The sequence below is a fragment of the Lagenorhynchus albirostris genome, chromosome 2 (assembly GCF_949774975.1).
Source record: "Lagenorhynchus albirostris chromosome 2, mLagAlb1.1, whole genome shotgun sequence".
NCBI classification, from domain to species: Eukaryota; Metazoa; Chordata; class Mammalia; order Artiodactyla; family Delphinidae; genus Lagenorhynchus; species Lagenorhynchus albirostris.
Window position 1 is genome coordinate 92774605 of NC_083096.1, and position 144179 is coordinate 92918783.

The 144179-nt window shown below is 36.4% G+C and overlaps 1 pseudogene; it reads left to right on the forward strand.

Annotated features, from left to right (window-relative positions):
* The first annotated feature begins 26285 nt into the window (after nucleotides 1–26285).
* On the forward strand, nucleotides 26286–81729 carry LOC132515492 (BRISC complex subunit Abraxas 2-like; annotated as a pseudogene).
* Nucleotides 81730–144179: the final 62450 nt, after the last annotated feature.

Consider the following 144179-nt stretch of genomic DNA (forward strand, 5'->3'; position numbering starts at 1 on the left):
CTTTCAAATGATGATATGAGGCTCACCCAGATTGTGAAGGGAAATCTCCTTTCCTTAAATCAACTAACAGTAGATGTTAACCACATCTACAAAATACCTTCATAGTAATACCAGATTAGTATTTAATTGAATAACAGTACTACAATCTAGACAGGTTGCCATATAAAATTAACCACCACAATTGATATGTTTTTCTAGCTACCTGAAACTGCTCCCCCAGCTAACCCAAAATCACAATTCAGGCTGCAGTATGAATATCTTGTCACATTGGGTGCATAGCTTTCTCTGTGTCCCAAACCAAGTTCACTCCCTGTTAAATGTCCCTGACTGCATCCTGCACTTCTGTATATCACACTCCTTATGATTTAGTCAATATCTGAGCCATATGCTGGATTACAAGCTCCTTGAAGTTCCATGACTCTAACTTGTTCCTTGCATAGTTGGCACTCAATAAAGTCTGCTGAGTGAGGGAAAGAAGAGATCGCAGGTTGGCCTGATCCAGATGGCAGGTTCTCTCTATCTACAACTCAAGGATCCAGGACCAGCTCTTGCTATTTTAAAGGGAGCCAAAGAATTAAGAAAATCACTTTCTTTCTCAGTAATATTTGTCTTTTAAGAACATTGTGTCTAGGAACTAAATAAAATAAAATAAATAGATTAGATTAAATTATATTAAAAACAAAAGCAAACTTAACGTTAAAGTTGAGCGATAGTTTTGTTTTCTATTTGGTATCTGCCCTTCCTGAGGAGTATAGAAAACCACTAATGCAATGGATGGGAATCTCCAGGATAACCGAAGTTTTAGGGTTTGACATAAAATCTGAAAATATATTTTTAAAGTGCTTGGAAGAATAAGCTTTGTAGTGATATAGACAGGATTCATGTCTTGATTAGAATACTTACCACCAAATGACCTAATTACTTTCTTAAGCCTCAGTATCTTTACAATGTTGGTGAAGACATTTTGGCAGAATCAGTCTATTGGAAAGGAGTTAGGAGTTCATACATTTGAGGGGTTATTTTCGCTTGAAATAAAGGAAGCAAACCTGGGTATCAAATGGAAAACAACTCTGCTTTTCTAGGACCTAGGCTATTCAAGGCAATAGGGTATTCAACATATGCCTGTAGATGGAAAGAAATAATCCTTCAGGAAAGTGGAGATTCTGCTACTGATGACGGAAAATAAGAGAATCTAATTGAATACTATTTACTGAATATTTTATTTGGGCCAGTCAAAATTTACACACCATTCCACTTAGAGAAAGTAGAGCAAATTAACTGAGATAGTTATGCCCATGCTATGTAAATCCCATTTATAATCTTCACTTGTAAAACAAATATAATAATAGTTGCTCTACTGATATTTCTGAGGTTGTTGGGAAAATCAGAATAAAAATGAGATAATATGTTTGAAATTGGTCTATACCCTGTGAAGAAAATAAAAGGTATGATTATTTAAAGGCTTGTATCTACATGCTTCAACAAATGAACAAATTTGTACTTAAAAAAACAAATCAATCAAACTGGCTGTTACTTGGCAACATATAGACAAAACAATTGTTGATTTGACAATCTTTCAAATTTCAGCTTGTTGTCATGGTGTCACTTTGACTGACAAAGAAAGTGGTTCTCTCTGCTCTACAGTTTCCAGATTCTATAAAACATTAAATAAAGAGAACTGAAAATAGAGACCAGTTTCAAAGTCTTTACTCAGGGTTCAGTCAAAGGATAAACTTTAGATCATGCCTTTGGTGTGTCCTGAATAAACTGATATTGAATATGCCCCATGCTGTTTGTCTTTAAGAGATGTGCTACTTCAGTCTCTGCTTCTGACCTTCTAGACAGATGTAGAATAGAAATAGCCATGGGGACTGGCCAAAAAGATGAACAATGGTATTTTCTTTAGTTCTCAAGAATGATACAATGTTATAATTTTAAATGCCTTTAAAATATTATTTACGCCAGCCTTTCCCAGATTCACCAATTTATTGAAAGAGTTAGGACTATAATCTGGCCAAGTTAGATACCTGCCACACCCCCACTCCTTACCCTCGACTGTGCTGCCCTGTAAAATAAGTGGAAGTCATGTTAGATTTAATCTACCTTCCCTTTTATTTGAATCCTATTTGAAAACAGAACATAAGGTCTCCATAATTCTCAATAACCTCATGTGCATTTTGTCTAGATAAACTTGCCTGACGGTGGCACATAACTCCACACTTCTCAGCATACTGGAGGACTCATGGCTTAAGTCTGCCTACTGTCACATAGTTGGAGCTGTGCTTCATCCATCATTATGACCTGTGACAAGTTCTCAAGAAAATTCCTTATCACATTAGACAAAGAGAAGGGAGGTAAAGTCTCATGTAGGCCCACCTAATGATGGGAAGGCTGATTACTCCCTATTTCAAAACCTGTTTCTGGGGCAGTTATTCCGACTGGATGGATTACTTCACAGCCAAAAAGACTTATTGTCCTTTAACCCAACATTTCCTGAGGTAATCAGGATAGGTCTTTCTTTATCTTTGTTAACAGAGGGAAGCATAAGCCTAATTTAAACATTGTAGTAGTGGCCAGTAGACCTACATAGCTAAACAAACAAAACTAACAAAACTTGATGTAGTCAATGGCTCTCTGAATGCTTTTATGTGGAGAGAGCAGCAAAACCATTTAAATTATAGAAGTTTCAACTAAGACCAGAGATATAATACTAGTTATCAGCCATATTATGAGTGTGAAGAAATGATCATTAGTTAAGTTTCAAACTTGAAATTCGTAAATGGCTATATATTATTCATTATATACACAATTGGCCATTTCTTTTTATTTCCACTGATTTAAAGTCTGTTTAAAATCACCAGTGAAGTAAAGTCTATTTTTACACAATTTTATTTGCAGAGCATTTTATAGCATACTACCTCCATTTATCGCATGCATGGATTTTTTTTTTTTTCTTTTGCGGTACGCGGGCCTCTCACTGTTGTGGCCTCTCCCGTTGCGGAGCACAGGCTCCGGACACGCAGGCTCAGCGGCCATGGCTCACGGGCCTAGCTGCTCGCGGCATGTGGGATCTTCCCAGACCAGGGCACGAACCCGTGTCCCCTGAATCAGCAGGTGGACTCTCAACCACTGTGCCACCAGGGAAGCCCTGCATGCATGGATTTTAAAGGGGCTGTGCATGTTATCTCAAAAGTCTTTTTTTATAAATATTGGAGGAAGTCTCAGGAATTTAAATGGATTGTCTAAACCTGCATAGCTAGTATATAGGGAAACCATACCTTCTGGCTCAAGAGCTCTTTCCAACATTTTATATTGTTTCTGGCAGAGCTCCTCCTGGACAAATCATATTTTTTCTTTCCCTCACCAGAAACTGCCTCCTTGCTTCTTCCATCTAATTTTGCATAACTCTTGACTTCATTTCCTTATCATCTTCTATCGATCAAGTATTCTTTAATGATGCCCATTTGTCTATACAGCCTACCACTTCACATTGATTAAATTGTTTGACACTTTTTAAAGGACTCTTTTCAGAGTGCTCATTGAAAAAGTCATAAGTGTATATGTTGAATGTTGGCTAGTCCATGCCTGGGTTTAGAAATACTTTTTAGAGAATTCATGCTCACAACATAAGCCTATTTTTCAATATTGTGCATAGGATGAAATAGAAGCTTTTGGTACTGTCCTGGGCAACCTAGAAACTCTAGAGCTGACATTGACCAGAATCTAGAATGAAAAGAAAAATTACCTTATTTTCCTTCTCAGTGTGTATGCTTAGGAGAAGTGATGTTGTTTCCCTTTGTGGAGATTACAGTCTTGTGGGGAAGACAAACATTGAATATGTGATTATCATGTGAGCTTCACAAAAGGGCAACTGAAGGGAGCATTTTGCATTGTGTTTGGCTCACATATTCTGAAAGGGTTTATATTTCCTTTTTGTACGTGCAACAATATAAGGATTTCATACAGATATTCACTTCTGTTCTACTGTGCTGGAAAGGCTCAATAGATAATAGCTACTGTGGATATTGCCTGTTCTCACTGATGCTAATCTGTGTCTTATTGTTTTAAACCACAATTTCTCTAACTTTCACTGGAGGACAAGATGATTTGGGGGAATTATATGGACTCACTACACTTGGTTAAATTCCCAACTTTGCCATTTACCAGCTGTGTGATCTTGGACAAGTTACTTAACCTGTCAGGCTCCGTTTCTTCATATGTAAATTTATGTTTGAGATTAAGAATCACTTCATTTTGCTATGAGGATTATGTGAAACACTGCACGTGAAAATTCTTTTATATACAAACTACAGATATTCATTGCTTTATAGCCAGTTTCAGAATGTTTCAAAGGTGGTGATAGAGTGTGTGTACAGTTGATGTTTTCTCTGATCTCTCCTTGTTCTTTGTCCACATAAACTTACATTCCATGCCTGTCATGGCAGAAAGGACGTGGGAAGCGTATTTAAACTACAGTGTTAGGCACAGATTATATAGCAAAAAGAATGTCATCAGAGGAAGTGAGACTACAAACCCTGAAAACTCTTATGTTTAGCATTTGACAGAATATGGGAAAATTCATACTATGTACATATTGATTAATTAGTGAGAAAAGAAAAAAGATAGTAAATAACCCAAAGTATCCCTTTGAAGTCCTGGATGGATCTAATACAGAAGCAGGATTCTGAGAAACTGGAAGGAAAGAAACCATTTGGACCAACGTCAGAAATAGGCTGCAGCTCTTGAGCTAGGTGCTTCTCCTCCCTAAGCACTTCCTGATTTGAATGGTATTTGACCAAATGAACTGACAAATCAAATGTTTGGTGTGGTGTGGCTGTGATGGAGACAAATGCCCATTGAAACACGTGGGACCTCAGATGAAAGTAAGGGGCTACAGAATTAATTCAATATATCACCACTCTCCCATATGTCAGATTTAAAGATTTGATCTCTTAGAAACTTAAAGACATGAGAGGCTGGTGAATTAATCCAATGAATCATCATAGGACCCCTTGGTATCCACCTGTGAATTCTGGCTTCTAATGATATAGGGAACAAGTTTAGTCATGTTAGAGTATTTATGAATTATACAAGTTTCCTTTTAGCTCATTCTTTGTAAGTTTTCCATAAAAGATAAAGATACAGACTAAATCAACAACAGCATTAAACTGGAATCATATTTCTTCTTAAACTAAAAGTAGGTAAAGCTCTATTCCCATATTATAAAAATAAATTCCAACCCAATTATTTTTTCCTGTTCAATTCAGTTACATATCCATATTGTATTCAGGGACTGATAATGAGAGTTTTACTTTTTTTTTCTTTCTTTCTTTCTTTTGTGGCTCTGCCTGTCACAGGAGAGCTCCATGGGAGTAGAAAGTATAATGTCATGCTTGTATCTACACACTTCTATTTACTTCTGATGAGGCTGCTATGTACGAATTGCTTTCAATTTTGAACATAATTTCTCATTAAATAGTTTCTGTTTTTAATCTGCCAGCCAGCAGGCCATAATAGCTAATATTACAAAAGGGTTAAGTCTTCTTCTGATTCACATTTATTTGAATTTCACAATTCGAATAAGAGAAAAACACATCCAACTTTTCTCAGGCTGGAGGCCCTGATGGGATATGAGATGTTACATGGTCATGAGACAGTTGGTCTGAATAATAAATGAAAACCAAAAGGCCTACAACATTTTGGCTTGAATAATAGATCATTAGGTACTTAGAAAAGAAAAGATCTTGATGATGTAGTTGGGCAGGACTCCTAAAAATATTTTTATGATACATAATTCCCCTGAAAGTACGAAAGAAAAGCTACTTTTCTTCATACATATAATCTTAAGAACCATAGTTTGCTTTAATTTAGACTTAAAATTACAAAAGTAAGTTATGCCTAATGTTGGAAAAGGCAACTAGTTCCACTAATGCAGAAAAAACACTTGGCTTGACAGTTTTGCAAACATGCATTTGGAAGCAGAGTTTATTAGTATACTTGGTACTAGAATAACAGCATAAATCCTTAGACTAATGTACACTGCAGTACACTCATTGAGTTGCCTGGTTATTGGGTGACAATGCTATGCTTTTCAGTGTCAAGGGGCAGTAGTGCCTGTCACAGAGAACAGCAGGTGGCCGTGCAGTTGCTATATCTCCACTTTAACTTTTAACAGCTGTTTGAGGTGGCAGTTGAACTACAGCACAAAAGGAACACCAGGCTTACTCTCATTTATTTAATAGATTTGAAGGGCGTATTGAGGTGAATTACTAACCCTGTGAAAATGGCCTTATGGCTTCTGGAGTTACCTTTCAAAGGGTAGGAGTTCAGTGGCCTGAGGGATTGAGTGGAAACCACATTGGTTTTAGTGGTAAGAAAGAAAGTGCCAAGAAAGAAAGGAGACTGGAGAAGGATTCATGTTGATCTCTCATCTAGACCTTAAAGTGTTGTAAAAGTTCTAATCTCTTAGCTGGCAATCGCAGGGGGAGGAAACAGAACTTTTTGATTTTCTGTCAGGGTAACCTAAGGTAAATGTTACTTTAACAAGGGCCACTTGGAGTTGGATGAGATTATATAAACCCATGAAAAGTTTTGTTTTACTTTACGTTTGGACAGCTGTCCAATTCCTATTTAAAATGCTTAAGAACTATGTCCTATGCCTCAGAATATCATGGTTTTAATTAATAGCTCAGCACACATTAGAAATAAGGACAATTTTTTTGCCTGTTAATTAATGGCTTTTTATTGAGAAATAGAGATTCCATATTATCTGTAATACATATTTGGGTTGGCTAGAATATTTTAGAAAGTAAATTAATATCTGCACCCTGATTACCTGTGGAACAATGTTATATAGGCTCAATACAGGCAATCAATAAATAAGGTGTTGTTGTTAATTTAACTTTTTATTTGATAAAAATACCAATATAGTTTCCTTCATTTTTATCATGTTTCAAACTTTCTTGAATTTTTTTCTGTGTTGTTTTTTTTTTAATATAACGGGCCACTTTTTCCTAATTCAGAAGCAGGTGATTTTTTTCAATATGGTATTGAATGCTGTGTCTCCTTCAATTTTTCTTGAGGGTGGAAAGCACTTTTTTCTTTTCTCTTGCAAAATGTTCATAGGTCTGAAAGTATATCTGAATCTTGCATCGAAATGCATGATTGTCCCATAGGTAGCAGAAAGGAAATTATCTTCGGATTTATGAGTTCATTTTTTTTTCTGCTGAGTACCTACACTTCCTTTGAAAATCTCTTGATTGTCCTCTACAAAGTGGACTAAAGTCCCTTCCTGATGCAATATTTTCACCTCTGAGTAGTGAGTGTAACAGGTCAGGAACTGAGAGATTGAACTCATCCTAAAGTTTTCATCAAAAAGCTACTATGTACAAGTGCTTTGCAAGTTGGTCAGTGTTGCGACAGAAATGGAAGATTCTGTTTTATACCCAAGAACACAAAGCGTTACATGTAATTAAGTGCTGGGTAGAGTGATTTGGACTATAGATACTTACAGGACCTCAGAGAACGGTAAGACTGAAGATATCCAAGACCAGGGTCATTTACTTGAAATTAGTAACCATCGTGCTTATTTACAACTTTTCAAAATTCCAAATAATGCAGTCAAATTTGTGAAGAGATGAAAAAGCTGACACAAGTGCTTGTGGTTCACATGGAAATAGTAGACTAAATAAGTTGCTCTGGTCCAGCTGTGATACTGAAAATGACACTTTTACTTGTTATATATTATCGCCTCTGAATTCTTTTATGTGTAAAACCAACCCAAAGGTCACCTGACACTCCATCAGGCAATTACTACTTCTTTCATTGTTTAAGTCAATGGCTGATAAAGTACACATCATTACAGTGCAGGGATGCAGTATTCTCTTCCTCTTACACCCAGGGCACTTCCTTGGTGATATGAAAGACTTGGCAGAGGTAGAGAAACAAAGTTAGTAGGAGTAATCACACAGTTGCCTGCTGTGAAGAAGAGTGAGCTTTATTTACAGTGCAGCATTCTGATTTGGCTTTAAGAGAATTACATCAACTAAAAATTATACATAATAGACTTGGCAGAAACATAAGCTGGTGGTCAGACCTGATTATATTAAATAAGTAATGTTGCCAAGGTATTGCTTTCTCAGAGTTATAACAGGTGTCCACAGGACAGTAATCCTCACTCAACTGCTTCTTAAATGCTAGATTTTGAGGTAGAGATATCCTGTGGCTCCATGACAAAAGGTGTTATGCTAACTAAGATCTATCTAAGTCTTCAGATCTAAGATAAGGCAGAGCCTAAAAGGAAGTCATGTAGTGAATTGATACACTCATTGAAATACTTTCACAATAAATTTTAGAGGAAAATTTAGACTGCAGATATAGATCAAACCAGAAGATAATTGGAAAATAATACCTTGAGCCAGAAAATTAGACCTAAGAAAAAACTCATTGATAACACAGAATTAATATATAACATAATTGGTACTGTTTGGGTTAAATTTGCCATTTTTTCCAAAATAATATATTTACAGCTTAATGTAATTGCTTTCAAAGAACAGGTTTATATGTGTGGATATAGCACATGGGCCTTAGTTCTTACAGATAAATTCATTTAAAAAAAATCACTTGTTTGCATGTCTTTTTCTCTATATTACAAATTTTACAAAGGCAAGGAACGTCACTTGTTCTATCTCTACTACCAGTACCTAGCACAATTTCTGGCCCATCAGATATGCTCAGGAAATATTGGGTGATAGTGCTAAACAAAAATATTTTCAGTTAGGGGTTTTCTCAACAACAAGAACATTCAGGAAAACAAAACAAAAAAATCAGAGGAGAGTAGAAGTTTTTAGGGCATTTTGCTGTCTGAGTAAAATAAGGGCTGACAGCCCCATTTTTTAATTAAACTAGAATTGTAAAATAAAGTAGCAGCAGTGACATAGGGTTAACACAGTAATTCTTTTGTTTTCTTTATACAGCAGTGAGTAGTTTTTGAAGACCCACTCAAGTATGATCTAGGCTTCATTTTTGATTAATTATTTGAGCAACTTCTGCCAAATTTGCATATATATTTAGACTCTAGGATATCATTTTGCCATGTGTCAAAACTTTCTAAACTTGAGAAGACAGTAATAATAAAAATAAATTTGCAACCGTTGAGGAGAACTCTTTTATAAGAAAAAATGTAGCCAAGAGTGGGAAGTTGATGTTACTATATATGAGAAGGAGTGTTCAGCATAATAATTCAAATAGATAAAGGGTTTATTAAATTTTTGTTGAATTTTTCATTTGAAGATCTCAGTGATATTTTAGGATTGTCAGGAAGATGTTCTAATTTATTAAGCCATAATTCAGTTCAATGACAAAAGTACATATGTACCTCTAAATTGGCACAGTTAATTTTCATTTTCAGATTCCAATCTATAGTATATATATACTTCCCAAATGTAATATGGAACATCTAAAAGGTAAATATATTTGGGGGGGGCATGTATCTTTTCTACTTCAAGATTCTGCTGTTTAACAAAAGAATTTAATCTTTTAAAAGGTATTTGTATGCCTATGAAGGCAGCCTTGCCTATTGTGTAAGTATATATAAAGATTTTAGATGAGGAATGGGTAGAAAGAATATACTGCTCAAGTTCATACAAGTAGTAAATGGCAGAGACAGGATTTGAACAATGGCATCTGGCTTAGAGCCAGAATAAATTTTCCTTGTTAAAAAAAATTATTTATTTTTTTAAATTATTTAAGTTTAATTTATTTAAATTATTTAAATTTAAAACTGAACTCTAAAGTTCAGTATGATGACAAGCATCCCAACCCCAGTCTACATTTCCTTGATTCTCCTCAACGGTAACATCTTCTCAGTTGGGTACATATTGTTCTAGGTCTTTTGCTATGCATTTGCATATATACATATGTACTCCTAGAGCATACATAGTATCATATATTTTATAACTTTAATATGTAAGTGATGTAACACTGTTTTGTCATTTTGAAACAATTTTTATCTCAACCATATGTCTTAGAGACACTTTCATGCTAACATATTTAGTTCTACCTCTTCTTTCCAAAATGATACATACCATCCTGCAGTATGACCATATATCTTCCTTTATTTTAATCATTTCTTTCTTAATGGAAAATAAGATTATTTTCATTAGGGGAAGGGAGGATGTATATGTAATGACTCGATTTCTATTACACTTCTCTACAATATTAGAGTGCCACCACAAAAATTTGAATCATAGCTATATTTGAGCTAGAAAGTTTTTTCTTGTGGAAAAACTCTGAGCAAGTTGTTAGAACTAGGTTTCTTATTATGAAGTAATATATTTATAACTCTGTGTCTCAATGTTTTTATCTGTAATTGGGCACTAATATTATTACCTGCTCTGCTATGTGTCTATATCCATAGTTTTGTTTTCAAAAGTGTAAAATAAATAATTATTGTAAATAATAAGTGATATTCTTATTACATCAATTCAACTCATCATGCATTTATTGGATATTTGCTATGAGAGAGATGCTGATGTAGGTATCCTAGAAAGTAAAATAAATATTTTATTTAAGAGAATGTGATATAGTAAAAGTAAAAGGCACAAATAGAAAAAATTCTGAAAAAGGAGTATGTGAGCTGAGTTGTAGGAAAGATGCAAAGTTCAACTGGATAAGAAAAGAAGAGCACTTCAACTAAAGGGGCTGTGAGATGCTTCTTGAGAGAGGTAAAGTACACAGTTGAAATATGAGAGACACATTAGTTAGAGTATAGGAGGAAGACAGGAACAGATTGTCCCAAATTCCCTCTTATGTAAATGGGACTTGGGTGCTTTGTTCAGGCTGGTGTTTTAGAGCTTGTGAGTCTTTCAAGCATGAGGCTCTTTCAAGAGCATTATTAAGAAAGCTAAAAACCCTTGTTTAGTGTCAGAATTGTATTGGAAAATCAAACATGCAGTCATAATAAAGTGTCAGTCTAAGGAATCTTCAGATAAGCAAAAGCCTGCTCTGATGCAGAGCTCCAGCAAATGTAAGGCATGCCAAAATGCACAATAAAGGAGTTCTGGAAGATGAATGAGAGTCAGTGCCTGGGGAGACCAGAATTCAGAATTAGGTGTCTCTTTATAGGGTGTTTAAATCTTCACCATAAATGGAGAGATTTTAAGGGGAATGAGAACAAATCAAGCCAAGGTTGTGAATTGGAAAAATTCAGATCTCATCTTCAGGCATGGAGTATGATTTGGGATGTGTTTTGGGGTGATGGATGAGGGAGGAAGACAGAAGGTGGTACAGAGAGTGAAGACATTAGAAATGTTGATTAGAGCACATTGTGACTTTGAATGCTAAGGTGAGGCTCTGATTTTAATGATATATGGTGAAGCATTAAAGCTTTTATTCCAAGGAGTGACACATGATCAACTCTATCCTTAAAAGATAACACTTGCAGGACTGTGAGCAAATTAAAGGAGGGAAGATTAGAGAGAATGAGAACAGTTATGGGACTATCTCAATAGACCAGGAAGTGGCTCTATAGTCTTAGGTAAGAATAGTGGAGTGGAAAAAGAGGAATGGACACATTTGAGAAACACTACAGAAATTGACTTCTTGAGATGAATTTTCAGCTGATTTTATATGAGGGAAAGAAAGGAGTCAAACTTGCTAATAACAACCATAGTACACAGAGGGGGAATCAAGAGAGGGGATTAAGAGGACATGGATCTCACCTCTCCCCACTAACATATCAAAAATACATCTACAAGTGGAATAATTCTCACAGAAAACTACTGGAAATTGGCATAAGAACTCCTATACAACTTAAGGCTGCAAGAAGATTCCCATGTAATCAGGTAGGATGGAAAGAAAAGCATCAGGTTGAGACCTGTGCCCCTGGAAGTAGACTGAGAGGAAAAGGGAGATTGCAGGGGCAGACATTTGTCCTGGGGAGTGAGTGGGTTAAGCCACAGACTGAGTGTCCCAGTCTGGGGTCCTACACAGAGGAGATCACCCCCCTTGGCTTCTTGGAGAACCACGGAGACAGATAGAAGGTCTGGAGAAGCCTAGACTCCATTAGTGAGGAGTGTGTGGTGGGTGCTGGCTTGCCACCAGATGGGGCAGAGAGAGGTCTGCCCTAGTGGCTGCTGCCTTGTTGTGCTCCCCAATCCGAGCTGAGCAAACATCCTGGCCCTATTCACTTTACACCACAGCTTGGCACTGGACCTAGCTAGGTCCTGGGAAAAGACTAGATCTAGGGGTGCAGAGGTGACCCTGGGGCCTGAGATGTGGTCCATGGCGGGTAATGGTGACCATTGTTGGCGCTCACTCAAACAACACCACAGAAGCAGCCCAGACTTCTGACTACAGTACAGCCACTTGAACTCAGTGTGACCAGCACACTGTGATCCCCAGTCCCAGGTAAGGGAATTCTCTGTCCCTGCCTACTCCATGCCACAACTTTGCACTAGATCCGAGAAGACCACAACAGGGGAAAAGATAAGAATTTGAGCTGTGTCTGAGCAGAGCCACAGATGCGTACATAGGCCACATATTGGACCTCTGTAAGCACATGAGCTCCACTTGCTTCAGCACTCCCCTCTTTGGGGCAAAGGCCCCAGTGTGGGGAGAAGGAAAAACACACACTTAAAAGGAACAGAGCCAGCTCGAGCCCAACCCTCATGGCATCTACTTCAGTAACTTGGGAGCAGACCCAACCCCTCACAGGGCAGCAACTTCCACTGAGCAGAGAGGAAGTCCTGCTTCACACCCTGCACAGGCTCTAGCTCATTTGACACCAGCCACACTCTCTATCAAGGTGATAGTGGTCAGCACACCCTGAGGAAAATGTGGCTGACGTCCACATCAAATACAGCCCTCACACCAAAGACATTGGGCACACACAGTCTACACAGGGATGCTTCCACATAAAAACATGCTTTCAAGACTACAACAGATAACTGTTTCACCTATATTCATAGAGAAAAAGTTAGATAAAATGAAAAGGTAGAGAAAATACTCCCAATTGAAAGAGCAAGAGAAAACCTTGAAAAAAATAGATAATGAAACAGAGAAAATCAGTCTACCCAGCAATAAATTCAAGAAGTTGGTAATAAAAATGCTAACTGAATTAAGAAAGAGAATTGAACTAAGCATGGATCATTTTAACAAGTAACTAGAAACTATAAAGAAGATGCTGTTAAAAATAGACAATTTAGGGGCTTATCTTGTAGTCCAGTGGTTAAGACTGAGCTCTCAATGCAGGGGATATAGATTTGATCCCTGGTTAGGGAACTAAGATCCCTCATGCTGTTATCGCATGGCCAAAAAAAAAATAGACAATTTAATTTCTGTTATAAAAAGCACTCTAAAAACAATGAATAGCAGACAAAATGACAAAGAAGAATGCATAAGTGACCTTGAAGATAGAATTAAAAAGTCACCCAATCAGAACAGCAGAAAGAAAGGCAAATGAAAAAATCAGAAGCAACATATGAGATCTCTAGGATACATGTGATGTTCCAACATTGAAATTATAGGGGTTCCAGAAGGAGAAGAAAAGGAAAAGAGGATCGAAAATGTATTTGAAGAAATTATGGCTGAAAAATTCCCAAACCTAAAGAAGAAAACAGATATCTAGGTACAGGAAACACAGAGGGCCCCAAACAAGATGAACACAGGCAGACCCATACCAAGACATATTATAATTAAAATGGCAAGAGTTAAAGTTAAAGAAAGAATTCTGAAAGCAGCAAGAGAAAAACAAAGAGTCATATACAAGGGAATCCCTTTAAGGCTATCAGCTGATTTCTCTGAAGAAACTTTGCAGCCAGAAGGGAGTGGCATGATATATTCAAAGTCCAGAAAGGGAAAACCCTGTAATTTAGGATACTCTACTCAGCAAGATTATCATTTATAACAGAAGGAGAGATAAAGAACTTCTCAGACAAGCAAAACTAAAAGAATCCAGCCATACTAAACCTACCCTAAAATATATGTTGAAAGGTCTTCTCTAAATGCAAAGGAAATAAGAATTTATAGGAAAGGGGAAATCCCAATAGGAAAGGCAAATATATAGTAAAGATGGATAATCATTTAAATAAGCCAGTAAGTAGATTAAAAAACAAACAAAAAAATTATAAAAGCAACTATAACTACAATAAACAGTAAAGAGATAAGAATGAAGATGAAAAACATGACATTAAAAACACAAAATGTGGGGGAGGAGAGTAAAAGGTAGATCTTTCAGAATGTGTTTGAACTTAAATGATTATCCATTTAAAGCAAGTAGATATAATTATGGGTCAACATATATGAATCCCATGATAACCACAAATCAAAAACCTATGATGGATATGCAAAACCAAAAAGAAAGGAACTCAAGCAATACTACAAAAGAAAATCATCAAACCACAGTGGTAGAAACAAAAAGAAGAAGATATAAAGAAAAAAGAACTACAAAAACAAACAGGAAAACAAGGAATAAAATTACAACAAGTGCATACCTATCAATAATTACTTTAAATGTCAATGGACTAAATGTTCTGATCAAAAGACATAGGGTGGCTGATTGAATAAAAAAACAATACCCTTCAATATGCTGCCTATAGGAGACTCACTTCAAGGCGAAAGACACACAAACTGAAAGTGAGGGGTTGGAAAAGATATTTCATGCAAACAGAAACAACAATAAAACGAGTGTAACAATATTCATATCGGACAAAATAGACTTTAAAACAAAGGTTATAATGAAAGACAAAGAAGGGCATTATATAATAATAAAGGAATCAATACATGAAAAGGATATTACATTCATTAACATATCGCACTCAATAGAGGAGCACCTAAATACATAAAGTAAGTACTAACGGGCATAAAGGGAGAAATTGATAATAATACAATAATAGCAGGAGACTTAACCACCCTACTGACATCTATGAACAGATTGAACAGACAGAAAATCAATAAGGCAACAGAGGTCTTAAATGACACAATAGACCAGGTGGACTTAATTGATATCTACAGGACATTACATCCAAGAAAAGCAGAATACACATTCTTTTCAAGTGTACCTGGGACCTTCTCCAGGATAGCTCACATACTAGGTCACAAAATAAGCCTCAACAAATTTAAGAGGATAGAAATTATATCAAGCATCTTTTCTGACCACAAAGTTATGAAACTAGAAACAGGAAGAGAACAAACACATGGAGACTAAACAAAGTGCTATTAAAAACATGTTCATCCAAAGGTCAATGATGAAATAAAAGAGAAAATCAGAAAATACCTTGAGACAAATGAAAATGAAAATTCACCTTTGCAAAATATATGGATGCAGCAAAAGCAGTTCTAAGAAGGAATTTCATAGGGTTAAAGGCCTTCAAAAAACAAGAAAAACTTCAAATAAGCAACCTAATCTACCACCTAAAAGAATTAGAAAAAGAACAAACAAAGCCCAAAGTCAGCAAAATGAAGGAAATAACAACCATAGTGCAACTACTAATTAGCTATGCTCAAGGCACTGTGCTTATACACACACATACACTTTTATAATGTTTCTCACAAAACCCATTATTGTATCTATTTCACCCAGAAGGAAACTGAGACACAAAGGAATCATGATCAAATTCCTTGGCCCATACTCTTTTGTTTGTCTGTTTTTTATTGAAGTATAGTTGATTTACAATGTTGTGTTAGTTTTTGGTGTACAGCAAAGACATATATATATATATATATATATATATATACTTTTTCAGATTCTTTTCTGTTATAGGTTATTACAAGATATTGAACATAGTTCCCTATGCTATACAATAAGACCTTGTTGTTTATTTTATATATAGTAGTTTATATCTGCTAATCTCAAACTCCTAATTTATTCCTTCCCCCTACCTTTCCCCTTTGGTAACCATAAACTTATTTTCTATGTCTGTGAGTCTGTTTCTGTTTTGTAAATAAGCTCATTTGTATCATATTTTCTTAACCATGATTTAATCACTGCCTTGATGCCATGAGTTAATGTTGAACATCTATTCATGAAGGCAGTAAACTTTTGTGGAATGTTTTCGTATATAAGTATTTAAATTTAGATATTTCTTTCAAGACTTTGGTACTAGAACTTATTCATCTATGTGCATGTAATATACATGAATTAAACTTGTATATCTATGCATATTCTTTTCTTTATTTTCTTTATTTTCTTTATTTTTATTTTTGGCTGGGCTGCGTCTTTGTTGCTGCACGTGGGCTTTCTCCAGTTGCAGCAAGTGGGGGCTACTCTTTGTTGTGGTGTGTGGGCTTCTCATTGCAGTGGCTTCTTTTGTTGCGGAGCACAGGCTGTAGGTGTGTGGGCTTCAGTAGTTGTGGCACATGGGCTCAGCAGTTGTGGCTTGCACACTCTAGAGTGCAGGCTCAGTAGTTGTGGCTCATGGGCTTCATTGCTCCACGGCATGTGGGATCTTCCCGGACCAGGGCTGGAGCCTATGTCCCCTGCACTGGCAGACAGATTCTTAACCACTGCACCACCAGGGAAGCCCTCTGTGTATATTCTTATGTCTCAACATATTTTCCAAGTATCATAGCCGTTAAGTTTCAGGAATATGATAAAATATGTCTTATAATCAATGAAGTACTAAAAAGAGACTAACTGAAAATGTTTCTGGTTTATTGTTTCCTTGATGTGTGAAACACTTTGTGTCAGCTTTTTCAAAGAAAGGAAAAACAATCATGTAATTTCCTAAATTCCTTTCAGTCTTTGAAAATGAAAGCCCTGTTCCACATAATGAAGTTGAGCGTGGTGAGATTTAAATTCTATCCAAATAAGTTACGTTAACTCACAGTGATTTATTCTAATAAAGGAGAGGGATCCCTGGATAACTGAAATCCATAGATAATTGAAAAACTGCATTTAGCAATACTTCTCAACTTCAACCCATACCAAATTTTTTTATTGACATTATAATCATGTAACTAAATCTTCTCATTTAAATTTCACTTCCTTTCTCTTTTCTTCTCACTTCAATGGGAACAGAAATGCCTAAGTTAATGAAGAGCAGAAGGCAAAAGTCTTCTATCCAGGGCCAGGTCAGAGACTGGATGCCTGAAACATTTCTAGTATGTAAAACAATGATTAAACCAAAACCTTTAAATATAGTTAGTGGGGTAATTTTGAATTTCTCTTTTCTGAAAAAGAGAAATTTACTTTTAGCTGGTTTTGTATTATCATTAGAGGCTAAGGTTTATAATACTTTGAATTGGAAAAAATAATTTTCATACTGATCTTATGTTGTTTTTTATCAGGCAAAATGCTCCTGTGAACAGAGTAGCATGTACATAACCTGTCACAGATTATTCAGTAAGTTTCTTAACATACAAACATCTCAATGTGTGTATAAGAGGGTAATGAAAAGTATCGCAATTTGGCAAATGGATATTGTGCTTAGTACAGCCATTTAAGAGTTGCAAGGTATGTTACAATATTGAGTTTGTTTGGCATGGTGTTTTAGTAACTTCAAGATATAATTAAATCATGCAATAAATATTTATTTAAGAACCTACTCTGTTCTCAGGAGTAGAATGATGGATGAGAAAGTGCTTGCCCAACACTTACTAACCTGATGTGTGGCTGGTCCTATGTTATGGATAAGCGAAGGGTGTTAAGACTTGAAGTCAAAGAAGACTTCTTGAGAGATGATCTATAAAGTCAGTTAGGAAATACTTTGTTTAAAATCAATTGACATTGAGATCAATGTGATTATTCAAAATTGCTTATACACTTTTTGTTTGTTTGCTGGTCATGGAGAGTTTCTTTAAATGAAAACTTAGATATCTTAACAGTACAAAATCAGATAGTAGTGATCTCCTTTTATTGAAACACGGTGGGTATAGAGGGGATCCTGAATCCTTTTGTCTTCATCTTATCATCCTTCTTTGTGTACATTTCTCCTAGTAGAGGTGTGGATTGGGGGTGGAACAGTCCTAAAGTAACCATCTACTTGATCATCAGAGGTAGACCCAGATAGGATTTGCCTCTAATTTCTTATTATTTCCATTTTGTGTGTTTTGGTACTCATTTGCCTCTCCTACTACATGGTGAACTTATATAGATCTGTAGATGCTTGGTGCTCTTCACTACCACCTAGGCAAGGAGTTGATCTCTGTGTCCAGTGGGATTTTATATTAATTAATTGATTCATTCATGTAATCAGCATTATTGAACATGCTATGTCCTAGGTATTGTGCAAAATATAGGGATTATAGGGACAAATAAGACAATCATATTGTAATGACTCTATTAAAGTATAATTTTAATACCATATATTATCTCAATTTAAGTGTATAATTCAATGAGTTTTAGTAAATTTACAGAGTTCTGCAACCATCACTAAAATTCAATTTTCGAATATTTTTATCACTCCCCAAAAGATCTCTTGTGCCTATTTGCAGTCTCCTTTCCCTACCCCAACCTCAGGCAAACATTAATCTTCTTTCTGTCTCTAAAGATTTGCCTTCTCTGAGCATTTCATATGAATAAAATCATATAATATGTAATATTTGGCATTTGACTTCTTTCACTTAGCATAATGTTTTTGAGGTTCATCCACATTGAAGCATGGATCAATAGTTTGTTCCTTTTCATTGCTGAATAGTATTTTATCATATGAATATGACAGATTTTGTTTATCCATTAGAACAATCATATTTTGTAGCACAAAATCAGCTAAAGACTTTAATATGCTGTTTATAACAAGAAGTTACAGTGTATTCATGTTTAACAGGTTAGAAAGTTACTAAAAGTCATATTTTCTGTTTAAATCAGGTTTTGGAGAGGTTGAGGCTCTTGTTCTCCTGGAGAAAGTTTGAGGGAAAAGAAAGAGCTCTGAAGCTACAGACACCAGCACTGAACTCTTACAAGACCCTATGATTGACTTGGTTAAAAAATAGTGTGAGATTAGAAGACCTTGTTACTACTGATGATAGCTTAGCACATCTGGCTCAAAAAATAATGATATTAACGGGTTTTCCACTTTAGGAATGGCAACAGGAGGAGCTCCATGAACCTGCTTCCTAATGAAAGAAGCAAGAGATAGATAGATGATAGCTAGCTAGATAGATACATACATACATAAACAGAATGATATATCTATATCTGTACATACACACATATATAAGTATTTAAAGTCTCTGGAAATTGTCCTAAGAGTGTACAGCAAATAAATGAAGAAACATTTATTCAAGAAAATCTACTAAAACTTGATAAATAAACTGAGTCTGTGGAAGTTGAGCCACATCTCACATCCCTCTTCTGCCCTCCTTCAGTTCCTCCTCACCACCAGCTCAGTTTAACAGAAGCTCCACTCTGGGTAGATGTGACCAAGAGGACAGCACTTCCTCTCTTCTAAGCTACCAATCAAGGGACACTTTATCTACTAGGAAGGGTAGGCCATCAGCATTGCTAATTCCCTTCAACTCTGAGTTGCAGAGTCCAAATTGTTGGTGAGTGAAATTGAGAAGTCAGAGAATCCACTCATAGGGTAGATGCTCCGCCTGATGTTCCATGTAGGCATGGCAAGACAAGCATGTTAGGGCTCTGATCACCTTCACCCTCATAGGTGAAGGTGACTCATAGGGCAGATGTTCACTCATAGGGCAGATGTTCAATGCCAGGAGAAGCAAGCTGAGAAGAACAGAGGCTACTGCCCCCTCCCAGTGTCCAGAGCAAGTTGCTCAGTTACGTCCATAAAATCAGAGAACTCCAAAGCTTTCACCAAAGGAATTAACTCAATTTAATACAAAGTGTGAGTAATTTCAGTACTAAGGGCACTCAAAAACAGTGGAGATTTAGGTGATAAATAATTAAGAGGCTGTTAACTCTGTGAGATCACCAAGCTAAACCATAGGCCATCTAGTTTACCAGAGACAAGCAGGGGAACAGACAGCTAAGAAAAGCCCTCCTTGAGTCAGAACAAATCTGGCCTTAAAACTACCCTTGCCCATATTTAATTGGGTCAGGCTGTGAAATAGTTTATGCCTGAGGATATTGTCCAAAACAATAGAAAAATCAGTCCATAATTAGCAGAGTCTAAGAGCTGGGTGTGATAATAGTAGAGGCAGATGGCTTAATAGAGAGATCAGGAAAAGACAGACAATGAAGGCCCTGTTAAAACAATTGTGATCTCACAGTGATGTGCATATACCCAGGGCCATACCTTAGGAGGTGCAAATCAGAGATTTCACACAATGGTCTTAATACATTTCACTGAAATATTCTAGCCTAGTCACTAAATATATAAGCAAATAATAATGAAAACTAGCCCTGGAGAGGGTGGTTGGAAATCAATAGCCAGATTTGCTACAATATATTACCTAAAATGTCCAGTTTCCAACAAAAAATTGTGATGCATGCAATGAACAGATATGACCCATACTTAGGAAAAGAAGGCAGACAATAGAAATTCCATGTGAGAGAGGCCAGATATTATAATTTAGACAAACAGGGATCCTTCTGGAAAGAATCAACTTCAATTTGGCTGGAATGGAAAGGTTTTCCAGTAGTTTAAGTCTTCAGGTTCTTGCCCAAAGTCTTCTGGAAAAAGACTAGAGTGACAACAATGGAAAGGCTGGTGGCTGTGGGCAGTGATGAACTAAAATATGTTCTGTAGACAGTTAATATTTTAATTTAAAAAATATATATTTTGTCTTTCAGATGTTAATGTATACATTTATAATATGAAAGTATAAAAATAATGAAACAATAAAGTATATTTATGTATGAAAAGTCCATTTAGGTCCAAACTTTAAAAGGAGCCTACTTTATTCTAAATGCTACATGAAATACTAAATAGAAACATTATGGGTTGGATTACATTTAATGATTCAAGAAAATATATTACTTTAAATTCTTGCCTTTTATTATTATATGTTGAATCCCTGAAAGTCTTCTCCAATTATGTCAAGAATATAAAACACATTTTGTAAGGTAATTTCTGACTTAAAACTTATTTTTCTTCCTTCCTAACATGAGATCGTTTTAATCAATTTTTCTCAGAACACTACCTTAGATATTTACAGAGATTCCTCAATCATCTTGCACATTTGATAGATTTGTTGTAATATATTAATTGTGGAAAGAGAATATTTAATGAAAAAAAATCTGATGCTCTATATACAGTCCTTTGCTTCACAAAAGCCTCTAGTACATGGGCTGCCCTTACGTTTGACATTTCGTGATGGAAATACCAGATGTCAACTAATAAATTGATACAGAAGTTCCAAAAACACAAATCAAAAGGTAGCTCTTAATTTTTCCGCAAGTGACCAGTTTAAAAATTAACTAGAACTCTGAAGGCCATTCATTTAGGAATGGAATCAGTGAATTCTAAGACAGCAATAACACATGGTATTGCCGAAGAGACTCTTCATGACACTTGCACATATGTACAATTATTTCCTCTATACGCCCAGGTTTGATAAAACAAAATCATAGAAAATCTGATAACACGTTTGGAAATTCTTCCATAGTAGAATTATAGCATTTACAAAATATTGTGTATTAATTCAAAGAATCATGTAAATTCCCTCTGAGTTTACAAAGGAAAAAATTTCAAGCAAGATACAACTGTACTTTATGTATTTTTTTTTAATCATGGAGATCTATACCACAAAGGTTAAAGATTTTAAATATTCAGCAAAATGTACCTTTTAACCTTCTCTCTCTCTCAGAAGGCAATCCAAACTATTCAATTCATTAAATTAATCCATGGTGGCCACAGCAGAATAAAGATTTAATTTCTTTAGCATGTAAATGATGCTATTAATGTGTGGAAATATACAGCACAGAAGTCCTTTACTTGTCTAAGTGAACTTTGTTCTGAAACCTGCAATGCATCTCATATACAAGCAATAAAGATTAAAAGCAATGTAAAATTTAACCTGACAGAAAATGCAAAACATTAGTTTTGACTTTATGGATAAAAATTGTGTTTTAAAAATTATTTTGGAAATGTTTTGGGGCTTGTCTTTTGGCATAAAATTGGCTTTGACTATGTAGTACGAGCAGCTTGCAAGTTTAATGGACTTGAAACCTGTATAAGACTTTTAAATGATGTTTGGGATGTGATATTGTCATCTATCCATAGATATTTCAAACCATAAATATATACTTAGCTCTGGAGAGTGTGTGGTTTTTAAAAATAACCTTTTTATTTTAGAATAGTTTTAGATTTGCAGAATTATTGTAAAAAGACTAAAGAGGGTCCTCATATACACCATACATAGTTTCCCCTATTACTAACAACTTGGATTAGCGTGTACATTTGTCTTCCCCTATTACCAACAACTTGGATTAGTGGGTACATTTGTCACAATTTGTGAACCAATATTGATATACCATCATCATCATTATTATTATTATTACTAAGTCATGTCCATATTTTGTAATTTTTTTTTACTCAAATTGTTCCAGCTTTGACCATTGGGGTTGGCTCTGGGACCCCTTCTTTTCTTTTGAGTACTTGTATTCAAGCACTAAAGATGCTGTAGGCTCATCTTGTGTACTTCCTACCTTATTCCTAGAATCAACCCTTTCTCCTGGATCTCTGGTTATTCTTATAGGAGAATGGTATATAAAAAACCAAGATCTGTGCACTAGGTGTGTTTATTACTACTGAGTTCTTGTTGTTTTTAGACCCTCTAAACTGACAGACTTAGTGGATGTATGTACCTATACTAACCCACTTATATATACACATCTACAAATATTTCTCTATAAATACCTACCTGTGTCTATATTAAACTAAACATGAATTAATTAGAGTCTCTGACTTATCTCTTATGACATGGATCACTCTAACCTCCTCCCCTTGCTTATACTCCCACTTCAACAGTGAGAAACCTGGTTCCCATCATCTGTTATCCATTTACTTGTTTAATTCCAGTATCCATACATAGGGCTTTCAGAATTGCTAACCCACATGTCAGTGGGAACAGCTTCATCAAAAAAGAACAGAATAGTGCTATGCACAGTTACTTTTGTCCTTATTCTTATAGATTCCATTCATTTCCAAAGTTATTAGGTTAGCATCTTTGTCGGCCATCCCTTCACTGGTTGTTTCATAGTTATAAAACTTCTTTTTTCACCTTCTACATTCCATCTTTTGATCCCTCAACTTTGGAAAAACTTTTAAATTTGCATACATTAATGTTCACTCTTTCTGCTGTAAAGTTACAGTGGTTTTATCAAATGCAAAATGTCATGTATTCACCATTACGCTATCATACTGAACACTCACTGCCTGAAAAAGTCCTGTGCTTCGACCATTCAACTCTTTCCAACCCCAAACTCCTAGGAACCACTTATCTTTTTCTTATCTTTGTTTGGGTGTTTTATCTTTACCAAGTGTCCTATAACTGGAATCATGTCGTATGTAAGTTTTTCAGACTATCTTCTTTCATTTAGCAATATGAATTTCAGATTCAGCCATGTCTACTTGTGGCTTGATAGCTCATTTCCTTTTATCACTGAATAATATTCCATCATATGGATTTACACAGCTTTTTTTACCCATTCACCTATTGAAATACATCTTGTTTTTTTTCAGCTTTTTCACAATTATGGGTAAAATTGCTGTAAACATCTGTGAACAGATTTTGTGTGCATATCATTTTTCAAATCAGTTGGATAAATATATAGCAGCATAATTGTTGGATTGTAGGCTAAGACAATGTTTAGCTTTATTAGCAGCTTCCAAATTGCCTTTCAATTTTGCATTCTCACCAGCAATGAATGGGAGATTCAGTTGCTCCATATTTTTGCCAGCAATTGGTATTGTCAAATCTGTGAATTCTAGTCATTCTAATAGGTGTGTAATACTATTTTATTGTTGATTTAATTTGCACTTTCCTAATGGCAAATGATGTTGAAGATCTTTTCATATTCTTATTTGTTATATATATATATATATGTATATATATATTCTTTGATGAGCTGTTTGTTGAGATCTTTTGCCCATTTTTTTCATTGAGTTTTTGGGTTTTGTTGTTAAATTTCAAATGACCTTTGTATATTTTGGATACAGTTCTTTACCAAACATATGATCTGCAAATATTTTCTCCATTTGTCTTTCACAGAGCAATTATTTTTAATAAAACCCAACTTCTCAGTTTTTTCTTTTATGGATCATGTTTTTAGTGTTGTATCTGAAACCTCAACACAAAACTCAAATTTTCTCTTATATTTTCTTCTAGAAGCTTTTTAGATCATTGATCCATTTTCAGTCATTTTTTTAATGTAAGTGGTGAGTTTGTGTCTAGGTTCTTTTTTCTTTTTTTTGCATGTGGATATCCAATTGTTCCAGCGATGTTTGTTGAAAAGGTTCTATTTTCTTCACTGAATTACTATTGTACCTTTGTCAAAATCAGTTGATTATATTTGTGGGTCTATTTCTGGGCTCTCTATTCTGTTCCTTTATCTGTGGTGTCTTTGTTTTTGCCAATACCATGTTTTGTTTTGTTTTGTTTTTGCGGTACGCGGGCCTCTCACTGTTGTGGCCTCTCCCGTTGTGGAGCACGGGCTCCGGACGCGCAGGCTCAGCGGCCATGGCTCACGGGCCTAGCCACTCCGCGGCATGTGGGATCTTCCCGGACCGGGGCACGAACCCGTGTCCCCTGCATCGGCAGGCTGACTCTCAACCACAGCGCCACCAGGGAAGCCCCTACCATGGTTTCTTGACTACTATGGCCTTATGTGAAATTTTAAAATTGACTCCTCCAATTCTGTCTTCTTTTTCAGTGTTGTCTGGGCTATTCTATGCCTTTTGCCTTTCCATATACACTTTAAAATCACTATAACCTTCCAATGAAATCTCACTCTTTCAGAAGACCTATATTTTGGCTGTGACTTTTATACATGTTACTTCTTAAATAGCTTCCTTCTCTCACTCCCCAACTCCATTTGAGACAGGAATGCCAGACATGACTAGAGTAAGAGGAATGCCTTTTCCCCAGTGGTTCTGAGGCAAGGCTCTGGTAAGTTCTTTCCTCCTGGAAAGTTGGCTTTGTTAGAATACTCTTGGTATATTTCACAATAATTACTCCTATCCTCTTCCTGCTACAACTGGAGGGGATCTTTCTCAGATTTTCACTGGAGAATCTGGTGGGATTCCAGGCAGAAAGTCCCATGAAAGTATGAGGTCCTCTTAAGACCTTCTCACTCTCATGCTAGTTCAAATTCAGTCTCCAGCAATTTATCAAGATTAGCTCATGTTCTTACAATTTTATGGCCCCAGTGGCTTTTGCTCCAGGTAAGCAGATCTCAACTTTGACTCTCTGAATTCACTTTCCTTTCCAGATTTTATGGTGACTATTTGCCCCACAAAATATTTTTTGACGAATCCAAGAAAAGTCATTTATTTTTTATTGTGTCAAGGTTTTTCTTTTTCCTTTCAAGTTTTTTAGATGTTTGTGCTGAAACATGAAGTCTCTGATATGATTTTAACGAAGTTTAATTTTACAAAATTTCTCATTTTTCTTCTCAAGTTCCCATATATGTGGTAAAATCTATAGTCTGGTAAAGGCCTCCAGTTTCAAATTTGTGATAAATTCTCACCTTGGACTAAGTTTGGAAGAAATTGTTAACTCTTTCTGGATGAAGAGAGATATTTCATACTCAGGAGTTACCGTCAACAACTGAGATGTTCCCTTCAACAATTCTGAGTTCCAATTTTGAGTTCTGAGTTAGGTGTATATTAAATATATACTGAACAGATTTAAATTCACTTTAACTAATGCAATCCTTTTCCAGTAAGATTAGATTCGTGGGATGCAATTAACTGTAGAAGTAGTATTTACAAAGAATTGATAATTGAAACAATACACAGGGATTTCTTTAAATTAGAAACATATTCAAAGAATGTAATTTTTACCTGAAATATAGCAGATATTTAATAGAGATATACTTTAAAAAATATATTCCAGTTTCCTAAATCCCTTGTTGCTGGAACTGGCTTATCTAAATTAGGAGCAAAACTAGTCTAGTCCATCTCTTTTGTTTCCTTTGACTTCCCTACTAGGATTGGGTTAAAAAAGTTAGTAATGGGAATCCAAATGAAATAAAGGATGTGACTTAAGTAACCCAATATCCTAAGGAACACTCAGATTACGTTATGTTATTATGAAGAAAATTCTCAACCCTTTACCTACAAGAGGAGTAAATATCAAATTCTGCTGTATGGCATTCAAGGTATTCTATAATATGCTATCAACCTATTATTTCAGAAACATTTGCCTCTGCATTCCTCAAGATGAACATTATATGTTCAAATGACTTGAGTGAACAAGCCAACAGCTCATGCTCATCTTGGAAAGCTCTCTATGGAACTGGTACTCATCCTTCAAGGTGAGGGATGTTTACATATTAACTCACCTAAAAGCTAGAAGATCATCTGTTAGCTCAGAGTTCTGTGACAGGCATAGGAAATACTGTGATGTACACTTAATTCCACTTATAAATTCACAGTTTAGTGGGAGAGGCAGAGAAGGAAACAGTTACAGTACTCTGAGATAAATATTTTATTAGAGGTTAATATAAAATCTTCCCTCATCTTTATGATTGAAATAATTTGAGCATTTCTCTTTGCTTATACTAACTTTATTTTTCTTATTTTATTTTGTATTATGATACATTATTTTCATAATCTCTTAGTTCAATGTTATAACATTTATGAAGACAGATAAAAGAGCTTATTTGTTGCTTTATTTCCATAGCATCTAGCATAATGCTTTGACCAGATAACACCTGTTCAAAAGTTTGAAGAATAAAACTTTAATATTTTACTAGTATATAAATGGTGTTTCTTGTTAAAATAATCTTTCTATTACAAAGAATGTGAAAAGATTTTGGAAGCCTTTACATTTAGGACTACTTGATATAGCTTGTAGATAGGTATTTGACATTTTGAGTTGGATGGCTCCTTTTAATTAAAGATTATGATTTATTATGGCAGCAAATTTCTGTAAAGAAAAAGTATGAAATTATATGGAATAATAGCTCAAATGTAAAATGCTTCTAAGGATAATTATAAAATCTAAATATACTTGGTGAATATTTATCATTCTTCAAAGTTTTAATATACCTGAAACCAGAGAAAATAGTGTAATCTGAAATGAATATAAAGAAAATTAAGAAAAAAATAGTCCTTTTGGTTAGAAGTGAGTAGATATTGTTAATATAAATTATGGTAATGGTTGAATATTTAAAGAGTTATTTCAAAGCACATTTAATTACTGAGATTTTAAAATTTTTTATTGGAATATAGTTGATTTACAGTATTGTGTTAGTTTCAGGTGTAGAGCAAAGTGAATTAGTTACACATATATATTTATCCACTCATTTTTAGATTCTTTTCCCACATACACCATTACACAGTATTGAGTAGAGCTCCCTGTGCTATACAGTAGGTCCTTATTAGTTATCCATTTTATATATAGTAGTGTGTATAGTCAATCCCAATATTCCAACTTATCCCTCCCCCCACCCCTGGTAACAATGAGTTTGTTTTCTATATCTGTAACTCTATTTCCGTTTTCTAGATAAGTTAAAGTACCATTAACATTACTGGGTACAGACCACTGAAGGCTACAAAATAATGAGTTTACTAAATATATTTCATTTGCTTCACTTTTCTTTTCAAAAAAATAAAGCCCAATTGTCTGCATTGTATTGGTTAAGGAGAGTAAATTTCCTGTCAAATGTTAAATATATCTACAAAAATTAACTCTTGCTATAAGATAATATTCAGAAAAGTTTACAAGGAAACAATCAAAGCTTCAGTCTTCATGAATGATAATGAGTGAGGCAGGATTTCTTGAAAATGTTTGTAATATAAGCAATAAATGCATATGATATTTTTACAGAATGAAAAGAATAGCTTTGTTTTTCATTAATTTATTTACTCAGCATACATATTATGTGTAATGCATGATGTTTTGTGAGAATAGGTATTTAAAGATGTTACCTCATCCTCCTCTTTCTCTCTCCTCTTTGCTCTCTTTCTTTGTTTAGAAAACATGCAATGTAATATTTATTCCAGAATTTTATCTGGATATTTTCATTATCTTTCCATTTAATTTTGATGGTTGAAAGAACCTGGTGTAACACATGCTAGTTTCACCTAGAATATTCCCTCCAAGGTGAAGGCACTTAAAGCTAGGGCCGCCAGGATGCTCACAGTTGCATTCCTTCAGTTGCCCCAGTTAAAGGTGTACCCCTTCCTCTGAAGCAGCCTGCATCCAATGTCTTGTTATGGGGAGAACAAGTCCTGGTCCCGGTCCCTCAATTTGGAAAACTGAAGTGCCATCTCAGCTTGTGAGCTCACTGTGGAATTGTCTGAGGGCCCAAGGTGAGTTTGGAACTGGACCACATCATCTGTTCAGGCTACTTTCTCCAAAATGGAAGAGGTTGGGATCTGAATCATTTTCTTCTCAGATGGCTCCTCATGCCTTATGCTAATTTTCTTACATTATGCCCAGAAAATTAAATTCTGTATACAAAGAAATTTGGGGTTAATCAACCTCTGTTAAAAACAAAACCATAAACAAATAAAATCTGCAAAAGCTTTATCCAAAGCAATGAGCACTCACTGTCTTGTGTCTGTTATTTAAGAGGCCACATGAACTATTCTTCCCAAAGCAAAAATGATAATACTGAGGAGACTTCTGTCTCTGTGTTAGATCTAGAGGGTTTGATATCTTTAAATACCAGGCTTTTGCTAATAACACTAACAAACTGTTTAATGACCACCTTAGCAGACATTCTTTAACATATATATTAACTTTATCAGTGAGAAAGGAAAGACAAAATAGGTATGTGTTCAAAGGTAGATTAATCATTATTATGTTATGCTGTCAAATTAATCCAGTCAAAGTAATAATCCAGACTAATAACTTGTTTCATTTATCTTTTTCATTATTTAATACATTTTCACTTTAATTTTCACTGAATGTTTGCTATAAACTTGATATATATCTTGATATATATATATATATATATATATATATATATATACACACACACCCCCGTATATTTTTTTTTCCTTAAGCAGAATATAGTAGAGACAAAGTAAATGGTGGTAAGTTTGCAGTAGAAATAAAATATTAGAGCATTAGAAATTTGGCCTTAACGATGGATAGGAAGTGAAGAGTCAGAGTTTAAATATTTTCCCTTGAAATACACAGATTGGTTGTCTGCATTTGAGAAATATATTTTTATAATTTCTCAAATCATATTTCAAACTGCATCTACGAATGCATCCTCCCTGGAATATTTTAAATCTTTCAATGCATTTATTAGGTACATATATTATAAAGTGTATAATGATTATTTAATGAACTTTCTCTTCTGCTTTAGCTCCTAGTATGACATGTCCACCTACAAAACTATATTGAAATGAGAGCAATGTGTCATAAATAGAACATTCCTAAAGACTATGATACAGTATAATTTAAAAACTTTAAATTGCTAGCAGGTGATGAATGAGGTTCTAGATCTAAAAAAAAGATTTCAGCTGCTGTTTTGTTGGATGTCAGTGTGTAGACTGTCTGATAGGGAATGCACTGTTTCAGAAGTCCGGAGCTGCTGATGGGAAGTGTTAGGAGGCTCATGGCTTCAGCCTGGAGGGAGATAATATTTTGTTCATATACAAAATGGAAGTTCCTGGTAAAAGGACAGGAATTGTAAAATCTTCTAATCACTGCAACGAAATTCAGAAATTGCTGTTTGAGATACGTTGAAAACAAAGACCCATTGAGGAAAGGCAGAAAAGTAAACCACTGTGTGAAAAGAGAGAGGCCATTTACTAATAGTGACTAGTAGCTGGAGTTTTGCAAAATGTATTGGAAGAAGACAAATCTCCTCAATAATGCAGCCAAAGGTTGCCAATTACTGTCTATACCTCTACCTTGTAATATTTTGCAGAAATGGGGACTTCAAGGAATAAAAAGAAATACACAGAGGTAACTGAAGGTAGACATTGGAGTGTACCTGAAGACTGCACTAAGGCATTGTAATGGCCTATAGGTAAGAGAAAGGAAGAGACTGGCAAGCAGAAACATCTCTGCAATGCTTTGAGAGGTATATTATTAATAACAGGGCTGATCATTTGCTTTAAAGGCTCACTCTCTGCTTTTGTTGCTTTCATAGGAGGATTAATCATCACCATAGATTTAGGGGTGGGTTTGAGGGTGGAAAGTGCATTCAGAATGGCTAATCTACTTAATTCTGTTAAATCTCTGGTACTCTGTGTGTTTTTTCCCCAAGCAAAACAAAATCAAATTCTTCGTATTAAAAAAGATGTGGTATATATATATATACAATGGAATACTACTCAGCCATAAAAAGAACAAAATTTTGCCATTTGCAGCAACATGGATGGTCTTAGAGGGCATTATTCTAAGTGAAATAAGTCAGAGAAAACAAATACTGTATGATATCACTTATATGTGGAATCTAAAAAATACAACAAACTAGTAAATATAACAAAATGAAACAGACAGATATAGAGAACAAATTAGTGGTTACCAGTGGGGAGGGGAGAAGGGCAATACAGGGGTAGGAGAGTAAGAAGTACAAACTATTGGGTATAAGATAGGCTACAGAGATGTATTGTACAACACGGGGAATATGGCCAGTATTTTGTAATAACTGTGAATGGAGTGTAAGCTTTAAAAATTGTATAAAAATATATATATGGAGGAAAAACAAATAAATAAAAATAAATTTTAAAAAAACCCAAATACTTCAGATTTCCCTAATAGTGTCCAAAGCCAAACAATGAACAAGACCCATTTTGATTCAGAATAATTAATGATTTTTCACTATAACTACTTTTGGCTTCATCTTTTAAAAAAAACACAAAATTTTAAACATTAGAGTATAAAACTGAAAATATAAATTCAGACTGGAATGGTTCTCAGTAATAAAGAAACAAATTTCTGCAATTATACTGCATCCTTGCTGACCTTCTTATCAGGCCTGCTGGAGAATTAGAAATAGGGTAGGAAGAGAATTGCTATTGAAACAAAACTGCAAATTTCTCTTTTATTACAATATGAAATATAAAGTTACTGTGGTCCAGAATTGTCTTTTAATTTCAACAAACAAATATTATACATATATTATCTGCCAAACACTGTGATATTTGCTCAGGATTCAAAAGTAAATACGACAATATTTCCTACCCTCAGCCTGCTTACAATACAGTTGTAAAGTCAAGCACCTGTACAACAGCTCAATAAACAAAGGTTAGTAGTGTCCCTGTCACATTAGTAACATAGTGAATTAACCTGACTGCGAAGGTGAACCAAAGAAATCTATAATTTGTTTTCAAGCTATGGCTCTTGAAAATGATGAATATATAGTCTGCTTTAAGATCAGACAGAAACAGACAATAAGAATAAGACTGGGACTTTCAACTTACCTGAGGTTTTCACAATGTGGTTTCATTATTTGGGAGTGAATTCCAAGATTGTTGGAAATACCTATATGGTAAATCTATACTATAACCCAGCAAAATCATAAACATTTTTTGAATTATCTGACATTTTGTGCTATTCATGCTTAAAGTTCCTCTCCATTAAAATAAAGACTATATGTTGAATGCTGGTGGACTTACTTTCCATTTCCCCCCGGAGGCCGGCTCAGTGTGATTAAAAGTCAGTGTGATTAAAAGGTGAACACATATTATTTAGCCCCAGGCAACATCCTGCACAAGATCTCTGGCATTCAGTAGGGAATTATTTTGCAGTTAATAAACTACTGAAAACATTTCTAGCCAAGCAAAATGTTTTATCAAATTCATTTTCTTCTTTTAAAAGATACGCTCCTTACTTTTGGTACATGAGGGAAATGCCAATTTTTAAAAAGTCATTCAAAGTTAAAATTGGTTTCTAATCAAACACAGTTGGAGAGTGGAAGCAAGGTAAAGAGCAAAGCATTAAAACAGCACTGTCCCAAACAGAATCATGAACACACACTCCTCACTGCTAAACCCTCTCATGAGAGCCTGAATAAGCAGATGGCTTTGAATTTTGCTTAGAAAGTATGAACATGTATTTTCAAGAAACGGAACACTGATCATATTCATTCGAGCGAGTAATCAGAAAGAGAGTAACTTGCTATTTTCTTTTTCCAAATGTGAATACTTTTGCTGTTTTCCATTGTAAGAGTACTTCATGCTAATTGCAAAAATCCAAACAAGTATGAAGAGAAAAATAGCTCCATGCATTCCACTATGAACAGTTGGGTATGATTTATTCTACTATGGCCACCCTCACCTCCTGCTCTTCCCAGAACACTCCACAAACTCCCCACCTCAGCCTTTTGCATTTGCAATTCCTTCCGTTTGGGATTCTGTTCCCTGGATATTTGGGGTGCTTGCCCTCTGCTCCCTCACTTCTTACAGTTTTCTTCTTCAGACCTTAGAAAGACCTCCCATAACCACTCTCACTCAATACACCAGGTCCACCCCCATCACTCTCTATTCTCCTTACCACGCTGCACTTTTCTTCATAGCATCCTTTTCCACTGAGAGAGCATACATGAGTTGCCCAGATCCATGGCTAGTAAGCAGCAGACTTGGGATTCACTTAGGCTATCTGGCTGCAGGGTGGGTACTTGTAACCAGTGCTGCCCTTCTGTATTAGATGCTCAATAATATTTCTGGAGTGAATTTAATATATTTCCAGACACATTTCTATATACATGTAATTTCTTTCATTAATGGAAGCATATGAAATATCCTGTATTCTCACCTCTTAAAATACATAAAAAGTTAAGAAATTTCCATGCCTCTGTGTGGATATCTCTCTGTATGTCTAATCTGTATCTATCCATACATTGTAATTATTTTAACCAGTCCATTATTGTTGGATACTTAAGTTGTCTTCACAGTTTCACAACTGTAGTCACTGATAAGACTGTTTTGAATACGTATCTGATTATTAGAGTAAATTTCTACATGTGAGATTGCTGAATTAAAGTATAGGCATATTTCAAAGGTATTTTAATCATTTCACAGACTTCTGTCCAGAAATTCTGAACTGACTTAAACATCCACCAGTAGGGCATGCGGGGTCTTGTTGTGTCCTGCCCCTTGACCCTGTGCTGCTCCTACAGCCAGCACTTAATAGTTACAAGTGGGCAGCAGGGTGGTCAGGCCCTGAGCCCTTCACTGATGCTGCCTGAACAAAATTCCAGTCTTGTCATATCTTTGCTTTCTCAGCTAAATAATTTCGGACAAGCTGTTTAAACTCCCTTTCTTCTACTTTGTGTTTTTAAATATTACTATTTTATATATATATATATATAACTAGTACTTTATTATGCATGTTACATGATTTTTTCCCTTCGATTTTTTTTGTCTTTTATCTTAATTTATGGTATTTGTTTTCCCTACACTTTATTTTTTCTTTTTCTTTAGTGGGGGAGCTGTTTTTGTAGTTTTGTTTTAATTTTTCTATACTCGAATTTATAAATGTCATGATTTCTGCCTAAATATGAAAATTATAACTCATAAAGGTATAGGCTTTTAATTATTATATTTTCCCAGCATTTTTGGACTATTCATATTCTTGGAAATCTAGCCTTTATTGATGAAAAATTCTAGTATAACTTTTTAAAAATTACTAGAGAACGGTTTGCTGTTTGTGAAAAAAATCAAAGATTAAACAAATGTAAAAATTAAAGAGCAGAAGTTCTCATCTCCCTTTATACAGTCTAAGACTAATTGCTATTAACAATTTTTTGTGTATCCTCTGCACTTACCTGGACATGCAAATTCTATCCATTGTTCTGCAACTTGCTCCTCACTTAACAATTTATAGAATCCTTTCACATAGCACATTGAGATATCACTTTTTCTTTTAATTGACTGTATATACTGTATAGACTTTATAGACTGTATAGACATAATATGAAAATATTAAAATGTATTTAATTATTCTTAGGTGAGAAGCCTCTAGGCTGACTCTAGTTTTTGCTACATGGTGCCACATTTTTTTTACATACGTCCTTGCACATCTGTGCCAATATTTATGGAAGATAGCTACCAGAATAATCATCTGGTCACTCAAAGGATATGCACATTTAACAGTTTTGTAAAATCTGTCAAATTGCCCCCTATTTACACTCCATCCATAGTTAAAAACAAGTTCATTTTTCACTCTTAAGCAAATGTTGGGTATTTCCAGTCTGATTCCCAATCTAACATAAGTAACTTACTTTTTTTTTTACTGAATATGATTGGAATTTCTCTTTATACTTTGACATCCTAGATTACATGAAGGTCTGTCCTAGACATGTGTCTCCAAGGGAAATTTTTCTGTGTTAAGTATTTGATGTTTTCTCTTCTTACATTATTTCTGTCTTTATTTGTAGAATGCTTACACTGCTTGTGAAATTTCTAATGTACAGATAAAATAGAAATAGACCTTTCAGATCCACCCTCTATGTCTTTAAATTTTCTTTGTAGTTTATATTATTTTTTGTTTTGTACTACACTGTGGAAAAAATAAGTATATCTTCTAGATTACTAATTCCATTTTAAGTATTAGTTGTTCTTCAAGTCATTCTTTATGTAGAGATTTGAAATTATTTTAATGATCAGATTTTGAATTTCTGAGAACTAAAATCACATCTTTCCATGTATTAGTTACTGCTAGTTTTCTACCATTTCCTCCTTCTTTGCCAACAAAATATGGGATGGCAATATGCTCAGCTTAAAAAAATAATAAAGAAAAACGTTTATTTTCCAGTTTCCCCTGCAGCTATGTGGTGTTCTGGTAAATGTTTAACAACCAGGTCTCTGAAAGTACAAAAAGTACAAAGAGCTAGTTTTGTAGTTCTTGCTGATTCCTTGGTAAAATTATCCAAAGAACTCCCTTCTCTCTTTGGCCATAAAGTCTATTCTTGAGCTTTATCAAGAAACATGTTTTATGTTATTTCAAGAGTTAATTTCATATCATTTGCTGAGAACAAACATCACAGCCAAGCATATGGAAGACTGGGCTTGATTTGGATGAACAACCTGCTGCCTACTTCTTGGCTTACTCTCACTCCATCCTGTACTGATGGATCTAGACTTTGGGTCCAGGTTTTCTAGAGGCAATTTTATTTTATTCAGAAGTTATTATATTTGTCTAATGGGATTTCTTCCTCCCTCCCTCCTTCCCTGCCTCTTTTTCTCTTTCTTTCTTCCCTTCTTTTCTCTAAGGTTTTGTTATTAATCCTGTGCAATCTCCTTTACATTTCACATTATTCCTCAGTGCTGCTCAGTAGATGGCCCCTTCATGATTCTCCACTGAAATTGTGGATTATTTTATATTTATATTTCTTCTGTTATTAAAATAATCTTTGGGGAGAGAAGAGGAACATATTTGCTATATTGAACTGGAGTCAGGTGAATTTTACAGTCAGACAGTGACTTTTTAAAAATCCAGATGTTGAATGAAATCTCATGTATGTGGTTTACAAGGAAAAAGACATTAAGGTTATGCATTTACTGTGGTGGTACTACTTTGTAAGCTTCTTAGTACTTGTAAACGCTTAAGATTATATACTTGGTGAACACTTTCCATGTCATTAAAATTTGCGAATACGCTGTATTTCATAATATTTTAAACTACTTGCCCATTTTGGAATTTTAGGCTGCTTATTTTTTCTGTTGGTTATTGTTTTACCTTTTAAGCACTATTATAACAAACATCAATTTAATTAAATCTTTGTTTACATTTATGACTAACAGCTTAGTATAATTTTGTAGAAATGAAATCAGACCAAGAAATTCTATTTATCAAATAAATATTGCTTTAAATAATTAAATTAATTCGGTAGTGATATTTCAGATAGAGATTCTAAATGAAAAGACAATTGAGCTTAGGAGTTGAACAGATGTGGCATTAATTTCAACTCCACTGTTTACTAGCTTTATGAACTTGGGGATACCATCTAAACTCTGTGTATCTCGATTTCCATTTACGCGAAATGGAATTTGTAACGTCTTACTTGTGGGATTGTTGTTAAATGAAATGTTGTGTGCAAATCACTCTGTGCTTGGCAAATAGTGACTTATCATTCACACTCAGGTATACAAGTTGCACACTTCAGTTGTACAGTGCACACTTGTGTGGTCATATGTTTAAACTCTGGCCAAAAATAAATTCTTGCTCTTTTTATTGATATGTTATCATTATAAATATCAAAGGTTTTTAATTACTTTTTTATTGGCGTCTGAACTAAAACATCTAGTCAATTACCTCATTCTTCTTCAGGCTATAGTTTTTTGGGTCTAATTTATAATTTGATTGAATTTTATCTTTAATTTTTCTAAGAGTAAGCTCTGCTTTATGGTAACTGACCTTATGCATATTTGCTCAGCATTTTTTAAATGGGGATTTTGTATCTTCAGAAAAATTTTTGTAATTGTTTTCCCCACCCATCCAGGCTTCTCCAAATTGTTTAAGAGGGTGGGATTAATTTAATAAATAATGATGAATTTTGTGGATGATTATGTGAAAAAAATTTCCTTTTTTTTTTTGGAAAAAGAAAGGTAACACTTGAGACCAACAAGAACATTTATACCAACAAGAATTCATATTATTACAGTTAGAGAGTAGAAAAAGTAAAGAGGCTATCACCTAGTTCTGAGGCAAATGTTGACTACCTACTATGTAGCAGGGTTTCTTCTAGGGGCTGGTAAACAAAATACATTTGGCCCCTAATTCTCTGGATCTTACATTCTAAGAAAAGGGATAACAAGAGTAACTGAAAAACTTTCCAGAAGCAAATGGCTCCATTTCTCATTGAAGCCATATATGAAAATTAAATTCTTCCACTCATCAATTAGAAAGCATTCAAATTAATGGCATATTTAAACACACTCACACAAAGGGAAACCTGATAGTAAATAGTTATTCTTGCCCATTATCTACATGTGAGAAATAAATTACAAGCTTCTCCTTCAACTTTATATGTATATTCCAGACTTTAAAGGAATAGGCTTGTAGGAACAGCACTGCCACTGTAATTGCTTTCCAGTGAAGTCTTTAGCACTTCTCAATCTGCAAAATGACTGAACTAGAATTCTTACTTCTGAAGATTATCCACACCCCAGGGAAGAATCTGTTTTTTGGCAATGGGGCAGAATATTTGAAATGCTTTATAGTTATATATAAATAAAATTTATATTATATTATTATAACATATATATTAAGTATAATGAATATTATGTAATATATAAAAATAAATTTATATGTTTTCATGCTCTGTGTGCATGCTACATATTCCATTAAAATCTCTTTACCCATCTTACATTTTAGGTTTCAACTCCCTATTAACATTTTTGTTGTATCATTCAGATATTAAAGATTGAGCTCAGTGACAGAGAAAACATCTGCCAGATCATTTGATTCTGGTATGATCTTATCATAAAGGTGGACTGGAATATCCCTTGATTGAACATGATAGTCTTTGAGCACAGGCTAATATTGAATTGACCTTTCAAACAAATTAATTTCACTATTGGCACATATTGAACTTGCTGTAAGCTAAAGCCTTTCAGGGTTTCTTCACGTGCATTGCTGTCAAATCAGGTCTCTGTAATGATCTGCCTGGCTTCTGTCCCCATCACATGCCAATCCTGAGGAATTGAGTGAGAACCAATAGTTAACTTTAAAAATTCTATATTTGGGGCTTGGCAACTTAGCATTTGTTAACCCATGATTTTGTTGTTTTCTCAGAGGGATCAGTATTGACAGCTGGCATCATCTCTTGTCTCTCCAGGTCCTGAGACCTCTGTCTTCATTCCTTGTCTCAGGTCTTGCTCTTAAACCCCAATTTGTGCCTAATCAATAAAGTCTTATCTCTTCCCGTTCTCCCACTGCCTCCTCAGCTATCTGATCTTCCCTAGAGAGATGTCACTCTTGACATGTAAGCATACATCTTGGGCTCACGTTAACACATTCTGGTTTACTTTAGTCTCCTTACCTTAGTTGCCCTTAAGTATGCCCCTCACTTAGTCCTATTTGTAATCCTTCTATTTTTTTTAAAAAAGGCAAGCTTACTGGGGTATAATTTGTGCAGTGGGCAGGCTGTAACATGGTCCCCAGTGATATAACCCTTGTTATTCATGTCTTTACATAATCTCCCCTCATGTGTAAGCTGGATGTGGCGACTTGTTTCTAATGTATAGAATAAGGCAAAAGTAATGGGATGTCACTTCCAAGGTTAGGTTGAAAAACACTGTGGCTTCTGTCTCAGGCTGACCTCTCCATCTCTTGTTTATTCATTTTATGGGAAGCAGGCTTTCATACTGTGAGCTACGCTATGGAGAAATCCACCTTATAAGAAAGTGAGGATGGCCCCTAGTCAATACACAATGAGGAACTGAGTACTGCCAACAGCCACCTGAATGGGCTTGGAAGTGGATCCTTCCTCCACTGAAACTTGAGATGACTGTACCAGCCCAGAACTTGAGGTGCAGCCTTGTGAGAGAGACTCTGAGCCAGAGGTACCTGAGCCTGCATTTCTGACCCACAGAAATTGTGAGATAATAAATGTTTATTGTTGTATGCCACTAAGTTTTGGGATACTTTGTTAGACAGCAATAGGTAACTAGTATAATTTTCATACAATATAATTCACCTTTTAAGGTATACAGTTCTTTGAGTTTTGGTAAATGCATACAGCTTTGTACCCATTACCACAACCAAAATATAGATCATTTCTATCAACCTCACCCCCAAAATTTCTCTCTTGATACTTTCTAAGCTTTCTCTACCTGCCCTCCCCTAGCCCCTGGAAAACACTGATCTATTTCCTGTACCTCTGATTTTGTCTTTTCCAGAATGTCATAAATGGAATCATAGTATGTAGCCTTTTGCATCTGTTTTCTTCCACTTCATGTAATGTATTTGAGATTCATCCAAGTTGTTGAATGCAGCAGTAGTTAATTCTTTTTTATTGCTGGGCAGTATTCCATTCCATGTATTTACCACTGTTATTTATCTATTATCAGAGGATGAGCATTTGAGATATTTCCAGATTTGGGTGATTATAATAAAGCCACTATAAATGCTTGTAAACATTTTTTGTGGGTATATATCTTTCCATTTTTGGTTAAATACCAAAGGATGGGGTTTATATGATTTCATGGTAAGTTGTAGGTTTAACTGTATAAGAAACTACTAAACTGTTTTGAGAAGTGTCTGCATTTTACATTCCTAGCATTAATGTGGTGAGAGTTCCAGCTGCTTTGCAACCTCAGCAAGACTTAGTATTAGCAGATTTATTTTTTTGTTTTATCCATTTTAATATATGTGTAGTGGTATTTCACTGTGATTTTAATTTGCATTCTCTAATGACAGACGTGATATTGACATACTTTCATGGGCTTCTTTTTCATCCATACATCCTCTTTGGTGAAGTGTTTGTATGAATGTTTTGCCCAATTTTTATATGTTGAAGACAAGAGATCAAAGAAGAAATCCTTGACTTGTCCCTGGTCTTAAGGAGAAACGTTTTTTACTTTACTGGTAATTGTGGCATTAGCTGTAAGTTTCTTTTGTAGATGCTGTTAATCAGGTTAAGGAAATCCTCTTTAATTCTTAGATTGCTGAGATCTTTTCCATATCATTAATGAATGCTGAATTTCATTAAGTGCTTTTCTGCATCTACTAAAATGATCATATGATTTTTCTTCTTTAGTCTGTTAATATGGTGAATTAAATTGATTTTCACCTGTTGATCCAAACTTGCGTTCTTGGGATAAGCCCCACTTGATCATGGTGGATTTGATGAATTCAATTTGCCAATATTTTGGGGGTACTTTTGAATCTATGGTTATGAAGTATATTGATCTGTAATTTCCTTTTCTTGTAATATCTTTGTCCAGTTTTCATATTACTATAAACTGATGAGTTGGAAACTCAAAAATGAGTTGGAAGTGTTCTTTCCTCCTCTATTTTCCAGAAGAGTTTGTGTAGAGTTTGTATTGTCCTTATGAGTGTGGATATTGTCAGAGATACATCAAAACTTGTTCTAATATTCTGCTTTCAGTCAAATGAGTCTTTTAGAAGATTTTTGTTTCCACAAATACTCAACTTCTCCCTCTTTGCTCCTTTTCTAGTATAGTTTAAGAAAATGTAGCTTCTTTCTAGCTTCTCTTTAAGGAATCACCGGTGTCCTATCCTAACAATCTTCCAACCATCAGGATTTATCCTTAGATTTGTGATACACACACACACACACACACACACACACACACACACACACAAACTTCTTGTTAAATATTGCCATTTCCCTTTCTATAAAATGTATTTACTTGAGGTATCTCCTTCTATTGACATGTTAGTTGTCAGCTCCATAGCAACAAACTACGTTATTATGTAAAAAACTTGTGCATACTTGTGTTAAAAAGTTAAGCCCCCCAATTTTTACTAACTCTTTGTGCAATGATATAAACACAGTTTAGGCCTTAGTTAGAGTTAATTTATTGATTCAGAATTGTGTACTTACTATGCACCAAGCATTGTGATAGGTGATAAGGATAGGACAATAAAGACAGACATGTTTTCTGCTCTATGTAACTACAGGCAAGTGGGAAAAAGAACTAAGTTAAGTAATTCCAATTTTGCTTCAGAACATCTCTGCATTTTTTTTATCCTAAAAACGCTGGAAACATTCTTTATTCTGATTTTCTGTCTCATCACTTTTCTTCTTTAGTATTTAATTTGCTTTCAGGTGAAAAAATGGATGATTTTCTTCCTTCCTTTCAAATTGCAATTAAATTTTTTGATTGGTCATTGACAATCTATCAAATACATTTCACCTCATTTAGGACCCATGATGTTGTTGGCAAATGTGACACAGAAGTCAAATCCATTTTTTTAGCTTCTACATTATTGAATCTTACTAAGGTCTCAGTCACATTTCAACTTCATATACCAGAAAGAGTGTATACCTTCTGCTTATACCAGCAGCTCTAAATAGCAGCATTTTGCTTCTCTCTCAGTAAATGGCTCCAATCATTATGTCCTTTCTTCCACTTATTGGTGCAAACATGAGTTTCCCTTTCTAGATGAGAGGATCTGAATTCCTCTCTCTTGAGCAATGTTACCTAGCACTTGTTTTAACTTGAAAAGGTGCACAATTCCTTTTTTTTAAATTTTATTGAAGTATAGTTGATTTACAATGTTGTGTTAATTTCTACTGTACAACAAAGTAACTCAGTTATACATATATATTCTTTTCCGTTATGGTTTATCACAGGATATTGCATATAGTTCCCTGTGCTATACAGTAGGACCTTGTTTTTTTATCCATCCTATACATAATAGTTTGCATCTGCTAATCCCAAACTCCCAATCCTTCCCTCCCCCACTCACCCCACCCCCTTGGCAACCATAAGTCTGTTCTCTACGTCTGTGAGTCTGTTTCTGTTTTATAGATATGTTCATTTGTATCATATTTGAGATTCCACATATTAGTGATATCATATATTTGTCTTTCTGTTTCTGACTTACTTCGCGTAGTATGACAAACTCTAGGTCCATCCATGTTGCTGCATATGGCATTATTTCATTCTTTTAATGGCTGAGTAATATTCCACACAATTCCTTTTAATATTTTATCACAGTCCAACTCATACTACTTGGTCTGTTAAAACTGGATTTTATTCCCTTTCAAATTCATTGAAAATTATGTTTTTAAAAAATGTTTAGTGTTTTGATTATAAAAATAATACCTATAATTTAAAATATATGGTAGAAAACTTTATGAAGTTGAAAAGTAGCCTCTTCTCCAAACTACTCTTCAGTGGAATACTTATAGAAATTAAGAATGTTTAATAAAAGAAACATATATGCATGTATTTATATATATATTTATATATATATACACACACACTCACATATAATCAAGTGTTCAAACTTTCAATAATAGACATCATAGGTCAGTGATCATTGAAGAAGGGAAGCAAATGAGATGAGTCAACTGTCCTAGTGGAATGAATAGAGCATTTCCAGGCCACAGTCTGGGAAGGGGACCATAAACAGAGCCTGGTGGTCACCCTGAATTGAGGAGACATTGCTGAGAATTCAGGAAGGGAAAGGCAGCAAAATATGCAGGGAAGAGTAATAGAGAGAAGAAAACTTTCCAAGGAAAACTTCAGAGTTTTCCCCATGAGTCCTCAACTGAGTACTTATGAGCACAAGGGTGAGAAACGAGTCACAGGGAAAGAACTGGAGACAGAATTCCTAGGGTTAACACAAGACTAGATACAGCACATGACCCAACAGTCAGTGCCAAACTTTGTAATACATGGGCCTGAAGGGTACTTAGGAGGGTACTGATTCATTAGTGGGACAAGACAAAAGACTACTTTAATCCAACCTAACAAAGCTTGAAAGCAAGCTTTGAAAGGATCAACCTGTTTCAAAATAACTATATCTTAGAACCAACTCAAGTATGTATAAAGGAATACAAATTTTTTTTCTGGGTATAGAATTCCAATTCGAAAGCTTGTTTTTGTTGTTATTGTTAAAGATATTGTGCATTTTCTTCTAGCTTGCAGTTCCTCTTTGGAGAATTCTTCTGTTATTTTTATTCCCTTTTATGGTAGGTATCTGGCTGACTTTAATATCTTTTTCTTTGTCACTGGTTTTAAATCAATTTTATTGTGATGTGCCTTAGTGTAGTTTCCTCATGATTTGGTTTCTTTGACCTTCTTGAATTTGTGAGTTTGTAGTTTTCAACAAGTTTGGAAACATTTTGGCCATTATGCCTTCATATATATGTTTTTCTCTGTTCCCCAGCTGCCAATATCAGGACTCCAATTACAACTATATTAGACATGAAAATTGTCCCACATCTCATTGGTGTTTTGTCCACTTTTTCAGGCTTTTTTTTTTCTCAGTGTTTCATTTTTGATAGTTTCTATTGCTTTGTCTTCATGTTTCCCATTGTTTTTTTCTATAGTGTTTAATCTGCTATTAATCACATCTCATATATTTTCCATCTCAGACATTTTTTATATTTCTTAAAGTTCAGTTTTTAAGAATATATCTCTCGTAACTCTACTTAATGTGTTCATGCTTCCTCTACTTTCTCAAACACATCAAATATAATTAAACTATTTAAAAATATCCTTGTCTATTCATTCTATCATTGATATCACTTTAGTGTCATTTCTATTAATTAATTTGTTTCATCACTATGCATCATGTTTTCCTGCTTGTGTGCCTGATAATTTTTTATTAGATGCCACACAATTTGAATTTTATCTTTTTGGGTGCTGGGTATTTTGTAACTAGAATATAAAAGTCCAAGTAAGGATTAAAATATGATAGGAAAGGAGCCCAGGACCAAGGGATGAATTGTGATAGGTCGAACTAAATCATAGAAACTCAATTTCCAAGTCTTCCTTGCATCTAGGCTTGGAAATGTAAACTAAGTTTAGCCAATAATACATAAGGGGAAGTGAGTTGTGCACTTTAGTAATGTTTTGCTCCCCGATAAAATGTAAGGTTTGAACCATAAGTTTTTTCACCATTGTTTCCTGGCTTTGAATATTCTAATGATGTCTAACCCTGTGGGAGCTCTCTTGAAGCCTTGAGCTGACAAGGAACCCCCAAATTTTTGAAAATTAATTTACTAATTCAATAAATATTTGGTCTATGGAAAAGGGGAGAATTGAGTTGCCAGGCATTGTGATAGGAATTCTGTAGATAAACATATTTTCAGTGGTAGGTGAAGAGTTCAATTTTAGACATTCTAAATTTGTGATACTTATTAGACAGTCATCCAGAGATGTCTAGTGAAGCAGCTGGAAATATTAGACTTGAGTTCAGGAGAGAAGGGGATGGTGAAAGAGATGTTCATTTGAGAAGAATGTAAAAAGTAAGAAATAAATAGTTATCTAGGGATAAAGGAAACTGAGTAGACTGGGGAGTTTCAGGATTATTCGAAAACACTAAGAGCCATTTGATCTTGGGGGTCATGAATTTACGTGAGTGTGATTATCATGAATGACCATGGAATTTAAGGTTGATGAAGATGGAAGTCAGAAACTGAGGAAAATTGAGGGACAGTGAAAATTAAAGCCCCATGGAAGTGAGACACTAAGATGGAATAGTAGGAGATTGTCTTTAATGAGTGAATGCCTGAAATTGAGTTTACTAATGGGATGTAATTATTATTAATGTGGAAGGCTAAGCAATGAACCATGGGATCAAGTGGCTGAAATAGGATAGAAGATGAAACTTTTGGAGGATAGGAGGTCAAGGAACTGAGAGGCCAAGGAATTGGAAGAATCATATAAATGGATAATTAATTACGAAGAATTATGAGGGAGTGACATTGGAGAAAGTGATCGTGATTCAGGAGCTAAAGTTTTCAAAGAATTGCAGTGAGGGCCTGTGGATGATGGTAATCTGGAGAGGATGATAGTGACATAGTTTAATGGCATAAAATTTAAAGCTGGGAGATTTAAAGGAGAAGGAAGGAAAATGGTCATGACGTACTAATGTGAATCAGGGAGGACACCTGAAACTCTCAGGTTCAGGGAGTGAGAAACATGGGAGAAATACTATCAGTACTAATGAATGACTTTGCAAAGGAAGTGGACTCTTCCAAAGAGAGCAGGTAACCATGCAAACAACAAAGGGAAGGAAACATTTTGAGAAGTATGAGTAATTAAGGGATTTTGATGATTATGATTTGATGATTTTGTATTGCAGAAAACAGAGTGCTAGGATAAGTAGAGAAGAGGTGGGAAATAATATCATATTAATCTGAGAATGGAGCAATAGATTCATGGATTTAAAGCAGCTGAGTCCTTCCTGACAGTGTTGAGTCCCTGACCTACCTGCCTCTAGTCCCCTGTTAAGTGATGTTATTTGTTTAAGCCTCTGATATTTGGGTTTGTTGTTACTTGTAACCAAACTTAACCTAATATAGCAGATATTGGTTAATTTTTAGCAGGAGTCTGATTTAATCTAATATACTTTGTAAAAAGAACATTCTGGCTGCTCTGTGGAGAATAGGCTACATGACAGCAAAGACAGAGGCAAAATTACAAATGGCCAATAATTCATAAAAAGACGCTCAAACTGACTTTTAATATTTATTGACTGTGTTGTTTTTTATGCCATTTGCTTGGTGTGTTACTTTTTTAAGGCTGCTGTAACAACTTACCAAAACTGAGTAGTTTAAGACAACAGAAATTTATTCTCTCACAGTTCTGGAGTTCAGAGTCTGAAATCAAGTGTTGGCAGGGTCATGCCATGCCCCCTCTGGAGCCTCTAGGATAGGAGCCATTCCTGCCTCTTTCTATATTCTAGTTTCTGGTATCTCCAGGTATTCCTTGGTTTTTTACAGCATTAACTGTAATCTCCGCCGCCTTCTTCTTTTTTTTTTTTTTCTTTTGCGGTACGCGAGCGTCTCACTGTTGTGGACTCTCCCGTTGCGGAGCACAGGCTCCGAACACGCAGGCTCAGCGGCCGTGGCTCACGGGCCCAGCCGCTCCATGGCATGTAGGATCTTCCCGGTCCGGGGCACAAACCCGTGTCCCCTGCATCGGCAGGCGGACTCTCAACCACTGCGCCACCAGGGAAACCCCCGCCTTCTTCTTTAATGGCCAGCTAATCTGTGTGTCTGTGAGTCCTAGGGTTCCTTGCCTTACAAAAACACTAGATATTGGATTAGGGGCCAGTTCAAAACATACTACTTCATCATATCCTCTGTTTATTATTTTTACTGGACTATTTATCTTTCCTACTATTGTTTTATAAATTTTTTAAAAATTTACATGTGCTACAAACACTTTTTAAGATAGTCTTTTTACTTTATTTAAGAAAAAAATAGTCACTGGAAACCTTTAATTTTTAATAAATAACACTTTTTAAAATTTATAGCAGTGTGTTACTTATAAAAATGTTTATCATTCCAAGATTATCTTTCGAGGCACCCATTTTAATCAATTACCTTTTTTAATATTTAAAGAATTGATTTGTTATTATTTCAGAATTTGATTGGGATCTTAATTACATTGTCTTCCTTCATGCCCTTTAACCTCTTCCATTAGCAAAGAGGTCAACCTGTGTTTATTGCCCACATAATCAATGCTTGCCTCAGGCCAGAAAGATGCATATACAGGCCCTTCCATCACCTGGACTGGTCCCCTAATGTTTTTTCCTTCCAGTTATCAGGATGAACTAAGTTACTTATGATATATTCCCAAGATCTTCTGGGTAAGTAGACTTGGAATTTTCCAGCCTATTCCTTCTGGTCTGAATCAGAGGTTCCTCCTGGGAAATTCAGCTCTTGCAAATTTAACTTTTCCAAGTGTGTATGTAGACAATCACTAAATGGGTGTACTCTTGAGGGATTTAGGAGAGGAAATAGCCTTGAGTAGAGGGGCAGGGCAAAAGCACTAGTGAATAGAGCGTTCTTGAACCAAGATGCATCGAGTTGTTACTGTTTGCTCATAGATTTTTTTATTTTTTTAAAGAAGGACTTTCAGTCTTATGGTTGGCAGTCATGCTTCCTTTAGTGGCCATAAATCTCTCCCAAATGCTAAGAACCTGCTCAGATTTGGTAAGCCAGCTGAGTAAAAAAGTCATCTTCTTGCCTAATGGCAAATTCTGTAGTTTTTACCACACAATTCCCTTTATGGTCATAATTGTCCCTTGCAAAAATATAGTGTTACAGCGGAATTCATAAAACTGCTGCCTCTGGAATAAACAGGAAAGGGCACATTCTCATTTCAAAACAACATGTGCACCAATAGAGTTTAGCTTCCATTTAAAATGATTCTACTAACAATGCAATAGTTTTGATAGACTGCCCGTTTGACCTTTTAGTGCATAGATGAATCTGTTTGCTCTTGTTTAGACAGGTATATCTTTTAGATTATAGATACGGATATGACTCTCACATACATTTACAGTTCCTATAGGGCAGAGATTGTGTCTCTTTGGTTAGTCCAGGACTCAGCACAGTTTTAAGTACAAGTAGGAGCTTAATAAAACATGTGTTTTCAGCATTTTCAGTCCTGAAAAAAAGCAAAAAGAAAAAGAAAGAAAGAAACAGTGCCTGGTGAAGAATGGGTGCAACCTCAACCTGAAAGAGAATTTAAATTGATCTCTACACTTTGAAGTTAGCAAGAACATGATGTGTGGAAAAAGAAAAGAGGAACAGTAAAAATCCACACGTGCAAAACTATTTCTAAATCAGACAGGGTTTTAGTTGGTTATTTCACAGAAGCAATAGCCAAAGCCCCCTTTTAATGGGGGAAATGGTAACTTTTACATTCTGGGATGTGCAAAAGGAAATAAAAATTTTGAGAGGCAGGTTAACTGGGCAAATAGCCTTACCTTCCCAAGGATCCTGATCTGTAGGGAAAAGAACATCTCATAGGTATGTAGCTACAGGGAGGTAGACTATGGTGTGTAGATACTGAGAGCTCTAGAATCTCGATCCAAACCTATATCCTTAAATCTATTCATGTGAACAAGTTACTTACTTGTTACTTGTGGTTAGTTACTTGTTCGTTACTTAGTCTGCTTTTTCTATAAAACGAAGCTAATAATAGTACTTACCTTATGGGGTTTGTGTTGGAATTAAATGGGTTAGTAAATTTAATTCCCTTAGATCAGCTCCTGGTACTATATAAGAACAAAGTTGTCAGTTATTGGAAATAGTTGTAGAAAGAGTAATAGAAGTTGTATTAGTTTGCTTGGGCTATGATAAAAATGTACCACAGACAGGGTACATTAAAAAATAGTTATTTATTTTCTTACAGTACTGAATGCTAGAAATCCCAAATTAAGGTGCCAGCAGGCCATGCTCCTTCCTTGCCTTTTCTGGTTTCTGTTGGTTCTTGGTGTTCCTTGGCTTGTGCTAGTGCAACTTCAATGTCTGCCTCTACCTCTACCTGGCCTTCTTCCCTGGGTCTCTGTGTCTCAAATCTCCCTCTCCTATCTCTGGTAAGGACAACAGTCATTCAATAGGTATTTTTACTCCTGGATTATTTAAAGTCTTTCATGTTTTAAATCTCAGTAATAGGTTTAGAATGGGTTGGTAATCAAGTCTTTCCTGGAGTGTTAGGACGTTTCTGCCAAAGTGATTTACTATTAGTCTTATGTAAGCAGGAGTTGGTTGAGGCCACTATACCCAATCACACTGAGGAACCCATTTACGTTCCAATACAATGAAGGCAGCTTGCAGAAAGAAGCACACATTTGGCAGTGGGAAACCTGAGAGAGAGAAAGGAAGGGCAAGAGGGAGGGAGGAAAAGAAAGAAAATACTTTCTCTTTGTGGTTTAAATGGAATTCATCTCTTCCTCACTTACAGTAAGTATTTGTCACTTTATACCATTGTATATGGACATCTCCTGCATGTCTTCTCTCTTTGGTTACATGAACGATTGCAGACTCCTTGAAGGTAAGGTCTGTATGTGATCAATTTATGTAACCTCTCACAGTTTCCATCCCATTCCACTGGGAACTCAGTAGACATGAATGGGAATGGGTGAAATTAAGGAAACTAATCTTTTAAAATCTCTTACTATGTTCTACACAATGTGCTAAAGACTTTCCATAAATTATGCCACTTAATCCCTGTAATGTCTTTGTAAGGCAAGCATTATTACCTTTCTTTCAGAGATACTTGAGTCATGACTCAGGAAGTTTTTGTAGATTTCTAAATGCCATATAGCTTTTAAGTGGTAGAATTGGGATTTGGACCCAAGCTACCTAGTTTCAAAACTTGGACTTCAAGTCTATCTAGTCCTCATACCTGATGTTCTAACAGAGTTCCTAATAAGGAGGAACATTTTGATCAGAATGTATAGAAATGGCCTAATGATAGAGGGGAAATGCTTGAATTGAACTTTGAGGAATGGAATTTCTATATCTAGAAAAGTATTAGGAAGATGCTTAAAATACATAAGTGAGCTCATTCAGACTCCTATTCCAAAACTCTCCACTAGGTTCTCCTTATGCTTGGAACAAAATCCAAACTTCTGTCTCTGTCTTAAGAAGCCTTTCATGACCTGTCACTTGCCTCCTACTTTAGGTTTTTCTCAGACCTCATCTTCAGCTGTTTTAGAGCCTCCTTTCTATTCCTACCCCCTCGCAACTTACTCCTGCCTACTCACACTAGTTTTTCTTTCTCTGATACACTCTCTTGGTCTTCTCATGGCTGGCTCCTTTCTGTCATTCTGATTTCGGAGAGACCACACATCAAAAGCAGCTTCCTATTCACTTCCATCATATAAACCTATTCTAATTTTAAATTTTAACACTTTGCACTATTTGACATTTTCTTGTGAGTTTGCTTGAATGTGTTTGTCTTTTATTTTCCCCGTCCATTTCATTGGAATGTAAAATATCCTAAAAGCTAGGCTCAAGTCTGTCTTGTTGTTGGTTGTATGTACCTTCCCCAGATCTCTTGCAATCACCATCCCTCAGTAGATAACTTTTGAATGAATGAGTGAGACTACAGTAAGTAGCTTGAAGTGACTATGTATTGGCAGGGCCCACAATAATTGAACTTAAACTCAGATGTAACAGAATAAATATTTGAAAGTAGTTGGCTAGAGTACAAAGTGCATTAAGGATAGCAGGATGTAAAGCAGGACATTTTGATAGGGCCATTTTGATGCTCTAGTTTTTTTTATGTGTTTGCATCAAAATGTTTCTGGCAAAATAGAAGGAACAGTGACAAATATATCACATGAGAAGTATTCAGAGGCTTTTCTTCTCATATAGCTGCAAAGGAAGTGCGTGAATTTTCTCCCTTTCTCCATCTTGCTGTGTTGATCACTTATTGGTAATTATCTCCCACTAGAGAGATATCATCAACATCTCTGTCTCCAGTAGAGAAGAACTGGAGGAAAGGAAAGTTGTGATTGATTTACTTAAGAAACAAGAGAATTTATCCTGAGACCAAGGAGTCAGGGAAAGAGGGCTGATGATCAGATAGAGAAAGGAGATTTAAGGAGTAGCGGCTGTCTGGCAAAGAGGACTTTTGAGGCGTTAGATGTGTAAAAGGGACTGATTAGGACTTTGGAGGGTTTTGAATGATATTCCTCACCTACTTCACCACCTCGTCAAGGTATTTTGGTAGAGAACTGTATGATTTTTTTTCAAGGCTACTGGAGTTGGATTTGTTTCTTCTGGATGTGACAAGGCCAAGATGAGTTTCTAATCTGTTTTAAAACACAGATTCATTTGGGCTACATGTGTTGTTTAGTTTTATTAGTAAGTCAAGCTGCAACGTATCCTCTGATCCTGACTTCTTTTCTAACCTCCCTTTCTGACCCTCAATGAGCATTCTTTTTTACAACAAGAAAACAACCAATACCAAGATAGCAGTTTAGGAGTTTAACAACTGATGCTTTCTCGTTATTATAAAATTATTTAACAAAGTAAAACACAATATGTGAATGCCATTATTATTCAGAGAAATAATAATAGAAATATCATTGAGAATTTTCTGTGCAATTTGATGCAGAGAAAAGTAATCATATTATGACCCAACTCTCTGCTGTATTTCCCCATAAATCACCTTTCTCAAATAAATATTCTCAATGAAATAACATTGGCCTGTCGACTGAAAAAAAAAATGCTTGACCTAAAAATTGAGAGTTATGTTTTATTCAGTGGACAAAACTGAGGACTTAAACCCAGGACACAGCATCTCAAATAACCTTGAGAGGGTGCTTCAAAGAGGCAAGTGGGGGAGCCCAGACTACACAGGAGTTTTTGCAACAAAAACCAGGTAGTTGGAACATCAAAAGATTATTGTTAATTAAGGAAAACCAGATATCTCAAGTTAATGAATTTAGTGCTCTCCTATGTATTGGAAGATGCAAGAGTCTGGGGTCACTGAAATCATTCCTTTGATATGCACCTCAGCTATCTGGGGTGTATTCTGTGTTTACTCATCCTGAGTCCTCAGGGTATGCCCTTGGGGTGACTGCAGCAGCAGACTGCTAGATGGAGGGGGAATCCTGCCTCCATCCTGAGTTCCCTCAGGGCCCACCGTAGGGGGCAGCTGTAATGTGATGGCTCCATGGCTACAACATCCTTTGTTTACTGATATGGCAGGCAACATTTTTCACAGGCCAAATCAGGAAGCTTACCAAAAACAATTTCCTATATATATATATATATATATATATATATATATATATATATATATATAGGAAAAGTACCATTATTAGACTATTTAGTCTATTTCCATTATGAAATGCTATTTTTAAGTGAGAAATCAAAGGCTGAGAGACAGTTCATACAAGGTATATGTTAATATGGAGAGAATAAGCAAACACTTAGTTTATTTTGATCAATGGTTTTTCCTGAGAAAAGCAGGTATAGTGACATGACTCCTGATTATATGTTGTTTGTCTGCTAGGTGTTTCTCACAAGCCATTTCATCCTTCAGCCCATTTCCTGCCTCACTCACCCCTGGCCTCTGCATTATTCCATTCTCCACCTTGGGTTGACCATGAAGTGGTGAAATGGAGTGAGGCTGAAAAACAAGGTAAAAATATGTGCTCTCCAGACCTGAAATAGGTGAAAGTTGGTGTTTTCACTTGTTTATTTCAAAATAACCCCCATCAAAAACACTCAGTTAAAATGGTCTGGTTGGAATAACTTTGGTATGAATAAATAGTTGTAACAAAGTAACAAAGCCTCTCAAAAATGCTATGTTCCCAGAGGAAGTGCTGGGAATGATTCACAAAGGATCAGGCTTAGATTTCAAAGGTACATTCATGTTAGATTCTGGAGGGTTGAATGGAAAACTTCTTGTGCATTTGGTCTTGATTTTGTAAGAGATAGGAAACTAGAAAATTTTCCTTTCAATCCAAGAGTAATGAGAATAAGGCGGCATTTTAATTGCTGTATTTAGTGGACTGTATTTAGTTTCTTGAGTATTAAAAACCTTACTTTGAAAAGTAAAAAAGTAATAAAGCATTTCCATAGTCACATAAATTTGGGAAATGCTGAGTTAAACAAAGTGAAGCATATATCCAAGCTACAGGACTTCCAGAGCCTTCAGAGACGGCTGATATTCCACATAAATATCCCAGACGGGGAGAGTAGACAGTGCTTCTTCAACTTGAGGAATCAGTGATCTGAGAACACGCTACAGAGTGCAAATGGTTTTGAGGGTAAAAAGACTGGAAGCAGAGGGAATGGTAAAAGGGTTATCCAAAGAGCCCAGAAGGGAGATAATACCCTGCCTTAAACGTGGCAGAATAATAGATTAGGAAAGAAAGCCTCAATGCTGGGGTATATAAGAGATGTTCCTAAAAATTTGGTATAAAATAGACATCGTTCAGATTTTAACTATCACTTATACAAGTCTATATGTCTATATCCTTAATTTTTGTTAACCTATATTTCTGCCAATTGAATGTTTCTATCTGTAATTAAACGTGGCATGTACCAAACTCATTATAGCTTGCTCTGCCTACTCTCTGCCTGTATAATTTACCTATCTCATTCATCAGTCTCTCAAGCTCTAACATATCAGCTTCATTTTTGAGTTTTCCTTCTCACCACTTGAGAACTCACCAAAAACCTGTCCCTTTTACCTTCTAATTGCTGCTAATCTCTGTCAACCCTTCATCTCTTCTGACTTCCCTTCAAATTCTATTTCCAAAATTATTTTCTTAAAAAAATGTCTAATAGCATCATCTCTATTCTGTGCTTGGAAATACTGTCCTTCCCTGTTGACTAAAGGGTAGAGCCATGCTTTTAAGTGGGGGCTTACATGTTCTGGATCAGACTCCACTTTTGCCATTCCTTCCTCACCTGAGCTGAGGCTGTTCCCTGAAATAACGCAAGCATTAAATCTCTGTATCATTGGCATACCTTGTCTCCTCCACCTGAACTGTCCTTCTATCTCTTCTCTATTTGGCAAAATCTCACTCATTCTTTAAAATTGTTTGCTCCCTCTTTGAAATCGGTTATGTAGATATTTTATATATATATATATATATATATATATATATATATCTGTCCTGTCACCATCCCTCACGTACTTCAATGTCACCATTTATATGAAGAAAAACAATTTAGTTCTGCCTTTGTTTCCTCTATTGAAGTCAGTTTTCTCTTCATGAGGCAGCATTTTCTCTAATCATATGATGAATTTGTTGGTCTGGAACCTTCCCAAGACTTTCTAAAGGCTGAAAGAAATGATTCCCATTGGTTCCCCTTGGTCTCCTATTCTTCAAAATATAAATACCACTTAATTAAATTTAATTCCATTTTTTTGGCCTGTTTTACCTTTCTATAAAACAACTAAAAACTACTGATTTAATATTTACCACATAATTTACTAATTTTCAACTCTGTAGCAGCAAACCAATTCCAAGGTCACTTTCCAAGTCTTTTAAAAAAAGAGATGGCAATGTGCCAATGGATTGGTACAGTGTCCAATCCTAATGAAAGATTAAACATTTTAGCTAGTAATTCCAGTGTCCTCTGACTGCTTTAAAAACATTTGGTTGCATGGCATCTGTTCTTGGTGATTTATTTATGTCTTGTTTGTCAATTTCTTTCTAAAGCATCCTCTCAACTTATTTATTTATTACTCAATTCCTCTGGCCTATGCACTGTGAAAGTCAATATGAATGTATTAAACAGATAACCTGTGCCCAGCCTAGTGCTGGGTAATGTGAGAAATACAAAACATTTGAGATGTGCATCTGTTCTCTAGGAGCTTGTCTTTCATTGGGGTAAAAAGCAAAAACAAAAGAAAAAAAATGGAGAACATGTAACTCAAATGACCCAGGTGCTATTAGCTGCAGGTACAAAATACATTAAGCTCCAGATTTTAACATCTGTTTAGTTCCTTCTAGCAGCCCTCTTCACTTCCCTGCCAATCCCTCCCATTACTCTGGAATTTCTAAGACTTTTCTTATGAAAAGTCTACTCATATTCTTTTGTGTTAGCTTTCTCTTGGGTGTTTATTGCCCAAAAATGTTTTGAGAGAGATATTTCACCATGGCCACTGCTGTCAGTGGTATTGAAATTTTTGCCTCTGTCAGGCATAGCTGGCACTACTGATACTTCTTTTCTGCTCTCCACTCTGGCTTGATGCTACCACTTTGGTAGAAAAATGGGAAGAATTTTGCTATTCCTAAATCTCTGTTCCCTAAGCCCTGACATGTGGCTGACTGCACGCCTAGTTTCTCACTATCCTTTGTCAAAATGACCCCTCATCTTCTGCTTTGCACCTCTTTTTTAGAACTTGAGGTGGCTGGACAACTGACTTCATTTTCTACTTTCTCAGCTTGGTTTCCTCTGCCTCTGATCACCATGCTCCATCCTCTTTCTTCCTCTTGCAACCAAAAATAAAATTTCTCATTCATATAGATTTATGCAAAGAAATGCTAGGAGCTATCATTGGTCCTACATGTCCAATCTTCAGTTGCTACCTACCGAGTAAATCCACAGATCTTAATTAATCTTCACAGCAACACTACAGGGCAGGCACTATTATTTATGTTTTACAGCAGAGTGTACTAAAGTTTAAAGAAAACTAGCTCAAGGATACACAACTAGTAAGATTCCTTTACTCGAAAATGTTGGCAGCCTATGTCGTGAGTGGGAAACTACAGCAGTTTGATTGCTTTGATTTACATTCCTTTATATATATATATATATATATATATATATACATAAAAGTAATATTTTGATTACAGAGAAACAAAAAAAAGTGTATTTAAAACATGATAAAACTTTAAGTTAAATTCACTTTGACTGATTGGTCTCTCCCTTGACATCTTTTTTTTTTTTTTTAACTCTAATGTAACACTCTAAGCCAAATTTGAAATCATAAACAATAAGGCCAGTGCTCAAATCAGGCATTATCTGCTTCAGAACTGGTCATGTCTCAGTTTCTGATTGGCAAGCAAATCACAGCCAAGTACTTATTAGACTGTTAGGCTACCTTCCAGTATAGTCTTCAATTATCCTTGTTATTGTACAGCAAAGAATATTTGCTTGATGAAGTAGGGCTGATTTGCTTAGTGTATGTCTCTGCATTCCCATTAATCTCTCCAACTCTGCAATTTGTGTTGGTTTTTTAGTTATTAGTGTGAATTCATGACAGTGTACTTTATTATTAGTGCTGCCTCCTAGCAGTACCTAACCATTTGGAATATGCAGAAAATGTGACAAATCTCCCAGCCCTGAAGTCTTTGGAGGCTGAGTATGAATGGCTACACTGCAGCAAATAGACAAGCACAGGTGCTGATGTTTTAAGTGATGGACCTAAAGAGTGAATAGAAATCTATTAACATTTTTAGTCATTGAAACAGTTGTCTCTTCCTTCTTCTCATCCCTGTGGCTTAAATGGAGTTTAAAAAAATGTATTTTTATATGTTTTTGCATTGTCACTTCTTCATTTTGGTCCTTTGGCCTTTGGGTAGTATATCTATTCCATGATGACACTATACCCAGGCTCTATTTTACTGTAGGATTTTAATTGGAGAGCATCTCAAGTCTCTTAACAGAGTTCCCTGTTAGGTGACTCACATGAACTCTCCAGCTTATAATTAAATACTGATTAACAAATGTTCTTATTATGTCTCTTCAGAAGATCCCAAATATCAAAAGATTGTATTCTTCGACTTTGGGGATAACCTGTCTTTTCCATTCACAGGACTTTCCTAAGCCTCTTCACATAGTACCTGACCAAGTGCAGATCCGGGTAGGGATCTTGACCTCACTTGACTACTACTTTTAGGAAAAAGGAAACACCAAGAAATTTCAGAAGTTTTCTAATGAAGTTCTCTTCCTCTCAGTAGTGTACTATTTCCATAAGACAGTAGAACTCTTGCTTCAAGGATTGAAAAATGTAAATTTAACACAGGATACAGGGATTCACACACCACATATAAAGCATAGCATGTTAGCAATAGTCAAATGGCAAGATTACTGGAAATAGTTTTTTGGACAGAATTGGAAGGTTTTTCTAAAGAATGGATTTTGAAAAGGGGAATAATGGAGAAAATTAAATGTTCTTTGGAGGAAGATGGTAATGATCAAAGTATTTGTGTTTTTGCACATGGAAAATACCGTCATGTTTAATTTCTCTGAAAAGTATAGCCCCATTCTTTCCAGGTAAATATCCTGAAGTAAGGGAAACATACTCTTCAATTTATATCTCTTGTACTTTGTTAACTGATCATTTATGATCTTGTGTATTTTGGAATTGACTATTAGACCTTTCCAGATGCCAATGAGAATGACCATTTCTCCATTTCTGATCAAGTATTATCATATTCTGTATTGTGCAAAGATGCCTGGGAGGTGAAGTATATGAATAATGATGTTTTATGACTGCAATTATTCCTCAGTTGATTTTTCATTACTCATAGTGTGAAATCTGAGTGAAACTTACATTCTCTTCCTGTAGTTAAGTGTTACTATCAATTTAGTATTATAAATTTCTGCCAGATGTAATCATGCCTCATTTCCAATACTGAATTGTCTTTGAGTGAGTGATCATATTTCTTTACCAAGCCTTTTGAATTAATTACTAATATTTTCAATCTTGTAGAATTCCATAAATCTTATTCATTAAATGAAAAATCATGATTAGTTTGAATCATTAAATGTAAACTTATGACTAAATCTAACTCAATTCACGATAGTATCTTTCTAAATTCCATGTTTGCCCCAATCTCCATAAAACCAGATGTATGTATATGCTTGCTTCACATTTGTATTTCAGCCTTTATCCTAGTTTATTCTTTCCCAAATAGTTCTATATTTGTGCCTTGAAATCTTCCAAAAGGTTTTAAAGCCACTTCCTATTCGGTTCACTGTGGCTTGGAGGGCTCAGATTACTTTTCAAATCTGTATACTTAGGAAAATCTCAATAGCTTAATTTTTATTTTCTTTTCAAAACATTTTGAATAGATTTTTCATTTGTTTGTTTTCTACACCAAATCATATGTTTGGCCAAAAAATTAAACGATGATTTTGTAAGACATTCATTGCAAACACAAGGGATCATTTTAGTCACATGTACCCTTTTAATTTTTTTTCTATTCTAAGTAAATAATGCTGTGATGAGTATCCTTATACATATTTTTGGTGTATATTTCCACTTATTTCCCTGAGGTAAACATTTAGAATTTGTATCACAGGAAAACATTCTTATTTAGACAAATTTTTATCTTTGCTCAATTTTGATATTAGAATAATATATATGTGGAATTAAGTGTTTGCATATATTTATTGACCATTGATGTTTCTTCAATTATAAATTGCCTGTTTATGAATTTCCCTTGTCCACAAGTCTATTGGAGTTTTCATCTTATTGATTGGCAAGAGATATTCATAAATTTGTGGTATTAACCCCTTGAAATATTCTTTGTATATACACATTTTATTTGCTCAGCTCTATTGTTTTCTTTATAATTCCTTTCTTTGCTTTTCAACCAATAACTTATTTAGTACTGCCAAATTAATATTTACTCTTTTTTAGTTTTTTTCACTTTCCCCTATTTACCACTTTAATAGATTTATAATTTGTTTTGTTTTTCACAAAACTGATCTACTGTACCCACACTCTTGCTTTCACCATTGGCCTCATGCTTAGTATGCCATTAGAATTGCCTTTTAGAACATTTGATTAATATATCCTCTTGCTTATAATGCTCATTTTCCTCTTTCTTTGTCACTAGCAGCTTTACTGCTCTGACTCCAACTGGCCCCCAGCACAAATCAGAGGTGCCACGATGTGATAGGCTGAACAATGGCCCACAAAAGATGCCCATGCCCTCAGCTCTGAAACATGTGAATAGGTTACACTACATGGCAAAAAGAACTTGGAAGATGGAATTAAGGTCACAGCCCTTAAAATAGGGAGACTACCTTGAATTATCTGTGTGGGCTCAGTGTAATCAGATGGCCCTTAAAAGTGGAAGAGGAAGGCAGAAGACTCAGTCAAAGAAATGTGATGGAAGAATAGGCAGGAGACATTCAAGGTATGAGAGAGACTTGGCACTCTGTAGCTCAATTTGACATTGAAGGAAGGAAGCCATGAGGCAGAGAGTTGTTGCCCTTTAGAAGTTGGGAAGTTCTCAGCTGACAGCCAGCAAGGAAATGAATACTTCAGTCTGACAACCACAAGGACCTAAGTTCTGCCAACAACCTGAATGAGAAAGGAAATGGGTTCTCCCCTAGACACTGAAAGGAACACAGCCTTGCCAAACTTTAACTTTAGCCCATGGAGAGCCATGCTAGACTTCTGACCTATAATACCATACAAAAATAAGTTTGTGGTAATTTTTTACAGGAGCAATAAGAAATTAAGCAAGGCTTTATGGATTTTGATATTGGGCATATCTGGTTCAAATCCTTACTCAATCCCTTAATAGCTGACTAACTGAGTAACTGTTTACCATCCACCTCATGGGGATTTTGTGAGCCAGAAAGTAGTAATGACAGTAGTAATAATAATGACAACAATAATACTAATAATATTTTAACAATATAATACTATAGATACATACACATATTTAAAAAATAATGATTGTAGGCAGTACTTATTGAATGTTTACTATGTGCCAGCTAATTTTTAAGCACATAATAGGTATTACTTCTTTTAATCCTTAAACTACATCTCTGTTAGATGGTGTTATTATAATCAATTTTTTTCTTATACATGAATGATATTTATTTAAAAAATAAAGAGACAGAGGAACAGAGAGGATAGATAACTTGCTTAAGCTCATACATTCAGTCAAAGAGTGTTGGAGCCAGTACAGTAAACCTAGACAACGTGACCCAGAGCCTGCATGCTTAATCACCTTGCTGCAGCTGCTCTATTATTGTTGTTGTTGTTTTAATATTATTAACCATTATGCGACAGCTGCTCAACTATCACTGTTTTTGTTATTACTACTATGTTATTATTATCATCCCAATATCAGTCAAAAGTCCACAAATGATACAAAGATAGTAATGGGAAGACTTTCATATGGGGTTTTGACTTTGAACAAAGATTGTCTTTGAGCCTGCCGTATGGTTTGATAAAAGGGCCAGTTCAGATGCACAGAGCCTTTAGACCTGGTGTGGGAGTTGGCATTTCATCCTGGAGTCAAGTGACCTGCTGTTAAGTACCAGCAATTATTAAATTTGCCTGTGAATTTTGAATAGTTTATTTAATTCCCATGTTCTGATTACTTAACTGATCTCCCTAATAATATCTTTTTTAAATCACTAATTAAATTAGATCAATTGTTATTATAACTATAAAAATAGGAGATAGATTGATCAAATATGAGGTTTTATATCAGCATAACATTTTTAAAGAGTTAATTGGGAAAAGGACAGAAATATGAATTGTTGGATTTTTCACTTATACCCAGAGGCTCTATATGTTTTGTTCATCAGCATAGTTGCTTTTATAACACGTTTCCTTTGGTTTTCACAGTGTTTGGCTAGGGGACTGTGGCTGAAAAAGCAGAGCGTGTGAGAAGTGAGACAGTGAGATACAATGACCAGCTGTTCAATATTATGATACCACTGAAATGAATAACTCTATCTTCCTATGTGAAACAAACAGTACCATGCTCTACAGCAGCAATGTGTGCAGAGAGGAAATAGTCTGAGTGCTTTGGGTGTGATGACAAAGACAGGGCTGAAAGCCACAAATGAATTCTTGGTCAGATAAGACCCCTGGCCCCTAGTAAGTAATGTTGTACCAGGTTGGCCTTCAGGATCCCACAGATGTGGCCTGCATTTCACTTACTGAAAGGGCAGCAATCACACTTCTCCCCCAGTCAGAACAAAAAGGATAATTGGGAGGACTTGGGGGGTGAGAGCAGGGAGATTGTTCCAGTTAATCCTGGAAGTCCTACAAATCTAAGCCAAAGGAAACAGCTTCAATCACTTCTATATCTTCCTCACCTTGCTCAGTACTCTTCTGGCTTTTCAATTAGCGTTTCACTTCTTTGGCAAATGATTCACTCTGCTTATGATTTATATTTATGGTACTCATTTATTTTCAGTCATGGGTCATGGTAACTCAGGAAAAGTTCTAGCTTAGTGATTTCATTATCCTCCTAATCAGCCTCCTGGCTTAACCTTACCAACCCATTCTTACCAACCCACCCAGACACAAGTGGGATGTCTCTTAAGAGCAAGTTTGATTGTGACCTTCTTGCTTATCCCCAAGCCAAAATCCAACTCAAAATCAAAACCTCTTAGTATCAGTTACCTTACTGTGAAGAGAAATTCCACATTTCTCAATACATCCTCAGAAGTCTTTATGCCCAGGGTACCTCTCCCTTAACTTCTCCAGGCTCATACTTTGCGCAAACTACTTCCCCTGCTTTGCTCTCTGTGTGCTCCACTCCTTCAGCCACCATGGACTAGACTCCTGTCTTCAATGTTTCCTGCTTGCTCTTGTTTCCATGTGTTTGCATTAGGTCTTCTTTCTGCTTGAAACATTCTACCACCAAATACTAACCTTTACCTGGAATTGCCTCTTCATCCCGAAACCCTCAGTTTAGGGGTTTTGTAGATACTAGGATGGATTTAAGTGACTTTAGACTGTGTTCTTGTAATGCCCTGAATCTTCCTGATTTTACACTTAGCATCAGTGAATAGCATCTGGCTATTTTCTGTATCTCCCAGTAGACTACAAGTTCCCTGGGAATATGGCCCATCTCTTGTGCCCATCACGGTGCCTGGCACACTGGACAATGAGCATCTCTTTGTGTTAAATCTTTCTGTTAACCTGGTACACTTTCACCACTCAGTGTGTGCAGAAGCATTTGGGTTGATCAGTGAAATCTATATCCACAAGATAAAAATTCCAAAGTTATGCTTTATGCTTTACCAGATTGCCTTGATACTATATATCAAATAATTAAAATAATAAATGAATTATTCTTTTCTGCAATTCCTTTCCCAATTTATTATCTATATGTCTACATGAGCAGGAGCCTCAAAATTTTGCAATCTGGTAGAAACTGTTGCTATAATGTCACATGATTGCTTTTTTCATAAGCTAAAAATATATTATCTTTTCCTTAATAAGCAGAACAATAATCCTTTTATGTATGTGTGCATCTGTCTTTGAATGTTGATGGTAATTTCATATGCATTGTGTTATTTATTCCTCATAATTCCACCTTGAGGTAAATAGTACAATTTTTATTATCTCTATTTTATTGATGACACAACTGCACTCAGTGTACTTATTATTTAGCCTGAGCCACCAGACAGTGAGTGACAGACTAGATACATCTGGTTCACAATGTGGAGTCTAGTTTATTTTCAGTTCTGAGTTATTTTGAGACCCCTCTAGTTCAAAGCCTAAAATAATTCATACTGTAAACCCCATGAGAACAAAGCCCATGTATGTTTCCTTCACCAATTGTGTTCCGCATCATGGGCTTGGCAAAGAGTAGGTACTTAATAATTACATGTTAAGTGAATGAATGAATTAACCTATACTGGGAATTCTTTTCATTGCCTTTCAAGCCTTTTATATTTGCAAATGGCATACAGAGATGGCACCTTCTAAGGTACCTAACATGAAGAGGGATGCAGGATATTGAAGGGAATAGACAGACTCAGAGATGAATCTTGGCTCTGCTATTTATTAGTTTTGTGTTTTGGACCATTATTTCAATTCTAAATCTCAATCCTATCATCTAGAATTTCCATCATCTGGCTGAAACATAAAGACAATATTACTTGCTTTATAGGGTTTTTGTGGGAGGTAAATGAAATAATGTATAAAAAGTATGTACCACAGGGTCTAGCATTTAGTAGACACTAGATAAATATTAGTAGCTCTCTTCCTGTTATGAGGGAAATGTGTTAATTCATAGCCATTTAGGTCAGCAAGAGAATCAATCATTAAATTTTTTTTTTCTAAATAGTCATTACATATTTATAATTCCAGGCTGCTTGATTTATATGTACTCTTCTTAGCTGCTTCTAAGCAGTTTCCAGCTTTTGCATACCCCCAGAGTTTATCTCATTCTTCTATATAGGTTGAAAATAAATTTTGAAAATCATACCAATATAACTCAACAGTCTTTCAGGCTAGTGGATTTAGTTGTGAGTTTTAGGTAGGAAAAATAACAACCGTAGTAAAATGTTTTGTAAATCCATACCTGATTGGAGAGAGGATATTAGAAGTTAAGCTCTATTCAATATATCCAGGCATTAAGCTACCTTTTGTATTTTGCTTGGTATGCTAATCCACACAGAAAGCATTACAGAAATCTTTTCATGAAGTCCTCTCTAAATGATTCCTTTAACCATGTGAGTGCCAAAATGTGCAGTTTTTCCTTCCATTCCAACTACCTAAGGACCCACAAAACAACATTTGTTTTGCTTTTAAACAAAAATTATATTAGGCATGAGTTGTGTTCAGGGGGTTAAGAAAACAGTTATACCGGTTTTTAATTCCTTTATGTTGACATATTAATTAAGTTAGTTAAATTAGTTCAATTTGTCCTTTCCTTCAAATGCCTTTGTTAAAAAAAATAAGTTGAAAAAATATGTTTTTAGCTATTTCTACAGCTGATTATTGCTGCTTGTTAAGTTTTGGGGACTCCTTTCCCTGTGAAAATAGGTGTGGATTTCTGAAGCAATGCGTAATCTACATCAATTGTTTCTGTAGTCTTTGCAGTCAGACTGTCCTTGGTTTGCACAGGGGCTCTGATTTGTTAGCTAAGTCGTTTTAACTGATAAGATTCTCAATTTCCCCACTGGTCAAAAGCAGTGATTAATATCCGTCTAACCAGTTAGTTGTGTGGATGAAATAATATATGTAGATCTCTCTGTATGGAGCAGAAGCTCTATAAACATTAATCCCTTCTCCACTTCCCTCTGTTAAGTATTCTTTAATCATTTACATGCTTCTGATGGTTTTATGTCTAGTAATAATACCACTTTGCATATGTAACACATTCCAATTCTGCCAAGCACTATCCCATCCTATATTTTATTCTCATAACAAACCTGAGAGATGGGTACCCCTTCTGTTTGAAAGGTGAAACAATTTATTAAATTGTAAAGTTCTTAGATGTCAAGGACTATGTCTTTTGCTCTTTTCTTTGTTCTTTAGGCCGAGCTTAGCACAGAACTTGGCATACATTCGGGCTGTATAAATATTTGTTGGACAGAACTGATTGATGGGAAGAACAGTAACTTGTCCAAGGTCACACACAAGGTCTTGATGGCAAGATGAGAACAGGGTTCCTCTGACTTTCAGATTTTTCCATTAGACAAATGGTGAATTACATGTTTTTCTCCACAAGGTCAATTCAGGGAAAATAAAAATATTTATGTGCCACAGTTTCCCAATTGAAATGAAAATAGCTTTATTGAGTCTTAAGGAAAAATATATTCCTCTACTTAGATTACTTACTTCTGCTGTAGAAAAGTGCCAATGAGAAATATTAGCACTATTTTTTCACCACTAAAATGTTAATAACTGGGCACATTTGAGAAGGAGCCACCCAGAGGCACTTTACAATCTTTTATCCCTTATATTTGCATAGCACTTTAGAATTCACAAAGTGCTTTCACAGGCATTATCTAATTATGTTTTTGAAACAATCCCAGGAAGAGGTATTACTACCAACCATACTTTGCAAGGGGTGCACTAAAGTTGAAAGGAGGGGGCCTAAGGTCCCATACCAAGTGTGTAAAATAAGGCATTTCCTTCCATAGCATATATACTGAGGATGTCCTTCGCCTTTTCTGGGAACTGAGAGTGGAGACAAGATATATTCCCTAACTCAAAACAAAACAAACAAAAAATCTGAGCATTTGGGCATTTCTCTGTCTTTGCTCATGAGGCTTTTTTTTTTTTTTAATCCAGCTGAGTACACGAACCTAAGAATGAACCAATACAAAAAAAAAAAAAAAAAGAAAAAGAAAAAAAAAACTACCTTATTGACCTGGAGGCTTTCTGCTCTGAAGTCTCTGCTTTGTATGGGTAGGAAGGTTACAGTGAGAATTATACTGTGAGCTACAAAATGAAGCTTCGTGGTCTTTAAGCTGCTCTGCATGACCTAGTTGGATGATTGATGCCACCAAATCAGAGGTCTGTTCTGTTTCATGGAATGCCAGTGATTTGGTACAGATTTGACTTGAAATATCTAGAAATGATCAATTTTGTTATAGTCTGCACATATGATGAGACTTTAGAAACTTTTTTACTAAATATGCATGTAGTGATCTTTCCTTCCCACCTTTATACATCTTATTTTTTCATATACTCCTCATTTGATTTTGTTTACTTGCAATTGAAGACTGAAATAAAACAAGTTTATCTAACCAGGTTGCCCACTATGGGCAAGTGAACAGAGGTTTTTCCTCACCATTTGTCTTCCGGGAGATCTCCAATCAGGTGCATATTTGCATAAAGCACCAAACCAGGAAGTATGAGGAGAGAGTAAGAATGGTGGGAGGGCGGGGGTGGGGGGCATGGCTTTCTGACGCTGGTCCTGTCTCTCTGCATTCAGTCTCGCTCCACTGGTCTCCTTCTCTGTCTCCCTTCTATGGTTTGTCATTTTTCACCTCTACATGAGGTAAGAATTAATTTGAAGCTTTTTTTAAAAAGATTTTTTCTTCTTTTGATTCTAATACATCTGCTTCCTCCCTCATTTATATTTCACAGTTTAGTGTTGTAAGTGACATCATTTTCCAAATTCCTTTAAAATGTCAGGGTTGTCTACAGTTGTGATACCAATAATATCTTTTGCCAGGAGAAGGAACACTTGCAGAAAGTTTTGTTGACCTCAGACAACTTGCTATCCTTGGAGAAATCCAGAGCTGCTTTATACTTCATTTTCTGCTTTCTGACCCAATAGAAATAATCATTGACTTGTTTTAGACTTGGTTGTGTTTGCTAGCTGATTGATGAAGTCCACATTTAGTGGACTTGCTAAGTTTTTCTGTTCGTTCTTTGAATAATGCTGTTGAAAGTGAAATTAGACCCTCTATAGTAAGTGCTGTCTCAGTGGATGAGTGGATAGATTTAATCCATGGTAGGGAGGTCACCTTAGAGTTGGGTACATATAATTTCTTCTTCTTATATTTTCTTACATCTGCATTTCTAAAATATTGCTATGTACTTTTTAAATCAAAAAAAGAATAAGTGCAAAGATAAATCAATAAGGAGTTCAGTGAGTTGGAAATCTTCACAACATGTAATTTGCAATTATTTTGTCACTTTTGTGATGTTTATTAGTTTCCGTATTTCTAACACACTAATGACTATATAAACAAAATTTGGTTCAATGTATCTTTGTTTAATGAGAATCAAAATCCCAAAAACCCATGCTCATGTCCAGAATTTCCCCAAAATATAATTAGTATAAATGATGAGAAAAGCTTGTGCTTTTTTTCCCCCATGTGGTAATTCAGTTTATTGTCAAAGGTAACATTCAGTCCAATGTTGTTCATGTTTAACAAATACTTAGAAGTCACCTAACTGCCCAAGTCACAATGCTCAGCCCTTAACTACTAAGATGCAATCCTAGAGTATTGCAATAACTTCTTAACTGATTTCCTTTCATTCTGTCTCTCTGTACACCCAGGTCAAACCTCTACACTGAGAATTCCTTTATGAAGCCATTTCTGATTCCTCATCAGAATAATTTCACCCTCTCTTCATTCATTTATGACACAACGCTTATTCTTGTCTAATGGCATATGATATATGTTATCATTAGACAACATATTCATTACAGATACTGAAGATGATTAGTTACAGATGTGTGGCAGATACAGATGCAGTGTGGCTACCCCTACATCCCATGCATTTTTAAGATAAACTATTGAGAATTACAAACACACAAAGAAGTGCACAGATCATGTATATGTTTCTCAATAAATTTTCACAAAGTGAACATGTTCATATAACCCCTTTCCAGAGCAATAAACAAAACATTACCAAGTTCCCAAGTGGGGGCCTCTGCTCCCTCCCAATCACAACTCTCCTCACCAAAGGTAACACCAGCTCACCTCTCATCACCGTAGATGAGTTTTAGTTTTTTGTGTATGGATTCTTTTACTCAATATTAGGTGTGTAAGTACTGGCATTGTTAGTAGTTTATTCATTAATACTGCTGTTTAGTATCCCATTTTGTGGATATACTACAATTTATCTATTCATTCTACTTTTGCTTACTTGTTTGGTTTACAAGTTTGGGGCTATTAGAAAGAGTGCTGCTATCTACATTCTAACATACAGCTTTCGGTAAACATTTATATACATACATTTCTGTTCATTCATTTATCCTTCTCTTGGGATATTAAATTGCCAACATGAAATCAAGAATTGCATTCTATTTTGTTTTAAAGACAGGAATGTGTTTCTGAAAATATTTGAGTTTTGAAGGCAACTAAAGGGAACTTCTTAAGCTGGTCCACTTTCCAATTCCAAACATTAGGACTCTTAAGTCTGTTTCAAGTTCTATTTCCCAGAAGTAAGCAAGCTAATTAATAGAGACTATTAATTTAAAAAAATCCGTTCTCAGTTTAAAACAAATAAACAAACCAAATATTCTGTAATATCAAAGAAAAAGGAGAAATCACAAAATGTAAAGGTAATATGAATTCCTAAAGAGGAACTTTCACATGAATTCCTAGAAAGTTTTATAAAAACAACTCATACCAATGGTTAGTAAACAGAAACTGGATCTTAACAATGAACCCAGAAAGACTGACATAATTTCTAAAGTATAAAAAGTAAAATCTGTATTGAAAACATTTAATATAGTGTAGTTGAATTGTCCTTAAAGAAAATCAGATAAGTGAAATGGAAGACAGATTGGAGCAATTTTATTCCAAGAGGAGAAGGAGAATGAAAATATACTATGTAAGTAATAGGAGTCTCCCGAAAAGAACACAGAACAAAGAGGGATGACTAAATAAACAAGGACATAATAAAATAAAATTAAAACTCTAGAACTAAAGTAAATAAATTCTCAAGATTGAGAACTAAGAGAAATTAAAAAGGCCTACTATGTTCCAAGTAAAATGTACAAATATAAACTACTACTGAAACACATTAACAATTTTAACTTTAATTTTTAATGCTAAAACTCAATGAAATAACATATCAAACAAATACTGATTAAATATTGGACTGGCCAAAAAGTTCGTTCGGGCATTTTTCATACCATCTTATGGAAAACCGAAACGAATATTTTGGCCAACCCAATAATTTTTTAAAATACTTTTCCTGAATAAAACACTGGCAGATGTAATATAACATCTTAAACATGGAATTCCACACTTTGAGCTCAACAATGTCTTTTTTCCTTTTGCATTTTCTAGCATTTTGTTCACTTAGTACGTATTCCTATTTTATCTAAATTGATCATCCTTTAGTCTTCTTATATAAATACATATTGTGCAGGTTATATCTTAATATATCCCCAGACATTCAAAAAGACTCATGGGATCACTGATGAACACAAGGAGTTAAATAATTGATTTCTCAAAGTGTAGGTACAATTTTGTACCAATAATGGAATATCCACTAAATGTGGCTGTTGTTTTTGAAAAGAAACAATTAGGTTTAATTAAACAACATCATTAAGACAGGGGAAAGACTAATAAAAATAAATTAGAATACAGAACACCAAAATTGAAGGAGAGCTAGTACTGAAAAATCGTAACTGGTATAACTGTTGGAGCAAAGTAGGATACAAAAGAAAAAAAAAGGTGACAATTAATGGACTCTACCTTCAAGATAAAATACAGATATATGGGAAGAGTGAGAAGGTAAGAGAGAAGCTATAAAAGTGTTCAACTGATCTTTCTTCCAAGGCAGTATGGAAAAAGACTACCCTAGTATTTCAAAACTTGTAATACATTACAAAATGAGTAATTATGCAATTAAGAAGGAAAGAGTAGAGGAGCTTCAAGATGGCGGAAAAGTAAGACGTGGAGATCACCTTCCTCACCACAAATACATCAGAAATACATCTACATGTGGAACAAGGGCTACAGAACACCGACTGTACACTGGCAGAAGACCTCATACCTCCCTAAAGGCAAGAAACTCCCCACGTACCTGGGTAGGGCAAAAGAAAAAAGAAAAAACAGAGACAAAAGAATAGGGTTGGGACCCGCACCTCTGAGAGTGAGCTGTGAAGGAGGAAAGTTTTCCACACACTAGGAAGGCCCTTGCTGGGCGGAGACTGTGGGTGGCAGAGGGGGGAAGCTTCGGAGCCGCGGAGGAGAGCACAGCAACAGGGGTGCGCAGGGCAAAGCGGAGAGATTCCCGCACCGAGGATCGGTGCCGACGGGCACTCACCAGCCCGAGGCTTGTCTTCTCACCTGCTGGGGCGGGTGGGGGCTGGGAGCTGAGGCTCAGGCTTTGGTCGGAGCGCAGGGTGAGTACTGGCGGGGTGAACACAGCCTGAAGGGGTTAGTGCACCACAGCTAGCCCGGAGGGAGTCTGGGAAAAAGTCTGGAGCTGCCGAAGAGGGAAGAGACTTTTCTTGCCTTTTGTTTCCTGGTGCACGAGGAGAGGGGATTAAGAGCACTGCTTAAAGGAGCTCCAGAGATAGTCGTGAGCTGCGGCTATTAGCACGGACCCCAGAGACGAGCATGAGACGCTAAGGCTGCTGCTGCCACCACCAAGAAGCCTGTGTGCAAGCACAGGTCACTATCCACACTGCCCCTCCCGGGAGGCTGTGCAGCCTGCCACTGCCAGGGTCCCATGATCCAGGGACATCTTCCCCGGGAGAACGCACGGCGTGCCTCAGGCTGGTGCAACGGTCACGCCAGCCTCTGCTGCCACAGGCTTGCCCCGCATCCGTATACCTCCGTACCCCCGGGCTGCGTGAGCCAGAGCCCCCGAATCAGCTGCTCCTTTAACCCTGTCCTGTCTGAGCAAAGAACAGACGCCCTCAGGTGACCTACAGGCAGAGGCGGGGCCAAATCCAAAGCTGAACTCCAGGAGCTGTGCAAACAAAGAAGAGAAAGGGAAATCTCTCCCAGCAGCCTCAGGAGCAGCAGATTAAATCTCCACAATCAACTTGATGTACCCTGCAACTGTGCAATACCTGAATAGACAACAAATCAACTTCGGGAGCAACGATATATATTTTTTCCCCCTTTTTCTCTTTTTGTGAGGGTGTATACGTATGCTTCTGTGTGTGATTTTGTCTCTATAGTTTTGCTTTTACCATTTGTCCTAGGGTTCTGTCTGTCCATGTTTTTTTTTTTTTTTTTTCTTTTTGTATAGTTTTTAGCACTTGTTATCATTGGTGGATTTGCTTTTTTGGTTTGGTTGCTCTCTTCTTTCTTTCTTTCTTTCTTTTTTTAATTACTTTTTTAAACATTTTTTTGCGGTATGCGGACCTCTCACTGTTGTGGCCTCTCCCATTGCAGAGCACAGGCTCCGGGCGTGCAGGCTCAGCAGCCATGGGTCACGGGCCTAGCCACTCCATGGCATGTAGGATCTTCCCGGACCAGGGCACGAACCCGTGTCCCCTGCATCAGCAGGCGGACTTTTAACCACTGCACCACCAGGGAAGCCCTAAAACATTTTTCTTGTTTGTTTTTTGGGTTTTTTTTTTTGCGGTACGCGGGCCTCTCACTGTTGTGGCCTCTCCCATTGCAGAGCACAGGCTCCGGGTGTGCAGGCTCAGCAGCCATGGGTCACAGGCCTAGCCACTCCATGGCATGTAGGATCTTCCCGGACCAGGGCACGAACCCGTGTCCCCTGCATCGGCAGGCGGACTTTTAACCACTGCACCACCAGGGAAGCCCTAAAACATTTTTTGTTTTGTTTTGGGTTTTTTTTTTTTTGCGGTACGCGGGCCTCTCACAGTTGTGGCCTCTCCCGTTGCGGAGCACAGGCTCCGGGCGTGCAGGCTCAGCAGCCATGGGTCACAGGCCTAGCCACTCCATGGCATGTAGGATCTTCCCGGACCAGGGCACGAACCCGTGTCCCCTGCATCGGCAGGTGGACTTTTAACCACTGCACCACCAGGGAAGCCCTAAAACATTTTTTTTTTGTTTTGGGTTTTTTTTTTTGCGGTACGCGGGCCTCTCACTGTTGTGGCCTCTCCCGTTGCGGAGCACAGGCTCCGGGCGTGCAGGCTCAGCAGCCATGGGTCACAGGCCCAGCCACTCCGCGGCATGTGGGATCTTCCTGGACCAGGGCACGAACCCGTGTCCCCTGCATCGGCAGGCGGACTTTTAACCACTGCACCACCAGGGAAGCCCTAAAACATTTTTTGTTTTTGTTTTTTGGGTTTTTTTTTTTTTTTTTTTTTGCGGTACGCAGGCCTCTCACTGTTGTGGCCCCTCCCGTTGCAGAGCACAGGCTCTGGACATGCAGGCTCAGCGGCCATGGCTCACAGGCCCAGCCACTCCGCGGCATGTGGGATCTTCCCGGACTGGGGCACGAACCCGTGTATCCTGCATCAGCAGGCGGACTCTCAACCACTGTACCACCAGGGAAGCCCACTAAAACATTTTTTTAATAATTATTTTTATTTTGTATTTAAAAAACTATTTTATTTTACTTTATTTTATCTTCCTTTTCTTTCTTTCTTTCTTTTTTCTCCCTTTGATTCTGAGCCGTGTAGATAACAGGTTCTTGGTCCTCCAGCCAGGCATCATGGCTGTGCCTCTGAGGTGGGAGAACCAAGTTCAGGACACTGGTCCACAAGAGACCTCCCAGCTCCACATAATATCAAATGGTGAAAATCATCCAGAGATTTCCATCTCAATGCCAAGACCCAGCTCCACTCAAAGACCAGCAAGCTACAGTGCTGCATACCCTATGCCATCCAACAAACAAGACATAAACACAAGCCCATCCATTAGCAGAGAGGCTGCCTAGAATCATAATAAGACCACAGACACCGCAAAACACAGCACCAGACGTGGACCTACCCAACAGAAAGACAAGATCCAGCCTCATCCCAGAACAGAGGCACTAGTTGCCTCCACCAGGAAGCCTACACAACCCACTGAACCAACCTTAGCCACTGGGGACAGACACCAAAAACAGCAGGAACTATGAACCTGAGGCCTGTGAAAAGGAGACCCCAAACTGAGTAAGTTAAGCAAAATGAGAAGACAGAGAAACACACAGCAGATGAAGGAGCAAGGCAAAAACCCACCAGACCTAACAAATGAAGAAGGTATAGGCAGTCTACTGGAAAAGGATTCAGAATAATGATAGTAAAGATGATCCAAAATCTTGGAAATAGAATGGAGAAAATACAAGAAGCGTTTAACAAGGACTTAGAAGAGTGAAAGAGCAAACAGACGGTGATGAACAACACAATAAATGAAATTAAAACTTCTCTAGAAGATCAATAGCAGAATAACTGAGTCAGAAGAACGGATAAGTGACCTGGAAGATAAAACAGTGGAAAAAAACTACTGCAGAGCAGAATAAAGAAAAAAAAAAACGAAAAGAATTTAGGACAGTCTCAGAGACCTCTGGGACAACATTAAATGTACCAACATTTGAATTATAGGGGTCCCAGAAGAAGAAGAGAAAAAGAAAAGGACTGAGAAAATATTTGAAGAGATTATAGTTGAAAACTTCCCTAATATGGGAAAGGAAACAGTTAATCAAGTCCAGGAAGCACAGAGAGTCCCATACAGGATAAATCCAAGGAGAAACATGTCAAGACACATCATAATCGAATTGGTAAAAATTAAAGACAGAGAAAAATTATTGAAAGCAACAAGGGAAAAATGACAAATAACACACAAGGGAACTCCCATAAGGTTAACAGCTGATTTCTCAGCAGAAACTCTACAAGCCAGAAGGGACTGGTATGATATACTTAAAGTGATGAAAGGGAAGAAACTACAACCAAGACTACTCTACCCAGCAAGGATCACATTCAGATTCTATAGAGAAATAAAAAGCTTTACAGACAAGCAAAAGCTAAGAGAATTCAGCACCACCAAACCAGCTCTACAACAAATGCTAAAGGAACTTCTCTAAGTGGAAAACACAAGAGAAGAAAAGGACCTACAAACACAAAACAATTAAGGAAATGGTCATAAGAACATACATATCGATAATTACCTTAAACGTGAATGGATTAAATGCTCCAACCAAAAGACACAGGCTTGTTGAATGGATACAAAAACAAGACGTATATATATGCTGTCTACAAGAAACCCACTTCAGAACTAGAGACACATACAGACTGAAAGTGAGGGGATAGAAAAAGATATTCCATGCAAATGGAAATCAAAAGAAAGCTGGAGTAGCTATACTCATATCAGATAAAGTAGACTTTAAAATAAAGAACGTTACAAGAGACAAGGAAGGACACTACATAATGATCAAGGGATCAATCCAAGAAGAAGATATAAAAATTATAAATATATATGCACCCAACATAGGAGCACCTCAATACATAAGGCAAGTGCTAACAGCTATAAAAGAGGAAATTGATAGTAATAAAATAATAGTGGGGGACTTTAACACCTCACTTACACCAATGGACAGATCATCCAAAATGAAAATAAATAATGAGACAGAAGCTTCAAATGACACAGTAGACCAGATAGCTTTAACTGATATTTATATGTCATTCCATCCAAAACCAGCAGATTACACTTTCTTCTCAAGTGTACACAGAACATTCTCCAGGATAGAACACATCTTGGGTCACAAATCAAGCCTCAGTAAATTTAAGAAAATTGAAAACATATGAAGCATCTTTTCTGACCTCAATGCTATGAGATTAGAAATGAATTACAAGGAAAAAAACATAAAAAACACAAACACATGGAGGCTAAAAATTACATTACTAAATAACCAACAGAACACTGAAGAAATGAAAGAGGAAATCAAAAAATACCTAGAAACAAATGACAATGAAAACACGATGATCCAAAATCTATGGGATGCAGCAAAAACAATTCTAAGTGGGAAATTTATAGCTATACAAGCCAACTCAAGAAACAAGAAAAATCTCAAGTAAACAATCTAACCTTACACCTAAAGGAACTAGAGAAAGATGAACAAACAAAACCCAAAGTTAGCAGAAGGAAAGAAATCATAAAGATCAGAGCAGAAATAAATGAAATAAAAACAAAGAAAACAATAACAAAGATCAATAAAACTAGAAGCTGGTTCTTTGAGTAGATAAACACAATTGATAAACCATTAGCCAGACTCATCAAGATAAAGAGGGAGAGGACTGAAATCAATAAAATTACAAATGAAAAAGGAGAAGTTACAACAGTCAATGCAGAAATACAAAGCATCCTAAGAGACTATTACAAACAACTCTATGCCAATAAAATTGACAATCTGGAAGAAATGGACAAATTCTTAGAAAGGTATAACTTTCTGAGACTGAACCAGGAAGAAACAGAAAATATGAACAGACCAATCACAAGTAATGGAATTGAAACTGTGAGTAAATATCTTCTAACAAACAAAAGTCCAGGACCAGATGGCTTCAGAGGTAAATTCTATCAAACATTTAGAGAACAGCTACCACCTATCCTTCTCAAACTCTTCCAAAAATATGCAGAGGAAGGAACACTCCCAAACTCATTCTATGAGGCTACAATCACCCTGACACAAAAACCAGAAAAGGATACTACAAAAAAAGAAAATTACAGACCAATATCACTGATGAATATAGATGCAAAAATCCTCAACAAAACACTAGAAAACAGAACTAACAACACATTAAAAGGATCATACACCACGATCAACTGGGATTTATCCCAGGGATGCAAGGATTCTTCATTATAAGCAACTCAATCAATGTGATACACCATATTAAAAAATTGAAGAATAAAAACCATATGATCATCTCAATAGATGCCAAAAAAGCTTTTGACAAAATTCAACACTGATTTATGATAAAAACTCTCCAGAAAGTGGACATACAGGGAACCTACCTCAACATAATAAAGGGCATATATGACAAACCCACAGGAAACATCATTCTCAGTGGTGAAAAACTGAAAGCATTTCCTCTAAGATCAGGAACGAGACTAGGATGTCCACTCTCACCACTATTATTCAACATAGTTTTTGAAGTCCTAGCCATGGTAATCAGAGAAGCAAAAGAAATAAAAGGAATACAAATTGGAAAAGAAGTAAAGCTGTCACTGTTTGCAGATTACATGATACTATACATAGAGAATCCTAAAGATGCCACCAGAAAACTACTTGGGCTAATCAATGAATTTGGTAAAGCTGCAGGATACAAAATTAATGCACAGAAATCTCTTGCATTCTTATACACTAATGATGAAAAATCTAAAAGAGGAATTATGGAAACACTCCCATTTACCACTGCAACAAAAAGAATAAAATACCTAGGAATAAACCTACCTAGGGAGAAAAAAGACGTGTATGCAGAAAACTATAAGACACTGATGAAAGAAATTAAAGACGATACACACAGATGGAGAGATATACCATGTTCTTGGATTGGAAGAATCAATAATATGAAAATGACTATACTACCCAAAGCAATCTACAGATTCAACGCAATCCCCATCAAATTACCAATGGCATTTTTTATGGAACTAGAAAAAATCATCTTTTAATTTGTATGGAGACCCAAAAGACCCCAAAAGAGAAAGCAGTCTTCAGGGAAGAAAATGGAGATGGAGGAATCAGTCTCCCTGACTTCAGACTATACTACAAAACTTCAGTAATCAAGACAATATGGTACTGGCACAAAAGCAGAAATATAGATCAATGGAACAAGATAGAAAGCCCAGAGATAAACCCATGCACATATGGTCAACTAATCTATGACAAAGGAGGCAAAGATATACAATGGAGGAAAGACAGTCTCTTCAATAAGTGGTTCTGGGAAAACTGGACAGCTACATGTAAAAGAATGAAATTAGAACACCCCCTAACACCATACACAAAAATTAACTCAAAATGGATTCAAGACCTAAATGTAAGACTGGACACTTTAAAACTCTTAGAGGAAAGCATAGGAAGAACACTCTTTGACATAAATGACAGCAAGATCTTTTTTGATCCACCTCCTAGAGTAATGGAAATAAAAACATAAATAAACAAATGGGACCTAATGAAACTTACAAGCTTTTGCACAGCAAAGGAAACCATAAACAAGACTAAAACACAGCCCTCAGAATGGGAGAAAATATTTGTAAATGAATCAACAGACAAAGGATTAATCTCCAAAGTATATAAACAACACATTCAGCTCAATATTAAAGAAACAAACAACCCAATCCAAAAATGGGCAGAAGACCTAAATAGACATTTCTCCAAAGAAGACATACTGATGACCAAGAAGCAAATGAAAAGGGGCTCAACATCATTAATTACTAGAGAAATGCAAATCAAAACTACAATGAGGTATCACCTCACGCTAGTTAGATTGGGCATCATCAGAAAATCTACAAACAACAAATTCTGGAGAGGGTGCAGACAAAAAGGAACCCTCTTGCACTGTTGGTGGGAATGTAAATTCATACACCCGCTGTAGAGAACAGTATGGAGGTTCCTTAAAAACTAAAAATAGAATTACCATATGATCCAGCAATCCCAGTACTGGGCATATATCCAGAGAAAACTGTAATTCAAAAGGACACAGGCATCCCAATGTTCATTGCAGCACTATTTGCAATAGCCAGGTCATGGAAGCAACCTAAATGCCCATTGACAGATGAATGGATGAAGAAGTGGTGGTACATATATACATTGGAATATTAGCCATAAAAAGGAATGAAATTGAGTCATTTGTTGACACGTCGATGGATCTAGAGACTATCGTACAAAGTGAAGTAAGTCAGAAAGAGAAAAACAAATATAGTATATTAATGCATGTATGTGGAACCTAGTAAAATGGTACAAATGAACCAGTTTGCAGGGCAGAAGTTGAGAGACAGATGTAGAGTACAAACGTATGGACACCAAGGGGGAAAAACAGCAGTGGGGTTGGGATGGTGGTGTGCTGAATTGGGCGATTGGGATGGACTTTTATACACTGATGTGTATAAAATTGATGACTAATAAGAACCTGCAGTATAAAAAACAAACAAGCAAACAAACAAAAACAAGTAATACTAATCTTTCTTTGGGTTATTTGTATGGACATATATTAATATAAATGTTTCAGACATTACATGAAATTTCTAAAAATCTTATATATTCTGGTATAATGTTATAAGTCATAATTATAGTTATTACCTTACAATGTATATCTCAGAAATAACTAAATTTCCTTGTCAATTGCATTATTGTGAACTTTCATCAAATCTTTAACTGTGGTCATTTTTAAGTCTTTGGCATTTACAGACAGCTCTGGGTGTACTCTGATGCTTTTTGCAAATATGTTCCCATAAAAGAGTTTCATCTTCAAGGAATTCATGGAAAAGACTCTGACAAGTACAGGTTTCCGGTAATTGACTATACTGCTGAACTGAATGAATAAGCATTTTCATAACTCTAATGGAAAACTGATGAATTCATAAAAGTGCTAACAAAATATTAAGATGAAAAAAAAATTAATTACATGGGACTGAGTGAACTGCAAAAAAAATACAAACACATGGAGGCTAAACAATACACTACTTAATAACTAAAAGATCACTGAAGAAATCAAAGAAGAAAACAAAAAATACCTAGAAACAAATGACAATGAAAAAACGATGACCCAAAACCTGTGGGATACAGCAAAAGCAGTTTTAAGAGGGAAGTTTATAGCAATACAATCCTACCTTAAGAAACAAGAAACATCTCAAATAAACAACCTAACCTTACACTTAAGCAATTAGAGAAAGAAGAGCAAAAAAACCCCAAAGTTAGTAGAAGGAAAGAAATCATAAAGATCAGATCAGAAATAAATGAAAAAGAAATGAAGGAAACAATAGCAAAGATCAATGAAACTAAAAGCTGGTTCTTTGAGAAGATAAACAAAATTGATAAACAATTAGCCAGACTCATCAAGAAAAAAAAAGGGAGAAGACTTAAATCAATACAATTAAAAATGAAAAAGAAGGAACAACTGACACTGCAGAAATACAAAGGATCATGAGAGATTACTACAAGCAACTATATACCAATAAAATGGACAATCTGGAAGAAATGGACAAATTCTTACAAATGCACAATGTTCTGAGACTGAACCAGGAGGAAATAGAAAATATGAACAGACCAATCACAAGCACTGAAATTGAAACTGTGATTTAAAAACTTCCAACAAACAAAAGACCAGGACCAGATGGTTTCACAAGTGAATTCTATCAAACACTTAGAGAACAGCTAACACCTATAATTCTCAAACTCTTCCAAAATATAGCAGAGGGAGAAACACTCCCAAACTCATTCTATGAGGCCACCATCACCGTGATACCAAAACCACACAAAGATGTCACACAGGAAGAAAACTACACGCCAATATCACTGATGAACATAGATGCAAAAATCGTCAACAATATGCTAGCAAACAGAATCCAACAGTACATTAAAAGGATCATACACCATGACCAAGTGGGGTTTATCCCAGGAATGCAAGGATTCTTCAATATACACAAATCAATCAATGTGATACACCATATTAACAAACAGAAGGATAAAAACCATATGATCATCTCAATAGATGCAGAAAAAGCTTTTGACAAAACTCAACACCGATTTATGATAAAAAACCCTCCATTAAGTAGGCATAGAGGGACTTTCCTCAACATAATACAGGCCATATATGACAAACCCACAGCCAACATCGTCCTCCATGGTGAAAAACTGAAACCATTTCCACTAATATCAGGAACAAGACAAGGTTGCCCACTCTCACCAGTATTATTCAACATAGTTTTGAAAGTTTTAGCCATAGCAATTAGAGAAGAAATAGAATTAAAAGGAATCCAAATCGGAAAAGAAGAAGTAAAGCTGTCACTGTTTGCAGATGACATGATACTATACATAGAGAATCCTAAAGATGCCACCAGAAAACTACTAGAGCTAATCAGTGAATTTGGTAAAGTAGCAAGATACAAAATTAATGCACAGAAATCTCTTGCATCCGTATACACTACTGATAAAAAATATGAAAGTGAAATTAAGAAAACACTCCCATTTACCACTGCAACAAAAAGAATAAAATACCTAGGAATAAACCTACCTAAGGAGACAAAAGACCTGTATGCAGATATCTATAAGACACTGATGAAAGAAATTAAAGATGATACAAACAGATGGAGAGGTATACCATATTCTTGGATTGGAAGAATCAGCATTGTGAAAATGACTATACTACCTTAAGCAATCTACAGATTCAGTGCAATCCCTATCAAACTACTACTGGCATTTTTCACAGAACTAGAACAAAAAATTTCACAATTTGTATGGAAACAAAAAAGACCCCAAATAGACAAAGCAATCTTAAGAAAGAAAAACGGAGCTGGAGGAATCAGGCTCCCTGACTTCAGACTATACTACAAAGCAACAGTAATCAAGACAGTATGGTACTGGCACAAAAACAGAAAGATAGATCAATGGATCAGGATAGAAAGCCCAGAGATAAATCCACACACATATGGTCACCTTATCTTTGATAAAGGAGCCCAGAATGTACAGTGGAGGGAAGAAACCCTCTTCAATAAGTGGTGCTGGGAAAACTGGACAGCTACATGTAAAGAATGAAATTAGAACACTCCCTAACACCATACACAAAAGTAAACTCAAAATGGATTAAAGAGCTTCCCTGGTGGCGCAGTTGTTGAGTGTCTGCCTGCTGATGCAGGGGACATGGATTCGTGTCCCGGTCCAGGAGGATCCCAAATGCCACAGAGCGGCTGGTCCCGTGGGCCAAGGCCGCTGAGCCTGCGCATCTGGAGTTCCATGGTGAGAGAGGCCACAACAGTGATAGGCCCGCATACCACAAAAAAAAATTGGATTAAAGACCTAAATCTAAGGCCAGACACTATCAAACCCTTAGAGGAAAACATAGGCAGAACACTCTATGACATAAATCACAGCAAGATCCTTTTTGACCCACCTCTTAGAGAAATGGAAATAAAAACAAAAATAAACAAATGGGGCCTAATGAAACTTAAAATCTTTTGCATAGCAAAGGAAACCATAAACAAGATGAAAAGACAACCCTCAGAATGGGAGAAAATATTTGCAAATGAAGCAACTGACAAAGGATTAATCTCCAAAATTTATTAGCAGCTCATGCAGCTCAATATCAAAAAGCAAACAACCCAATCCAAAAATGGGCAGAAGACCTAAACAGACACTTCTCTAAAGAAGATATACAGATTGCCAACAAACCCATGAAAGAATGCTCAACATCATTAATCATTAGAGAAATGCAAATCAAAACTACAATGAGATATCATCTCACACCAGTCAGAATGGCCATCATCAAAAAATCCACAAACAATAAATACTGGAGAGGGTGTGGAGAAAAGGGAACCCTCTTGTACTTTTGGTGGGAATGTAAATTGATACAGCCACTATGGAGAACAGTATGGAGGTTCCTTAAAATCAACAAATAGAACTACCATACAAACCCGCAATCCCACTACTGGGAATATAGCCTGAGAAAACCATCATTCAAAAAGAGTCATGTACCAAAATGTTCATTGCAGATCTATTTACAATAACCAGGACATGGAAGCAACCTAAGTGTCCATCAACATATGAATGGATAAAGATGTGGCACATATATTACTCAGCCATAAAAAGAAACAAAACTGAGTTATTTGTAGTGAGGTAGATGGACCTAGTGACTGTCATACAGAGTGAAGTAAGTCAGAAAGAGAAAAATAAATACCATATGCTAACACGTATATATGGAATCTAGAAAAAAATGGTCATGAAGAAACTAGGGGCAAGACAGGAATAAAGACACAGACCTACTAGAGAATGGACTTGAGCATACACGGAGGGAGAAGGGTAAGCTGGGACAAAGTGACAGAGTAGCACTGACATATATACACTACCAAACGTAAAATAGATAGCTAGTGGGAAGCAGCCGCATAGCACAGGGAGATTAGCTCGGTGCTTTGTGAACACCTAGAGGGGTGGGATAGGGAGGGTAGGAGGGAGGGAGATGCAAGAGGGAAGAGATATAGGGACATATGTATATGTATAACTGATTCACTTTGTTATAAAGCAGAAACTAACACACCATTATAAAACAATTATACTCCAATAAAGATGTTGAAAAAAAGGAAACAGTAAAATAAGAGCATAAAATAGGATTATAGAAGATGACATCTAAATAACAATTAGAACAATAAATTTTAATGCTTTAAAATCTCTATAAAAACCTGAAAGACCTTATATTGAATTGATAAAATATATTAAAAATATAGAGTACATTTTTTAGACTCTACATGTAAACACCTATGGGGAGTGCTCCAAGGCCCACACCGAGTTCCCCGGGTTAGCGCTTCTCTGACGTCCACCTTCATCATAAATTTGGGGTCCTTAACACAGATGTATGCCAGACAGAATCTCACTTGCTTCCCCCTTCCTTGCCAGGACCAGATTGAACCCCTTCATGGAAGCACCAGCCTAAGCATGATTATAATTGGGGACTGCTATTTTTAAGGGATAAATTTGAGGAAGGATTTTTGCTGGAACAGGTAATACAAGGTGAAACCTTTAGCATTGGTGACTCACAAATCAACAACGCAGAATTTTTGCAAGTAATTGAAACCATTAGCCTTCTTCAAAACTTTTTAGTTTTTATAACTAGGCAAGCAAAGTTAGTAAAGAGAGTTTGCATGGTATTAAAGATCAGAGAAAGTTATTGGTGGGTACAGATTCTGTCAAAACACACAGCAGATACACGCAGAGAGGAGGTATTCCACAAGCAGCTCACCAGCGTTCTCCCCAAGCTGGACCTCCTTTTCCTTCTCTGCAGTTTCATCTGCACAGCCAACAACTACACTCATGCTTTAGTAAATGTTCTCTTTAGACTAAATCGAAGATGTAATCAAAAGAAATCCTTCGCTATTCCCAACGTAGGCAAGATTAGCCAGCATGAGTACAAAGTGCCTTCAGTGCCAAATATTAAGAGTTATGCCAGTTATTAAAGAGCATGGTCATGACTTTTTTTTTTTTTTAACAAGGACGGAGTAATGAAAGACATCAGGGCTATTCACAGGTTTATATCGCACTTCACGCAGGCAGTGTGTGCAGCTGTGGAAAAGAGTGAGTGAGTTGTTGAATCTTGTCAGGCAGAAGTGAAAAAATTAAGACAAATCACTCAGATGAAAAACAAACAAACAAAAAAAGAACAAGAAGGAAGATTGCAGCAGGCAATGGTAAGCAAACAGATGCCGTCTGAAAGTTTGGAACCCATGTTTGGTCCTCTGATGCCATGAGTCTGTAGCTGAGGTAGAAGTACACTGGGAGATGCAGAGCTTTCTGATCCTCCTCCCTCTTAGTCTGATTTTCACACACAGTCAAGAAACCACTTCGAGCCTTTCTCACATGAAAAGTAGAGTATTTATGCCTTGATCTCAAGCCATGAGCTCTTCCAATTATGCTTCCATTAGTGCCAGACTGAAATATTCTGGAAGTGGAGCAGGATGAAACTTTGATTGACCCCCGTCCCCCTAACATTAGGGAGTACTCACGTTTGAGGAATTTGCCACCACTGACATATACCCAAGAGGGCTCCAGGAACACTCAGACCTCCCAGAATTAATTAAAGAAGATGCACTCTCCACTTAGCACTGTTTTTCTTAATTACTTATTGAGACAATAGTTGAAAACTTGTTCTGAGGGAGAATTGCTTTCTTAGATCCCTGGACTCCCAAGAGGAGAGTCCTTGTTCACAGAACTTGTTGGAACTTCACATATGCAGATCCTCACCTTTGGTCCCAGTGTGCAAGTTTTAAGACACAGCCATTAAGATAATCAAATTGCCTAATTCTGGTGTGATTCAAGGGTGTACAGTTAAGTTTAGGCAAAGTAAAATAATGAACATAGGTTTTGTTCTTTAAAATAAATTAGAAATTAGAGACTAAGCACAAGTAACTATAAATGTTCTATAATTAATCTATAAATGAAAATTTTACTCCTTGCACTATCATGCCTTAAATTTACTTTTCCCAAAAGAAAATGAATTTAGTAGAGCTTTCAAAGAACTTTCTTTCTATGATAAGCCAAGTTCATCTTTATCAGAAAACTTTTAAAAATAATTCCATGAAGTCTGATTGGCACAAATCAGATATATCTTCTCTTGTCATATTGGATATGACTATGTGAGATCAAAAGAGAGGGCTTTGCTTCAACGTTTTTCTACTAGCCTAATATGTATTGACACTTAAAATGATTGACTTTTAAATAATGTAGAAATGATAATTACCAGTAAGTAATCATCCAAATAAGTATGTCATCAAATAACTTATTTTTCTTTTGGAGGATTACAGTGACTGCTATGTTGTATTAACCAATTCATGGTCTCAGTTCCAGTCTTAAAGGAAGGATGTACAGTAACGGAGGACAGAAAGGAATTATGTACCAGACTCAAATTTTGTGATGAACAGATTTCAGACACAGTGGATTTAGGTCAGTTCCTATGTAGTGCATTTAATTCATTTAGATTTCCTGACAAATCCTGGTGTTAATTCAATTTGTGGAGGAAAGATATTTAATAAACTGTTTGGGAATCTTGATGAATAAATATTCATTTTAAATCTGGGGAAAAAATAAACCTATGGGCTACAGGTAAAAAAATGTACTCAGGATCTATATTTTATCTTTATAGTCTTTTTTACCCCAAGTGTAGAGATTGTATCAACATTTCTCAGATTGGAGGAAAATAAAATAACTTTTTAAATCTGGTTGTAGCTCAATTTAAATTCAGGGAATATTAAACTAAACACAACTTTCTATCTTGAGTTTATAAATTAAGAGTAAAAGAAATATGAAATGAAAAAACTAAACATTCCACTTAAAATCATAGAAAAGTAAGGATAAACATTAAAAGAAGCAAATTGTCAACAGCTATTTTCAGGATATTAGCCAAAGTGGACAAATTTGCCTGTAAATATTGATCAAAGTACCTGACTAATCGCCTTTACGTCACGTTGTAAAGTATAAATGTGATAACATTGGACAATGTTGGGGTTCATTCTTATTTAGACTTCCAGATTACATATTGTGGGTGTAAATCAGGAGATTTTAGTGGCACAGTAGGCTAAATGTATGACATGATTCAAAGGTACTGATTGTGATATAATGCTTAGTACATTTAAACTTATTAATATAGTAGATAAGACTTTCATAGAAGACTGATGATGCTTATAGTTGCTATGAATGAAAATTACCAGCATAAGGTTTATTCTAACAAGATTCTATACATTTCATGTTATTATATTTATTTTATAAATTTATTTTGGATGTAAGAAATCTGACATGAAGTAGAGTCTTCTGAAAGCTGTGTTTTCCTTTGTGGCAATTGCAGAAATTCTAGGAGTTTTCATGAAAATGAATATAATAAGAAATACAATAGTAAGAAATCCATTTTATGCATCAAGTTCTTGAATACTTTCTTGAATGTTTGTCATGCTCAGTTTCATCAAGCTCAGTGCATAATTTAGGTATTGGAAGCATCACTTCATATCATTGTTTGGTTTTAACATCTAGCCTAAGTTATTTCCCAAGTAACAAATGTATTTGACACTATTACAGATAAAATTTTTTGTTTGGTTACATATTAACCTGCCATTTCTCCAGTGCTTTGTTTTAATATGTTCAGATTATATACAATTCATGTCACTCTACCTAAGCCATGCTGAACTATAAAATCCCAAAATATAGCTAAAAAATATAATAAAATATTTTTCAAGTGATGATATGCTTTTAGTCATCACCTAGGAGGTAAGTTTGACAAGCCATTTGTCATAGAAAGTTTGAAACCCTAGGTACTGAAATTATTTCTACTCCATTTATGTTTATTATGTTCGTTATAGTCAAAATATGTCAGGTTAATCACTGTTGTCATGTGTTTTCTTACATCTGTTATTTAATATTTTTCACTCTATCTCTGCTAATACATATATATCTCTGCTAATACATATATTTAGGGTCACTGTTAACTTCTTCCAATATGCTTAAAAATACATTTCATTCACTATATAATCTAGACTAGAGTTAATCTTGATGCCTTTGTTTTCACATTTTTTCATTAAGAGAGACCAAGGCATATTTGGAGGAGTAAACCATTTTTTTAAGAGGATAAATAAAGTCCATATAAATGTGGTAGGATGCAATGAATTTACAGAAAGAAAAGTAGAAAATAATGCTACCTTTTGAGAATTAAGCTAGTAAGGTACACATAAAGAGTGTGGTTAGAGACTTACTGTTGATATTAAGGTAGGGAGTACTTGAATATTTACATAAAAAAGGAAATAATTATTTGTGGGGGAGAGGAAATGTTATGGTGAATCATTGATGGCTGAGATCTCCTGGGACAGGAGACACGTATCTGTATTTTTAACAAACTCTCCTTGTAATTCTTTTGTAAACTGTGGAGGTTTGTATGGAATTTGAGTCTGATATTTATATTTTGCTCATTTTGTTGTTAAGTAATTTTTCCTGAACTTTTAGAAAATGTCTTTGTTTAATTAGCTTGTCTTCACAGAGCTAACTAGCTAACTTCACAGAGCTTTTTCTTCTATTTGTGTGTTTATATTTATTTTATTTATGTTTTTCCTTTCTTTGCTTCTCCTTAATGTGGATTCTTATTCTAGAAGGGAGTTCTAGTGGGTCAGGTTCGAGCTCATATGGGACAAACTGCTTCCGCCCCTCTGATGATCTTGCCGGGCACCCCTTGAATTCACTTACCTGCTAATGTTGGGGAAAACCCCTCAGTTTTAGCTGTTGTTATCAAATTGGTCTGCTGCATATTCCGGGGACTATCTTTTGGTTATTTGGTGTTCTCTCGTTTTCAGGTCAAACATCACTTTGCTTCTGTCAGACCTTATGTCAATAATATACAAATTCCTGTGGTTGTTGGCAATTTTTCCCCACCTGTGGACATATCTGTGTTTGTAGGGATATCTCATCACATAATTTTGTTGTAAGTGTTCTCTGGGTGGTTTTGATTTTGCAGTTTAGTTACTTTGTCCAATTTTATGTGGGAATTCAAGATAAAAAACTATGCCATGATATTCTAAATTTATATTTGTAAACAGTTCTACAGGTGATTCTTGTATACCACTGCTTTAAATCATAGTGTTTTAGCTTTAGAGCCTACCATCAACTAACCTCAGTCTATGTCCCTCTTAGTTTAAACATATGGGAGAGAAAACCTGAGTAACTATTAACCAGCAAAGGTTTGCTTGTCCTCAAGTCCAGTCATGGTCTAATCAGCAATGGGTGGCGACAGGAACTGATATACACTTTTGTGTAAGACTAAACATTACAGATCAGTAAAGGAAAAGGAAATGGCTGCTTAACATTTATTATAACTTTTATTCATAATTTTCTCTGAAATATTAAAACATGTGACTAAAATTATGAAGAAGACTTTTTTCTCATGCTGTTGTCTTTGCCTGAACTCAGCCTGTGACCCGTCACTTTGCTGACTGATTCCAACTTTTTCTTCATGTGTCAGTCCTGATACTTCCTAGAAGACTTCCTTGACATATTCCTTTCCCTCAGTCTGAGTTACATGTTTTCTCATTCACCCATCACATTTTAGTTTTTTGTCTGTTTGTTTCTCTTCAAATAAGATACTAAATTCCTTAGGGTAAGAGCTGTACTTTTTCTCTCTGTATCTCTACCACCTGGTACAATATTTTCCATGTAGAAGGAACTGAGAATGATGAATGAGTAATTTATGAATGAATGAATGAACATAAATCATAAATAATTTTACCACTTAACATTTATCATTGATGGTTTAATGGTAGGCTAAATAATGTCCCCCAAAAGATATCTACTGCCTAATCTCTAGAACCTACAAATATGTTACTTAGTACAGCAAAAGTGTATTTGGAGATGTGATTAAGGATCCTGAGATGGGAAGATTATCCTGGATTATCTGGGTGGGTCCTAAATATAATCAGAATGGTCCTTATAAGAAGGAGGCAATGGGAAATAGGAGATGTGATGTGAGAAGGAAGAAGTTGGAGTAACGTGAGGAAGGGGCCACAAGCCAAGAAATGCAGGCAGCCTCTAGAAACTAAAATAGGCAAAGAAAAAGATTTCTCTCTGAACACTCCAGAAGGAACACAAACTAGATGACCCATTAATTTTAGACTTTGGACCTTCAGTACTATAATAGAATAAATTTCTTTTGTTTTTTTCCCACTCATTTTGTGGTAATTTGTTATAGAAGCAAGAAGAGACCAATACGCTGTTGTATTTTTCTTGCCCTTTCTGATCAATAACATATACTTCTACGTTATTGAATCAACTGACAATTGTTTCATGTCATGTGGAGAATATATTCTCAGTAAAGATTTGAAGACATTCTTCATTTTAATAACTGCTTTTTGTCTATGAGTCTTCACAAGGTACTAAGGGATAGATTCTAGTCCCATAAATATGATAGTCACTACCAGAATTTTTTTTTCTTCTGAAATGTTTTTGCCACAAGCAAGCTTTTATCTTCTTCCTCACTGTTACTTTGTATTTTCAATATCTGACCTTCAGAGATTGAGGCATCTCCCAACATACATTAGACCACACAAGGGCACTTAATCATGTAAACAGTGAACTCAGTCTCACTGCTAATTTTTGTCTAATGGCAAATTCCTTAGCTGTAAGTACTTTGATGGTGATGAAAGGAAATACTTTTTATTTTATTATTCCACAAGACACATTTCAATGTGAGAATCCCAACCTGTGTTGGTTGTAATTATAATTTAAAAATCTTGACTCTTTTTTTCTTTCTTGATTGCAGATACATTAGCATTACTTTGGAATACAATGCCACTCCAACTTCATTTTTCTCTTTGGAATGTGTAATGTAAGAAAAAAAAAAAAGGATGATGCACCTAGCAATATTTTATCCATGAAAAGGACATTAATTTTTCCTTTTTGCTTTTATTATGTTATGAGCTATGTTGGAGGTAATGGATTACAGTGAAGCTGTCTTCACTGTGATTCATCAGCCTTGGGGGTGGGGGGGGGTGACAACCAATCTGCTCTTAGTGATTGGTTTCTAAAAGACATGGCCTTTTGTGCCATGAAAAAAGAAGTTAGTTTCTAAGCCTTAGAATTACACTTAGCAAGAAGGCAGAAAATGTACTTATTGTCAATGAGTAAATTAAGATGACAAAAAAAGGATATAGAATTGTTTAGGTTTCATCTCTTTTGCAGAAATGAGGAATACAATGGTTTCTCACATAGTTACATATCCACAGGTTTTTTACCTGTAGAATTATTAAACACCAAAAGCAGCTTGTGGTTTGGAAGATTCCACATTTACAAGAGCAGCCAAATAGAACTGTTTGATTTAAATGGCTACCCCTAGATCCCTGGCTTAACTCTGAAAAGAAGGTTGAGATATAAATCTGATTTATAAATTATCCAGTTTAAATAATTGGTAATTGACTAGGCAGTTAAAACAGCTAGACTATCTTATTTTAATCTGTTAATCCTCCAAAGTTTAAAATGCTTTGATCATCACACGTGATAGACTCAGTCAGATACTAATGCCATTAATTGCTGTTATTTTAGCAAGCTTTTATTTTTCTATTTATTTTTAACATCTTTCTTTGGGTATAATTGCTTTACAATGTTGAGTTAGTTTCTGCAGTATAACAAAGTGAATCAGCTATATGTATACATATATCCCCATATCCCCTCCCTCTTGAGCCTCCCTCCCACCCTCATATCCCACCCCTCTAGGTGGTCACAAAGCACCAAGCTGATCTCCCTGTGCTATGCAGCTGCTTCCCACTAGCTATCTATTTTACATTTGGTAGTGGATATATGTCAATGCTACTCTCTCACTTCCTACCACCTTACCCTTCCCCCTACCCCGTGTCTTCAAGTCCATTCTCTACGTCTGCATCTTTATTCTTGTCCTGTCCCTAGGTTCATCAGAACCTTTTTTTTTTTTTTTAGATTCCATATATATGTGTTAGCATATGGTATTTGTTTTTCTCTTTCTGACTTACTTCACTCTGTATGACAGACTCTAGCTCCATCTACCTCACTACAAATAACTCAATATTGTTTCTTTTAATGGATGAGTAATATTTCATTGTATATATGTGCCACATCTTCTTTATCCATTCATCTGTTGATGGACAATTAGGTTGCTTCCATGTCCTGGCTATTGTAAATAGTGCCGCAATGAACATCGTGGTACATGTCCCTTTTTGAATTTTGGCTTTCTCAGGGTATATGCCCAGTAGTAGGATTGCTGGGTCATACGGTAGTTCTATTTGTAGTTTTTTAAGGAACCTCCATACTGTTCTCCATAGTGGCTGTATCAATTTACATTCTCACCAAGAGTGCTGGAGGGTTCCCTTTTCCTTACACCCTCTCCAGCATTTATTGTTTATAGATTTTTGGATGATGGCCATTCTGACCTGTATGAAGTGATACCTCATTGTGGTTTTGATTTGCATTTCTCTAATGATTAGTGATGTTGAGCATCCTTTCATGTATTTGTTGGCAATCTGTATGTCTTCCTTGGAGAAATGTCTATTTAGGTCTTCCACCCATTTTTGCATTGGGTTGTTTGTTTTTGTGATATTAAGCTACATGAGCTGCTTATATATTTTGGAGATTAATCCTTCATCAGTTACTTTGTTGGCAAATATTTTCTCCTATTCTGAGGGTTGTCTTTTCATCTTGTTTATGATTTCTTTGCTGTGCAAAAGCTTTTAAGTTTCATTAGGTTCCATTTGTTTATTTTTGTTTTTATTTCCCTTTCTCTAGGAGGTGGGTCAAAATGGATCTTGCTATGATTTATGTCATGGAGTGTTCTACTAATATTTTCCTCTAAGAGTTTTATAGTGTCCAGTCTTACATTTAGGTCTTTAATTCATTTTGAGTTTATTTTTGTTTATGGTGTTAGGGAGTGTTCTAATTTCATTCTTTTACATGTAACTGTCCAGTTTTCCCAGCATCACTTACTAAAAAGACTGTCTTTCCTCCATTGTTTATTCTTGCCTCCCTTAACACAGATAAGGTCACCATATGTTCATGGATTTGTCTCTGGGCTTTCTACCCTGTTCCATTGATCTATGTTTATGGTTTTATGCCAGTACCATACTGTCTTGATTACTGTAACTTTGTAATATAGTCTGAAGTCCAGGAGTTTGATTCCTCCTGCTCTGTTTTTCTTTCTCAAAATTGCTTTTGCTATTTTGGGTGTTTAGTGTTTCCATACAAATTGTGAAATTTTTTGTTCTAATTCTGTGAAAAATGCCATTTGTAGTTTGAAAGGGATTGCATTGAATCTATAGATTGCTTTGGGTAGTATAGTCATTTTCACAATGTTGATTCTTCCAATCCAAGAACATGGTATATCTCTCCATCTGTTTGTGTCATATTTCATCAGTGTCGTATAGTTTTCTGCATACAGGTCTTTTGTCTCCTTAGGTAGATTTATTCCTAGGTATTTGTTCTTTTTGTTGCAATGGTATATGGGAGTGTTTCCTTAATTTATCTTTCAGATTTTTCATTGTTAGTATATCAGAATGCAAGATATTTCTGTGCATTAATTTTGTATCCTGCTATGTTACCAAATTCATTGATTAGCTCTAGTAGTTTTCTGGTAGCATCTTTAGGATTCTCTATGTATAGTATCATGTAATCTGCAAACAGTGACAGCTTTGCTTCTTTGCCAATTTGGATTCCTTTTATTTCCTTTTCTTCTCTAATCACCAAGGTTAAAACTTCCAAAACTATGTTGAATAATAGTGGTGAGAGTGGGCAAACTTGTCTTCTTCCTTATCTTAGAGGATATGGTTTCAGATTTTCACCATTGAGAATGATGTTGGCTGTGGGTTTGTCATAATATGGCCTTTATTATGTTGAGGTAAGTTCCCTCTATGCCTACTATCTGGAGAGTTTTTATCATAAATGGGTGTTAAATTTTGTTAAAAGATTTTTCTGCATCTATTGAGATCATCATATGGTTTTTATCCTTCTATTTGTTAATATGGTGTATCACATTGATAGATTTGCGTATATTGAAGAATCCTTGCATCCTGGGATAAACCCCACTTGATCATGGTGTATGATCTGTTTAATATGCTGTTGGATTCTGTTTGCTAGTATTTTGTTGAGGATTTTCACATCTATGTTCATTAGTAATATTGGTCTGTAGTTTTCTTTTTTTGTGACATATTTGTTTGGTTTTGGTATCAGGGTGATGGTGGTCTCATAGAATGAGTTTGGGAGTGTCCGTCCCTCTGCTATATTTTGGAAGAGTTTGAGAAGGATAGGTGTTAACTCTTCTCTAAATGTTTGATAGAATTCACCTGTGAAGCCATCTGGTTCTGGGCTTTTGTTTGTTGGAAGATTTTTAATCACAGTTTCAATTTCAGTGCTTGTGATTGATCTGATCATATTTTCTACTTCTTCCTGTTTCAGTCTTGGAACGTTGTATTTTTCTAAGAATTTGTCCATTTCTTCCAGTTTGTCTAATTTACTAGCATATAGTTGCTTGTAGTAATCTCTCATGATCCTTTGTATTTCTGCAGTGTCAGTTTTTCCTTCTTTTTCATTTCTAATTCTGTTGATTTGAGTCTTCTCCCTTTTTTTCTTGATGAGTCTGGCTAATGGTTTTTCAATTTTGTTTATCTTCTCAAAGAACCAGATTTTAGTTTTATTGATCTTTGCTATTGTTTCCTTCATTTCTATTTTAAAATCTATTTTGTCTGATATGAGAATTGCTACTCTAGATTTCTTTTGATTTCCATTTGCATGGAATATCTTTTTCCATTCCCTCATTTTCAGTCTGTATGTGTCCCTAGGTCTGAAGTGGGTCTCTTGTAGACAGCATATATATGGGTCTTGTTTTTGTATCCATTCAGCCAGTCTATGTCTTTAGGTGAGAGCATTTAAGCCATTTACCTTTAAGGTAATTATTGATATGTGTGTTCCTATTTACATTTTCTTAATTATTTTGGGTTTGTTATTGTAGGTCTTTTCCTTCTCTTGTGTTTCCTGCCTAGAGAATTTCCTTTAGCAGTTGTTGTAAAGTTGGCTTGGTGGTGCTGAATTCTCTTAGCTTTTGCTTGTCTGTCAAGGTTTTAATTTCTCCATCGAATCTGAATGAGATCCTTGCTGGGTAGAGTAATCTTTGTTGTAGGTTTTTCCCTTTCATCACTTTATGTTTTTATTTTTAGTTTTTTGTGGTACGTGGGCCTCTCACTGTTTTGGCCTCTCCCGTTGCACAGCACAGGCTCCGGATGTGCAGGCTCAGCGGCCATAGCTCACGGGTCCAGCCACTCCACGGCATGTGGGGTCTTTCCAGACCGGGACATGAACTCGTGTCCCCTGCATCAGCAGGCAGACTCTCAACCACTGCGCCACCAGGGAAGCCCCCTTTCATCACTTTAAATATGACCAGCTACTCCCTTCTGGCTTGCAGAGTTTCTGCTGAAAGATCAGCTGTTAACCTTATGGCGATTCCCTTGTACATTGTTGTTTTCCCTTGCTGCTTTTAATATATTCTCTTTGTATTTAATTTTTGATAGTTTGATTAATATGTGTCTTGGTGTGTTTCTCCTTAGATTTATCCTGTATGGGACTCTCTGTGCTTCCTGGACTTGATTGATAATTTCCTTTTCCATGTTAGGGAAGTTGTCAACTGTAATCACTTCAAATATTTTCTCAGAACTTTTCTTTTTCTCTTCTTCTTCTGAGACCCATATTATTCGAATGTTGTTGCATTTAAAGTTGTCCCAGAGGTCTCTGAAACTGTCCTCAATTCTTTTCATTCTTTTTTCTTTATTCTGCTCTGCAGTAGTTATTTCCACTATTTTATCTTCCAGGTCCCTTATCAGTTCTTCTGCCTCAGTTATTCTGCTATTGTTTCTTTCTAGAGAATTTTTAATTTCATTTATTGTGTTGTCCATCTTTGTTTTTCTAGGTCCTTTTTAAACGTTTCTTGTATTTTCTCTATTCTATTTCCAAGATTTTGGATCATTTATACTAGCATTACTCTGAATTCTTTTTCAGGTAGACTGACTATTTCCTCTTCATTAGTTTGGTCTGGTGGATTTTTACCTTGCTCCTTCATCTGCTCCGTATTTCTCTGTCTTCTCATTTTGCTTAACTTACTGTGTTTGAGGTCTCCTTTTCACAGGCTGCAGGTTTGTAATTTCCATTGTTTTTGGTGTTGCCCTCAGTGAGGGAGGCTTGTTCAGTGGGTTGTGTAGGCTTTCTGGTGGAGGGAACTGGTGCCTGTTTTCTGGTGGGTGGAGATGAATGTTATCCTTCTGGTGGTCAGGGCTGCTTCAGGTGGTGTGTTTTGTGGTGTCTGTGAACTTAGTACGACTTTATGCAGCCTCTCTGCTAATGGGTGGAGTTGTGTCCTGTCTTGCTAGTTTGGCATGGGGCATCCAGCACTGGAGCTTGCTGGCCATTGGGTGGAACTGGTTTTTTTGTGTTGAGACGGAAATCTCTGGGAGAGCTATCGCTGATTGATATTACATGGGGTCTGGAGGTCTCTGGGGGTCAATGTCCTGGACTTGGCTCTCCCACCTCGGAGGCTCAGGCCTGACACCAGGCTGGAGCACAAAGACCCTGCCAGCCACACAGCTCAGAAGAAGAGGAAGAAAAAAAGAAACAAACAAACAGAACCCCAAACCAAGTTGTAAAAGCAAAACTAAACAGACAAAATCATGCAAAGATACATACACACACGTACTCATAAAAAGAAAACAAACAACTAAAAGAAAAACTGAACAATCAGAACCCTAGGCCAATCATAAAAGCAAACCTAAACAAACAAAATCACAGAAAGAAACATACACATACACACAAAAAGAGCAAAAAGGAAAAAAAATTAAATTTTCTTTTTAAAAAGTGTGCAACCAAACCAATAAACAAATCCACCAGTGATAAAAAGCACTAAAAACTAAACTAAGATAAACATAAAAACCAGAAACAAATCAGATGCAGAAAGCAAACCCGAAGTCTACAGTTACTCCCAAAGTCCACCATCTCAATTTTGGGAACATTTGTTGTCTATTCAAGTATTCCACAGATGCAGCGTTCATCAAGTTGATTGTGGGAAGTTAATCCTCTGCTCCTGAGGCTGCTGTGAGAAATTTCTCTTTCTCTTCTTTGTTTGCACAGCTCCTGGGGTTCAGCTTTGGTTTTGGCCCCACCTCTGTGTGTAGGCTGCCCTCAGGCATCTGTTCCCCACCCAGACAGGAGGGTGTGAAAAAGCAGTGGCTGATTAGGGCTCTCTTGCTCACTCAGGCCCGGGAGATGGAGGGGTATGGTAGTATTAATTGCAATGCAAAGTGAGCCTGTGTCAGCAGAGGCCAGTATGTCATTGCTACAGCCTGAGGTGTGCCATGTGTTCTCCCAGGGAAGATGTCCTGGATCTCGGGACCCTGGCAGTGGAGGTCTGCACAGTCCCCTGGAGGATGTGGGTAGTGACCTGCACTTGCACACAGGATTCTTGGTGGCAGCGGCAGCAGCATTAGCATTTCATGCCCGTGTCTGGGGTCCGAGCTGTTAGCTGCAGCTCTTGCCTGTCTCTGGAGCTCACTTAGGTGCTGCTATGCCTTCTGTGGGCACACAGAACAGGAATCCCCTCTCCTCTCACTCCCCAAAACAGTGGTCTCTTGACACTTAGGCAGGTCCAGCCTTTTCCCTTGACTCCCTCCCAGCTAGCTGTGGTGCACTAGCCCCCTTCAGGCTGTCTTCACGCAGCCAACCCCAATCTGACCTCTGAAGCCTGAGCCTCAGCTCCCAGCCCCCACCTGCCCCAGCGGGCGAGCAGACAAGCCTCTCGGGCTGGTGAGTGCTGGTCAACACCGATCCTCTGTGTGGGAATCTCTCCTCTTTGCCCTCTGCACCCCTGTTGCTGCACTCTCCTCCATGGCTCTGAAGCTTCCCCACCCTGCACAACCCCCATCTCCGCCCATGAAGGGCCTTCCTAGTGTGTGGAAACTTTTCCTCCTTCACAGCACCCTCCCAGAGGTGTGGGTCCAATCCCTAATCTTTTGTCTCTGTTTTTCCTTTTTGCTTTTGCCCTACCCAGGTACATGGGAATTTTCTGGCCTTTGGGGAAGTATGAGGTCTTCTGCCAGCGTTCAGCAGGTGTTCTGTAGGAGTTGCTCCACATGTAGATGTACTTTTGATGTATTTGTGGGGAAGAAAGTGATCTCCACGTCTTACTCCTCCACCATCTTGAAGGTCTCTAGCAAGCTTTTAAATTCTTCATATTATACATTTTTCCATTCTATTGAGTCCTCTTATTAGTCTCATTTTTCTTTTCATTCTTTTTGCAAAGTTTAAAATATCAGAGGTTATAAGCTCTATGCTTAGGACCCCAAAGTGAGTCTTTTTCAACTGAGTCTTTTCACCTTTAAGCTCTAAAAAGACACCTAAAATTGGATTCTGGAAGATTAAGTTTCACTGATTGTCTCTAAGACAACAAACTGATCCTTCCTATAACTGCAACCTACATTTGGACAATTTCTCACTTCTTTTTTTCTTTTAGATTATATTCCTGTTGTCAAAGCAATGCAAACAGTCATATGCCTCCAGCTTACAATTTCATAGATGAACTTGGAAAGGGAAAAATTAAATGGCTGGGAAGGATTGGATGACAATTACTGAAAGCTACCTAACCATACCTCTTTTGGTATCCTACCTCATTTTTGTAACCCCTTTGGGTTTCAACAAAATTTCTTGATTATTAATTGAAATATTAAGATGATTATTATGTTAATTAGTCATTATTTGAAAAGAAAGAAGTCTGTTCCCTTTAGGATTTCTAATGTATTTCTTTGAATAGGTAATGTATAATTATGCAGTATTTCTGATGAGAGATATATGAGTTAGAAACCATCGCCAGCCTGATGAGGCTTCCTGCAGTTCTACCAAGTTGACCCCTTTATGATCCTTGTTAGTCTTATTTGAGAAAGTACACATTCATTTCATTATTTTCTCTTTGACATGTTTCATTATACCTGAAAATTGGATCCACCAGTAGCAGGTAAATTTAATAGATTTAACAATTTTCTAAATGCAGTTTGCATTTACACAAATTGAGTCAAAGTAACCCAAATCCTTTAATGGAAAGCTAAAAATAAAGTAAGTATTACTTCCTCCACACTCCCAAAAGAGGGCATTTAAAATGCCTCTTAAGATTATAGGAGAAATAAATAGTTCTTTTTTCTTAAGCTTATTCATACTGGGCCACTGAAAATGAGGCATTTTATCTTTGGAAATTTAATGAACAAATCATTTTTTTCATGTATTAAAGTGACTACTCTCTCAACCTCTTTAAGGAAGAGAAAGCTGGATGGTGGAGTTGTTAAGGACTTTGGCTTTGGCATCAAACTCTGTCTGATCCAGGCTCCATCATTTTATCTGGGCAAACTACATCATCTGTGTTCCTCTTCTATTAAACAAAACAAAACAAAACAAAACCTCGCTTTTGTATTATGAGGATTAAATGAGATAGTCCATATAAAGTACTTGGTATACTGTCTGGCACAAAGCAAGCACTCAATATGTTAGATATATTTATTATTCATGATAACATAATTCATGGTCATACACTGGCATTCCAAATCTGGTATCAGAATGTACAATATTCACAACAAATATCCTAATTAGCTAACTTCTTGTTCTGTTCTATGGAGATACAAGTTCATAAAATAGAAAAAAGGGAAAAGCCATTGAATTTTGGCATTAAAAAAACAGGTTAAACTAAGGATTCATTTGAATCATTAGCCCTTCCAATGTTTTTAAAATATGACTCAATTTACAAAAATCCAGCTTAGAAAAAAACTTCTGGAATTGAACTGTTGTGTGGAAGTGGTACACCTCTTTTGAGAATGCATTGATGTTATTTTTTCTACTTGTTCTGATGGTGATTGTCCTGCCAGGTTTTGGGTAAACCTCCATGAAGAATTCAAGTGATTTGTTATCATATTTCAGGCTCCCATTTTGTCTGTCTTTAAAACAGAATTAATTTGTTGTTCATTCTTCCTCTAAAATAAGAAGTCTGATGGTTTGGAAGAAAATTAATAGAGCAGGTTTTCTGGCTCAAACAGTGCTATAGTCCCCTCTGTGTGAATACTGAGTATAAATATTATGCTGGGAACCACAATGTCTCTAATTTCTCCTGCATCATTTCTTTTGCCTAGAATTGTGTTTTTATACAATCATTAAAATAAAACGTTCTCACTGATTAAGCCATGTTTTCCTAGAGATAACTATTATATTTTTATTAGTTTTTTCCTTTGGAAAAATGTTAATAACATCTGGGTAGGAGGGTCTGAAGATTATACAATTCCAAGAAATGTATTTTATATAGTTTATAAACTAAAAGAACAAAGAAAGAAACATGTATAAAATTCTTTTGGAGATAAATTTTTAAGAAACTCGAATTGCTTTGTGAATTACTCTGATTTACATAATTTGATAAAGTAAATGATTTGTACTTTTTCACAATCCACTTTCAGTAGGACTTGAAACTGACATTTCTGAGTCTGATTTAAGGATCTTCCTATGGTCTAGTGGAATATACCAAGTGGTACATAAAATATACATTCTGAGAAATTCTCAGAGCTCATGAGTTTAACCTTGTATATCTAAATTTCACTTCCTTTTACCATTTTCTATGTTCTTGATGTCTTTACTACCATTTCTACTATTATTTATTGAGAGTCTATATTGTAATAAATGTTTTAAGCTTTTTTCCTCATTTACTCCTCACAGTAAAATTTGTGCTAGACATTATTCTCATTCAGAAGATGAGATCAATAAAACTTCGACTGGTAAATAATTTGCATGATGTTATACAGCTACTAATTGATGGAGCCAAGCTTCAAACCTTCTAATAGCAATGCAACTTGAATAAGGTTCTGTATCTTGAGAATACTATTAGTCATTGAACAGAGAGACAAGACATACAGAACTACTACCCTCTTGATCTAAAGTACGATGTAGGTGATGTAACAGAGGGATCTCAGAGAGTTTTCATGGAGTCATTCAAAACATTTTCACCCAGGAGATGGCAACTGGGTGAGTCTTGACAAATGCGTGTTTACCAGTAAATCGATGGTTTCAGAAAAATTGTCCAAGGCATAGAAATGAGCAAAAGATATTATTAGATGTCCTTTCAGGGGAGTGCTAAGTGATATTTAGTGGTCAGGACTGTGTACCTTTGGTCAACTTTCTATTGACTAGGTTATTTTCAAATCTGAAGGGGTAGGAGTTAACTTTTAGGAAACTGAGAGTCACACAAATCATTCATATTCATAGGAATAAAAATATTTTTCCCAGTAAAGATAGAATTGATTTCTATCCAGTACAAATAGTAACCTAAACACTGCATTTCATCACCCTAAGGGATATGGGATACTAACTGGTCTGAATATATGTAAGCTTATTTCAGCTTTCCTAACTAAATATTGTGAGTGTGTGTGTGTGTGTGTGTGTGTGTAGGCCCAGTGCCCATTAGATATGTAGATAGATAGTAAATAGATATAGATATGTAAATATATCTATATATCTGTATATCTTTTCTTCTTATTTCCTTTTGATGGTATTGACATTTTACTAGTTCTCTCATTAGTGAGTTTAATAAAATCTTTTCTCAGGTGTTTATATTCACGCGAGAGTCATATTTTTAACTTTTTGAAAGTTATAGTTTAGCAATTGGCATGGGAACTTTCATTAGAACCACAACCTTGAAAATAGAACAGACTCATAAAATTGGCTGGAATCTAAGAGTTGTACATACATTTAAAATACATGAGAGAAGAGTAGTTTAGGAAATGCATGAAAAAGGGGAGGCAAGCTGGGCCCAGTTTTTATAGGCCTTAAGTGCTATGCTAAGTAACTGTATTTATCATGTAGCTATAACTGTTAAATTGAACTAAAGAGGCACATAGGTTAAAATCAGAAAACAGTTAGATTGTTTATTTAATTAATGTCTTTGCAAGTCCACTTTGTTGGCACCACTATGTCCGTGAGATGCAATTTAAGAAAAATCACAACACATTTTCTGGATAGTCTTGAATAATAAATTTTGGTAAAGAGTATCAATTCAGTAATTAATATGTTGAGTTCCAGGTTGTAATCAAAATTTCCAATTTCATTCCAGGATTTCCCATGCTTCAGCTTGGCCTTTTTGCAAGACTGAGGAAAGGAAAAGGAGAGGATGATCATTATTTCCTTATTTTCCCCACCTAGATTCTGTGCTTCTGTTTCTCCTCTCTCACTTACCAGGAGGTATGTAATGTCTCCTGAATCTAATTTGACTCATTCTATTAAGGTGGTCAAGGGATGATATTCTCTTGTCTTGCTTGGTGTTTAAATATACTTTCTTCACTTTTGAAGGCAATTTGGAGAAACCTCCATCACTAGATTCTCTTACCTGTAGGTTCTTTAATACAGTAAAGTCCATCATGCTGTAAATGAGTACCACAGTGATTTTTTTTAAGTATGTGAAGTTCATAAAGTACAGAATAATGCTCAATAAATGTTTATTGTTTTGAAATAACATGTGTTGCAGCCACAAAAAAGAAATAGATATATATTTGAATACTATTTTGAAGGATTCTAAGCATTTATATAAAAATTCTTTGCCAAATCACAGCTACTTTCTGGATAGTCATCTCAAGTTACTACACATTTTTGATTTTTTATTACCAAACTGATTGGAATTAATTTTGTTTGCTCTTTTTTCAGTTCCCAGGCATCAACCTAATTGATACTGTGTTTCTGCTTCAGTTGATTAGTTTTTCTGTTTATATGCAATTTGAGGTTTGAAGGGAAACCATGATAAGCAGATTGAGTGTCAGTAAGTTTATCAGCATACGGCTTTCCTGTCTAAATTGAATGTGCAACGTAAAAATTCATTAAAACTCACCTTTGAAACCTAGAAATAAACAGTTCAGAAAATGTCTAATGAGATGGCAATAGAAATTCTCCAAATACAACTTTAGCCATTACAGTCTTTATTAAAATAAACAAACCAGCTGACACCTTTTTCTTCAGAACCATCCTAGTAGGGGTAGAGATACTACCTGCAAAATCCTGACTGCAAGAAGTCGGTGGAACTCTTGCTTCCCTGCAAGGTGTTTTCTTTTGTTTTGCCAATATCCCTCACTCTTTTAATTCTTTGTTCCACAACCTTCCCCAATCTTTGTTTCTCTTTTTAAACACTCATCCCCACAACACTTGAAGTACACAGTATGCTGATATATTTATCTTCTATGTGGTTATTTTTGATTACTTCAAACCATGCACATATTGTCACCTTATCTTTGATAAAGGAGGCAGGAATGTACAGTGGAGAAAGGATAGCCACTTCAATAAGTGGTGCTGGGAAAACTGGACAGCTACATGTAAAAGTATGAGATTAGATCACTCCCTAACACCATACACAAAAATAAGCTCAAAATGGATTAAAGACCTAAATGTAAGGCCAGAAACTATCAAACTCTTAGAGGAAAACATAGGCAGAACACTCTATGACATAAATCACAGCAAGATCTTTTTTGACCCACTTCCTAGAGAAATGGAAATAAAAACAAAAATAAACAAATGGGACCTAATGAAACTTCAAAGCTTTTGCACAGCAAAGGAAACCATAAACAAGACCAAAAGACAACCCTCAGAATGGGAGAAAATATTTGTAAATGAAGCAACTGACAAAGGATTAATCTCCAAAATTTATAAGCAGCTCATGCAGCTCAATAACAAAAAAAACAAACAACCCAATCCAAAAATGAGCAGAAGACCTAAATACACATTTCTCCAGAGAAGGTATACAGACTGCCAACAAACACATGAAAGAATGCTCAACATAATTAATCATTAGAGAAATGCAAATCAAAACTACAATGAGATATCATCTCACACCAGTCAGAATGACCATCATCAAAAAATCTAGAAACAATAAATGCTGGAGAGGGTGTGGAGAAATAGGAACACTCTTGCTGCTGGTGGGAATGTGAATTGGTAGAGCCTCTATGGAGAAAAGTATGGAGGTTCCTTAAAAAACTACAAATAGAACTACCATATGACCCAGCAATCCCACTATTGGGCATATACCCTGAGAAAACCATAATTGAAAAAGAGTCATGTACCAAAATGTTCATTGCAGCTCTATTTACATTAGCCCGGAGATGGAAACAACCTATGTGTCCATCATTGGATGAATGGATAAAGAAGATGTGGCACATATATACAGTGGAATATTACTTAGCCATAAAAAGAAATGAAATTGAGCTATTTGTAATGAGGTGGATAGACCTAGAGTCTGTCATACAGAGTGAAGTAAGTCAGAAAGAGAAAGACAAATACCGTATGCTAACACATATATATATGGAATTTAAGAAAAACAAATGTCATGAAGAACCTAGGGGTAAGACAGGAATAAAGACACAGACCTACTAGAGAATGAACTTGAGGATATGGGGAGGGTGAAGGGTAAGCTGTGACAAAGCGAGAGAGAGGCATGGACATATATACACTACCAAACGTAAGGTAGATAGCTGGTGGGAAGCAGTAGCATAGCACAGGGAGATCAGCTCGGTGCTTTGTGACTGCCTGGAGGGGTGGGATGGGGGGGGGAGAGGCAAGAGGGAAGAGATATGGGAACATATGTGTATGTATAACTGATTCACTTTGTTATGAAGCAGAAACTAACACACCATTGTAAAGGAATTATACTCCAATAAAGATGTAAAAAGAAAAAATCTATATCAATGACTTTTCCAATGTCTTGGCCTCTGTTACTTTATCTCCTAAATTCCAATGAACTTTTTCAGCATTTCACATTCAGCATTTCATACCAGCTCGTTATCAAACAAACAGCAGAACAAAACAGAGAAAACCGGAACCAAACCCTACCACTTTCAAGACTTGAACCCTGAAGTTTCTTTCTAAGGAATTCAACTTAGTGATTATAGTACATGCCCTTCATATTCTCTATTTCCCTTTCTTTGTAAGATATTGTGCAGTCATAGCTGTCGAATGATGCTACGCAACACTTCCTTAAATATGTTAAAAGACTTCACTGTGGGCAAAGGGAACAATGAAAATCTCTGTATCTTCCACTCAGTTTTGCTGTGAACCCAAAACTTCTCTAAAAAAATCAAAAGACTCTTTTATATGGTCTAACCTTATAGAGCTCTTTAAAAATGACTCAGCAATCCCTGTGTACATACACCTATAGCCTCTTTTGAGGCAGTTACAGATTTTTTCAAATTATCTCAAGGCCCTAAGCTACTTCATCAATCAATGGCCTTGATAGAAATCATTGTATATTATGTCACTGAAAATATTAAAACCAGCTGACAGTATTTCTTCAAACCTCACTCTTCTGGATCTTTTCACACTTCTTTCCTCCTCCTCTTTCCTTGAGTGATCTCAATAATTCTCTCAATTTTAGTCTGCCTCAGAGCAAAATGATCAACACATTTATAGCTCAAACTGTCTTGTCTTCTAGGACTTCTGAGATACAGAGTGAACTCAATTGGATGCATCACCTCAAACTTTACATTTTTAGAGTGCCCCTGGCACCATCCTTCCCAAAACTACTCCTCTTCCTGCCTTATTTACCTCGGCTAATGAAAGAGCATAATATGCTTCCAAGGCAAGGATCTTCCAGGTCATCTTTGACTTTTCAACGTGTTCTAAGTGCTGTGTCCAGCATCTCAAGATGCTGTGAGTTTTACATGAGGAAAACAACGTGGCTTTCCTTAAAAACCTTTGAAGATTTTTTTTTTCAGTCAAGCCATAATATAGATATTCTAGAATAAGATCTATAAAGTAATCTTAAAATCATTTTATTTCCAGGACTTTATTACGGTGCTAAAACATTTCAAGGAAACAACAAATATTATATCAATCATGGGAGATGGCTCAGCAGAGAAAGGCAGAAGAGCAATGAGAAATAACAGTTTTCAGCAACCTCCATAGAAAACAGCTCCAGCTCTGAACCCTGAATGTTCAAGACTTATGTCTCTGTAGTGAGGATGGGTGAGTTATGCTCTCAGAGCTCAATTACACTAATCAATTTCATTTTAGTAACTCCATTTGTTCTGATTCCATTTTCACCCAGCGACCTTCTGATTATATTTTGGCTTCCTATGTAGTTTTACCTGCAGAATCAATTAAGACAATTCTTCATTCTAAATAATATTTGTATTTTTCACTATAAATTAAAACATTGGCCTTCTGACTTTATAAGCTTGGTGAATTTTGGTACATTTCAGAGAGACTGGTCAATGTTTTCTATTTTGCTTTCTGTTGGAATACTATATCTATATAAAATAATTGTATAGCTCCATGAATTCAGATGCTGACAATAGTCATGTATCCAGAATCCTGATCAAGAAACAAATAATTAACACCCCCAAAACCCACTAGCCCAAGCCTTTGGAACCTCTTAGTTAGGCCATTGAAATAGACTTCAAAACAATCTCCCTGTTTCTCTTCACTGCTGCTTTCTAAATAATAATCAAGGAATTTCTCTGCTATTTCTAAGGTCTTTGGAAGTGCTTACTTACTTCTCTAGCTCCAAATCCCACTATGTCTCTATCCAAAATAAATAACTTTCCAGGTCTAGAGATTTATCAGGAAAGCAAAGCAATGGGGATTACATCAGGATAAGAAACAGGAACTGCCAACAACCAATGATTCTTGACCAATAATGCAATTTGGAATTATCAGAGATGCTTTAAAATATATACGTACCTGGCCCAATTTATATTTTTAACTTCTTTCTTTCACATCTGACAACCAATATGCCAGAAAATTACGTCAGGTTCTACTTTCAAAATATATCCAGAACCTAGTCACTGCACAAAGCCTCCACAATTGACACCTCAGCTACTCTCATATCTCCTATGGGATATTGCAATAGTCTCCACTCTTCAGTCTTTTAACACCATAGTCAGAGTGATCCTGTTAAAATATGTGAGCCAAATTTTACCTCTTTTTTTGTTCTAAAAATCCTCCAGTAGCTTTCTATCTCACAGTAAAATCCAAGGTCCTTAAAATAGCTTTCAAGTCCCTAATCTGCACTGTCTAGCACAGTGGTCATCTCCCCACATGGCTACTGAACACTCCACATGTGGAGTCTAAATTGAGATGTGCTGTAAGTAAAAAATGCACACCAGATTCCAAAGACTTGGTACAAAAAAATTTTTAATATGTCAATATTTTTTAATTGATTCAAGTTAAAATGATAATACTTTTCATGTATTGGATTAATTAACATTATTAAAATTAATTTCACAGATTCCATTTTTTACTTTATCTTTGTGGCTACTGAAAAATTTATAATTACTTATGTGACTCGTGATATCCATTGGACAGTGCCGCTCTAAACAATGTAAGCTTCATTACTTTTCTGACCTGCTACTTCTTCACCATTTCTTACTAGACTGTCTTCCTTGCTCTTCTATGAACTCACCAGCATGTTTCTGCTGCAAGGCCTTTGTGTTTTAGTTTCCCCTCAGTCGGGTAGGTCCTTCTCCTAACATTTCATGCTGTCTTCCTCATTTCCTCTATGCTTCTTCTTTAATATTATCTTTTCAGTGAAAACTTCTGTGACTGCTTGATCTAAAATTGAAATCCATGGAAGTTTGTATCTCTCTTCTCTGCTTTACTTTCCCCCCACAGTTCTTATCTTTACTGAACATAGTTTTCTCTGATAGAGCAAACTGAACATTAGAGAATCTTTTTAAATCTAGGGAAATCTAGTTTCTGTAGGCCAAAGCACACTACTCAAAGTTTGCAGCAAACTTTACTCAAAATTTAGACAAATAACAAGGGCTTTAAAATAAGGAGATGTTCTTTCCAGGACTTCAGAGCACATGAGTAGAAATGTAGGTGTGCATCAATACTCAGGTGTCCACATGAGTGTATCTTTTATGTTCAGGAGGTATGATCATGAATAGCAGAAGTGCAGATCATCTCCTGAGAAGGACAACTGCAAGAATGTCATGGTCATACTTATAGCCAAGGAGAGGTCTGGGTCATTACAAGCAGGGGCACTTACAATGGAGATTGAAACTGAACCCCAATCTCTTTTGTTACCAATGGGCATGATAAATGGTGGGTTACCAAGAGTGAGCAGCGTTATCTGAGAGAACGTGTTGATTTAGATTGTTAATAATACTGGAGACCTCTACTCAGTCGTCATGACCTCCCAATACCACAATACTAATCACAGAGACCTAAGGAGACCAATGTTCTATGATATCTATTTTAATGACTATTATTTTTTTTGGCTGTCCAGCATATTATAGGCCAACTGATAATCTACAGCTTCATGTATCTCTTAAGTCACTCCATGGGCCCCAGCACAAGAGCTGGCTCACCAAGTGTCTCATAAGGGGAGCAGTGGTGACTACTTCTCCACCTTTATTCAAGACTGGAAGGAATTTGCTGCTCTTAGCCATCAGTGTCCAAAAGTACTTCGTTTTATCAGAAAGTACACTGCATGCTTCCCTTGAAAGGGTGGTGTTGGTTACATTGCCCCAAAAGAGAGCTGGGAAAGAAAAATCAATTATCTCTGGTCATCTTTCCGGTTTAACCATGTATTAAAGTGTGATTTCTCTTTACTATATATAAGCCTCACAAACCAGCAGATGTGATCATGCTAGCAGCAGGAAGAAAAACATGGAGGTCTTCCAGATCCATGCTGGCTCAATTTATTGTAAATTTTAACAATAATATTTTATTAAAAAATGAAAAATACAGAGCAATTGCTAAATCAGGACATATGGTTACCATATCCAATTAATCATTCACTACAAATACAAACATACTACATAACGAAAGTGGAGGACACAAAATTCCAAATCTAACTAGATAATAATCATCAACAGAGACTTTAAAGCATTTTAAGATAAAATGGGCCAAACTAATGTGATTGCTCATGACATCCATTGCATACATTTGTTACCTCTGGCCCGTATCTGAGACCAAATACAGCACAGAGAGCTCCAGTACATATTTGACACTCCCCATATCCAACACGTGCAATGTTATACCTGTTTCTCTCTGCTGTCAAAAAAAATTTTTTTGTCAAAAACATGCTAAACATTTTTTAATTGATTGAGCATATTTACCCACTTTGACTTTTCTATTTCCCAGAGCATTTCTATTCTTCTTTAGAGTGCCACAGTTCTTTAAAAGAAACCCACAAAATAAAAATTCTCTAAGTGTATTTCTAAAGGAAAACTATGGTGTGTCACATATTGCTTTATACTTTAGGGATGGACAGAAAGATGGAAGTGGGAAAAGACAAAACATCACAAAATAAAATATAACTGTGAATCACTAGCCTGGTAAAGTATGAGTGGAAGAAGAAGTGACTTGGGGCAGCTTACTTAATACTTCTGAAACTCAGTTTCCACAGGGGTAACATATGTTTATGTGATGCTGTTTCTGTGAGAAGAAAATTATATGATCCACATAGAACACTGAACCTGATCCATAGAGATCATTCTGTCAAAGTATATTTTTATTATTGTACTTATTGTTTATTCCTTGGTTGGGATTCAACCCTGATTCTTCACCCTCTTTAATACATACATTGAGCAACTACCTTTTTATCTTTGCTAATATTGTTACCATTTGAAAATGATGTTACAGTGTTATCAAGAAGGAGAAATTGCTCTTCACAGAGTTTCTGTTTGCACAGAATCCCTGCCTCCAAGGAATTTGCAATCCAATCATATAAGTAATATTTACACATGTGAAACAATTTAATGTCAATACAAAGGGCTTCTATGTACTTACCATGGATGGGATCCATGAGAGCAATGATCATTCTTCAAGTAATAATGATAGGAAGAAGTAGCAAGAGAAGAAGTTTTTACTATGTGTCAAAAAAGTGCTAAGCTTTTTAAATTGATTGGTCATATTTAATTCTCATAGCACACTGCATAGGAAAGCACTATGATCCTCCCATTTTATATATAATGAAACTGGAACTTGAAGGGGTAAAATATCTTGCCCGCAGTCATTTACTATGGAAGAACCCAGAAGTGAACTCAGTTCTGACACCAGACTCCACTTTTCTGTCCACGGTTGTACTCAGGGGACCTAGCATGATGCTTGAAACACAGAAAGTATCAAATAACTTTTCATTGGAAGAATGAATCAATGAATGAATGAATACAATGTGAGGTACAGGCTATACATGCTTTGATGAATTCCAAGATTTGAGAAACTATTTCACTTAATGATTTACTCAACATAGATTTATCAAGCATTTGTCACATACCAAGCATGGTAATAAAACCTGGGAATACAAGGAAGGATGAGATATGGTTTTTGTCTTTAATAAATTCATATTCAACAAATAAATACTTTGATAAGTTCTGTCATAGAAGAATACTCCAAACAATGTGGTAAGATAATTGGAGAGATTCCTCTTGGCTCTTTTGGATAGAGAATGTCTTAGGTTATTAGAAGATGTTCCCCAAGTAGAAGAGAAGAAAGAGAAATCCTACACAAAGAGAAGGAACTCAAAAACAGGAATTGTGACGAGTATAACTACTTTGGGATAATAATCAGCTCTGAGTGGTTGGTATATGGGTAGAGTAGGAAAAGCAGAGGTTAGGGTTAACCAGATGTCAGACTGGTCCCCTGCAGCTGCAGCCCAGAGCAAACACCAGCCTTATGTGTAGAAGGACTGCTTGGAGAGGGAAAGTCAATGAATGGAAAAAGACGTAAGGTATGCATAATCTAGTAGACTACATAGAAGGCAGAACAAGATTTCACCACCTCTTACTACTCTAAGTGCAAACCTCAGACCAGCTGCTGACTCATTCTAGGAAAAGCACTAGTGCTTCCATTATCTTGTGGTAATAAATCCTACAGTCCAAGGGCCAGGAGCCCTTTCCTTGTCCTCAAGTCCTGCTAAGTCCCTTTTTGCTGCCTCAGAGCTGCAGACAATGGGGGGATTGTGAACTCATTACTAAGTTCCGCCCAGTGAACATTGTTCCAGGTGAGGTCAATGTACTCTCTGCTCATGTACCCTCAAACGATCAATAGCTGATGAAGCTAGAATGGCAGGTTGGTCATTTAATGATGGACATTAACTTGGACCCCCAAATTTGTATATTGAAGCCTTATCCCTAGTATGACTGTATCTGAAGAAAGGGCCTTTAGAAGATAATTAAAGTTAAAAGAGGTCGAAAGGGCTGGGCTTTAATCCGATAGGAGTGTGGCCTTATAAGGAGAGGAAGAGAGAGATCTCTCCACCATGCCATGTGAGGACAGAGAGAGAAGGTGGACATTTGCAAGCCAGGAAGAGAGCCCTCATCAGATCGAACCATGTTGATACCCTTATCTTGGATTTCTAGCCTCCAGACTGTGAGAAAATGAATTTCTGTTGTTTAAACTACCCAACCTATGGTATTTTGTTGTGACAGCCCAGAGAGACTAAGACAACCAAGGATTAGAAATGCAGTTTGGAGGCACAGAGACAGTCACGGAGAGTGAAAAATAAATGTAATCTAGAGTTATGAGGCAGCAGGGACTGTAAAGTGAACAAAACTTTCTAAGACACATCCCATCCTTTTCTGAGGTAATTCATCCTTTGCCTACAATTGCTATTAAACTTCCAACAGAAGACTGTATTTTGAAAAAAAAAAAAAAAAGCACAGTTTCATTAAAGATTGAACGGATTATGTCTTCCACGACTATTTTAGACGTAAAAGGGATGTAAAGATTAAAGTCAATGATAAACAAAAAGGAAAGAATCTGATCTAGAAACTTCAGTCATTAGCTGGAAACTATTCTTGGGAAGAGGAATTTCAAATCCTTCAAAGTACTTAAAATAGTTTTAAAACAAAAATAAATAACTTCACTTATATACCCCTCCGTCTTGTTTGGAAAGCTTAAATGAATGCAGATCTTGACAGAAAAGAACCTTCCTTCTGTTTAGAGGAAGAGGAGCTCTTGCTTTTTCTGAGGCTTATCAGTTCATTTTTGCTAAAATCCCATCTCCTAAATAACATCATTCAAGCAGTTGCCTTCTCTTTTGTCCCTAACTTTATACTCTTTTTCTCTTCAAACTTCTCCTGTATTAAAAAAAAACCCAACATAATAAAGCAACCTATTCCCCAGATCTTTCTACTCTCTCTTCTGCATCCACAGCAAAGCTACTTTAAAAAGTCGTTTTCCGGGCTTACCTGGTGGCACAGTGGTTGAGAGTCTGCCTGCCGATGCAGGGGACACGGGTTCGTGCCCTGGTCCGGGAAGATCCCACATGCCACGGAGCGGCCGGGCCCGTGAGCCATGGCCTCTGAGCCTGCGCGTTCGGAGCCTGTGCTCCGCAACGGGAGAGGCCACAACACTGAGACGCCCGCGTACTGCAAAAAAAGAAAAAAGTCATTTTCCGTTTTCTATCTCTACTCACTCTCCTCCTAATCATGCCGGGGCACACTGTTATCTGATTTCATCCTTGAAAAAATCCAACACCCTTTCTCTGCTCCAAGTTACTCCTGACTTACTAGATGCTAAATCCAGACGACATATTTCATGCTGTAGCACTGATCAACACGCAGATTTTGAACTTTGATAATGTTTCCTACCTAGACTTCTTGCCTTTATACATCTTACATCTTCACTGTGTTCCTGGGAGATAGTCTTCCCCAGAGGTTTGCCTTTGGTCTTCCCTTCTCATCCTATACATTGTATCTGTGTATTTTCAGGACTTCAACTACAAAGCTAGTAAATTCTACACTTAAACGTCTATGAGAGTGTTCTCTTCTGAGCTTTAACCACGTATTCACAACAGTCTACTAGGCATGGAATTTAACTATTTGGGTAAACTTGAAAAGATTACTTAGTTTCTTTAAATTTCCTAATTTGTAACATGGAATGATAATAATAATAACCACCTCACAGAGATTTTTTGTGAGGAAAAAATGAGATAAAGATAAAAATAGATCAGAGTAGTGCCTGTTAGTCTGTATTCTTAATTTTATTATTATTTCACAAACTATAGTTTAATTAAATTCATGATTTCCAACCCTCTCTCCAAAAAAACCCCATCTTTTGTTTCTTTTAGTTCACGTCTCTGTAAATAGTGATATCATCCATACAGGTTTTTCAAGTCAATGACTAGGGAATCTTTCTGAGTTTCTCATTCTCCATTACCTTCCCCATCTTGCTGTTCACCAATTGAGCTGACATTTCAGGAATCCATTCTATCTCTATTCTCACAGCCATTGCCTTAATTCAATCAGTTGTCATCATTTCTCCCTGGGGAAGAAATGCACTTTAGCTTACTTCTAAACTAAGTCTTTAGTCTTAACTTGATTGAATCTATTATCCATATTGCTTGCAGAGTTGTCTTTCTAAAATACGACTGTGTTCATTTTCTCTTCTCTATTTAAATTCTTCTTTTACTCATTCTAATGTTCTGGATAGAGTCCAGGCTTGGTATATCACACAGACCCTCAAGTACCTAAACCTAGCCAAGATTTCTTACCGTCTCTCCTATAAAATACCAATTCTTTATTCTTTTTCATGCAATTCTTCTTCTTTCTAAAATGTCCATTAACTAATCTTTGCCTGGCTAAGTACTATTTCCTCCCCAAATGTCTCTCTAACAATCTGAGCTGGGAGCATCACCTGTAAGTCCCCATTACACCCTGTTTTCACTTCTTCTATAAAATATATCAGTTTGTGATTTCCTTGAAAATAACAGTGATGAAACAATATGCAAAAATAGTGCAGAGTTCAAGTGCCCAGCCTGTGTTTCAAGAATAATGGGGAAAGCGATCTTTATAGGTAAGGAAGCTTGGCTATACTGGGGAGTTGTTGTGCCTTTAGTATATGAACGGGTCAACATATCAATTTTGGAGAATATGGGACAGATCACCAGTTCTTTAATATTGATAATATTCTTTCCAAATAAATTGAGTCCTTAGCCACTCAGAACATCATTACACCAGATGGAGGGTATTAAAGGAGAATTATACATAATTCTTTCTTTTCTTTTGACAAGGGGAAAATATGTTGAAGTGACTGTCATATTATTTACAATATGGCATTTGGAGCAAGAATATTTAATTTTTTAATTTAAAATATCCCTTGGAAATATGTAATATCCTCTTACAAGTTTTTAAATAATTCATGGTGGTAGACTTCAAAATTGTTTGCAGGAATATTAACTTGCCTCCTTTCTTTTGTAGTTTTCTTTCAACTGGATAATATAAAGCCCTTAACATATACAGGCTTACTGCAAAATAGATTTTGCTTTAAAATAGAAATGTTGTACTATTTGGCACTAATTGGGATTTTTGACAGTCTCCAAAGACTGGCTTAAAAAAAAAAATCACTGCAGAATTTCATCTAAAGGTCCCTCTGTATAATTCACATTGAGAACATGGAGACTGTATTCCTTTTTTAAAATTTTAACCTAATGTTATCTCTTTATAAGAGAAGAGCTGGGATAATGAATGGTCTTGTGACCACCAATAGTACCGCTGCTCTTATTTATTTTCCTATGAGGATTCAAGTACAATTTTCTCCCTTGAATGGTGTGGTAGTCTATGGCTGGTCTTCTTCAGGAGGTCCCCATGTGTGAAATAAGTAAAACAAAACAAAACAAAAAAACCCATAAAAACAAAAAAGCATGCAAAGTCTTCGAGCCAGGTACACACAGGGAAGGGGGCATTTTCCCTGTGCCAATACAAGAGAATTGCAAGAACCAGATCTTGCAAAACAGGCTTTGTGATGTGGTTTCCTGAGTGGAAGAGTATGAGCTGATGCTATGCACTGATGTGATTCTGAATATAAGTCAGGGAACCCATCACACCATGAGCCTCTGACCCAAAGGGCTTCTCTCTCCTCAGAGGCTTCTGAGAGCTCTGAACTTGAGGACATGTTTAAAAGGAATACAAAGAGACAATGGGAAGCTGTGTCCACCCTCTGCTTCTTTTCTATTTTAGATTTATTGTAAAACGTATTCACTGCTCTAGAAGTAAACCATAGTAAATGCAACCTTGAACTGAGCTTGTCCTTTGAACTGGGACCAGAGTTTTTGATCAGTCAGTCAAGAGTAACAAAATCCTTGGTATTTAGAGAACTAGATTTAAAGACTAAATACTGATGCATTATCTTAGTTATAAAACCTATTGTTTTCAGACCCTTTTCCACTTTACACAACTGAATCCTGGAGGAAAAAAGATCTTGGGAGTTTCTCACATAAGTTTCTTATTTATGCTCATTACACATATGTGGAAAAATAGAAACTAGTATAAAATGACATTTTTTATAAGAGAAAAATGTATTAAAAAAAGCTATTCAAAACAAAAGTCTTGGAACAAAGGTATCATAAAACCAAAAAAAAAAAAATCAGGCTTGCTATAATTAGGTTTCTTTGGAAACCAGAAATAGTCTTAATAATTTTAATTTAGAATTATGGCCATGTCAGTTCCTTAAATGCTTTTAGATACTATTTCTTAAAGGTATGCCCCCTTGCTTTTCAAGAAAAAAACAAATGTATATTTTGAAGGTTAAGGTTCTGGATCAATTATACATACAAGCATTTTGCTATTTGTTCAAATGTTTTCAACTGGAAGGTAGTAATTAACTCACCTTCACTCATGGTAAATACTCATTATTAGGCCTCTAAATGTTCTTGGTATGACCACATATATATCTCATAGTTTCTTGGGGGGAAATTACTATAGGTTATTTCTACACATTGTCTGCTCTGTGTGTGTATGTGTGTACGTGTGTGTGTGCTTAAATAATGGAGATTGTGTCTATAGATTGTTTTTGTCTTAGAAAACTCAACTCTCATGCAATTAACCTATCTGTGAGAAGACAGGTATTAAGAAGCTCAGTTCTCTGTGTAGCAGTTGTTAATTTTGCTGTACATTCAAGAGACAGGAGTATTTCCAGCTCTCTCTAAACATTGTTCTGGCTGAAACAATCTATTGCAAGAAACCTGATCATTCCATTTCTTTTTATTGAATAAGTACAGGATGGCTTTAGACTCCTATGGGGAGAAAGGAATTGGGCTTGTGATTCATATTATTTCTAAATTAAATATTGTATTAGCTTTTGTTTCTACTCAGACAGAAATCTTAACCTCGTAATCAAAATGCCACTGTCATCCATAGCTGGGGAAATATATATCTTATCTTTGTCCATCATATCAAATGTCCATGCAAGCATTGCATGGTGGAGAGGGTGGAGTGAGAAGCTAGGTATGGAAGAGTCAGAGAGAAGCAAAGCAAGAAAATGTAGAGTGGGCAAGGCAGGATGCTGGGTGATGGCCAGGATACTTAAAGTCTTCTTTCTGGCTCAAAAACTAATTTGAACTCTCTTGGCATCAGTTTCTTCATCTGTAAAGTTACATTAATTTCAAAGCTCATTCCAGATTTAATCATTTTAAAAAATCATTAACATTCATATGTGCTTCTAATCACAGCTTTTTATATGTAATCCAATCGTCCACTTCAGGAGCTATTAGTAAATCAATATGATAATTAATTAAGAGAGTTATTCAAAAGCACTTATTGAATGTTTACTATGTGCTAAGTGGTACAAAAGATACAAGATATAATAAATGAATCAGAGCCTCTCTGTCCCTAAAACTTACTTAAAAAGCAAAAGGGACATGGTTATTACTGTGAAAAGTGCTATCTTGGAGACATATGAATAGTGCCAAGAGTTTCTTTCTGAAGGAAAGATGAGATTGTCTCAGGTGAGGACACATAAGTTTCACAGAGGAAATGACATTTAAGTTGAGCTTTGAGGCATGAGAAGGAGTAGGACAATTCAGGGAATAAGAAGAGTATTGAAGCAGCATGAGCACACACATGAGAATAGTTCATGCATGTGCCAGGAAACCACAAAGTCCCCTGTTACTTTCCTTTCAGTTCAAAGAGCAGCTATGGCTTGCCCTCCATGAGCCAGATAATATAGTTAGCCTTGCAGATAGAAAAATGTAGAAAGTATAGGCAATGACCTCTTAGAGCTATTGTCCACTGGGCAGATGTCTAAACAGATCATTCCAGTGACAGGTGTTAACTATTATGACAGAGAGGAGTGTGGGGTGTTATAAGAACATAGATATGGAACATCTTACCCAAATCTAGAGGAGACAACATTTAAGCTCTTCCTTATAAGATGGGGAAAAATTAGTCTGTCAGGGGTGGAACATTTATCTCAGAAGAAGGAGACTAGAAGAAGCTAAGTAAGGAAGAGAGATTAGAAAGAGGATACCAGGAGTTCATTCTTGTTGGATCACAAAGTTAGAGATGGAGAATATGAGACCTGAGGCTGAAGAGGAAGGGAAGAGGTGGGTTACAGAAGTTTCTTATGCTATAATACCGTATATGGACTTTACACTGTAGGTTGTAATGTAGCTGTTGGGAGACTTTAAACTGGAGAATGACTTAGTAGGCTCTTTATTTTAGGGGTGTGGAAGATGCATATGAGGGACACAGACCTGAGGTGGAAGGCTCAGTCAGGAGGCTGCTGCAATCATCCAAGTAAGACGTAAGGAAGGCTGCAAATACTAGATGAAGGAAGAAGGGGGAGAAGGGGAGATTAACTAGATAAATATCTAAGAATAAAATCAGAAGATTTTTTTCAGCCAATTACTTGTAAGAACCCCTCTCCCCAAAGTCTTTCCTTCTCCAGGCTTAGAAAGTTACTCTCTAGGTTTATTTCATTGAGTCTCCTATCTTGTGTCTCTAAATACTACCAATCTGGTGCTGTCCAATAGAAGTTTCTGAGGTGATGGAAATGTTCCATATGGATGTCTAATACGATCGCCTGTAGGCATATATGCTGCCAGCCACACCGAGAACTTGAAATGTGACTAGTGGGACTCATTGATTTTTTTATAATTAATTTAAACTTAAATAGCCACATGCGCCTAGTGACTATCATATCGGGCAGCAAAAATGACAATTCCTAAATTTCTGTCTCTAGCTTAGATAGTTCCTCCTAACACAAGACTATATCCAACTGTGTACTCAATATCCCCACTTAGATTTCTAATGGATATTAGACTTAGCAGTTTAAAATCCAACTTCTGGACTTCCCCTGAATCCAGCTTCTCCTAATGTCTTCCCCATCTCAGGAAATGAAAACTTGACTTTCAAGTTCTCTTTGAGTTTCTTTCATTCTCTCACACACATCACATTTTATGTGGTATGAATCAATCACATAAAACTTCCTCCAGAGTCTAACTGATTCTTCCCACATACACAACTGTCACTTAGTCCACAATAATATTGCCTCTCATCAGGTTAGCACGATACCCTCCTGACTGGCCTCCCTGCTTTGAACTTTGTGTTTTATGGAAGTCTGAGTCATATTGTATTATTCTTTTACTCAAAATTCTTGCTCTAAGTAAAATTTAAAATCCTTAAATGGTCAATACAGTCTGGCCCTACATTTCCTGCCACGTCATCTTCCACTTCTCTCCTCCAAGCTCACTCTGCTCTGGTCACACTGTGTTTCCTTGCTGTTCCTGGGATACCCCAGACATGGCCCCACTGCAGAGCTTTGCACTCACACTCTCCACAGCCTGGGATGCTCTTCTCTTGGATATCTGGATGGCTTTCTTCTGCATCTTCTACATGGTCTTGCTCAAATACAGCTTGGCATCAGGTCTTTCTTGACAATTGTATTTAAAATTTCATTTCCCTCAGATGACACATTTAATCTACTCCATCCACTCCCCTACTTTATTGTTCTTCACTGTACTTAGAGGCACCTGACACAGCAAATATTTTGTTTATTTTGTTTGTTGACTTTCGTCCCCCTACCTGCAGAAGGTACTTTAATCTATTTTGTTCATTACCACATTCCCAGCACTTAGAACATTTCCAGAGACATGGAATGTGCTCAGTATATTTATCAATTACATAACTAAGTAATTTTCAGATTTCTAATTCATGTTGATTTGTTGTATCATTAGAAAGGAGGAAATAAGAGGAATTCGCATGGTGTATAGTATATGCTCAATAAATATTTGTTGAGTGGGATTTTTTTTTCATCTTTATTGGAGTACAATTGCTTTACAATGGTGTGTTAGTTGCTGCTTCATAACAAAGTGAATCAGTTATACATATACATATGTTCCCATATCTCTTTGCTCTTACGTCTCCCTCCTTCCCACCCTCCCATCCCACAACTCTAGGTGGTCACAAAGCACCGAGCTGATCACCTTGTGCTATGCGGCTGATTCCAACTAGCCATCTATTTTACATTTGGTAGTGTATATATGTCCATGCCACTCTCTTGCTTTCTCACAGCTTAGCCTTCCCCCTCCCTGTATCCTCAAGTCCATTCTCTAGTAGATCTGTGTCTTTATTCCTGTCTTACCCCTAGGTTCTTCATGACTTTTTTTTTTTAGATTCCATATATATGTGTTAGCATACGGTATTTGTTTTTCTTTTTCTGACTTACTTCACTCTGAATGACAGTCTCTAGGTCCATCGACCTCACTACAAATAACTCAGTTTCGTTCCTTTTTATAGCTGAGTAATATTCCATTGTATATATGTGCCACATCTTCTTTATCCATTCATCTGATGATGGACACTTAGGTTGCTTCCATCTCCTGGCTATTGTAAATAGAGCTGCAATGAAAATTTTGGTATGTGACTCTTTGAATTATGGTTTTCTCAGGGTATATGCCCAATAGTGGGATTGCTGGGTCATATGGTAGTTCTATTTGTAGTTTTTTAAGGAACCTCCATACTGTTCTCCATAGTGGCTCTACCAATTCACATTCCCACCAGCAGTGCAAGAGTGTTCCCATTTCTCCACACCCTCTCCAGCATTTATTGTTTCTAGATTTTTTGATGATGGCCATTCTGACTGGTGTGAGATGATATCCCATTGTAGTTTTGATTTGCATTTCTCTAATGATTAATGATGTTGAGCATTCTTTCATATGTTTGTTGGCAATCTGTATATCTTCTTTGGAGAAATGTGTATTTAGGTCTTCTGCCCATTTTTGGATTGTGTTGTTTGTTTTTTTGTTATTGAGCTGTATGAGCTGCTTGTAAATTTTGGAGATTAACCCTTTGTCAGTTGCTTCATTTGCAAATATTTTCTCCCATTCTGAGGGTTGTCTTCTGGTCTTGTTTCCTTTGCTGTGCAAAAGCTCTTAAGTTTCATTAGGTCTCATTTGTTTATTTTTGTTTTTATTTCCATTTCTCTAGGAGGTGGGTCAAAAAGGACCTTGCTGTGATTTATGTCATAGAGTGTTCTGCCTATGTTTTCCTCTAAGGGTTTGATAGTGTCTGGCCTTACATTTAGATCTTTAATCCATTTTGAGCTTATTTTTGTGTATGGTGTTAGGGAGTGTTCTAATCTCATACTTTTACATGGACCTGTCCAGTTTTCCCAGCACCACTTATTGAAGGGGCTGTCTTTCCTCCACTGTATATTCTGGCCTCCTTTATCAAAGATAAGGTGACCATATGTGCGTGGGTTTATCTCTGGGCTTTCTATCCTGTTCCATTGATCTATATTTCTGTTTTTGTGCCAGTACCATACTGTCTTGATTACTGTAGCTTTGTAGTATAGACTGAAGTCAGGGAGCCTGATTCCTGCAGCTCCATTTTTCATTCTCAAGATTCCTTTGGCTCTTCGGGGTCTTTTGTGTTTCCATACAAATTGTGAAATTTTTTGTTCTAGTTCTGTGAAAAATGCCAATGGTAGTTTGATAGGGATTGCATTGAATCTGTAGATTGCTTTGGGTAGTAGAGTCATTTTCACAATGTTGATTCTTCCAATACAAGAACATGGCATATCTCTCCATCTATTTGTATCATCTTTAATTTCTTTCATCAGTGTCTTATAATTTTCTGCATACAGGTCTTTTGTCTCCTTAGGTAGGTTTATTCCTAGATATTTTATTCTTTTTGTTGCAATGGTAAATGGGAGTGTTTTCTTGATTTCACTTTCAGATTTTTCATCATTAGTATATAGGAATGCCAGAGATTTCTGTGCATTAATTTTGTATCCTGCTACTTTACCACATTCATTGATTAGCCCTAGTAGTTTTCTGGTGGCATCTTTAGGATTCTCTATGTATAGTATCATGTCATCTGCAAACAGTGACAGTTTTACTTCTTCTTTTCCAATTTGGATCCCTTTTATTTCCTTTTCTTCTCTGATTGCTGTGGCTAAAACTTCCAAAACTATGTTGAATATAGTGGTGAGAGTGGGCAAACTTGTCTTGTTCCTGATCTTAGTGGAAATGCTTTCAGTTTTTCACCATTGAGGATGATGTTGGCTGTGGGTTTGTCATATATGGCCTTTATTATGTTGAGGAAAGTTCCCACTGTGCCCACTTTCTGCAGGGTTTTTATTATAAATGGGTGTTGACTTTTGTTAAAAGTTTCTCTGCATCTATTGAGATGATCATATGGCTTTTCTCCTTCAATTTGTTAATATGGTGTATCACGTTGATTGATTTGCATATATTGAAGAATCCTTGCATTACTGGAATAAACCCCACTTGATCATGGTGTATGGTCCTTTTAATGTGATTTTGGATTCTGTTTGCTAGTATTTTGTTGAGGATTTTTGCATCTATGTTCATCAGTGATATTGGCCTGTAGTTTTCTTTCTTTGTGACATCCTTGTCTGGTTTTGGTATCAGGGTGATGGTGGCCTCGTAGAATGAGTTTGGGAGTGTTCCTTCCTGTGCTATATTTTGGAAGAGTTTGAGAAGGATAGGTGATAGCTCTTCTGTAAATGTTTGATAGAATTCGCCTGTGAAGCCATCTGGTCCTGGGCTTCTGTTTGTTGGAAGATTTTTAATCACAGTTTCAATTTCAGTGCTTGTGATTGGTTTGTCCATATTTTCTATTTCTTCCTGGTTCAGTCTTGGCAGGTTGTGCCTTTCTAAGAATTTGTCCATTTCTTCCATGTTGTCTATTTTATTGGCATAGAGTTGCCTGTACTAATCTCTCATGATCTTTTGTATTTCTGCAGTTGACTGGGATTTTTAAATGAGTTAGTGAAAGTAGGATGATAAGTTTAATCTTATGTGTCAAGAAATAGAATAAATGTGCTGAAGATCACTCTGGGGGTGAGAGGTTTAGTGTAGCAAAAATGAGGTTGAACTTTATTCTTTAGAGAGTAGAACCATTAAAGATGATCTTAAGTTGTGGAATGGTACCTGTGGATTCTGGCAAAGCAACAAACTGTGTTTATATTACCTCATTTTACATCCAAACTAATCTTGACCACTGCTGGTCCAAGTCATGTCCTCATCATTTCTTATCAGCCATAATCTCCCAAATGATCACTGTGTCTCCAATTTTTATTCTACAAATCCACCCTTCCTCTTTCCACATATTGATACTATAAAATATATATTGGTTCCTGTATTGTTGACTTTCTGCCCCACTGACATTCCTCATCTTTACATATAAACCTGCAGCCCATTGGCTCTGATTCTTCAGGGGCAAATAACAGGATGTACTGAGAGAAGTTGTTATTATGGGATAAAGACTAGACCCTCATATAGTCAGAGATTTCTCTTTACTTACCAGTTTATATGAAAAATGGATATTTATTTGTAAGATTCACTCTCTCCAAAAATATACTATCCTGATTTGTTATTCACTAAAAGTTCTTCAAGTGTAGGCACTTGTAAAAAGTCACCCATATTCTCTAAGGATTTCACTTCAGGATGACAAATTCTTGGAATTTCGTAGCTGGGTTTTGGGAGATATGTACAAGGTGTACCATTAGTGCATATATAAGGGGAAGCTTTGCTGGCTCCAGTGTCAAGATGTTTCTGACACAGCCCTGTAATTAATGGGAATGCACTTTCTGGGGTGTATGTCAGTAACTTGGCAATGACAGAAACGTATGCCTTGTTTGATGAAGCTGAAAATGAGAGGAGGTGGGAGAAAACTTGCTAGAAACCTTATTCCAGTTGACAGTCTACCCTGGGTGACATTAATGAGGCTTTAAGTATGTTGATATAAATCAAGATATAGCCAGAAGCAAGGCCAAGGCAGACTGCAAAAACTGTGAAATTGGCTGTGTTTGTGTCCCTTGTGCAGAGGAAGCAATGATGTTGCTTTCAGCACAGAGAAAATTGCCAACCCCTTTAGACAGTTAGCTAATGAAAGGGGGAAAGATCCAACATCTGTTATCATAACCTAACAACGCAGACATCCAGGCCATAGTGAGGGGAATTCACTAGTGAAACCTCCAGTGGCCTAAGTCAGAAATCCAGGAGCCATCCTCCTTCTCTCACTCCCAACATCCAATCATTACTGTGCTCTATAACTTTTTGTTTTCAGTGTTTTTCAAATCTGCCCCTGCTTCTCTAGCCCTCCTCCAACTGTGTACTCTTGGCACACATGAGATATTCTTCTAACTGGTCATTTTGTTTTCAGCATTTCCCCCCACTGAATCCAGCCATTAAAAAGCTACCTGATTGACTTGGCTTAAAAATTACTCAGGGGCAACACATTGACTTCAGCATAAAATTAATGGCTAATGTTTAGTGTGTGCCTATGTTCCAGGAAAATTATGTCTATAAGGTAAGGTTGCTATCTCCAATTATAGATAAGGAAAGTGAGTCACAGAGCAATTAATTATCCATATTCTCAAATCTCTTAAAAGAAGTGCTTGGAATTGACTACAGGTAGTTTGTCTCCAGATCCTGTGCTTCTATACACTATGTGACAATCCTTTCCAGGATGGCAAACAGACCTCTCGTGATCAAGCCTCTGTCTCCCTCTCCTATTAATTCACTGCACACCACCATACCCACCCTAAATTCCATCTACATTTACTATAATTCCCGGGGCATACAATGTGTGCCTAATCTACATGTTTTCATGTAAGTTGTGATATTGCTCTAGGCTCTCATCTTCCCTTCCCCTTTTCCAGCTGATTTATATCTTACCAAGTGTTACTTCTTGGAAGAAGTCTTCCTTTTTACCTCTCCCTAAAACTGAATTTATAGTAAAGTGCCGCGTTACTTAAAGCCCTGAATGCCCTGAATCAAAATCAATCGGATAATCGCTTTTTTAAAAAGTATATTTCTGAGCTTCTCCTAGATTCCTTAGAGAAAGGGCCTCTAGAATCCTCTTAAACAAACTCTCCAGGTAATGCTTATTCACATTAATGTTTGAGAGCCATTGGTAGTGATTGTATGTTTGGGCTCTAGAATTAGGCACATGTGAGTCCAACTCTCAGTTTGGTCACTTACTGCGTGACCAGGGGTGGGTTACCTAATCTACTGTGAACCTAATTTTCTACAGCTCTAAAACAGAGGTAGGAACAGTGGAAAACAAAGTGACAAAATGCATGCAAAGTGCTTTGCGAGAGGGTGTGGTACTCAGCAAAACTCAGTAATGCCAGCTGTTGCTACTCTTGTCCTTCTTCATTTACTTTGCTAGTCCTGCTATTATGGAATTCCTTGTACTTTTATGCAATGTCTGGTGACTTGCGTGTCTCCCATTAATTAGACTGAAGAGAGGAGAGAAGTAAGTCTCCTTCCTCTCTGTACTGCCCAATACCCAGTGCAGTAATCCACTCACTCTAAGTATTTAATATGTTAGTTCAATGCATGATTAAATCATCTTTGAATGTCCTACTTCTGTTTAAAAACAAAACTTTCTAATCAAAATTTAAAATAGAGCCATGGGATAGAAGGAACCCAATTCTCTACAAATTAATAGGCCATACTTTTTTAAAAAATATCTTTATTGGAGTATAATTGCTTTACAATGGTGTGTTAGTTTCTGCTTTATAACAAAGTGAATGAGCTATACACAAGCATATATCCCCATATCTCTTCCCTCTTGCGTCTCCCTCCCTCCCACCCTCCCTATCCCACCCCTCTAGGTGGTCACAAAGCACCAAGCTGATCTCCCTGTGCTATGCGGCTGCTTCCCACTAGCTATCTATTTTACATTTGGTAGTGTATATATGTCAGTGCTACTCTCTCACTTTGTCCCAGCTTACCCTTCCCCCTCTCCATGTCCTCAAGTCCATTCTCTACGTCTGTCATACAGAGTGAAGTAAGTCAGAAAAAGGAAAACAAATACCGTATGCTAACACATATATATGGAATCTTAAAAAAAAAAAATGATTCTGATGAACCTAGCAGCAGGACAGGAACAGGCCATACATTTTAAAACGTGTTATCTTGAATTTAATTTTATGGCAGTTTTGATGTAAGATATATTCACTGATGAAAACTTGGAACTTTCCAAAAATATTTTTTCACCGAACATATGTTTAAGGACAGCCTACTAGGTGCTGAGTTATCTTCTAGGCAATGAAGATACAGAAGTTTTAAAATTAGGCAAAAGAAAAAAATCCTATTCTCATGACAAGCTAATCACTGTGTTGGGAGGGAGAGGGGGTAGACAATACATGTATAGATACATAGATAAATAAATCACAGAGTGCATTAGTTTTCTGTTGCTAGGTAACAAATTGCCACAAACTTGTCAGCAACATGTATTTATTATCTTGCAGTGTCCAGGGCAGAAGTCTGGTCATGGCTGAGCTGGTTTACAATCAAGGTGTTGGCTGGGTTGCATTCCTGTCTAGGCTTGGGATTCTCTTCCAAGTTCACATGGTTGTTGGTAGAATACAGTTGCTTGAAGCTGTAGGACTGAGGTCCCTATGTCCTTGCTAGCCATCAACAGAGACCACTCTAGGCTCTTAGATGCCCCTACCATTCCTTGCCATGTGTCATTTCACAGCATCTCACAAAGTGACAGCTTCCTTCTTCAAGGCCATCAGGAGAATTCCTTGTTCCCGTCTGCTAGGGAGTCCTAAATAACATAACCTAATCAAGGAAGTGACATTCCTTTACCTTTGTATTTTCTATCTTCTAGAAGTAAGTCACAGGTCCTGCTTGGATTCAAGAGTAGGGGTTTATTCCAGTTATAAGATAAATAAGTGCTAGGGATGTAATATACTGCATGATGACTACAGTTAACACTGCTGTATAATGTATAGGAAAGTTGTTAAAACAGAGTAGAGCCTAAGAGTTCTCATCACAAGGGGAATTATTTTTTCTTTTTTTTTATTGTATCTCTACGAGGTGATGGATGCTTTCCTAAACCTATTGTGGTAATGATTTTACAATATATGTAAATTAAACCATCATGCTCTACATGTTAAACTTATACAGGGATGTATGTCAATTATTTCTCAATAAAAGTGGAAAATAAATAAATTAAAATCAATTTTTAAAAAGGGTAGTGGTTTAACGTTGGATGTGATCCACTGAGGGTCATCTTAAAACTGTGCTTGCCCACATACATGGCATGTCAGTTGGTGATAAGTATTATGGAGAAAAATACAATGAGGAAGACAGGATCTGTCAAGGTGATGTGCGAGGAGGAGGCGTTGCTGTGGGAATGAGAGTGGGCAGAGGAGGGAAAATTCTCTTTGTTCTTTTGGTTAATGCATATTTTATACATTTTCTTAATAGTTTCTAACATAAATGAAATGCCAATTAAAGGATGTAAAGAACTGATTAAATGTTGGAGCATTTAGTAGAACTGAGTTAAAATAATTAGAACAATTATATGACAATATTCTCTGTCCAGACAAATCTGAGAGCAGAAAAGAAGTGGCTTACACAATGAAATTAACATTTTGGAAATCAGCTTCACACAAAAGGAGAAAAGTACAAATGAGATCTTTCCTCCTCAGGGATTTCCATTCATCAGTTAAGAATGTGGCTTTCTTCTTTTGTTACTTGTGATTCATCTCAGAAAGTTCTTTATTCCCAGGAGGAACCATGCTTTATTCATTCCTACTCGCTGTGGGATTGGGTCCCTGTGAAGCAGTTATTTTTAGTCAACAGTTTATACTCCTAAATTGTTTCCTAAGTATTATCCTTGGTTAATCCACCAATCTTCACAAATCTATTTATAGCCCAATCAAATGAGAATCTCAAAAACCATTAGCGTTAGAAGCCTGAACTTGTCTTCATAGAACGTTTTCCTTCTAGCTGAGACAGGAGAAACCTAGAAATGTCTGAGCCATACTGTTCCATGCTGAAAACATCCAAAATGGCCAAAAAGAATAATTAACACAGGACTTCCTCCCCAGCCGCAATGAACACTTCCATCTTTTTGCAAGAGCAGTAACTATTCTTTCCATTCTTGGTTTTTGTCTTAGTCTGTTCAGGTTGCCTTACCAAAAATACCAGAAACTGGGTAGCTTATCAACAGCATAAATTGATTTCTCACAGATCTGGAGGATGGGGGTCTAAGATCAAGGCGCCGGCAGACTCATTGTCTGGTGAGGGCCCACTTTCTTATAGAAGGCTGTCTTCTACTAGAACCTCACACGGAAGGGAAAGGAGCTCTCCTGGGCCTCTTTCATAAGGGCACTAAATCCATTCATGACCTAATCACCTCCCAAAGGCCTCACCGGCTAATACTATCACACTGAGCATTAGGGTTTTAGCATATGAATTTGGGGCGGGATTACAAACAATCAGACCACAGCAGTTTTCTTGTTCTTGGGTTGTACCGATATTTTGATCTGTGTAGGAGGATTTTCCTGGGGAAGAAGATGTGGATAAAAGAAGGTGAAACTAAAGCCAGTTAATTTTGCTACCAATTATCAGTGCCAGTCAATGCCTAGATAAGATAAAGATAATCCTAAAAAGGAATTTTGATTTTTATCTTCAGTTTTTAATTATCTATTGTCTGTTCACATTATAAAAATTAAAATTAAGGGAGTATTAATTGTTTTGTACAATTTCTGTGGTATCATGGTACTCCCTTTTCCAATTCAGGATACAAATACAGTGCAGGATTTTACACCTTCTAAAGTACACCATGGAGGGGGCATGTTTGATCTGGTGAGTAATGTCTGCTTAAGCATGAATTTCTTTAAGGTCTTACATTTATGTTCAAAATCGACATAATTTTTTATATAAACATACTTACTTTCATAAACCAATGCTGTTATACATTACTTACCATCACTCTAAGGAAAAACGTTCCTCTGTGTGTCTGGTCTCTCAGTTCTCTGCTTCACTTCTGGCACTTCTGATCACCAAATGTGTGATGACTTTTCCCACACAAAACAGTTCTCAGATTCTTAGGACACCAACTGGTTGTCCTACAATTTAACTCAATTCCGACACTATCTGCCTGGAGATAGTGACAGATCCCACAGGTTAAGGGCTCGGTCCCACAAGACTACTCTCTCTCTTCAGATGCCAATTGCAAGTCCAGGTTGTCACTTGTGCTCCTAACAGACCAGTTAGAAATCACAGGTTTCCGTGATTCCCTCCCCAGTTTCCATTAATTTGCTAGAGTGGCTCACAGAACTCAGAAAAACAGTTTATTTCCTAGATTACACATTTATTATTAAAGGATATAACTCAGGAATATCCAGATGGAAGAGATGCATGGGGCAAGATATGGGGGAGAGGGAGGGGCACAGGGTTTCCATCCTCTCTGGGAACAATTCTCCCCGAAACTCCACATGTTTACCAGCCCAGAAGCTCTCAGAACCCTGTCCTTTTAGCTTTCCTGCAGGGCTCATTACATAGGTATATTTGATTAAATTATTGGCCAAAGGTGATTAAACTCAATCTCTATCTCCTCTCTCCTCCCTGGAGATCAGGGGGTAAGGCTGAAAGTTCCAGTCCTCTAATTCTAGTTGGTTCCTCTGGCAAGCAGCCTCCATCCTTAAGTAACCTAAGGGCTTTCCAAAAGTCACCCCACTAACATACACTTGGGCATGGTGGAAAGTCACTTATTATGAGTAACGAAAGGCACCTTTATCTCCCTTGTCATTTCAGAAATTCTAAGCGCTTCAGGAGCTCTGTGCCAGACATGGGGACAAACACCAGATATATATTTCTCACTATAAATCACCACCTCACAATCACACACACACAAATCACATACACACAAATCAGTAACCCTTGGCGAAGGTACAAAAGCCTGGAGTACAACCAATAGAACAAGTGTCACTAAGTAATACAGTTTTAGAAGACCAATAAGAGCATTCCCAGGCACCACTTTAATGACCAGATTGTTGATAGCATGTAAACAAACTTAGGTATTTTGGACATAACCCTCTACTTGCTGTTAGTTTTTTTATTGGAGTATTTACTTGATAATGTAAATATTTTTATCACTATGGGTAGACATATGAAATAAATGTACCAATCATTTGTATGTAGCATGAAAAATTAAATGTATGAAAGCCTTTACAAGCAGAATTGTTCAGGTTGTTAATTCTTTCTCTCGCAGGGAGTCAGTTAAAATGTACCAATCCCAGGTGATTCGGATGGTCTCTCGGTCTACTTCTCTCTTTCTCTTTCCTTCTCTCTTGTTCTCCGTTTTTCTTTTCTCTGCTCATCACCTGTATCTCACAATGTGATTATCAGCCTTTGATTTTATCCCATGAGTTGTGTTGCCATTTTAATAAATTCTGTTTCTTCAGTTTCTTTTTTGTTCATACTTTTATTTCATGCATTGGATTCTTCTATTTGCAGTTGTCTCATTTACGTCACCATTTACATTGTTATGCCCTCAGTTACTTTTCTTTTCTTCCTCAGTTTTCTTCTTTAGTTATTTCTGCTCTGGTTATCTGTTTGCCAAAAGAAAATTCTGCATTTGGTGTTTACTAGTTTTTTTTACTTTTTAATGAGCACATCTTGACACATTGATGTATTGGAACAGACTCTTAGCAAATTTAATTACAGTTTAAAAATCGTTAGCCTCTTTTCCTCCTTTTTAATATGTTTTATATATTAAAAAATTAAACTCAATATATAGTAGGAATCTATTAGGAAGCTCTCCTAAGCTTTCTGGGTACATGTGAAATTCATTCATTTACTTAACAAATGTACTATGTCTCACCATGTATCATGGGCTTTGCTAGATTTGGGGAGCTGTGAACAAATCAGAAATAGCCATTTCTTTCATGGAACTTACAGACTAGAAGAGAAAACAGGCATTAGTCAAATTATTAAACTAACAATTATATGAATAAAATTTTGACAAGTGTTCCAGAGAATGAGCCATTCTCCTCCAGGACTACTTTCTTCTTTATTCTAAACAGGGAGAAACTAGCCTAAACCCCCTTTCTGGCTTTTTTTTATGCCTGGTAAGATCCTATAGGATCTTACAGGTCTCTTTTTTTAACACTCATTACAAATATAAATCAACCACTAATTGTACAATTAATTGAATAATGGCTCTCCCTCCCCAAAACATAATTTCCAAGGCTGCAGGAGCTGTGCCAGTCATCTTTGATTCTGACTTCCCAGTGCCAAACAATAGTGCCTTGCGCTGAGTAGGTATATTATAAATATTTGTTGAAGAAATGAATGAGTCATAGTCTTTATCTCAAGCAATCCTGTGAGATGCAACCTCAGATTGGACCTTTCCTCTCTTGTATTTTCAGGAACACATTTTAATGTCTACTAGACACACTGCTTCCTAGTGATATAGCTGAATCTGGGAGGCAGGGTGTTAAACGATGCAATTTACTTGTTAAACAAGTATTGTCTACTTTCAGGGCTCAAAGCTGGTCCTAGAAGTTATGGGGAATACAAAATAAATAAAAAACTAAGGATCTTGAAAGCCGCAGCTCCTAGGCTTTGGTTGATTACTTTGTGTAGGATATGTGAGAACTTAAACGTTCTACCTCTGTGCCTTTTAGAAAATAAAAAGATGTTGTTACTGGCTTTAAAGAACAGTTCTCAAACTTTCAGACTCAGGATTCCTTTACATTCTTAAAAATTCTTGACAATATCAAAGTGTTTTTGTTATGTGGGTTATATTTACAGATATTTTCTCTATTAGAAATTAAAACTGAGAATTAAAATGTTAACTCATTTCAAAAACTGCAGTAAGCCCTTTACATGTTAACATAAATAGTATATTTTTATGAACAATAGTTACATTTTCCAAAACAAAGCAAAACAAAACGAAATAGAAGGGTGGCATTGTTTTACATTATTTGCATATCTCTTTAATGTCTGCTTATCAATAGACAGTTGAACACTCATAGAGGAAGAAATAATGAAACCTTCAAGTTTAAATAAATTAATTTAGAAATGCATGGTGATTAGCTCTTGAATTTGTTCTGTTATCTAGTGATGCCGAATCGTCAAACAAAAAGTTGCTGAGGTCACTGGAGGACGTGAGAAAGTTACAGGTTTCAGAGTTATAGAAATCTACCTTCAAGTTTCAGTTTTATGAGTGCATTGGCAATAGTTACTTAAGAAAGTTGTTTAACCTCTGAGCCTTAGTTTCCTCATTTTTTTTCTCATTTTAACATCTTTATTGGAGTATAATTGCTTTACAATGGTATGTTAGTTTCAGCTTCACAACAAAATGAATCAGTTATATATATACATATGTTCCCATATCTCTTCCCACTTGCGTCTCCCTCCCTCCCACCCTCCCTATCCCATCCCTCCAGGCGGTCACAAAGCACCTAGCTCTGTGCTATGCGGCTGCTTCCCACTAGCTATCTACCTTACGTTTGGTAGTGTATATATGTCCATGCCTCTCTCTCGCTTTGTCACAGTTTACCCTTCCCCCTCCCCATAGCCTCAAGTCCATTCTCTAGTAAGTCTGTGTCTTTATTCCTGTTTCACCCCTAGGTTTTTCATGACATTTTTTTCCTTAAATTCCATATATATGTGTTAGCATACGGTATTTGTCTCTCTCTTTCTGACTTACTTCACTCTGTATGACAGACTCTAGGTCTATCCACCTCATTACAAATAGCTCAATTTCATTTCTTTTTGTGGCTGAGTAATATTCCATTGTATATATGTGCCACATCTTCTTTATCCATTCATCCAATGATGGACACTTAGGTTGTTTCCATCTCTGGGCTATTGTAAATAGAGCTGCAATGAACATTTTGGTACATGACTCTTTTTGAATTATGGTTTTCTCAGGGTATATGCCCAGTAGTGGGATTGCTGGGTCATATGGTAGTTCTATTTGTAGTTTTTTTAAGGAACCTCCATACTGTTCTCCACAGTGGCTGTATCAATTTACGTTCCCACCAACAGTGTGAGAGGGTTCCCTTTTCTCCACACCCTCTCCAGCATTTATTGTTTCTAGATTTTTTGATGATGGCCATTCTGACTGGTGTAAGATGATATCTCATTGTAGTTTTGATTTGCATTTCTCTAATGATTAGTGATGTTGAGCATTCTTTCATGTGTTTGTTGGCAGCCTGTATATCTTCTTTGGAGAAATGTCTATTTAGGTCTTCTGCCCATTTTTGGATTGGGTTGTTTGGTTGTTTTGTTATTAAGCTGCATGAGCTGCTTGTAAATTTTGGAGATTAATCTTTTGTCAGTTGCTTCATTTGCAAATATTTTCTCCCATTCTGAGGGTTGTCTTTTGGTCTTGTTTATGGTTTCCTTTGCTGTGCAAAAGCTTTGAAGTTTCATTAGGTCCCATTAGATTACTCTTGTTTTTATTTCCATTTCTCTAGGAGGTGGGTCAAAAAGAACCTTGCTGTGATTTATGTCATAGAGTGTCCTGCCTATGTTTTCCTCTAAGAGTTTGATAGTGTCTGGCCTTACATTTAGGTCTTTAATCCATTTTGAGCTTATTTTTGTGTATGGTGTTAGGGAGTGATCTAATCTCATACTTTTACATGTAGCTGTCCAGTTTTCCCAGAACCACTTATTGAAGTGGCTGTCCTTTCTCCACTGTACATTCCTGCCTCCTTTATCAAAGATAAGGTGACCATATGTGCATGGGTTTATCTCTGGGCTTTCTATCCTGTTCCATTGATCTATATTTCTGTTTTTGTGCCAGTACCATGCTGTCTTGATTACTGTAGCTTTGTAGTATAGTCTGAAGTCAGGAAGCCTGATTCCTCCAGCTCCGTTTTCCGTTCTCAAGATTGCTTTGGCTATTCGGGGCCTTTTGTGTTTCCATAAAAATTGTGAGATTTTTTGTTCTAGTTCTGTGAAAAATGCCAGTGGTAGTTTGATAGGGATTGCATTGAATCTGTAGATTGCTTTGGGTAGTAGAGTCATTTTCACAATGTTGATTCTTCCAATCCAAGAACATGGTATATCTCTCCATCTATTTGTATCATCTTTAATTTCTTTCATCAGTGTCTTATAATTTTCTGCATACAGGTCTTTTGTCTCCTTAGGTAGGTTTATTCCTAGATATTTTATTCTTTTTGTTGCAATGGTAAATGGGAGTGTTTTCTTGATTTCACTTTCAGATTTTTCATCATTAATGTATAGGAATGCCAGAGATTTCTGTGCATTAATTTTGTATCCTGCTACTTTACCACATTCATTGATTAGCCCTAGTAGTTTTCTGGTGGCATCTTTAGGATTCTCTATGTATAGGATCATGTCATCTGCAAAGAGTGACAGCTTTACTTTTTCTTTTCCGATTTGGATTCCTTTTATTTCCTTTTCTTCTCTGATTGCTGTGGCTAAAACTTCCAAAACTATGTTGAATAAGAGTGGTGAGAGTGGGCAACCTTGTCTTGTTCCTGATCTTAGTGGAAATGCTTTCAGTTTTTCACCATTGAGGACGATGTTGGCTGTGGGTTTGTCATATATGGCCTTTATTATGTTGAGGAAAGTTCCCTCTATGCCTACTTTCTGCAGGGTTTTTATCATAAATGAGTGTTGAATTTTGTCGAAAGATTTCTCTGCATCTATTGAGATGATCATATGGTTTTTCTCCTTCAACTTATTAATATGGTGTATCACGTTGATTGATTTGCGTATATTGAAGAATCCTTGCATTCCTGGAATAAACCCCATTTGATCATGGTGTATGATCTGTTTAATATGCTGTTGGATTCTGTTTGCTAGTATTTTGTTGAGGATTTTTGCATCTATGTTCATCAGTGATATTGGCCTGTAGTTTTCTTTCTTTGTGACATCCTTGTCTGGTTTTGGTATCAGGGTGATGGTGGCCTCGTAGAATGAGTTTGGGAGTGTTCCTTCCTCTGCTATATTTTGGAAGAGTTTGAGAAGGATAGGTGATAGCTCTTCTGTAAATGTTTGATAGAATTTGCCTGTGAAGCCATCTGGTCCTGGGCTTTTGCTTGTTGGAAGATTTTTAATCACAGTTTCAATTTCAGTGCTTGTGATTGGTTTGTCCATATTTTCTATTTCTTCCTGATTCAGTCTTGGCAGGTTGTGCCTTTCTAAGAATTTGTCCATTTCTTCCAGGTTGTCCATTTTATTGGCATAGAGTTGCTTGTAGTAATCTCTCTTGATCTTTTGTATTTCTGCAGTGTCAGTTGTTACTTCTCCTTTTTCATTTCTAATTCTGTTGATTTGAGTCTTCTCCCTTTTATTCTTGATGAGTTTGGCTAATGGTTTATCAATTTTGTTTATCCATTCAAAGAACCAGCTTTTAGTTTTATTGATCTTTGTTATCGTTTCCTTCATTTCTTTTTCATTTATTTCTGATCTGATTTTTATGGTTTCTTTCCTTCTGCTAACTTTGGGGTTTTCTTGTTCTTCTTTCTCTATGCTTTAGGTGCAAGGTTAGGTTGTTTATTCGAGATGTTTCCTGTTTCTTAAGGTAGGATTGTATTGCTATAAACTTCCCTCTTAGAACTGCTTTTGCTGCATCCCATAGATTTTGAGTCATCCTATCTCCATTGTCATTTGTTTCTAGGTATTTTTTGATTTCCTCTTTGATTTCTTCAGTGATCACTTCGTTATTAAGTAGTGTATTGCTTAGCCTCCATGTGTTTGTATTTTTTACAGATCTTTTCCTGTAATTGATATCTAGTCTCATAGCGTTGTGGTCGGAAAAGATACTTGATACAATTTCAATTTTCTTAAATTTACCAAGGCTTGATTTGTGACCCAAGATATGATCTATCCTGGAGAATGTTCCATGAGCACTTGAGAAAAATGTGTATTCTGTTGTTTTTGGGTGGAATGTCCTATAAATATCAATTAAGTCCATCTTGTTTAATGTATCATTTAAAGCTTGTGTTTCCTTATTTATTTTCATTTTGGATGATCTGTCCATTGGTGAAAGTGGGGTGTTAAAGTCCCCTACTATGATTGTGTTACTGTTGATTTCCCCGGAAATCACACTGCTGCACAGGCTCTCCGGAAGTGGGGTGTGGATAGTGACCTGTGTTCGCACACAGGCTTCTTGGTGGCGGCAGCAGCGGCCTTAGCGTCTCATGTCTGTCTCTGGGGTCCGCACTTTTAGCCGCGGCTCGTGCCGGTCTCTGGAGCTCCCTTAAGCAGCGTTCTTAATCCCCTCTCCTCGCGCACCAGGAAACAAAGAGGGAAGAAAAAGTCTCTTGCCTCTTCGGCAGGTCCAGACTTTTCCCCGGACTCCCTCCTGTCTAGCCGCGGTGCACTAACGCCCTGCAGGCTGTGTTCACGCCGCCAACCTCAGTCCTCTCCCGGCGCTCCTACCAAAGCTGGAGCCTCAGCTCCCAGCCCCGCCCGCCCCGGTGGGCGAGCAGACAAGCCTCTCGGCTGGTGAGTGCCAGTCGGCACCGATCCTCTGCACTGGAATCTCTCCGCTTTGCCCTCCGCACCCCTGTTGCTGTGCTCTCCTCCGCGGCTCCGAAGCTCCCCGCCTCCGCCACCCGCAGTCTCCGCCCGCGAAGGGGCTTCCTAGTGTGTGGACACTTTTCCTCCTTCACAGCTCCCTCCCGCTGGTGCAGGACCCGTCCCTATCCTTTTGTCTCCGTTTATTTTTTTCTTTTGCCCTAACCAGGTACGTGGGGGTTTCCTTGCCTTTTAGGAGGTCTGAGGTCTTCTGCCAGCGTTCAGTAGGTGCTCCGTGGGAGTTGTTCCATGAGTAGATGTATTTCTGGTGTATCTGTGGGGAGGAAGGTGATCTCTGCTTCTTACTCTTCCACCATCTTCAGTTTCCTCATTTTTAAGAGGGGCAGTAATGCTTACATTAAATGGTACTTGACAAGATTAAATGAAATAATGTATATGAAATGGCTGGCACATAGTTTGCTCTCAGGAGATAGTTCTTTTTGCTCTTTCTATCCCCAATCCCAAAATCCTTAAGTAATTTAGTAGAACTGAAGCATAATAGTCATTATATTTGCAAGTACAGTTAATCATCCTGTGCATTAGACATTGTTTCTATTAGACACGTTGTTGACTTTTATAAAAATCTTTTGTGTAATTTCATAATGTAAATATCATCAACTAAGGTCTTTGAATCTTTGGGAAATGTCAAGGACACTACTGTGATTATTCTCAAGATGCCTGATATCCAGCTGAGCAGACAAAACTCACAGGCTGGAAACCTCAGGAGCTTGTAAACCTATAAGCAAGTGGGAGTACATAGTACAAAGCTTATATCAGAGCTGAGGGATTATGAAATAAGGTGATTTAAACCAAAGGAGGTCAAACTGCAGAGATCCCAGTGGGAATGATCTGAGTATATTAAATATACATGTCCAGTCCAAATGTATGTGTATGTGAAGAGATTTCAGTGGTCTGAATATGGCAGATCATCAGTTGAGAATACATTCAGTGAAACATCTGGTTTCAATTTCTAGTGCTGCCCTTAGGAGTCATGTGACCTTCAGTAAGTAATTAAGGGTTCAGAGCTTCATTTACTTACCTCATGGAATTGTAGTAAAGGTTATCATTATCTGCAAAATAGTAATAATAATAATACCTATCTATCAGGTTATTACAGAGGATTGCATGTTATAATGAATGAAAGACCTCAACTCTGTGATAGGCACATAGCAAACACTCGATAAAGACTAGCCATCATTACTATTATTGTTGTGAGTATATATCCATCTTGGTGAACATAGATTGGCAGTTGTGTTTCTTGAATCATTCAGGCCAATCCTAATTTATTTTTTTTAACTATTGTCAGGTGATATTCCAGACATCCCAGTTTTTTGAAACTACTCACTACAATGAGATAGCTGAGAAAAATTTCATATCAAATAATGGAGCTATATATATATATATATATATATATATATAATGAATATATATTTTTCATTATTGAGAAGCCTGTTCTATTTTTTCATTATGCTCCAATAAGAGGCTTCTTCTATTGCTCCTAGCTCTTCCTTCATTGGCTGGATAACTCTTGCCAACTATGCAGGATATTTGCACATTATGAATGAGGGACTGGTTGAGGCTTTTAGGCCCTGGTGGCTTCATCACCTTGCAATTCTAGCTCTCAAATTTAGTCCCAGTTTCTACACTAGTTTCCCTTGATCCTATCTTCCCCTTGAATCTGGCATAGAGCTTCCCACCCAGGTAGGTATCCTAGCTTTTCCTCCTATGTATTGGACCAAGTGTTCACAGCTGCCTAGTTCTTACCTTTGCTTTCTCTTGACCAAACTTGAGTCAAACTTCTCTCCTTCCTCTGGGTCCCTAAACTCATCTTGGCCTACAAGCCTGAGTGAGCACTGAAAGTGGAACCTGTTCCTTGTCAGGGTCTCCTGGAAATCAGCAAGGCACTTTTCCTGTCATGCCCAGTTTATTTCTTCTTGCTTGTCCAACTTCCTTTTAAAAGATATGTTTATCTTTGCTTACCCCTCCTTGCCTTATAAATAAAAGCCTTTACCTGTTGATTTTGAGATGCAGATTTCTGAGATGGGAATTTTGTCCCTAATGCAATAGTCTTTCTTCTGAATAAAGTTTCTTCCTGTCTAAGTTCAGATTGTCTTTATTTTGGCAACATCTTGGTTCTGCTCTCCTGGGAAATTCCCCATTTTTCCTTGTCTTTGCATCTTTCCATCTTTCTCCCTCAATGTCCTAATCTCTTGGCTGGTTCTTGACAAAAATATCCAGCAACCCTTTCCCACAAGTCCTGTTGTCTTGGCCCTTAGTGGATGAGCCTGGGTCATTAGATACAAGACCGATGTGAAATTTAGAACATATTTCCTTTCAGACTAATGAAAATCACCATCCTACACTGAGCAAAAGTCTAAACATCTTCCCAAGTTTAAGGGAAAGTATTGTGTGATTCAATGTAAAAATCAGCAGACTGATTATCATACAGCCTGCAGGCACAAAAAGAAAACAAGAACAATTTATCTTGTCAGCTCATCATTTCATTTACTATGCTTAGTTATGTCAATTGAGTTAAAGTAGTGTTTTGTAGATGAATTTCCATAGACTCTAATCAATATGTTGGTTTACATGCTTATTATATAGGAATCACTGCTTTGTTTTTCTACCCCCATTGAGGTTATTAACATGTCCTATATCAGTATTATCTGAATATTGCATGAAGGCTTTCTCCTTTTTAAACAACAAACAAGAAAGCTAAATCACTAATATTTCACCCTGACCCCGTTGTGCCCTACCTGCCACTTTTTTCATCTGGATTTAATTTAATTATTTCCTTTCCAAATTTCTCATCATGCACAATCATCCTACATATAGCCATAAAAAACAGATTCCTAAACCATCATTTAGATCCTGGCATTCTCTTTTTGAAAGCTTAAGATTTTCTTCTGAGGCCCAATTGTCATAACAAAGCCCTCTACTCTTTCCTCTTCACTCACTAGCCCCTGGTCTTCTGTTGATGGCCAAGCAGGTTCACATTAATATATGCACTCCCACAGAGTATATCCGTACAGCTCTGTCTTTCTTTCATTGCTTTAAATTCTTTCCAAACATCTTTGGTATGTTTGAAGTTGTTTCCTTCCTAGGATTATACATATATGATGCAAATTTTTAAAAATCACTTAAGACTCTTTGCCTAAATGCTTTTAGCTTCCTGGTAAACTTCGCAGATTTTTAGAAAAATTTTGAGTCCTTTCCCCCAAATTCATTCTTTTAAATCCAATACGGCCACAGTTTTGAATTATTGTATTTTCCTTTCTTTTCTTTTTCTCATATGTCTTTTTTCATATTTTCCCAACACTGTTCATCTAGCACAATCTCTAAATCAATTAGAAAATGATAATAGTTACTATTTAAAAAAAAAAACACTTAGTAGGAAACAGTATTTTCTAAACGTCTTTAATGATCACAACTTCTCAGGCAGGAATACTGTCTAAATAAGCAGATGTGGGACCCCTAGTCTCACACTATACTCTAATGCCTCAGTAAAGTAATTTTAAATGTGCTAAAGCAAGCTTGCTTTGGGCATGGAAATAGGCAGCACTTTCGGAAGTACTGTATAAATAAATAAACGCAGGGATTCCTGCTTGTGAATTCATGGGACACTTCAGACATATTAAATCCTTTCCTAAGTCTGGTCAGGTTAGTGTAATTTTACACCTGCCCTGTTCCGGCACATGTTAGAATCCATGACTGAAGAGAAGGCAGAAAATCAATCTCCTGGTGCCCTGTGCCTCCTGTTAGGACTGGAGTCATCTGAGCTATCGAATGCTGGGTGTGTTCTTTCTGGCCAAGTCTCACTCCAGGATGTGTGAACTTATCCAGAGGGGTAGTAGAACAGGAAATCAACATTAATAATAACACAAATAACAATAAGAATTATAGCAGCTGATATTCACCAATCATGTTCTGCAGAATACTGTGTTGAGTGCTTTATACAATCACTTTAATAAATCCTGATAAACCATATGAGGAAGTACAATTGTGTCATCAAGTTTAAGAAGCTGACCTTACCATTTGATGTTCATAAACTTTTCAGATATGTTAGGAATATCTTCACCACAGTCTCAACTCTTACCTTATTGAAAATCTCAAGCTCTCTGCTCTCATGCTTTTGCTGGCAGACAAAAAAAAAAAAAGAAGTGTATTGGACATTTATACTATGTACACATTTCCTAATGTACACATTTCCTAAAAGAAAAGTATACTGCAGTTTGTGACAGGGATGCGTAAATAGTGACCATATAATTTATCATCCAAATACAGACACTTTTGAGACTGAAACTAGATGTTAAAAATCTATTAACAAGTGTCAATTCATTCACATCAGATGTACCTGGTACTGTCCCCAAGAAGGTAAGTTTTGTGGTCGCCTTTTGCCTAAGCCATTGTCAGATAGCTGCACAATATCAACATTTTTCTGGATGCAGATCAAACAGATGAGCCTCCTATTTGTCTATTACATGAAGTATATGCAATGAAAAGTCAAATACTTTCAAAATTACAAATTGTAATTTTGTAAATTGTGTTTTACTATCCAACTAATTAGATTATAAGGAAATAATTGACAGTCAAGCTTTTTACTCCAATTCTATCAACAATAGATAACTAATAAGAACCTGCTGTATAAAAAAACAAATAAAATTCAAAAAAAAATTCTATCAGCAATATTTCCAAAAAATTACATTATCATTTTACATTAGTAAGTTAGGTAAAAAAAACATTGTCCATTATCTTCACCTCATTACACAGTTAAAGTGAGAGAAAAAATAAAATTTCTAGAAGAATAAGCCAGAATACCAATTATAACAATATATGATTTTCATAGTTTTATATCATTGCTTATTAGTATTTAGCTTTGATAGCTCGTTAAGATATTCTGGATTATTTCAACTTTCTGCTTAGAGCCCTTCACATTTTTTGTATTACCTCCAGAAGGTATTGTTTCATTACCCTGATAACCAGAGCCTTCTGCAAACTTGTCTCTTTTGTGCTATCCAATAGAGTAGACCACACAGGAGGCTATTAAATTTAAAATTAAATTAATTAAAATTGAGTAACATTAAAAATTTTATTCACCCAGTGCACTAGCCACATTTCAATGGCTCAATAGATCAGGTAGCTAGTGACTACTGTATTAATGCCAAACTGAAAATACTCATCACAGAAAGTTGTATCTAACAGTCCTGCTCCACATTCCTTCTACATTTGTTATCTATTGTTCTCATCTGAAAAATTTCTGTTCTTGCCAAATTAGACCCCTTTCTATCCTCTAACATGTTGCACCTTGTTTTTAACCATTTTAATCAGTTTAACACTATGACATGAAATACCTCTAGTACCTCAAGAATTCATGTACTTATTCATACAAAAAATGTGGAGTTTTCTTTTATTCCAAGAAGTCTGTTATGTGTTGGAGAAACAAAAACAAGAAACACAGTCCTTGCCCTATAAGGTCACAGTCTAATGGGGGAGAGTGACAAATAGATGAGCGAGTACAGATGGTAGCTGCTAAGATAGAGATAGTGAGTTTCATGGGAGCAGTTGAACACTCCTATCAGAAATTAGAAGAGATTCAGAAGATGCTCCTGTAAAGATGGCATGTGATCTGAACGTAGAAGCATAGAAGGAGTTAGGAAAATGAAACAAAGGAGAATGGAGGAAAGTAGAGGGCTCTGAAGAGTATGAGCTGACTGGGAATTGTACACTCTTTGCTGTAGCTAGACTTCAGCATGCAGGGCACTCACTACAACACTGGACCAGGACACTCAGATCTCCCAGAGCTCAAATGCCATGTTGAGAATGTGGGCTGTATTTGAAAACCAAAAAAGCCACTGACAGATTGAATGTAGGGATGTGACAGGATCAGATTTGTGTTTTGCAAAGATCACCCTAGAAACAAAGAGGAAAGGGATTGGAGTAGAAAGCCATTTAGAAGACCTTTTCATAATCTAGGTGACAAGTAATAAGAGCTTAAATTACTGTAGTGACTATTGGGTACAGGGAAGGTTCTGAGAGATTAAAATGCATAATTTATTGGTAACAGAATGAAGATCTACTTTCAAACTTCCAGCAATTCTGAAAAATCCAAACCAGATGCCATTTTCAAATTGATTTCACATCTGGGAATCTTTGCTTTTAAATTCCTGTAGCACTTATTTACTCATTTTTAGTACTAATTTCCACTCCTGAGTCCCTTGACACCAAAGACTATAGTGTGTTTCCTAGTATCCCTTATAATGAGTAACCCAGTTCTTTGCTTTATTTAACACTTGGTATATATTTGATCACTCACAGATTGTCTCCGAATCAAAAATAATGTTGTTGAGCAAGTGTCTAAATGAACTCTATTAACAGATGAGGGAAGTAGTGGAAAAAGTTATGGGTGGTAAGTTCAAATACTTTCATATACACTATCCTCTTGGTTGTACTTTTCACAATTAAGTAATAATTAAGTTTAAATTTAATAATTAAATAATTTAATCATTAAATTTAAATAACAATCAATTTAAATTTAATTAATTAAATTCAAATTAAATAACTTAAATAATAATTAATTTAAGTTAAAACTAATTAAATAACAAAATGTATAATTGTTTACTAAGCCTTGGTTTTCCTCATTAGGATATTTGAATTCTACTAATGTAAGAATCATATTTGTCTTGTTTATTGTTGGATTGTAATTCCTCAGAGGGTTTCTGCATCATAGTTGGTGCTTAATAAATATTTGGAGAATGAATGAATCTGTAGTTCATAGATGGGAGGGAAATGATCATTTATGGACCACTAATTATTTGCCAGGCATTATCCTATTATATAGTTTTATAAATATTATACCTTTTATTTCTCAAAATATTTTAAGTATTAGTAACACCAGGAAAATAGGTGTTAGTAACCTCTTTTTACAATTGACAAAAGTCTGGCTCAGAGAGTCTAGATGATTTATAGGACAGCAAATGAATAGCAGTCCTGGAATTTGAAGGCAATTTCTACTGCATCCAAAGTCTATAGTTGTTTGCTATAGAAACTTGCCCTTTATCTGGTAAGCATGAACATCCCATCTGGGAAAGGATATTTGTGTGGCATACGTATCACTGAGCATTAGATCTGCATAGTGAACTGGTGTTTGGATTAACAATCACTTGCTCAGCGCTTCTGAGGAAACAGCTATGGCTTGGGACAACAAAAATGAATAATAAATGGCCTCTGTCCTAAAGAACCCACACTAGTGATGGAGACATGCTTAAGCAAATAATTTGGGTTCAATAACACACACACGCAGACATGGGTACAGACACACAGAAGCACTCATATTCAAACTCTATGGGCTTCCACAACACTGTATGCTTAATCTAATCTTAAATTTCTGAGAACACTTTTTTTAAGAAGTAGAATATTAATCTAAACCTTAAAGAATAAATAAGAACTATCCATTAAGGAATGAGCAAGTCAGCCATACAAATATCTTAGTCCAAAACAATATGGGTATTCAACAAAAAAATTAGTCCAGTAATTTAATATTCCACAGAATTTTGATAAATATTAAAGCAAGAAGTGAGATGAGATGAAAGAGAAAGTCGATTGAGCTTTTCTTCCCAAATTACAATGCTTGAACTTAATTCTGCAGACAATTGGAAATAGCCATTTTATGCAAGATATTGAAATAGTTAAATTTTATCCAGTCAACTCTGGTTGCAACTTAAAGAAATGATTTAAAAGATAGTAAAATTGGACAAGGGAGGTCTATCTAGGTAAGTATACAAACTAAAATAATAGTAATAGAGATGGACAGGAGGAGCTAGATTCAAGAAACAGAAAGGAAATCTGTTTATAAACTTGATGGAATATGAGTGAGGGAGACAAAGGAGTGAGAAAAGTTTCCACGTTCCAGTCTTGAGGGATGCAGTTGATAGTAGTGCCTTAACAGAAACCTGGAACAAATAGGAGGCAGTTTCATCTGTCTTAAAAATGAAATCAAACAAATACAACAGACAAAAAGCACAAATCCTCTCCTGACTTCATTTCTTCTAGTTATCACTTCATTTCTTTGCTACCCCTGATTGCAAAATTACCTGAAGGTGCTATATAGAGCTACTGACTCCACTGCTTCTCACCTTGTCCTCTCAGATTCTCTAATAGGGTCCCTGCCCTCACCATCTCACTGAGACTGTCCATGGGTAGGTCGCAAATGACTTTCATTGTGTCAAAATTGAATGTTTTCTTCACTTATCTTATTTGACCCAAAGCAACATTCAACCAGTTATTCATTCTCTCCTTAAAATACATTTTTCCATTAACTTTTGTAATACTATATTGCTCTGGTTATTTCTCTTCTTAATCTCTGCTCCTAGCTCATTCTCTTTTTTTTTAATTTAATTAATTAATTTATTTTTTAACATCTTTATTGGAGTATAATTGCTTTACAATGGTGTGTTAGTTTCTGCTTTATAACAAAGTGAATCAATTATACATACACATATGTTCTCATATGTCTTCCCTCTTGAGTCTCCCTCCCTCCCACCCTCCCTATCTAGCTCATTCTCTTGTGATGACTAAACCTTGGAGTGAACCTGTGCTCCATTCTCCCCTCCCTTTAAATCAACACAGTCTCCCTGGTAGACCTATCTTGTCCCCAGCTCTAAATAAAAATCATCGGCGACAACTTTTAAATTTATATTACCTGCATTGTGTTTTCACCCAACTTCCAGACTGGCCTTTTCCAAGTTCCTGGCACCTCCACAGGAATATCAATAATAATCACACACATTGTCAAGTCAGAACCCTTGATACCTGTTTCTCTACCATCATAACTACTCTCCCATCTCTCATCTTAATGAATCATATCATCAGTCACACACTGATCAACCCAATGCCTTGATTTATCCCTTTCTCTTTATTCTTAATTTACCAGTAACTTCTGCCACTACCTCCAGATGTACCCCCAATTGGCCACTGCTGCCACCTCTGCTGGTACCATGCTAATCTAGGAAATCATTGTTATATCTTAAACAGTCCGCTACAAAAGCCACCTAACTGGTCGTCCTGTTGTCACCCCTCCCTGGTTGCAATTTACTTTCCTCAAACAACGTAAATTTTTAAAGATATAAATTCCATCATATCACTCCACTGTTTTCCATTAAATCCTCCTCACTCTGGCTTTAAAGCCTTTACTGATCAAGCACACTCTCTGACTACAGTGTGCCTCGTTATCCACAAAACTTGCAGCCCAATAGAATCTCTGTCCTCAGACATGCTCAGTTCATCCACAGCTTTGAACTGGTCATTCTTTCTGCTTGAACTGCTCTTCCAGGCAACTTCACATGGCTGCCCTCATCTTGCCATTCAATCTCATTTCAAATGCTGCCTCCTCAGCGAAACCTCATTAGACTCCCAATCATCTTCTATCATATCAGGTTAACTGAATCCTTTGCATAGCACATATCATAATCTGCTGTTTTCCATTGTTTATTTTGTTATAGATTGTCTCTCCATCTCTGACCTCACTTACCACACACAGACACGAACTAGGATGCAAGCTACGTGAGAATAGAGACTTTCGGTTGTTCACTGCTGTATTGCTAAGTCCTACAATAGACAGCTTGATAAATGAAACTAAAGTGAAGGCTAAAGGTGGAACTGGACAGCATGGTAAAGAGACTGAGAGATAGTGGCAAAGACATGAAACAGGCTAACATAGTTTTTGGTTGGGTGAAATATTATTAGATAATATATGTCACGGGAACCACCAAAATAGAAAATTTTTAAGAAGAAATCAGTGCAAACCTCTATCAAAACCAGCAGAGATCCAGTAAGATAGGGACTGCAGGGAGTGTCCATTGGATTTAGCAAAATTGGTGATCTGGTCTCTCATGACTTTGGTCACAGTAGTTTCAGAGAAGTGGAGACAGCTGAAGGTAGAGTGCAGGGGCTGGAGAAGCAAATGGGAGAAAATATGGGGAAAGTTGAGTATGATATTTTTCAAGACACTTGGCTGAGAAAGAAGAAATGGAGTGTCAGTGAGGGAGGTACTCTAGGTGGGGAAATGGTGTATGATGTGCTGAGAGAGAACTGAAGGGGAAATACTAGAGAGAAAAACCTTGAGGGGGTAGGAGAGAGGGAGCAAAGTCCCCAGAGTGGCAAAAAATGAATGGGATTAAAACCATAGCTGGAAGTTGGCTTCAAAAGTAACAAGATGGAAAAAAGGCAGATGCTTCCAGTCTGAAGTAGTTCATGTTGATGCTTTTAATTTTCTTGATTAAGTGGCAAGTCAACCTTCTGAAAAAGAGAGTTGAATATCGGGTAGAATGTTTATAGTGGGTGGTGAAAGGTCTGCATTTTTTATGGAGTGAGAGACAGATCTGAACAAGAGCAGTAAAAACATTCTAATATGGCTTAGACTGAGATTTACTGAATTTGAAAACCATCCATACCATTGTGATATTAAGAGAAGCTCAGCATGCAAGTATAAGACTGGATAAGAGGAATTTGGAAATTGATGAAGAGCTAGAGAATTTCTGGGAGGTTCTGGAATCAGAATTGAGGTATTGATAGAAAATAGTTCAGGTGATGGATCATGTGGTCTAAGTTGGACAAAACAGGCAAGGCCAGTAAATACTATTTATTACCACAGATTAAAATCAGATAAAGTAAATACAAACATAATTGTGGGTTAGAGTACAAAAATTCATAAGGGGTGGGCTTTTATTTCTTTCTTTTCTTTCAAAATAAAAAGCATTTTTCAGGGCTTCCCTGGTGGCGCAGTGGTTGAGAGTCCGCCTACCGATGCAGGGGACACGGGTTCGTGCCCCGGTCCGGGAAAATCCCACATGCCGCGGAGCGCCTGGGTCCAGCCCGTGAGCCATGGCCGCTGAGCCTGCGCGTCAATGAGCCTGTGCTCCGCAACGGGAGAGGCCACAACCGTGAGAGGCCCGCGTACCGCAAAAAAATAAAAAGAAATAAGAAGCATTTTTCTTTTTCGATAAAACGTATTTAAGTTAAAGTATAACACCGTTTACAGGGAGTTGACGTGTACACTGGCAAGATGTGTAGTCCACGCAGGCGTCTCGATCAAAGAATCAATGAAAAAGAACACCTTAGCCTACCGTCTGCTCCCCTGAGGAGTGGGGAGGTGGGGGAGGGCTTCTTTAAGTTCACACAGGCACCATAAGGGGTAGCATTAGGATCATATTTGGCATACTGTTTTATAAGCTTCCCTTAAAACTGAAAAATGTGATTTCAAATCATCTTCCTGCCAATGGGTATATCTATAGAGTTCAATTTTGGCAGTGCTGCATGGTCCCATAATTCGTTTAATGGATTATCTAATGATAAATATTTAGGTTCTCAAAAAATATTATTCCATTTTATACTCCCACTAGTAGCATATGACAGTGTCCATTTTTTTCTCAGTCTCACCCATACGGGGAAAGATTTAAAAAACCCATACTAGCTTTTAAAAAATCTTGATAATTTTGGCCAATCTTATAGATTAAAAGAAATATCTCAATGTTATTTTCAATTTTTGATTATTTGATATATTGCAAATATTGTATTTCTTTTCCAGTAAATTTTCTGTTCACTACTAAGAATCAGTAAAGTATGGAGATGAAGTTCATAGATTCTCAAATCAGTGTATCTAGGCTTGAAAACTACTTACTAGCTGTATGATCTTGAGCACATTGCTTTGTCCTTCCTCCTCATTAAGTTTTTCTGAGAATTAGATGAATTAATATAAATAAAATGCTTAAAAATATTCTTGATAGCCTGTAAATACTCTATAAATGCTAACTATTTTTGCTGTTATTCCAATCACTTAATCTTTTTTTTCTCTTCTGAGTATACCATTATAGTTAAGAGTGTGGGTTCTATAATCAGATGGGATTCTGAAATTGACTCTGATTACTGGCCATGTGACTCTGAGCAAACTACTTCGTGTCTCTAAACTGTAGTTCACTTATCAGTAAAATTAAAATTTTCTAAGTATACTTATGAGAATTAATGGACTAATTCTTGGAACAAGTTTTGCAAAGTGACTGGAATAGAGTAAACAATAAATAGCATTGCTATTAATGTTGCAATTATTATTTCCTTATGATGTATATTGTAAACATTAATCTTTGTCTATTATATACATTTCAACTTCCCAGTGTATTTCTCAGGGTATCAACAAAAAACACACAGTACAATCAAATTAGAATAATTTGGAAAAAAAATTCAATTATAAAACTCACAGGACCTTGTTTTACAAAGATATGGGAGGGAGGAGCCACAAGGGATTATGCAGTAACCCAGAGCTGACTCTCTCTAAGGTGAAAGGAAGAGGGGAGGGAGAGGTTTCTGGAAACTGAGAACAGTGAACATTGACTGAGTGGCACAGCAAGATTCAAGTGACCACAGAGCCTGCTGGGGCTCGTCATGGC